The 144,179-nt window shown below is 46.4% G+C and overlaps 1 protein-coding gene across 4 annotated transcripts; it reads right to left on the reverse strand.

Annotated features, from left to right (window-relative positions):
• Positions 1 to 30,757: 30,757 nt before the first annotated feature.
• Positions 30,758 to 119,604, reverse strand: LOC144499885 (S-geranylgeranyl-glutathione receptor P2RY8-like). 4 transcript variants are annotated; one of them, XM_078222518.1, is made up of 4 exons: positions 119,528 to 119,604; positions 58,065 to 58,148; positions 37,991 to 38,127; positions 30,758 to 33,256 (listed from the first exon to the last, which is right to left on the reverse strand). In XM_078222518.1, the coding sequence occupies exon 4, from the start codon at positions 33,189 to 33,191 to the stop codon at positions 32,142 to 32,144; it is 1,050 nt and encodes a 349-aa protein (XP_078078644.1). In that variant the 5' UTR covers positions 33,192 to 33,256; positions 37,991 to 38,127; positions 58,065 to 58,148; positions 119,528 to 119,604; the 3' UTR covers positions 30,758 to 32,141. The 4 variants fall into 4 exon arrangements, with proteins under 4 accessions (XP_078078644.1, XP_078078643.1, XP_078078642.1 ...); XM_078222517.1 differs by lacking the exon at positions 119,528 to 119,604 and adding an exon at positions 67,122 to 67,232; XM_078222516.1 differs by lacking the exon at positions 119,528 to 119,604 and adding an exon at positions 60,575 to 60,652.
• Positions 119,605 to 144,179: the final 24,575 nt, after the last annotated feature.

The following is a 144,179-nucleotide window of genomic DNA, read 5'->3' on the forward strand; positions in this document are numbered from 1 at the left end:
TGCCCAACATGTTCACCGCTTCCAGCATTTGTTGCGTTCTTTAATTCTCTTCCTTCTTTCAGGTGGCACGGTAGCACAGTGGTTCGCACTGCTGCCTCACAGCGCCAGGACCCTGGTTCGATTCCAGCCTCGGGTCACTGTCTGTGTGGGTTTCGCATGCTCTCCCCGTGTCTCTGTGGGTTTCCTCCCACAGTCCAAAGTTGTGCAGGTTAGGTGGATTGGCCATGCTAGCTTGTCCCTTCGTGTCCCAAGAAGCGTAGGTTAGAGGGATTAGTGGGGTAAATATGTGGATTACATATGGGGGACCTGGGTAAGATGCTCTGTTGAGGAGTCATTGCAGACTTGATGGGCCAAATGGCCTCCTTCTGCACTGTAGGGATTCTATGATTCCAAGAGGGCACCCCGACTGGGTCAGCATTTATTCTCCATCCACAACTCCCCTCAAAAATGTGGTGTTGGGCTGCCTTCTTGAACTGCTGCAGTCCATGTGGTGTAGGTACACCCACAGTGCTGTTATTTCAGATATCCTTCTATTACTTCCTGTGTCATTATTTATCTGGCTTCCTTTAACTGCACCTACACTATTTGTCTCAGCTTTACCTTGTGGTGGCAGGTTCCACATTCTAAGCACTTTCTGGGTAAAGAAGTTCCTTCTGAGTTCCCACTGGCTTTCTGAGCTATGTTGAACCAACTGGTTTGGACTACTTAAGCATTTCAATCACCATGATTTGATTTGATCTGATTTGATTTGATTTGATTTATTATTGTCACATGTATTGTACACAGTGAAAAGTATTGTTTCTTGCACGCTATACAGACAAAACATACCGCTCATAGAGAAGGAATTTGGCCAATCCACCGAACCTGCACATCTTTGGACTGTGGGAAGAAACCGGAGCACCCGGAGGAAACCCAAGGAGACACAGGGAGAACATGCAAACTCCACACAGTCACCCGAGATGGGAATTGAACCCAGGTCCCCGGCGCTGTGAGGTGGCAGTGTGAACCACTGTGCCATCATGGCACCCCAAGTGACTGATGTGGCGGGTTAATTGGGACAAGTAATTGAGGGTGCTCAGGCTATTCATATCCATCACAGCAATTCAACATTCATTACTCAAGTACAAGTTCAAATTGAGAACAGCATTGGAAATGTGTGCTGCAAAATGGGGCGGCACGGTAGCACAGTGGTTAGCACTGCTGCTTCACAGCTCCAGGGACCTGGGTTCGATTCCCGGCTTGGGTCACTGTCTGAGTGGAGTTTGCACATTCTCCTCGTGTCTGCGTGGGTTTCCTCCGGGTGCTCCGGTTTCCTCCCACAGTCCAAAGATGTGCGGGTTAGGTTGATTGGCCAAGCTAAATTGCCCCTTAGTGTCCCGGGATGCATAGATTAGAGGGATTAGTGGGTAAATATAAGGGTTAGAGGGATTAGCAGGTAAATATGTTGGGATATGGGGGATAGGGCCTGGGTGGGATTGTTGTCGGTGCAGACTCGATGGGCCGAATGGCCTCTTTCTGTACTGTAGGGGTTCTATGATCTATGATGAAAAGGTCACCAACAGCAACTTGCATTTATCATTAAATGTCCAGGATACCTCCCAGAACATATCTTAACACCCTACAAGAACAGGCTTTAAGATATGTCCTAAAGGAGGAAAGAAAGGTAGAGTGGTTAGGATGTTTAGTGGAGGAATTCTTATGCTTAGATCCTTGGCAGCTGAAGACATTGACATCAATGATGGAATGGTTAAAATCAAGCAGGCAGAATTAGAGGAGAGCAGGGATCTGAAAGGGTTGCAAGGATGCAGGAGATTACAAGGATAGGGAAGAGTGAGGGATTTGAAAGCAAAGATGGCACAGTGGTTAGCACTGCTGCCTCGCAGCACTAGGGACCCATGTTCAATTCCAGCTTTGGGTGACTGTGTGTGTGAACTCTGCATGTTCCCCCCGGTGTCTGCGTGCGTTTCCTCCGGGTGCTCCAGTTTCCTCCCACAGTCCTAAAATGTGCAGATTAGGTGGACTGGCCATGGTAAATTGCAGCTTAGTGTCCAAAGATGTGTAGGTTAGGGGACTTAGTGGGGTAAATACATGGGGTTACAGGGTGGAGGGGTAGGCCTGGGTCAGATGTTCTGTCAGAGAGTCAGTGCAGACTTGATGGGCCGAATGGCCTCCTTATGCACTGTAGGGATTCTATGGTTCTATTATTCCATGCGGCATTGCTTAATTGGAAGAAAATATCAGTTGGTGAGCATGACGATAGGAGGTAATTGGGGCCTGGTTCAAGTTTGAATATGGGCAGCATTTTTTTTAGAACTATAGAACCATAGAAAATTACAGCTCAGAAACAGGCCTTTTGGTCCTTCTTGTCTGTGCCGAACCATTTTTTGCCTAGTCCCACTGGCCTGCACTTGGACCATATCCCTCCACACCCCTCTCGTCCATGAACCCGTCCAAGTTTTTCTTAAATGTTAAAAAAGCATTTACCACTTTATCCGACAGCTCATTCCACACTCTCACCACTCTCTGCGTGAAGAAGCCCCCCTAATATTCCCTTTAAACTTTTCTCCTTTCACCCTTAACCCATGCCCTCTGGTTTTTTTCTCCCCTAGCCTCAGTGGAAAAAGCCTGCTTGCATTCACTCTATCTATACCCATCAAAATCTTATACACCTCTATCAAATCTCCCCTCATTCTTCTACGTTCCAGGGAATAAAGTCCCAACCTATTCAATCTCTCTCTGTAACTCAGCTTCTCAAGTCCCGGCAACATCCTTGTGAACCTTCTCTGCACTCTTTCAACCTTATTTACATCCTTCCTGTAACTAGGTGACCAAAACTGTACACAATACTCTAAATTCGGCCTCACCAATGCCTTATATAACCTTACCATAACACTCCAACTTTTATACTCGATACTCCGATTTATAAAGGCCAATGTACCAAAGGCACTCTTTACGACCCTACCTACCTGTGACGTCACTTTTAGGGAATTCTGTACCTGTATTCCCAGATCCCTCTGTTCAACTGCACTCTTCAGAGTCCTACCATTTACCCTGTACTTTCTACTTTGGTTTGTCCTTCCAAAGTGCAATATCTCACACTTGTCTGCTTTAAATTCCATTTGGTTGGCTGTGGAGATTTGCATTCTAATCAGTATTCTGTAACTTGATTTTGTGTCTCTGTGCCCTGTTTGAGAGCAGATTTCCACTCCGTCTGACGAAGGAGCAGCGCTCCGAAAGCTAATGGTATTTGCTACCAAATAAACCTGTTGGACTTTAACCTGGTGTTGTTAAAACTCTTACTGTGTTCACCCCAGTCCAACGCCAGCATCTCCACATCTTAAATTCCATTTGCCATTTTTCAGCCCATTTTTCTAGTTGGTCCAAATCCCTCTGCAAGCATTGGGAGGAGGAAACCTACTCACCAAAAAATGGTTGGATGTAGTTGAGGAGGTAAGCAGGGGGAAGGCCGAGCTCTCAGTTTTCATCAGTTGCAGGAAGCACTTCCATGGCCTAACAATGTTAGTGAAGCATTCAGTGCTTCTCCAGCATCCTGCATTTCAACTCCCCGCTGACATAACTCCACCTTTCTCTCTGACTTGCTAAGTGCTCTCCATCACATCAGCCTTCGTAGCCATTCAACATTTAGCATTATGCAACTTTCACTGTCCATGCCATAGGAAAATAGGAATTAGAGAGCAGTATTAAGCAAATTCAGCCCTTCGAGCCTGTTCCGCCATTCAATCAGATCATGGCTGATCTCTCCCTGGTCTCTAATCCACTTCCAGGCGGTGCGTCCCAGACCCCAAACACTCGCTGTGTGAAAAAGTTTTTTCTCACATCACATTTGCTCCTTTTGCAAATCATTATAAATCTACCCTCTCATTCTTGATCCTTTTATGAAACACCAAGGGACACCTTTAGACTTATAAAGGCACTGAAACACACCTTCAATGACCTGTTCTGTGCCACACTTGGTGGTGGTATGGCTCTTGTTGTCAAGCTCCTTTGCCTCATTGGTGGGGTTCCTCACCAGGTCCCATCAGCCAAGCTTGAAGGGGCCTTACCTCCTAAGACCCAGTCTGCTTCCGACAAGAAGGTCTGGAATGTTGGACTGCTGCATTATGAGAGCTGTGTGAAAGCTCCCAGGAAACCTGACATGTATGAACACATGAAATAGGCCAGGATCAGTTCTGCCCTTGGGTGACTTGGAGTGAGCGCATTCTCCCCATGTCTGCCTGCGTTCCTTCTCGGTGCTCCAGTTTCTTCCCATGGTCCAAAGATGTCCAGGTTACGTGGTTTGGCCATGCTAACTTGTCCCTTAGTGTCTCAAGGTGTGTAGGCTGGGGGGAATGCGGGAATGTGGGGTAAATATATGGAGTTACGGGGATAGAGCTTGGATGGGATGCTCTGTCAGAGACTTGGTGCACACTAATGGACTGAATGGCCTCCTTCTGCACTGTAAGGATTCTATAATTCTAGGAACAGAAGTAGGCCATTGGGCCCTGCAATCCTGCTCCACCATCTGTTTGCGTTTCAAATTCCACATTTTCATTAACCCCTGATAATATTTGACTCTCTCGCTTAACAAGAATCTATCACTCTCTGCCTTAAAAATATGCAATGTCCCCACTTCCCAGGCCTCTGAAAGTTCCAAAGTCGTAGAACCCGCTAAGAGAAAGAAATTCTCCTCAACTTTGTGCTAAAAAGGTGAAACACACCTGCATGAATGCCTTCCTCTAGTTCCACATGAATAGGCAAATATTCCTTATTATTGACAATATTTGGTTTCTGTGGCATTGCTCAGATTGCCAAGTGTGTACAGTCAATGAAACCTTGTCCTTGTGAAAAAAGAGCCAGTGAGGTGGATCCCAGTGCCCGCTCATTCTGCCTGTTAGGTTTACATAACTCATAGCCCTTGCAAATAGTCCATGCATCACATACCATATGTATTTATCTGCTGCAGTCTCTGACCCTTGCAATATATCCAATAGTGCCCTGTAAGGAACTGGAGGCAAAATTATCAACTGTCATGGTGACTTTCACTGGTAATTCATTGCCACCAAGTCAACAATTCTTCTGTGAGGTTGCCACCACCTGATGTGGTAACTTCAACCTACAGAAGCCTAGAATCATAGAGCCCAATTTTACCATCGAGTTGCGGCCATTTTCGGGCGTGAAAGATTGGTTTTCGTTTGTCGCAATCCACGCCCGTGTCCACGCCAGTTCCCCCTTTTACCAAGGCCTGAAAATGGCCGCGATCGGACCGCGCCCGAAACGGGCACGACGGCCATTTAAATGCATTTGCATGCATTTAAATTGACTTAATGGGCTGCACGTCCAACCTTACCGGCACCTCCCCCTTTTATCACTGCGTTCATCCATCCAGAATTGGCACGAAATAGACATGCTCCACAAAAGTCCAATTCGGGCGTCCCAGTTGGTGAGGAGGTAAAAACCAAGTGTCCGACGGCTCTCTGCTTGAGATCGGTGAGGGAGAAGGTGGGGGGACAGGGGTGTCCGCTGCCACTCTGCCTGACATCAGTGGAGGGGGAAGGGGGGAAGGGGCCCGCAATCAGTCTGGGTGGCGGAAAGGGGTGGGGATTGTGGGGGTAATGTTGTGGGGGGTAGGGCAATGTCTGTGGGGACCAGGGGGAAGCAATATCCAGCCCGGGAGGGATGTGGCAGGGGAGCAACATTCTATTTTTTTTCTGCGCATTTGTGGTTGGAAGTGCCGATTGGAGCTGTAGGAATTTGGGTGCCTTAAGCCCTGCCCACAAGCTTGTGCAGTGCGATTCGGAATCGCTGATATTTTTGCAGGCAGAGTGTGTATGGGGGCGCCTGAAAGCGGGTCTAAAAGTCGGATCTGAAACACTCCCAGTTTCAAGTCTGCCCAGCATTTAGAATCAAAATGGTAAAATCTATGCAGTATGTACACACAAAGAGTCATCAATGTTTGCAGCATAGAAACAGGCCCTTTGGCCCAGCTTGCCCATGCCGACCTTTTTTTTAACCACTAAGCTAGTCACAATTGCTCATGTTTGCCCATATCTCTCTATGCCCATCTTACTCATGTAACTGTCTAAATGTTTTTTAAAAGACAAAATTGTACCCACCTCTACCACTGCCTCTAGCAGCTTGTTCCACACACTCACCCCCACTCTGTGTGAAAAAAATGCCCTTCTGGACCCTTTGATATCTCTCCCCTCTCACCTTAAACCTATGCCCTCTAGTTTTAGTCTCCCCTGCCTTTTGGGAAAAGATTTTGACTGCCTAGCTGTTCTATGCCCCTCATTATTTCATAGACCTGTATGAGATCACCCTGAGTCTCCTACGCTCCAGGGAAAAAAGTCCCAGCCTATCCAGCCTCTTGTTATAACTCAATCCATCAAGTCCCGGTAGCATCCTAGTAAGTTTTTCCGGACTCTTTCTAATTTAATAATATCCTTTCTATAATAGGGTGACCAGAATTGCACACAGTATTCCAAGTGTGGCCTTACCAATGTCTTGCACAACTTCAACAAGACGTCCCAATTCCTGTATTCAATGTTCTGACCAATGAAACCAAGCGTGCTGAATGCCTTCTGGCCGCCTGTGACTCCACTTTCGAGGAGCTATGAATCTGTCACCTTTTTTATTTATTTTTTCAATCACATTTAATCATCACATTTTGTTGCTCCTTTTCTGCTGTCAACACCAAGGAAGTGGAAACCCAAAGAAAAAAAAATTCTCACAGAAAATAATAAAGTTGCAAGAATTGCTCAGAACACCACAACCCACAGATGATCACGGGTTCAAAACCCAGACCCCCCCAAGATTGCATCGTGCCTGCGAAGAAAAGCTTTCTCAATCATGCCAAAATATCTTAATAGGTACCTTAAATAAAAATACATCTTCTAAAGGTGTGACCAATCTTAGTTTTCTGAGCTGTACGTTCTGCCTGGGGAATCAGCATTGGGTGCAGGCGGAGAATAACTCTCCAACAACACTGTTCCAGAATGAAGCAGAGAGGTATAAGGAGTTTGCAATTGCAAGGATTGTTTTTTTCAGGGGCAGGGTGTCAAAAGTTAACAATCGTGAGACCATAATTAGATGGGAACGTCTAACGTTCCAACTCCTGTATTTAATGTTCTGACCAATGAAACCAAGCATGCCGAATGCCTTCTTTACCACTCTGTCCACCTGTGACTCCACTTTCAAAGAGCTATGAACCTCTACCCCAGGTCTGTTTTGTTCTGTAAATCTCCCCAACACCCAACTTTAACCGAGTGGCACTGTGGTTGGGTGGCACAGTGGCACAGTGGTTAGCACTGCTGCCTCACAGCTCCAGGGTCCAACATTCAATTCCAGCCTCGGGTCACTGCCTGTGTGGAGTTTGCATGTTCTCCCCGTGTCTGCGTGGGTTTCCTCCGGGTGCTCCGGTTTCCTCCCACAGTCCAAAGATGTGCTGGTTAGGTTTATTGGCCATGATAAATTAACCCTAGTCTCAGGAGGATGAGCAGGGTAAATGCATGGGGTTACGGGAATCGGGCCTAGGTGGGATTGTGGTTGGTACAGACTCAATGGGCTGAATGGCCTCTTTCTGTACTGTAGGGATTCTGTGATTCTATTCAATGATTCTAAGTCCTGCCCTGATTCGATCTACCAAAATGCATCACCTCGCATTTATCTAAATTAAACTCCATCTGCCATTCGTCAGCCCACTGACCCAATTGATCAAGATCTCATTGCAATCCTAAATAACTTTCTTCACTGTCCACTATGTCACCAATATTGGTGTCATCTGCAAACTTACTAACCATGCCTCCTATATTCACATCCAAATCATTAATATAAGTGATGAATAACAGTGGACCCAGCTCCGATCCCTGAGGCACACCGCTGGTCACAGGCCTCCAGTTTGAAAAACAACCCTCTCCAACCATTCTGTTTTCTGTCATCAAGCCAATTTTGTATCCATTTAGATACCTCACCCTGGATCCTGTGTGATTTAACCTTATGCAACAACCTACCATGCGGTACCTTGTCAAAGGCCTTGCTAAAGTCCATGTAGACAACATCAACTGCAAAGCCCTCATCTACCTCCTTGGTTACCCTTCAAAAAACTCAGTCAAATTTGTGAGAGATGATTTTTCACTCACAAAGCCACGCTGACTGTCCCTATTCAATCTGTGCCCCTCTAAATGCCTGCAGATCCGATCTCTCAAAATACCTTCTAACAACTTACCCACTACAGATGTTAGGCTCAAAGTGAGAAGCTACTATTAAAGATGTTATAACAGGACTTAGATAAATGTAACCAGGCAGATTCAACACGTTTTTGTGAAAGGGAAATCATGTTTAACTAACTTATTGATTTTTGATTTGATTTTGATTTGATTTATTATTGTCACATGTATTAGCATACAGTGAAAAGTATTGTTTCTTGCACGCTATACAGACAGAGCATACCGTTCATAGAGAAGAAAAGGAGAGAGTGCAGAATGTAGTGTTCCAGTCATAGCTAGGGTGTAGAGAAAGATCAACTTAATGTGAGGTAGGTCATTCAAATGCCTGATGGCAGCATTGAAGAAGCTGTTCAGTTGGTACATGATCTCAGACTTTTGTATCTTTTTCCTGATGGAAGGTGGAAGAAATTATGTCCGGGGTGCATGGCGTCCTTGATTATGCTGGCTGCTTTTCCAAGGCAGCAGGAAGTGTAGACGGAGTCGATGGATGGGAAGCTGGTATACGTGATGGACTGGGCTTTGTTCACAACCCTTTGTAATTTCTTGCAGTCTTGGGCAGAGCAGGAGCCATATCAAGCTGTGATACAACCAGAAAGAATGCTTTCTATGGTGCATCTGTTAAAGTTGGTGAGACATGCAAATTTCCTTAATCTCTTGAGAAAGTAGAGGCATTGGTGGGCTTTCTTCACTATAACACCTGCTTGGAGGCAGAAGTTCTTTTAAAGTTTTAGGTATTACATTTATTTATTAGTTTCAAAAGTAGGCTTACATTAAAACTGCAATGAAGTTACTGTGAAAATCCCCGAGTCACCACAATCCAGCGCCTGTTCAGGTACACTGAGGGAGAATTTAGCATGGTCAGTCCACCGAACCAGGAAGAAGTAACATGTTCTGTGGATGAAGGGGAACCAGTGTTTGATATGATGCCACATCAAAGGTTATTGTGGAAAATAAAAGCTTATGGTATAGTGGGTAACATATTGGCATGGATAGAAGATTGGCTAACTAACAGGAAGCGGACAGTAGGCGTAAAGTGTAATTTTCTGAAGATGTGATGAATGGTGTGCCACAGGGATCAGTTTTGGGGCCTCAACATTTTATATATGAATGACTTGGATGAAAGGACCAAAGATACGGTTGATAAATTTGCTGAGGACACAAAGATTGGCAGGAAAGTAAGTTGTGAAGTGGACATAAGAAGGCTACAAAGAGAAAGAGGATGGAATTTTCCAGCTGCTCAAACCGGCAAGATTTTCTGGGAATGTCCCTCATCCCCTGCCGGCTATACTTACCTGCGTGGCTCCAGGGGTTCCCATCGCCTGTTTCACAATTTTTTAAAGCAGTTCTAAATCTCGTTGACATGATGTCATGCCAGCAAGAGGGGAATTTCTACTGAGGGTGTGTCAGGAAACCAGAGGTAATTTTAAAGGATTTGTATTGTTAAATATTAGAAATAATGTATAAATTTAGTGGTGCTGTGTAGGAAGAGTAAAACTCCAGTGAGATTCATGTTAGACAAAGATGTAGGTTCTGCTCAGTTCAAACTGTGTTTCCATTGTGCTTGGAAAGGTTGTGGCCTGGAAAGTAAATATAAGCTTGAATAAGTAAAAATAAAGGTTGCTTAGTAACCATGGGCACCTTTAGGGTAGGAAAGCTTCTGTGATTGTTTTAGCTGAATTCAAAGCAATTGGTTATAGGAAGCTAGAGAGGGAACATGTCTCTCACCTTTGCTAGATGAAAAGCCATACCAAGAAAACAAGTGAATAAATCTAAAGAAAAGCAAGTTAATGAAGAGAAGTAAGGGAATAGAGGAAACTGGAACAAAAGCAGGTACTGTTCAATAAAGCCACAGCTAAAGCTGAGATGGTGTTGGCACATGAGAAGCCAGAAAGATATCTGAAGTAATTATAAGGCTTGTGATATCTAATTACAGTTTGTTAGACATTATTTGAATTTATTGTGAAAATCAGTGGCTGGTTCTCAGAGTTTTTGTAGAAGCCTTTAAAACAGTAATCTTGAAAGGATAATTGGAAAACCTGGAGCTGGATTCCATATTAAAGCTGTGGAGCAGCAGCTTTATTTGACAGGATATGATGTGGAGATGCTGGCATTGGACTGGGATGGGCACAGTAAGAAGTCTCACAACATCAGGTTAAAGTCCAACAGGTTTATTTGGAATCACGAGCTTTCGGAGTGCTGCTCCTTCATCAGGTTTCACAAACAAGGCCGCCTTGGAGAACACTTACCCAAAGATTGGACATCTTCACCTTCGACAACCAGTTCTTCATTCAGGCGCACGGAACAGCCATGGGGACCAAATTTGCAACTCAATACACTGACATTTTTATGCACAAGTTCGAACAAGACCTCTTCCCCACACAGAACCTTCAAACGACGCTATACACCAGATATATCAATGTCATTTTCTTCCTTTGGACTCACGGCGAAGAATCACTGAAACAACAACACAATGACATCAACAAGTTCCATCCCACCATCAGACTCACCATGCACTAATCTTCAGAACCGGTTTCATTCTTGGACACACGCATCACCATCATGGATGGTAACCTCAGCACTTCACTCTACCGCAAGCCCACGGATAACCTCATGGTGCTCCGCTTCTCCAGCTTCCACCTCAAACATGTCAAAGGAACCACCCCCTACAGACAAACCCTCCGTATACACAGGATCTGCTCAGACAAGGAGGAATGCAATAGACACCTACAGACGCTGAAAGATGCCCTCGTAAGAATAGGATATGACACTCGACTCATCGATCGACAGTTCCGACGCACCACAATGAAACACCCTACTGACCTCCTCAGAAGACAAACATGGGACACGACCGACGGAGTACCTTTCATCGTCCAGTACTTCCCCGGAGCGGAGAAACTACGACATCTTCTTCGGAGCCTTCAACATGTTATCAACGAAGATGAACGTCTCGCTAAGGCTATCCCCACACCCCCACTACTTGCCTTCAAACAACTGCACAACCTCAAAAAGACCATAGTTCGCAGCAAACTATCCAGCCTTGAAGAGCGCAGCAACCACGACACCGCCCAACCCTGCCACTGCAATCTCTGCAATTGAGCCTTTGCCTATATATGCCATGTTTGTGAAACCTCCACTCACCTGATGAGGGAGCAGTGCTCCGAAAGCTCGTGATTCCAAATAAACCTGTTGGACTTTAACCTGGTGTTGTGAGACCCCTTACTTTGACAGGATAGTCAGGAAACATGGAGTGAATTCTTGGTGAAAACAGCTGATGAAAAGCATTGTTTGAAGGAAGGTTTGGAAACATTCATGTGCCAATCGTCTGGGGGGAGTTTGAGAAGAAACACATGGACGATCGATTGACTAACATTGGCTATTTGTTTCAGTGTGGATTATTAGCCGTGAATTGTGTGTATATTTGTAAAGCCAAGGGGAATAAAGGAGTATTTTATTACCATCAAAATGTTCATGCTTAATAAATGTATTTTTTTTTGCAGAAAACTAATTCGCAGTCCTGTGACTCTGTTCCTCCACATTTTCTAAAAAAGTAAAAGCAACTAGGGGGCATAGCCTCAAAATAAGGGGGAGAAGATTTAGAACTGAGTTGAGGAGGAACTTCTTCACACAAAGGGTTGTGAATCTGTGGAATTCCCTGCCCAGTGAAGCAGTTAAGGCTACCTCATTGAATGTTTTTAACCTTATTGAATGTTTTTAAGGCAAAGGTAGATTTTTGAACAGTAAAGTAATCAGGAGTTATGATGAGTGGGGGTGGGGCGGGGGTGTGCTTGGGCGGGGGGGGAAGTGGAGCTGAGTCCATGAAAAGATCAGCCATGAACTTATTGAATGGCGGAGCAGGCTCAAGGGACCAGATGGCCTACTCCTGTTCCTAGTTCTTAGGTTCTTATCTTGTTAAAAGCATCAATCTCTTGAGCCAGGGTTCCATTCTAGAAGCTTTCCAGTAAGTAAGAACACCAACTGGGTCGAACATATGCCAGAGAAGCCCTTTAGTTATATTATAATTAATGGAAATTCGGTTCCCAACCTTGCATGAATAATGGCGCCAGCGCGTGGCCACTTCTTGCGAGCTGTGCCCAGCATACCCTCTAATTCTATCTTTTACTCTCGTTCTTTGCTTTTAAGACTCTCTTTCCAATGACTGTAACTCTACACTCTACACCCTCTCCTTCTCTATGTACAGTATGCTTTGTCTATATAACGTGCAAGAAAAAATACTTGTCACTGTATACGAATTCATGTGACAATAAGAAATCAAAGCTTGATAATTCCATTTCATAGTTCCTCTTTGCCTTCCTAATTGTTTATTCGACTTCTCTTCCAATCCCTTCACATTCTCTCTCACCTTGCACTTGAGGTTTGCCTCTTTCCTTAGCCTCAATTTATACCTTTACTTCCATAAAATCCATAGACTCCCTGCAGTACAGAAGGAGGCCATTTGGCCCATCGAAGCTGTATCGACCACATCCCACCCAGGCCCTATCACCATCACCCCGCTAATCCCCGTGACACGAGGGTCAGTTTAAAATGGTCAATTGACCTAACCCGCACATCTTTGCACTGCGGGAGGAAACCGGAGCACCCGGAGGAAGCCCACACAGACACAAGGAGATCGTGCAGACCTCGCACAGACAGTGACCCGAGGCTGGAATTGAACCCGGGTCCCTGGCACTGTGAGGCAGCAATGCTAACCACTGTGCCACCGTGCCTCCCGGTGGAACCTCATTAATGTTTAGTTTGGCCCTCCCTTTTGTTATGATATTGCTTTAAGGGTGACATCCCTTTATGAAGCTGAACATACGTATGAGGCAGGTATTTGGATGTCAGCATGTGGGCAGGAGCCACGTCCTCTCTCTGCGTTGTAATACCCTAGACAACAGGATGTGTCTCGAGATTGCTCTGCTGCTTGTACTCGTTTAGCTTGAAATAAAATCCACCAGAGATCTTGAAGTAAATGAGAATCCATGTACCTCATTTGTGTTACATATTGATAGCACAAGGATTTCGCTACATATTTTAGCAGAATGTACTCTTTCCGTGCCAGCTGTTTTAAATGCGACACTGCACTGTTATTCTCCAATATTGTTCATTGTGAGCCTTTGTCTGTACACTCAGTGATGTGGTGACCTCAGCCTCTGTTCTGTGCACCTCCATGCTGTGCACTTCTGCTGAGCATTAGCATGTCTACTGGGTACGTGCTGGATTTGGTATCGTGTAATGAGCAGCGATTAATTAACGACTTCATAGTTAAGGATCCTCGAGGGAAGAGTGATCATAACATGACAGAATTCAAAATTCAGTGTGAAGGTGAGAAATTGGAGTCCCACACTCGCATTTTGGAGTTAAACAAAGGTAATTACAGAGGCATGAAGACAGATTTGGCCCTACTGGACTGGACAGGGAGGCTAGGATATTTGACGAGCAGTGACAGTTGTTTAAGGAGATATTCAGTTCCTTCCAGCTAAAATATATTCCAGAAAGGTTGCAAGAAGAGGAATAAACATCCATGGCTAAGCATGGAAGTTAAAGACAACATAAAGACAAAAACTAAGGCATACCGTATTGCAAAAGCCAGTGTCAGGTTGGAAGATTGGGAAACTTATAAAGATCACCAAAGGGTTACTAAAAAAGTAATAAAAAGAGCAAAGGTAAATTATGAAAGAAAACCAGCATAAAATATAAAAAAGGGTCGCAAAAGCTTCTATAAGTATATAAAAAGGAAGAGAGTAGCTAAAGTAAATGTTGGTCCCTTGGTGAAAAGAGGCCAGGGAGTTAACAGTGAGGAACACAGAAATGGTGGAGACACTAAGGGGTGATTCTCCCAGCCCACTGCACTGCTAAAGCAGCACAGTGGGCAGGGAGACTCAAGCGGTAGCCGTTTAGCGAGCTTCCCACTGGGCACCACGGCCTCAATGCAAGTTTGGCCACCGGATTTCTGGTGTCATCAGCTTTATGCCAGAAATTGGCACGGAGGTGAATAAACTATTATAATGAGGATTTGTATCCCATTAGAAGTCTCTGGGCCCACTAGAGTCTCCCCACGCACCAAGAGTGTTTCACTCCCGTGCGGTTTACAACAGCTCCCCACTAGCAGGGAGCTGGTGGCCCGACCCTGCTGGAGTGAAGGGGGGCCATGGAGGCCCCACAGAAGATCATGGGTAAAGGGAGGTGCCCCCTGGGCAGTGTCAGCCTGGGCCCCATGGCACTGCCTGAGAGGCAAAGTGGCAATGCCCAAGAGGCACCTTGGCACTGCCCACCTGGCATCAGGCAGTGCCAAGGGGCAGGGCCAGAAGGGGGAGGAAAGCGTCTATAGGGAGCAGGGACTCCAGGGAGGAGATTGGTGGGAGTCGGGGGTCCCGCTGCCAATCTGCACTCAGCGGTGACAGAGGGAGGGAGGTCAGCGATCGGGGCTGGCAATTGGGGTGTGCGAAGGGTGGGGGGGGGGGGAGTCGGCTTGCCTTGGGAGGTCGGGGCTGTGGCGGGTGGGGGAAGGTCGGGGCTGCCAGAGGTAGGAGTAGAGGTGGGTACAATTTTATCTTTTAAAAAGCATTTCGATAGTTACACGGGTACGATGGGTACAGAGGCATTAGGGCCAAATGCGGGCAATTGGGACTAGCTTAGGGGTTTAAAAAAAGGGCGGCATGGACAAGTTAGGCCAAAGGGCCTGTTTCCATGCTGTAAACCTCTATGACTCTATGACTCTATGCTGGTTGGGGAGGGGGATTGGGGGATCATGACTGTAAGGGGAGTTCGAGGTGGGTCAGGGGTGGGGCGAGGTGGGTAGGGGCTGGCATGGATGTATCCAGGAGCCCAGAATCGGTTGGTTGGGAGGGTGGGGGGGTGGATGGCATGCCAGCAATGCGGGGTCACGGGCCTGGCCAGCGATCGGGAGGCCGGTAGCCCGGGACTACTGCGCATACCAATCTGCGCTATGACAGATCAGTGCTTGTGCAGTGATCTGCTCAATGCTATGCTACCGGCCTCTCCAGCGGGAATAGGACCCAGGTCCAGCTTTTTAATAAGCTTCACGCTAGGGCACTCTGCAGTGCACAGAGTGTGGGAGATTCATTTTGAAAATCCTGTTGAAAGAAACAATGGGATTTACTCAATTTCTTTACACAAATTCGGCACTTAGAAATCTTTTGGGAGAATTCCACCCTAAGTTAGTATTTTGCCTCAGTTTTCACAGTGCAGGACACTAGTACCGTCTCAATGGTAACAGGTAATGCAAAGGTAATTGACAGGAAAGAACTTGGAACAATCATCATCAATAAGGAACTAATACTCAACAAATTATTGGGGCTGAAGGCAGACAAGTCTCAAGGAACAGATGACCTACATCCTATGGCATTAATGGAAGCAGATGCATTGGTTATAATATTCCAAAATTCCCTGGATGCGGGAAAATTTCCAGTGGATTGGAAAAATGCTAATATGAGACATTTATTCAAAAAGGGAGAACTATGACCCACTAGTTCTGGATTCCCCTACCATTGGGAACATTCTTTCTGAATCTACCCTGGACTTCCCCACCATTGGGAACATTCTTTCTGAATCTACCCTGCCTAACCCTGTTAGAATTTTATAAGTTTCTATGAGATCCCCTCTCACTCTTCTAAACTCCTGTGAATATAATCCTAACTGACTTAGTCTCTCCTCATATGACGGACCTGCCATCCCAGGAATCAGCCTGGTAAATCTTCGCTGAGCTCCCACTATGGCAAGGACATCCTTCCTCAGATAAGGACACCAAAACTGCACATAATACTCCAGGTGTGACCTCACCAATGCCCTATACAATTGCAGTAAAACATTGCTATCCCTGTGCTCAAATTCTCTCGCTTTGAAGGCCAACATACCATTTGCCTTCTTTACTGCCTGCTGTACCTGCATGCTTACTTTTAACACGAGCACTCCAAGGTCTTGTTGAATGTCCACCTCTCTCAAATTACACCCATTCAAGTAGTAATCTGTGTTCCTATTATTGCTACCGAAGTGGATAACCTCACATTTATCCACATTATATTGCATTTCCATGCAGATGCCCACACACACAGCCTGTCCAAATCAAACGGGCAGGAGAGTGGAGTTGAGGACAGGATGAGATCAGCTATGATCGTATTGGATGGCAGAGCAGGCTCGAGGGGCTGAATAGCCTTCTGCTGCTCCCAGTTCTTATGTTCTTATGTTGATCTCACCGCAGCAGGTCGTGGCTGCCGTGGATAGTGAAAAAATTCCTTTTCTTATTTACTGGCCAACATATCCAACGAGAGTCCCATCCTCCATCCCAGCTTGGAAGGTCCCAAAGTTTTGGAAAAGTGGAACCAATGCAAGAACGCTCTGACAAATGTTTGCCAGAGGATGTGAGTCACCAGGAGTGATGAGCAATCTTTTATTTCGATAGGATAGTGGTAGCGTTCCTAGAAGCTCTGGTTCCAGTCCAGCGTCGGGACTTGTGGGCCACACGGGGAGCATTCAACACGGTTCAATTGGCTGATGATCAGTTCAGGAATCCTTCTACCACTTCCTCCCACTATTCCCCGAGGGGAAGAAAACCAATACGTTCAGCAAAAACCCCCACAAATTTGAATATTCACCTAAAATGTGACTCAGTCTGTGTCACTGGCTAGTTTCCACAGCCCTGGAAAACCCGTGTTCGTGATGTTAAATTTAAAATCAAGTAAAAGTCAATCTGAAAATATATCTTTAGAATCACAAAAGGATGTTAATTGTTGCAATGTCTTTCCACATTAATTAAAGTCTTGACTTTACAGAATATTACAGAATCCTACAGAAGGAGGCCATTTGGCCCATCGAGTCTGCACCGACCTCTATCCCACCCAGGCCCTACCCCCACAGCCCATACATTAAGCCTAGGCAATTTTGTATGGCCAATCCACCAAACCCGCATATCTTTGGACTCTGTGAATAGGTTGTTCACAGTGGCACAGTGGTTAGCACTGCTCCCCCACTGCGCCAGGGACCTGGGTTCAATTCTGGCCTCAGGTCACTCTGTGAAGTTTGCACGTTCTCCCCATATCTGCGTGGGTTTCCTCCGGGTGCTCTGGTTTCCTCCCTCAGTCTGAAAGACATGCTGGTTAGGTGGATTGGCCGTGCTAAATTGCCCCTCAGTGTACCCAAGCAGGTGCTGGAGTGTGGCAACTAGGGGATTTTCACAGTAAATTCATTGCAATGTTAATGTAAGCCTACTTGTGTCACTAATAATAAATAAACTTTAAGATTCAAATGTAATGCCTATAGAGTGGGGATTCAATGCATTGGAACTGGATTAGAGTCAGAGAGATATACAGCATGGAAACAGGCCCTTCAGCCCAACTCGTCCATGCCCACCAGGTTTCCTAAACTGAACTAGTCCCATTTGTCTGTGTTTGGCCCATATCCCTCTAAACCGTTCCCATCCATGTACCTGTCCATATGTATTTTAAGTGTTGTAATTGTACCCGCCTCTACCACCTCCTCTGGCAGCTCATTCCATATGTGCACCACTCTCTGTGTGAAAAAGTTGCCCCTCAGGTCCCTTTCAAATCTTTCTCCTCTCACCTTAAACCAATGCCCTCTAGTTTTGGACTCCCCTACCCTGGGGAATTGTGATCGGTACTTAAAAAATATTTCTACTCACCTCCCCACTGAACACTAATTCTTCGGGGTTAAGATGTTGTCAGACTTTCTGAGACTTTCCAGCATTTTCTGTTTTTTGTTAAAATTCCCCTTGTGTGTTTGCAGCCTTTTCAGTTCTTGATACTGATAGGTGGGCGGTCATGACCATTTTTAATCATAAGGGAAGTCAACTTAAGTTAAGCTGTGGTGACTCTCTCGTCTCAGAGGCTGAAGGTCGAGGTTTCAAGCTGCGTTCTAGAGACCCACACACAAAATCAAGACCAGACACCTCCATGTTGCATTGAGGGAGTGCTGCACTGTCAGAGGTGCCACCATTCAAATGAGATGTTGAACCCAGGAGCCATTTCTTCCTTCAAGTGGATCTCAAAGATACAATGTTGAAGGATGGCAGTCTCCCCAGTGTCCTGATCAATATTATCCAACCTGATCATTATTTATATCATTGTCTGTGGGGTCTTAGAATCATAGAATTCCTACAGGTCAGAAGGATACTTGTATCGAAGTCTGCACTGACTCTCTGAAAAGAGTATCGTAGCCAGGCCTTTTCCCCTGCCTATCCCCGTAACCCCATACATTTCCATGGCTAATCCATGTAACCTACCCTTCTTGGGACACTAAGGGGCAATTTTTACCATAGCCAATCCATCGAATCCACACATCTTTGGACTGTGGGAGGAAACCGGAGCACCCAGAGAAAACTCATGCAAACACGGGGAGAAGGTGCAGACCACACAGATAGTCACCCAAGGCTGGAATCAAACCCAGGTCCATGGCACTGTGAGCCATCATTACTAACCACCGTGCCACCATGCTCTGGGAAAATTGGCAAAAGTGGCATTTCCTTAATTATATCAATCATGACCTTTCAAAATACTTAATTGGCTGCAGAGATCTTTGGGATGTCCTGAGATCATGAAAATTGCTGTTTAAGTCTTTCTTTAGAGCAATACTGGCATAAAGCAAATCATGATTTGATTTGATTTGATTTGATTTATTATTGTCGTATGTATTAGCATACAGTGAAAAGTATTGTTTCTAGTGTGCTATACAGACAAAGCATACCATTCATAGAGAAGGAAAGGAGAGAGTGCAGAATGTAGTATTACAGTAATAGCAAGGGTGTAGAGAAAGATCAACTTAATGCAAGGTAGGTCCATTCAAAAGCCTGATGGCAGCAGGGAAGATGCTGTTCTTGAGTCAGTTGGTACGTGACCTCAGGCTTTTGTATATTTTCCCGATGGGAGAAGGTGGAAGAGAGAATGCCTGGGGTGCGTGGGGTCCTTAATTATGCTGGCTGCTTTTCCGAGGCAGCGGGAAGTGTAGACAGAGTCAATGGGTGGGAGGCTGGTTTGAGTGATGGACTGGGCTTCGTTCACGACCCTTTGTAGTTTCTTGTGGTCTTGGGCAGAGCAGGAGCCATACCAAGCTGTGATACAACCAGAAAGAATGCTTTCTCTGGTGGCATCTGTAAAAGATAGTGAGAGTCATAGCGGACATGCCAAATTTCCTTCATCTTCTGAGAAAGTAGGGCCGTTGGTGGGCTTCCTTAACTATGGTGTATTTCTGGGAGGGAACTAATGTGGCTTCAAGAAGATCTAAAGACAGGAACCGATATTTCAGTATATTACAGCAGGATAATGAGGCGATTTTAACCCATCCTTGCATGTAGACAATTAAAACTGCTCCAGTAAGATTATAGTTCTGTCCTCTGCTCGCCTGTTGCCATTTTACCCATTCAGGTCTTTTTACTTAGCCAAGGTGCTCATCAATTGGAATATCATATTGTCATTGGGGCCTGTGAAACCTGGCATGATTGGTCTCTGATGGCCATTGGAAGCACAAATAGAGGCATAGAGAGTCACAGAGCTTTACAGCATGGAAATAGACCCTTTGGCCCAACTTGTCCACGCCGCCCTTTTTTTTAAAACCCGTAAGCTAATCCCAATTCCCCGCATTTGTCCATATCCCTCTGTACCCATCGTACCCATGTAACTAACTAAATGCTTTTTAAAAGACAAAAATTGTACCCGCCTCTACTACTACCTCTGGCAGCTTGTCCAAGACACTCACCATCCTTTGTGTGAAACAATTGCCCCTCTGGACACTTTTGTATTCTCCCCTCTCACCTTAAAACCTATGCCCTCTAGTTTTAGATTCCCCTACCTTTGGAAAAAGATATTGACTATCTAGCTGATCTGTGCTTCTCATTATTTTATAGACCTCTATAAGATCACCCCTCAGCCTCCTACGCTCCAGAGAAAAAAGTCCCAGTCTATCCAGCCTCAATCCATCAAGTCCCGGTAGCATCCTAGTAAATCTTTTCTGCACTCTTTCTAGTTTAATAATATCCTTTCTATAATAGGGTGACCAGAATTGCACACAGTATTCCAAGTGTGGCCTTACCACTGTCTTGTACAACTTCAACAAGACGTCCCAACTCCTGTATTCAATGTTCTGACCGATGAAACCAAGCATGCCGAATGCCTTCGTCACCACTCTGTCCACCTGTGACTCCATGTATGGGCCATTCGCCTGAAAGACATTGTGTATTCCAGGGAGCCATGTGGAATAGCAGGACAGTTTCAAACTTTAAACCTCTATCTTACATTAAGTACATTATGTGCCCTCAATAAACACTATCTGCTTATTATAGATGCTTTATTGCCAGTTTAATATGGACAGATGAAGAAATGGAATAAGGGGTGCTGCGAGGGGTTAAGAAACCAGCATATGTATCAGCTGCTATTCAAAAGTATCTGGGCATCATTGGGCCATCTCTACTTGACCTGGAGAAGGTGCTGATGAGATTGCTTCTTGAACCTCTGCAGTCCATTTGCTGCAGATTAAACCCACATTGCTGTTAGGCAGCAGAGATCCTGCGACAGTGAAGGAACGGTGAGATAGTTCCAAGTCAGGGTGGTTTGTGGCTTCAAGGGGAACTTGGTGCTCCCATGCTGCTCTTCTCCTTCTGAACGGTGGAGACTGTGGAATTCCGGGCTCTATGGGAATTGTAGTGGGTGGGACGCAGACCGTGCAAAGCTCCATTGACCTCGGCTGGGAATTTCCGGCCTTGGGGCGAGCGCAGCTGGAAATTCCCACCCTATGGGTTTGGAAGGTACTGTTGAAGTCACCTTGATGAGTTACTACAATGTGTCATGCAGGTGGTACATATTGCCATCGCTCAATCATAGAACCCCTACAGCACCAAAGGAGGCCATTCAGCCCATCAAGTCTGCACTGACCACTATCCCACCCAGGCCCTATTCCCGTAACCCCACATATTTACCCTGCTAATCCCGTTGACACTAAGGGTCAACTTAGCATGGCCAATCAACCTAACCTGCATATCTTTGGAGTATGTGAGGAAACCAGAGCACCCGGAGGAAACCCATGAAGATAAAGGGAGAACGTGCAAACTTGGGTCCCAGTGACCCAAGCCGGGAATTGAACCCAGGTCCCTGGCACTGTGAGGCAGCAGTGCCACCATGAGAACACCAGTGCTGAGCGAGTGGCTGTTTAGCCATGACCTTAGGACTTCCCAAGGCACTTTCCAGTCAACGAAAAACTTTTTGCAAGTGTTGTAAATGTTGGAAACATGGCAGCCAAGTCATACACAGCGAGCTCCCAGAAACAGCAATGGGACAGTAAACAGTTACTTTGCTTGTGTGATGTTGATTAATGGATGAATATTATCTAAAACATGGGAGACAGCACTTTGAAAACACTTTGGGTGGCACGGTGGCACAGTGGTTAGCACTGCTGCCTCACAGCACCAGGGACCCGGGTTCGATTCCCGGCTTGGGTCACTGTTTGTGTGGAGTTTGCACATTCTCCCCGTGTCTGCATGGGTTTCCTCCAGGTGCTCCTGTTTCCTCCCACAGTCCAAAGACGTGCAGGTTAGGTGGGTGGCCATGCTAAATTGCCCTTTAGTGTCAGAGGGGCTAACTAGGGTAAATGCATGATGTTATGGGAATAGAGTCTGCGTGGGATTGTGGCCGATGGGCCGAATGGCCTTCTTCTGCACTGTAGGATTCTATGATTCTATGAAATAGAGCTTTGAGATATCTTCCCCATCCAACTGAAAGGGAAGATGGTGTTTATGTTTAACATCCTGTCCAAAAAGCACAGCCTCTGATGAATAGCACTCCCAGAGTACAGTGCTGGAGTGTTAAACAAGAACTTGTGCTCATGCTTCTGAAGTGTGATCTGAATCCTCAACATTAGAGGGATGAGAGTGCTGAGACTGTTAAGCTGAGTCACAGCACACACTTAAGACAGAGAATGAGGGAGGGTGAGGGTGACAGAGAGTGGGATTTATAGCAAAAGGCAGGTTTTATTTTTATTTCCATTTGTATTTCTATTTATTAATGTTATAATTTATTGATGTTTGCTGTTTATTAATATTTCTATCCACTATTCTGCAATCTATGTTAAGGACTTGCATGACGGGACCGAACGTGAGGTTGCTAAATTTGCTGATGACACAGAGCTAGGTGGGAAGGCAAGTTGTGAAGAGGACGCAAGAAAGCTACAAAAGGATATAGGTCGGCTTTGTGAGTGGGCAAAAGTGTGGCAGACAGAGCATAATCTGGGAAAATATGTTCATGTCTGGTGGCACAGTGGTTAGCACTGCTGCCTCACAGTGCCAGGGACCTGGGTTCGATTCCCAGCTTGGGTCACTGTCTGTGTGGAGTTTGCACGTTCTCCACCAAGTCTGCGTGGGTTTCCCCTAGGTGCTCCGGTTTCCTCCCACAGTCCGGAAGATGTGCTGGTTAGGCGATAAAGGGCTCTTCCAGGATTCTAAAGGATTCTAAATTAAAAAATAGGATGCATTCTTTTTAAATTCTCAATTCACATTTCACTCTTTCCCCCCATGGCGCTCTGTTGAGTCTTTATCGACCAACTGTTGACTTTCTCCATTGTTGCTTTACTGTGGACAGTACGGTGGCACAGTGGTTAACACTGCTGCCTCATAACAATAAGGTCCTGGGTTCGCTTCCCTGCTTGAGTCACCCTATGTGCATGTCCTCCCCGTGTCTGCGTGGGTTTCCTCCGGGTGCTCCGATTTCCTCCCACAGTCCGAAGATGTGCTGGTTAGGTGCATTGGCCATGCTAAATTCTCCCTCAGTGTACCTGAACAGGCGCTGGAGTGTGGCGACTAGGGGATTTTCACAGCAACTTCACAGTGTTAATGTAAGCTTACTTGTAACACTAGTAATAAACTTTAGAAAGAAAAATTAAAAAAACCCCAGCATTTTATTAAAATGGGGAGGGATTGCAGAACGCTGGGATCTGAGTGTCCTGGTATATGAATCACTAAATATTAATATGCACGTACAGCAAGTGATTCGGAAAGCTAATGGAAGGTTGTTGTTTTTTAGCAAGGGAAATAGGACATAAACATAAGGATGTTTTGTTACACTTGTGCAGAGTGTTGGTAAGGTCACATAGAATCAGCATCACGGAATTCAACAGTGCAGAAGAGGCCCTTCAGCCCACTGAGTCTGCACCGATGCATGAAAGGCCCTGACCTCCCGACCTAATCCTTCTTGCCAACACTTGGCCCATAGCCTTGAATGTTATGGTGTGCCAAGTACTCACCTGGGTACTTTTTAAAGGATGTGAGGCATCCCGCCTCCACCACCCTCCCAGGCAGCGCATTCCAGACCGTCACCACCCTCTGGGTAAACAAGGTTTTCCTCAAGCTAAACCTCTCACCTCTCACTTTTAACTTGTGTCCCCTCATAACTGGCCCTTCAACTAAGGGGAACAACTGTTCCCTATCCACCCTGTCCATGCCCCTCATAATCTTGAACACCTCAATCAGGTCATCCCTCAGTCTTCTCTGCTCCAGAGAAAACAACCTAAGCCTACCCAAGGTCTTTTTATAACTTAAATGTTCCATCCCAGGCAGCATCCTGGTGAATCTCCTCTGCATCCCTCCAGTGCGATCGCATCCTTCTTATAATGTGGTGACCAGAACTGCACACAGTACTCCAGCTGTGGCCTCACCAAAGTTCTATACAACTCCATCATGACCTCTCACTTTTGGATAGTGTGCTGTGTACAGTTTTGGTTTCCTTATTAAAGGAAGGACATAATTGTATGAGGAACAGTTTAGGGTAGGTTCACTCAACTGATTCCTAGATGAGGGCTTTATCCTACTACGAAGGATCAGTCAGGTTGAGCTTGTATCTACTGGAATTTGAAGAATGAGAGGTGAACTTACTGAAACACGCAAGACTTGACAGAGTGGATAGTGGGAAGACGTTTCCCCTTGTGGAACTCAGGGATACCGTTTAAAATAAGGGGTCTCCCATTTAAGACGGAGATAAGGAGATTTTGTTCTCTTTGAGGGCCATGCATCTTTGGAACCCCAGAGAACGGTGAAGGCAGAATCATTGAATATTTTTAAGGCTGACTTAGATAGATTCCTCATTGACAAGGGATTCAAAGGACTCTCAGGTAGGGAAGGAAGTGGAGTTGAGGCAAGTCAAATCATCCATGATCATATCGAATAGCAGAGTAGACCTGGGGGCTAAATGGCCTGCTCCTGCTCCAGTTTCTAGGTCCATATGTATTCTTTTCAGCCTTTGGTGATGTCCTGATCCTTCAGCTGCCTTCTGATGTCTGATGGTCATAGAATCATGGAATCCCTCCAGTGCAGAAGGAGGCCATTAGGCCCACCAAGCTTGCACCGACAACAATTTCAACCAAGCCCTAACCCCATAACCCCATGTATTTACTCTGCTAATCCCCCTGACACTAAGGGCCAATTTAGCATGACCAATCTACCTAGCCTGTGGTTAGGTAGAAGGGTGAGGAGGTGCAAATGGGTGGCACGGTGGTTAGCATTGCTGCCTCACAGCTCCAGGGAGCCATTTCAATTCCGGCCTCGGATGACTGTCTGTGTGAAGTTTGCACATTCTCCCCGTGTCTGCGTGGGTTTCCTTCGGGTGTTCCAGTTTTCACCCATAGTCCAAAGATGTGTGGGTTAGGTGGATTGACCATGCTAAATTAACCCTAATTTCGGGCGATTATTAGGATAAATATAAGGGGTTACGGAATCGGGCCTGGGTGGGATTGTGGTCGGTGCAGACAAAATGGGCCAAATGGCCTCCTTCTGCACTGTAGGGATTCTATGATTCCACACAGCCAGCCACCCGAAGTTGAACCCGGGTCCCTGGCTGTGAGGCAGCAACGCTAACCACTGTCCCTAGAACTAGAGGGCCCAACCTCAGGCTAAAGGGACGATCCTTTAAAACAGAGATGAGGAGGAATTTCTTCAGCCAGAGAGTGGCGAATCTGTGGAACTCTTTGCCGCAGAAGGCTGTGGAGGCCAGGTCATTGAGTGTCTTTAAGGCAGAGATAGATAGGTTTTTGATTAATAAGGGGATCAGGGGAAAAGGCAGGAGAATGGGGATGAGAAAAATATCAGTCATGATTGAATGGCGGAGCAGACTCGATGGGCCGAGTGGCCTAATTCTGCTCCTATGTCGTATGGTCTATGGTCCCATCGTGCTGCCAATTAAAAAATTAACACCCTGGCTTAAAGAATATCAAATGCAAATATTTATTCAAAAGATGTGACAACTCAGTAACCAAAATCAACAAGGCAGCATTGGAAAAGAAACAATAAAGGAGAACTGAGGAATCAGTTCAAACCTTCATCAATCCACTCTGTTCTCACCAAGCCAATGTTTATGATAGAAAGGGGATGGAATGTTATACCCCATTGCAGTGAATTAATTCCAGTCCACAGAGACATCGTCCAAGTACATATTATCACACACACAGTAAAAAAAAATACAGTATTTTCCAACAAAACTGTTCAACAGTCAATGACAGAAGTATTTTCTGAGAATGCGGAGTTGTCCAAAGTGCTGTTTTGAGAAAAAACACCATTGTGTAGTCTGGATGCATCACTGTTTTTACGAACAATCTGTGATTGCAAAATGTAATTCTAAAAATTACGAAAGACGTATTTCAATACTAATGCTTTGGTGAAAAGAAACAAGTAAGTTATGGATAAGTGCTTGAGAATGTAAAAGGACAGGAGAGAATACGGTCCATTCAGCACATAGAACATAGAACATAGAAAGCCACAGCACAAACAGGCCCTTCGGCCCACAAGTTGCGCCGATCACATCCCCACCTCTAGGCCCATCTATAGCCCTCAATCCCATTAAATCCCATGTACTCATCCAGAAGTCTCTTAAAAGACCCCAACGAGTTTGCCTCCACCACCACCGACGTCAGCCGATTCCACTCACCCACCACCCTCTGAGTGAAAAACTTACCCCTGACATCCCCCCTGTACCTACCCCCCAGCACCTTAAACCTGTGTCCCCTCGTAGCATGCTACCATTAGCTTCTGTCTCAGTATGTATTCAGAAATGTACCTATGCATGGTCATTCGCTGTTTTGTCTTCCTTACAGAAGATGAGTAAATTGAAAATCATAGAAACCATAGAAATCCTACAGTGCAGAAGGAGGCCATTCGGCCCATCGAGTCTGCACCGACCACAATCCCACCCAGGCCCTACCCCTACCCCCACATATTTACCCGCTAATCCCGCTAACCTACGCATCTCAGGACTCTATGGGGCAATTTTTAACCTGGCTAATCAACCTAACCCGCACATCTTTGAACTGTGGGAGGAAACCGGAGCACCCGGAGGAAACCCACATAGACACGAGGAGAATGTGCAAACTCCACACAGACAGTGACCCGAGCCAGGAATCGAACCCGGGACCCTGGAGCTGTGAAGCAGCAGTGCTAACCACTGTGCTACCGTGGTTAGAAACAACAACTTACAAGTGAGGATAATATACCAGTTTCCAAAGAATCCTAACTCTGCAGAAGGAGGTTATTCAGCCCAACCAGTCTGCACCAACTCTCTTAAAGAGCATCTTACCCAGGCCCAACCCCAGCCCTATCACCATAACCTGGTACATTTAGCATGGCCAATCCATCTAACTTGCACATCTTTGGACTGTGGGAGAAAACTGGAGCACCCGGAGGAAACCGAAGCAGAGAACTTGGAAACTCCACACAGACAGTCACCCAAGGGTGGAATCAAAAGGGTCCCTCGTGTCGTGAGGCAGCAGTGCTAACCACTGTGCCACTGTGCTGTCCCTTGATTGCTTCAAGGAAAAATCACCTCAAACAAAGCTGTGGGTGTTTGTATCGGGTTCATTAGATCCAACAAATGAAAAGTGAATTCAGGATTGATATATCAGGCATCTTCTTGCTCGCACACTGATCGGCACTGTCTTGCCACATAAGTTAGTTGAGTCAACTCCATTGAAACAATTAGCTGCTGCATTGGGGGGGGCCTAAGGTTGGACAAAGGCCATCAAAATAGCCTTTGTCCATAGAATAGATAGATCCATAGAATCCATACAGTGAAGAAGGAGGCCATTCGGCCCATCGAGTCTGCACTGTCCACAATCTCACCCAGGCCCTATTCCTGCAACCCCATGTATTTACCCTGCTAATCCCCCTGACGCTGGGGTCAATTTGGCATGGCCAATCAACCTAACCCGAACATCTTTGGAGTGTGGGAGGAAACCGGAGCACCCGGAGGAAACCCATGCAGACACGGGGAGAATGTGTAAACTCCACACAGACAGTGATCCGAGGCCGGAATTGAACCCGGGTCCCTGGCGCCGTGAGGCAGCAGTGCTAACCACTGTGCCACCGTGTCGCCCCATCATCCGTGATCATGAAGTGCTGTTTGTCATTTTCATAAATGACTTCGATGAGGAAGTGGAGGAGTGGGTTGGTACGTTTGCCGACGACACGAAGGTTGGTGGGGTTGTGGATAGTCTGGAGGGATGTCAGAAGTTACAGAGGGACATAGATAGGATGCAAGACTGGGCGGACAAGTGGCAGATGGACTTCAACCCAGATAAATGTGTCGTGGCCCATTTTGGCAGGTCAAATGGGATGAAGGAGTACAATATAAAGGGAAAGACTCTTAGTACGGTAGAGGATCAGAAGGACTTTGGGGTCCGGGTCCATAGGACTCTAAAATCGGCCCCGCAGGTGGAGGAGCTGGTTAAGAAGGCGTATGGTGTGCTGGCCTTTATCAATCGAGGGATTGAGTTCAGGAGTCCGGGGATAATGATGCAGCTATATAAGACCCTCGTCAGACCCCACTTGGAGTACTGTGCTCAGTTCTGGTCACCTCACTATAGGAAGGATGTGGAAAAGATTGAAAGGGTGCAGAGGAGATTTACAAGGATGTTGCCTGGATTGAGTGGCATGCCTTATGAGGATAGGCTGAGGGAGCTCGGTCTTTTCTCCTTGGAGAGACGTAGGATGAGAGGAGACCTAATAGAGGTATATAAGATGTTGAGAAGCATAGATCGGGTGGACTCTCAGAGGCTTTTTCCCAGGATGGAAATGGCTGCTATGAGAGGATGCAGGTTTAAGGTGCTGGGGGGGAGGTACAGGGGAAATGTTAGTTTTTCACACAGAGGGTGATGGGCGAGTGGAATCGGCTGCCGTCAGTGGTGGTGGAGGCAAACTCAAAAGGGTCTTTTAAGAGACTCCTGGATGAGTACATGGGACTTAATAGGATGGAGGGTTATAGGTAGGCCTAAAAGGTAGGGATATGTTCGGCACAACTTGTGGGGCCGAAGGGCCTGTTTTGTGCTGTAGTTTTCTATGTTTCTATGTTTCTTTCTATGCATCAGGCACATTTGGAAATTGTGAATCACAATGCAAGGCAATTGTCTGGAATTCTTTGAATCGCTTTTCCTTCCAAAGGAAATTAAAGAAAAATTCTAAAAGAGAGCTCAGCAATCTCTCAAGACATTCCCACCTGGTTATCGTCTCACGATTGTTAACTTTTTGACACCCTGCCCCTGAAAACAACAATCCTTGCAATTGCAAACTCCTTATACCTCTCTGCATCATTCTGGAACAGAGTTGTTGGAGAGTTATCCTCCGCCTGCACCCAATGCTGATGGTCCTGGGTCGAAAGTACAGCTCAGAGAACTCAGATTGGTCACATCTTTCGAAGATGTATTTTTATTTAAGGTTTCCATTAAGATATTTTGCATGATTGAGAAAGCTTTTCTTCACAGGCAAGATACAATCTTGGGGTTTGGGTTTTGAACCCGTGATCATCTGTGGGTTATAGTGTTCTTAGCAATTCTTGCAACTTTATTATTTTCCGTGAGAATGTATTTTTCTTTGAGTTTCCACTTCCTCGGTGTTGACAGCAGAAAAGGAGCAGCATAAAGTGATGATTAAATATGTTTGAAACAAAAAGGGGTGCATGTTCATAGCTCCTTTAAAGTGGAGTCACAGGTGGACAGAGTGGTGAAGAAGGCATTCGGCATGCTTGGTTTCATTGGTCAGAACATCGAATACAGGAGTTGGGACGTCTTGTTGAAGTTGTACATGACATTGGTAAGGCCACACTTGGAATGCTATGTACAGTTCTGGTCACCCTATTTTAGAAAGTATATTATTAAACTAGAAAGAGTGCAGAAAAGATTTACTAGGATGCTACCGGGATTTGATGGATTGAGGCTGGATAGACTGGGACTTTTTTTCCTTGGAGCATAGGAGACTGAGGGGTGATCTTCTCGAGGTCTATAAAATAATGAGGGGCATAGGTCAGCTAGATAGTCAACATCTTTTCCCAAAGGTAGGGGAGCCTAAAACTAGAGGGCATAGGTTTAAGGTGAGAGGGGAGAGATACAAAAGGGTCCAGAGGGGCAATTATTTCACACAGAGGGTGGTGAGTGTCTGGAGCAAACTGCCAGAAGTAGTAATAGAGGCGGGTACAATTTTGTCTTTTAAAAAGCATTTAGACAGTCACATGGATAAGATGGGTGTAGAGGGATATGGGCCAAACGCAGGCAATTGGGATTAGCTTAGTGGTTAAAAAAAAAAGGTGGCATAGACAAGTTGGGCCTAAGGGCCTGTTTCCATGCTGTAAACCTCCATGACTCTATGTGTGTATATACTGCACCATGTACTAGCCATATTGTGCTATGCATTGGACAATAGAGATTAGTATACATGTGAACTTGATATTACATAGGGCAGTCAACATACGGAGGATAATATATTGGCCAGCATACGCTACATAACAAGACGGGGTGATGAGAATGTGTTTATGGAGATGGTTGTTGAGGCACAGAAGCTGTGGTGGAAATTACATTCCAGTACACGGTGCGAATGAACATCCAAAGTTTCATTGAAAGACAAATAATTGCTTTCATCAACTATTTTTGTAATCAGATTTAACTGCCACCAACTACTTTGTTGGTGAGGCCTGCAGTCATTAGCTGAGAAACATGCTTTAAAGCCTCTTGTCCGACCAAAGCACAATTGCGGTTCACCTCACAGCATCAAATCAGCCAGAACAAATTATCACTGCAACTAAAAATGGTGTGGAAAAGTTGTGAGTGAAAAAATGAAAGAAATATACAGATACAAAAACATTGATGCACAAACACAGCAATTTGATCTTGGAAATCAGATCAGATACACTGACCACAAATCTGAACTCATGATCTGTGATGTCAATTGACCTTTTGATATGCTGCACCTTTGTAAGCTCCCTCACCGTATCTAGTTTTATGTACCTTTACCGCTCTCAATCTTTTGTCGCCAATAGAACAAAGTACAGCACAGGAACAGGCCCGACAGCCCTCCAAGCCTGTGCCAATAAAAGGCTCTTCCAGGATTCTAAGGGATTCTAAATTAAAAAATAGGATGCATTCTTTTAAAATTCTCAATTCACATTTCGCTCTCTCCCTCCGCCCCCGACCTCCCCCTCCCCCCCTCCCCCTCCCCCCTCCCTCCCCCTCCCCCCTCCCTACCCCCCCTCCTCCCCCCTCCCCATGGCGTTCCATTGAGTCTTTATTGACCAACTGTTGACTTTCTCCATTGTTGCTTTACTGCGGACAGTACGGTGGCACAGTGGTTAGCACTGCTGCCTCTCAACAATAAGGTCCTGAGTTCAATTCCCGGCTTGAGTCACTCTATGTGCATGTTCTCCCCGTGTCTGCATGGGTTTCCTTTGGGTGTTCCAGTTTCCTCCCACACTCTGAAAGATGTGATGGTTAGGTGTATTGGCCATGCTAAATCCTCCCTCAGTGTACCTGAACAGGTGCCGGAGTGTGACAACTCAGGGATTTTCACTAACTTTATTGCAGTGTTAACGTAAGGCTACTTGTGACACTGATAAATAAATAAATTCACTACAGGGTAAATGTCCCTTTTCATTCAGATGGCTATCTCTGAATCAGTGGCGGACACTAACATCTTTAGGTACTTTAATGATTTGTTCTGTTTTTGACTGGGATAATGTTACACACATTAGCCTGCATAAAATAACAAACATTCTCATTATAATACTGTGCTGTATAGAAATGAAGGACCACTCCAAGACAACTGAAAGCTAATTTGAAGTATCTCATTTGCCATTATCTCGTACACGTTATCCTTCATGCAAATATTATGAATTTAATACAAATGAGAATGAAAATTGATGCAACATCTTGCCTGCGATACACTGAGCAGCACAATAACTTTCACATCACTTAGTTGTCCCTGAGAGTAATGTTAACCTGTGAGCATGGATCTGACAAAAAGCAAAATACTGTGGATGATTGAAATCTGAGGTCAAAACAGGGAGTGCTGTAAACTGCTCAGCAGGTCAAGCGACCAGTCGGGGAGACAGGGAGATGAGGGCTAACTTTAAGTGTAGATGACTCTTCATTGCAAACCTTGGTGGATTTTAAGGAACTGAAAATTAAAAACCAGTCCTGTCATCCTTCCCTCCCACCCCTGTCAAAGTGCATTCAGTCCAAGTCCCCATTGGTATATTCATCTCCCGTGTCAAATCCCAAGGTCGACTGTGTTTTGGCCTCACTCTAAGTGACTGGTCAAGTTTCCGCATGTAGCTCCCAGCACAGGCGATTTCTCATTCCCCATCTTCTCACTCCCCATAGAAGATGACTGTCCTTTTCACAATGCTTTCCTCGTTAACTGTGAACTGGGCCAACTAACCTGATTATCATGGCCTTGAAATGCATCAAATCTGAGATTGAACCTTTGGCCTTGGAATTCAACCACTTACTGTCAGAGCCACTGGATCGCTACTCATGCTCCACATTGGTCCCATTATCAACATCTTAACTCTGCCGTATAATAACCAAGGGACCTTCCCATCAGGTCAAATTTTACCTTGCGGTGTACCACACATTGCATTCCCTTCTGCCAATTCTAATCTATGCTGATCCATTCGCTGAATACAGGGAGAGCTGCATTTCCATCTGGTGGTGGTTCTGCACCGTTGACCTTGAGAGAATGCTCTCCCTTCTGTACTCAGTTAAACTTCCTTGACTCGAGATGGTTGCCAGCCCCAAGTACCTCCTGAGCTTCTTACGGAACTCCTTGGAGGCAAAGTAATAAATGAAGGGGTCGAGGCAGCTGTTCAAGCAGCTGAGGGTGAGGGTGACTTTGTAGGCCGTGTAAATCCCTTTATTGAAGAAGATCCGGTTGATGATGTGGATCAGGAGGATAAAGTTGTTGGGGGCAAAGCACGTTATGAACACCAAGAGCACGACTAAAGCTAAGCTAATTGCTCTCCTTTTTTGTACACTGACGTAGCTCGAAGTGGTCTTGACCAGCTTGGCAATGATGCGAGTGTAACAGTACACGGTGATGCAAAACGGAATTAAGAACAGGATCCCAAACAAGGTGAACAGGAAGGCTGCCCAAGCCTCTTTGGAGGGAAGCATGTCGATTTTCAGAATGTCGAAACACGTGGTAATATTGAGTTCGTGAACTTCATATGTTAAATCTTTTACCTCCAGTGGCAACAAGATGACAAGGATGAATGCCCACATTCCTAAGCAAATCGCAAGAGCGTACTTGTTTGTCCGCCATCTGGTACAATGCATGGGCAACACCACCCCGACATAGCGGTCCAGACTAATGCAAGTCATCGTCAAGATGGAGCAGTACATGTTCGCGTAGAACAGCACGGTAACCACATTGCATAGATTCGCTCCAAAGGTCCAGTTGTTACCATTCCAGTGGTACGCACTCTGAAAGGGCAAAAAGATGGCGAGCACAAGGTCGGTGATGGTAAGGTTGATCATGAATATGATAGACGGCGTCTTTGGTTGTGTTCGGCAGAGAAGAAATAAGGAGAACCCATTCCCTGGCAGGCTGATGATGGCAACAATGAGGTAAATGACCGGAAGGCTGCTCTTGATCATATGATTTGAGAGCATTTCCAAAGTTTCATTATCCAGGCTTCTATTGTAGGCCATGATGATATGTACCAAGGAGAACCGAAGCCTCTGACACCACAACAAAAGGACGGATTTTCTTCTGACTGAAAAGGAGGAAAGGACACAGCGTTATTCGTAATAATTCATAACCACATTCCTCAGAAAATAATTCCTTTGAGGTGAGAAAATAAATTCTTTCACATTTGATTGAAAACTTTCCACATGCTTAAGTTGCAGCAGTCCAAGAAACAAGCCCACCAACCACATTTTGAAGGGCAGCGAGGGATGGGCAACTAATGCCAGTCTTGCCAATGATGCCCACAAACTGAGCATGAATGAAAATACAATGAGTGAATGCAGAACAAAAAAAATGGTTTTCTGTCATTAGATTATATATAAGACTGCTGTAAATGGAATACTTAACATTGCTGGAGCAATGGATATCAGGGATTTATGTTTTAGGAATGAGAGAAACCACATGATCACAAGCAAGATTTTTCTTTATTCTTTCACAGGATGTGGGCATCGCTGGCAAGGCTAATTCCCTAATTGCCCTTGAGAAGGTGGCGGTGAGGCGCCTTCTTCAACCACTATAGTCCATCTGGTGTAGGTACACCTACAGTGCTGCTAGGGAGGCCATGCATTTGCTGCCTTTGTTCTTCTAGGTAGAAGAGGTTGTGGCTTTGGTAGGTACATGTGGAAGGAGCCCTGGTGAGTGGCTGCAGTGCATCTTGCTGATGGTACACACTGCCGCAACTGTGCATTGGGTGTGGAGGGAATTGATGTTTAAGGTGATGGATGGGCTGGGATTCAAAGTGAGCTGCTTTGTCCCGGAAGGTGTTGAGCTTATTAAGTACTGCTGGAGCTGTGCTCATCCAGGCAAATGGAGAGTATTTCATCACACTCCTGACTTGTGCCTTGTAGATGGTGGACAGGCTTTGGGGAGTCAGGAGGTGAGTTACTCACAGCAAAATCCCCAGCCTCTGACCTTCTCCTGTAGCCACAGTGTTAATATGCCTGGCCCAGTTCAGTTTCTGGTCAATGGTAACCCCCAGGACATTGATAGTGGGGAGGGGTTCGGCTCTGGTCATGCCATTGAATGGCAAGGGGAGTTAAAGGAAGCCAGTTACCCCATTGTAACTCAGAAAGGCAAAGCAGGTGAACAACAAAAAGAGGGAGTTTTATTTCAAATAGGATGCCTGTCATTTCTGGAGAAAAAAAACGAACCTCAGTTCTACGCATTTCCTGTATGCTGCCTTTTCGCTTTAGATTGTTATCATTTCCAACTTCTCCTTTCACCTCTATCCGTCCCCAGTAGTATGTTGTGTATAAAATTATGAAAGGCATAGATAAGGTGAACGGTGGGAAGCTTTTCCCCAGGTCGGTGGTGACGTTCACGAGGGATCATAGGTTCAAGGTGAAGGGGGGGAGGTTTAACACAGATATCAGAAGGACATATTTTACACGGAGGGTGGTGGGGGCCTGGAATGCGCTGCCAGGCAAGGTGGTGGAGGCGGACACACTGGGAACATTTAAGACTTATCTAGACAGCCATATGAACAGAGTGGGAATGGAGGGATACAAAATAATGGTCTAGTTTGGACCAGGGAGCGGCACGGGCTTGGAGGGCCGAAGGGCCTGTTCCTGTGCTGTATTGTTCTTTGTTCTTTGACAACCACAATCTCAACAAAGCATCCTCAACTGTGTAAATCGGAATGCCTCCACGTCCCTGTGACCTGGTTGAGGTTGAGTTGCATTTGTGTTGAGGTGAGACTACAACAAGCCAACATCAGAAAAGGTTTTTTATAGGAATTAATAATTTTAAGGACAGAAAGGTTGTGAGAAATTGTTGTTTTTCAGACCGGAAGATGGTAAGCAGTGGTGTTCCCAAGGGTCACTGGCAGGAACACTGTCTTTCCGATGCTGTGGTTGGCAGTGAGGATGATGCTAATTGACTGCAAAGGAACATAGACTCCCAACAGTACAGAAGGAGGCCATTCAGCCCATTAGGTCTGTACCAACCACAATCCCACCCAGACCCTATTCCCATAATCCTAATTTACCCTGTTAATCCCCCTGACACCAGGGTCAATTTAGCATGGCCAATCAACCTAACCCGCACATCTTCGGACCGTGAGAGGAAACCGGAGCACCTGGAGGAAATCCATGCAGACACGGGGAGAAAGTGCAAACTCTACATAGACAGTGACCCAAGGCCAGAATCGAACAGCAGCAGTGCTAACCACTGTAGATGGAATTTAATGCAGGGAAGCGTGAAGTCATTTATTTTGACAGAAGGGATAGGGGAACGCAATATAGACTTAACTGCACAGTCTCAAAGACTGTGTAGGGACTGAGGGAAGCGTAGATGTGTGGATCTTTGGGGGTGGCAGGACACGAGGAGGCAATGCTAATCACTGGATTCATAATCCAGAGATCCAGCCTTGGGGTCCCGGGTTCGAATCTCAGATGGTCAGATGGTGAACTTCATATTCAATAAAAAATCTGGAAGTAAAAGCCCGAAGGTGACAGTGAAACCATTGTCTATTGTCGTAAAAACCCATCTGGTTCACTCATGTCCTTTAGGGAAGGAAATCTGCCATCCTTACCTGTTCTGGCCTACATGTGACTCCACAGTGATGTGGTTGACTCTTACCTGCCCTCCAAAATGGCCAAGCGAACCACTCGGCTCAAGGACAATTAGGGATGGGTTCTAAATGAATTTTTAAAAGAACACGCTGACGTAGTGGTTAACAAAGCATTGGGGATATTGGCTTCTTTAAGTAGAGGGACAAAAGCAGGAAAGATATACTGAACATTATAAACTGAGGCTTAATATTTTCGTCTAGTGCTGGTCACCACATTTGAGGAAGCGAGGGTCCGCGAGAGGAGCAGAGGAAATTTACCACTATGGTTCCAGCGATGATGGATTTTAGCAACAAATTTATTTCTGAGAAGCTAGAGTTCTCCTTGGAGTAACAGAGATTGCGGCAGAGGGGCGGCACGGTAGCACAGTGGTTAGCACTGCTGCCTCACAGCTCCAGGGTCCCGGGTTCGATTCCCGGCTTGGGTCACTGTCTGTGTGGAGTTTGCACATTCTCCTCGTGTTTGCGTGGGTTTCCTCCGGGTGCTCCGGTTTCCTCCCACAGTCCAAAGATGTGCGGGTTAGGTTGATTGGCCAGGTTAAAATTGCCCCTGAGATGCGTAGGTTAGAGGGATTAGCGGGTAAATATGTGGGGGTAGGGCCTGGGTGGGATTGTGGTTGGTGCAGACTCGATGGGCCGAATGGCCTCCTTCTGCACTGTAGGGTTTCTATGATTGAGTTAAGATTTGATGGAGGTGTACAAGATTATGACAGGTTTAGATAAGGTTGATAAAGAAACACTGTTCCCGTTGGCTAATGGTACAAGGGCTATTGGGTGACATTGATTTAAGGTCTTGGGTAGAGGATGTGAGGAAGACCCTGGCTGGAACTTTCTGGTTGTTCACGCCAGTGGGATCTTCTGGTCCCACCAATGACGCACCACTGCCACGGGGTTCCTGGCAGCGAAGGGTGGATCCAATGAGAAACCCATTGACGATGGCAGTGGCAGAAGATCCCACCACTGGTTAATGGCCCAATGACTTTAGGAGGAGGAGTCTTTTATAGCCAACACAAGGCCTGGTTTAGGAGCATAGCAACAAGAGCAGGCTGTTTACCCTCTGGAGTTTGATCCAACATTCAGACAGATCATGGTTGATCTGAATCTTCACTCCAATCACCCTTAATATTGGAATTCAATATTACCAGAAAAATCTAGCAATCTCAGTTTTATTGTTTATCCATTGACTGCCTCTCCACTGTGTGGCAGCATGGTAGCATAGTGGTTAGCACTGCTGCTTCACAGTGCGAGGGTCCTGGGTTCGATTCCTGGCTTGGGTTACTGTCTGTGTGGAGTTTGCATGTTCCCACCTTGTCTGTGTGGGTTTCCTCCCACATTCTGAAAGATGTGCAGGTTAGGTGCAATGACCCAAACAGGGGCTGGACTGTGGCGACTAGGGGAATTTCACAGTAACTTCATTGCAGTGTTAATGTAAACCTTACTTGTGACTTAAATTCAAACTCCACCAGCCTCAACTGCTTTTTGGGGACGAGGGTTCCAGTTTTCCACTGTCCTTTATGTCAAATGCTTCCTGGCATCATTAGTTGGGGTGGCACAGTGGTGAGCACTGTTGCTTCACACAGCCAGGGACCTGGGTTCAATTCCCGACTTGGGTCACTCTCTGTGTGGAGTTTGCACATTCTCCCCGTGTCTGCGTGGGTTTCCTCCGGCTGCTCTAGTTTCCTCCCACAGTTCAAAGATGTGCAGGTTGGGATGATTGGCCATGCTAAATTGACCCTAGTGTCAGGGGGATTAGCAGGGTAAATATGTGGGGTTACGGGAATAGGGCCTGGGTGGGATTGTGGTTGGTGCAGACTCGATGGGCCAAATGGCCTCCTTCTGCACTGTAGAGATTCTATGATTCCATTCTATGATTAGTCAATGGCCAAGTTCTAATATTAAGTTTTGGACTCTTATTCTTGACTCCCCTACAAAGGATGTAGTTTCATCTATCCCACCAACTCACTGAATTATCTTAAGCTCATCTATATTTGCACTCAAGGGACTACACACCCACCTTCAGACCTTAACCCTCTTTATTTCCATGTTGTGCTATTGTGGTGAATGCGTGTTGGATTTTAACCAAGACCTCAGAAGCATTATGTGTTCAAACTAACTTGGGCATCAAATGCACTTGAACTTAAGTATCTATTTTAAATATACAAATAAATATTATAAACATAAAAAGGTATTCACCTTTTATGCCACGCTTCTTGGCTTTTCCCCAGAGGTTGTTGAATAATTCGACTGGACTTCAATGTTTTCGAGAAGCCTTTAGACACTGCTATTTAAGCTTCTTCAGGCTGCATACTGTAATCTTTATCTCAGTGATCCTGCAATACAAAAATCACATTTCCTTTAGATGGACAAAACATGAACAGCTGGTCTGATCAGCAAGTGTCTGGTTTTATTATTGGTCTTCGAGGCAGGAAGCTGTGAGTTCCAAACCTCCTTCTTGATCACAATAATTAGACCAATGTGCCACGGCAGTATTGTCAGAGATGTAAAGTTCCGATCAGATATTGAACCAAGCCTCCATCTGCCTGGTTACGTGGGGCCCCCTTCTGACCCCCACCCCCTTGGCACCACCCAGTGGGCAGTGCCAATGTGCCCCTCGGGCAGTGCCAGGAGGCCAAGCTGGCACTGCCCTAGGGACACCTCCCCTTTACCCCTGATCTCCGTGGGGGTTCTCAATGGCCTCTCGTCCCTCCAGCAGGGTCAGGGTACCTGTTCCTCGTTAGTGGGGAGCAGGAGTAAATCCCACTGGAGGAAACCATTCCTGGCGGGAGGGGGGGGGGGAGTTGGGGGTTGGGGGGTAACACTAGAACCATAGAACCATAGAAAATTACAGCTCAGAAACAGGCCTTTTGGCCCTTCTTGTCTGTGCCGAACCATTTTATGCCTAGTCCCACTGACCTGCACTTGGACCATATCCCTCCACACCCCTCTCATCCATGAACCCGTCCAAGTTTTTCTTAAATGTTAAAAGCATTTACCACTTTATCCGGCAGCTCATTCCACACTCCCACCACTCTCTGCGTGAAGAAGCCCCCCCTAATATTCCCTTTAAACTTTTCTCCTTTCACCCTTAACCCATGCCCTCTGGTTCTTTTCTCCCCCAGCCTCAGCGGAAAAAGCCTGCTTGCATTCACTCTATCTATACCCATCAAAATCTTATACACCTCTATCAAATCTCCCCTCAATCTTCTACGCTCCAGGGAATAAAGTCCCAACCTATTCAATCTCTCTCTGTAACTCAGCTTCTCAAGTCCCAGCAACATCCTTGTGAACCTTCTCTGCACTCTTTCAATCTTATTTACATCCTTCCTGTAACTAGGTGACCAAAACTGTACACAATACTCCAAATACTCCAAACTAGCGGAGAGTTCAGTCCCGTGGCCCGCTAATCAGATGCAAATGTCAAGTTGCATATTGAAATCAGCTCTGCGCCGGATGATGCTGAAAATCTTTGTTCCGGAGACAGGCGGAGGCCGTGGCGTCCCAGTGGGAAGCCCGCAAAACGGCCCCCGCTAATGTCTCCCGGGCTGCTGCGCTACTGGAGTAGCATGGCGGGCTGGGAGAATCGCCCCCAAGATCGGTAACCAAAAAGTTCAGAACTATAGTAAACTTACCAAAGTTAATTGCCATCTCTTGTCGAGGGTGACTCGAATAAAAGTGATAAGTTTTACAGAATTGAATTTCTAAAGACTCTGTCATTCCTGCCCTAACTCCAGAATTGACTGTTCTCTGTTCTCAGCGCAGTCTGTTCGAGAGTAAGCTTTGCGTCATTTAGATTGGAATTTCCCTCTCACTGAATGACACCGGGGGAAATTTGGCATTCTTTGTTCTACTTAAAACCACTTTCGTTTTCTAAATTTCACATCTCAAGAAACTGGTTGCCCACAACGCTGACCAATGTTTCTCTCTTTACAGCGACTCAACACTGCCCAGAAAGGACATACCTGTGACATTTCAATGCAGCATTTGGACACGTGCACACAGTACAACAATTAAACCACTTGTCCTCTGAAAAGGCCTCTTTCTTTCACCATTAACCTCACTTCCCGCTGTCTCTATTTTATCCACACTACTTCAAGTAATATAGAATCATAGAATCCTACGGTGCAGAAGGAGGCCATTCGGCCCATCGAGTCTGCATCGACCACAATCCCACCCAGGCCCTATTCCCGTAACCCCATGCGACTGCTCTGCTCGATTCCCTGGTTCTAATTGCGAGTCCCTCCTTGACTCATGGTATGCGCCCTCCTGCCGACTCATTCAATCCCTACAGTGCAGAAGGAGGCCATTCAGCCCATCAAGGCTGCACCGACAACAATCCCACCCAGACCCTATCCCCGTATACACACTGCTAACCCCCTTGACACTATGGAGCAATTTAGCAGGGCCAATCAACCTAACCCGCATATCTTTGGCCTGTGGAAGGAAACTGGAGTACCTGCAGGAAACCCACAAAACACAGGGAGAATGTGTGAACGTCACACAGACAGCCACCCAAGGCCGGAATTGAACCCAGGTCCCTGGTGCTGTGAGGCAGCAGTGCTAACCACTGTGCCACCGTGCCATGCCAAGTTTCTAACTGCCACCATGGCGTGTGAGTGCTGGGATTCTCCAGATGGCTGTGTTGACAAAACAACATCAAGACAGAACGTATTATTTCTGTCAGATGGGTGAAAGGTTACCAGTGATCCTGCGAAGGAAGTATGGCTAAGGTGGTTAAATGTGTAAATACTCGTGGTTTAACTCCTCAAATGTGGAAGCTATGTCGAAAGAGTCAATGATCTCATTGCTACAGAACTTAAAGGCCTGGATTGAGTGGATGTGGAGAAGATGTTCCCATTTGCTGGAGAAACTAGGGTCTGAGGGCACAGCCTCAGAGTAAAGGGATGACCATTTAGAACTGAGATGAGGAGGAATTTCTTCAGCCAGAGGGTGGCGAATCTATGTAATTCACTGCCTCAGAAGGCTGTGGAGATCAGGTCATTGAGTGTCTTTAAGACAGAGATAGATAGGTTCTTGTTTGGTAAGGGGATCAAAGGTTAAAGGGAAAAGGCAGGAGAATGAGGTTGAGAAACTTATCAGCCATGATTGAATAGCAAAGCAGACTTGATAGGCCGAATGGCCTAATTCTGTTCCAATACCTTATGGCCTTAGCCACCGTGTAGTCAGCACAGTGTGGTGAACCATAGATGGTTACCACTATGGGTACTTGTACATATGTTACTCTTGTTACTGTTGGGGTTAGGGTTGGGGTGTTCCACCTGTTGGCATTGTTCTGTGGTACACTCCCTTTGGCTCCGCCTTCCTATAGGAGTATAAAGGTCACTGCACATCCTAGTGACCCTTTAGTCTGGGATAGTATTGTTAAGCAGTGTGCTCTATTCTTGTTGCGAATAAAAGCCTTTATTTCCCGAGTACGATCTAGCCTCCCGAGTGAATTAATCGCGCATCAATTTTATTCGCAACAAATTTTGTTCTGAAAAACAAAATGGAGCAGATGCTGAAACCCGATCGGCTAACCTTAGATCCGCGTGCTGCTGGAGCGTCGAACACTTTCGACCATTGGTTGAAGTGTTTCCAGGATTATATCGACACCTCAACAGCAGTCCAAAACGACGCCGACAGATTGCGGGTCCTCCACGCAAGGGTAAGCGACACTGTGTATGCAACAATCCGTGATTCCCAAGATTACAAAGAGGCCATCGAATTACTCAAGAAGCTGTACCATAAACCGCCAAACGAAATCCATGCTCGTCACCTATTAGCCACTCGACGGCGGCAGCCCGGCGAAACGATGGGACAGTACCTGCGCGAACTTCAACAGCTAGCCAGAGCCTGCAATTGCAAGCCTGTGTCGGCTACTCAGTACACTAACGATCTGATCCGAGATGCGTTCGTGGCGGGAATCGGCTCATCCTATAATCGCCTGCGGCTGCTAGAGCAAGGTAACTTGGACCTAGCTAAGACAGTAGAATTGGCTGATGCGATGGAAACGGCCTCCAGAAGTCTTGAAACTTACCCCACCGACCACGTGGGAACATCATGGCAAGTACAGCCACCGACTCAGCTCTACCCGGCGGCTCCTAGGAACTGCGAGATCGTGCTTTCAACCTCGGACCTGACGGCAGCGGCAGCTCCAGGAGGCCCAAGGTGCTATTTCTGTGGATTGGCGAAGCACCCTCGCCAGAGATGTCCAGCCAGGACGGTATTTTGCTCCGCTTGTGGGAAGAAAGGGCACTATGCAAAAGTGTGCCGAGCAAAGCCCCCTTCGAAGCCAAGCAGTGCTGCGTGTGACTCCCCAGGATCCGTCTCCTTGTCTCCAGCTTCGTCGATGTCTTCAACCATGTGCGATTCACGGGCGCCGCCATTCCTGATGACGACGACGCAAGACACGTGCGACCTGCGGGTGCCGCCACTTTCAACGCCATCGACCACGTGCGATCCATGGGTGCAGCCATTTTGGTCGGCACCGACCACAGAAGACCAGCAGGGGTCCTCGTCGTTGACCATCTCAGCTGCCTGCAGCTGCACTCGGGATCCAACAGTGGCGTCAATCATCCTGGACCAGGCCAAGCCTCACAGACTCGACAAGTCCATGATGGACATAGAGGTAAACGGACGCCTGACACATTGTCTGTTTGACAGCAGGAGCACGGAGAGTTTCATCCATCCGGATACCGTGAAATGGTGCGCTCTCCGCGTGCAAACTGTTAGGCAGACAATCTCTATGGCGTCGAGGTCCCGATCTGTTACCGTCCTTGGGAGCTGCGTGGTAACTCTAACGGTGCAGGGCACAGTTTATGAGAACTTCAGGCTCCTCGTGTTACCGCACCTTTGCGCTCCGGTACTCCTGGGGCTAGACTTTATGGTCCACCTGAAGAGTGTGATCCTGCAGTACGATGGGCCACTCCCTCCACTGTCAGTGGGAGAACAGCAGCCTCCAAATTGTCCAGCGGGCTCCACATGCAGTCTCTCGACACTCAAAATTACCCCGCCTTCGTTATTTGAAAATCTCGTACCAGGCTGCAAGCCCATCGCAACTAAGAGCAGGCGTTACAGCGCTGAGGATCGGATCTTTATTCGATCTGAGGTTCAGCGGCTCCTCAGGGAAGGGATCATCCAACCTAGCACTAGTCCATGGAGAGCACAAGTCGTGGTGGTCAAGACTGGAGACAAGCCCCGGATGGTCATAGACTATAGTCAGACCATTAATAGGTACACGCAGCTGGACGCGTACCCTCTCCCGCGCATATCTGACATAGTCAACCAGATTGCGCAGTACCGGGTGTTCTCTACCACCAGCTCCCCATTCGCCCAGAGGACCACAAATACACGGCCTTTGAGGAGGATGGCCGTCTTTACCACTTCTTAAGGGTCCCTTTTGGCGTCACTAATGGGGTCTCGGTCTTCCAGCGTGAGATGGACCGAATGGTGGACCAAAACGGGCTACGGGCTACTTTCCCGTACCTGGACAACGTCACTATCTGTGGCCATGACCAGCAGGACCACGACGCCAACCTCCTGAAGTTTTTACGCACTGCGTCTCGCCTGAATCTGACCTATAACAGGGAAAAGTGTGTATTCAGCAAGCACCGCCTAGCAATCCTTGGATACGTGGTGGAAAACGGGGTCATCGGCCCCGATCCAGACCGTAAGCGTCCCCTCCTTGAACTTCCCCTACCCACTAGCATCAAAGCACTGAGGAGATGCTTAGGCTTCTTCTCGTATTACGCACAGTAGGTTCCCAATTATGCGGACAAAGCCCGTCCGCTCATAAAATCTACCTCTTTTCCTCTGGCAGCAGAGGCTCGCTTAGCCTTTGAAGGGATAAAAGCTGACATCGCGAAAGCCACGATGCATGCTGTCGATGAGTCCATCCCCTTCCAGGTGGAGAGTGATGCATCTGATTTCGCCCTGGCCGCCACACTTAACCAGGCGGGCAGGCCCGTCGCCTTTTTCTCTCGCACCCTCCAAGGCCCTGAAATTCGGCACTCCTCTGTGGAAAAAGAGACTCAGGCCATTGTGGAGGCCGTACGGCATTGGCGCCATTATTTGGTGGGAAAACGATTTACCCTGCTCACGGACCAGCGGTCTGTGGCATTCATGTTCAACAACACGTTAAGGGAAAAAATTAAGAATGATAAAATCTTGAGGTGGAGAATCGAACTCTCCACCTACAACTATGATATCATGTATCGTCCGGGGAAGCTCAATGAGCCCTCAGATGCCCTGTCGCGTGGAACATGTGCCAGTGTGCAGGAGGACCAGCTACAGGCCCTCCACAATGATCTCTGCCATCCGGGGATCACTCGGCTCTTCCATTTTGTAAAGGCCCGGAATCTGCCCTACTCCATAGAGGATGTCAGGTCGATAACTCGAAGCTGCCAGGTATGTGCTGAATGCAAGCCGCACTTCTACCGACCTGACAGGGCACACCTCATTAAGGCCACTCGCCCTTTTGAACGACTGAATGTTGATTTCAAGGGCCCCCTTACTTCGACAGATCGGAATGTGTACTTCCTCAACGTGGTTGACGAGTACTCCCGATTCCCTTTTGCCATTCCCTGTTCAGACATGTCCGCTGCCACGGTCATGAAAGCCCTGCGGAGTCTTTTTACCCTGTTCGGCGACCCCAGTTATATCCACAATGATAGGGGTTCGTTGTTTATGAGCGACGACTTGAGGCAATACCTGCTCTCTGAAGGAATTGCCTCAAGTAGGACTACGAGTTACAACCCCAGGGGTAACGGGTAGGTCGAAAGAGAAAACGCTACAGTCTGGAAGGCTGTCTTACTGGCGTTAAGGTCTAGGGGTCTTCCAGTCTCCCGTTGGCAAGAGGTACTTTCTAATGCGCTCCATTCAATCCGGTCCCTCCTGTGTACGGCAACCAACGCTACCCCACATGAGCGGATGTTTACCTTCCCTAGGAAGTCTTCCTCTGGGACCTCACTGCCGTCTTGGTTGACGTACTCAGGACTGGTCCTCCTGCGGCGGCATGTTAGGACCCACAAGTCCGACCCGTTGGTCGAACAGGTCCATCTCCTCCACGCCAACCCTCAGTATGCCTATGTAGCATATCTTGACGGGCGAGAGGACACGGTCTCTATCCGAGATCTGGCGCCTGCAGGGGACCTGGAAACCCCCGTCGCACCCGCACCCCTGGTTAGGGTTCCTTTGCCCATTCTCTCCCCATCTGACACGGCGCGGGCAGTATCGGGACCTCCACTTAATCCACTTACTCCCGTGTACAGCTTGCCTGAGTCCAGGAGATTGTTGCCACCTCGAGGTCCACCCGTGCGTGAGGAACTGGAGGAGTCACTGGACACCACCTTGGAGAGAGGGACACCACGGTCACCAGAACCGGCACTACCTCCAGTGCTGCGGAGGTCGTAGAGACGGTGCGGACTTCCGATACGACTGAACTTGTGAATATATGGACAGTTCGTACTGTTTTTTTTGCCCCACCGGCCTTTGTTTTTAAAGGAGGGGTGAATGTGGTGAACCATAGATGGTTACCACTATGGGTACTGAACCATAGATGGTTACCACTATGGGTACTTGTACATATGTTACTCTTGTTACTGTTGGGGTTAGGGTTGGGGTGTTCCACCTGTTAGCATTGTTCTGTGGTACACTCCGTTTGGCTCCGCCTTCCTATAGGAGTATAAAGGTCACTGCACTTCCTAGTGACCCTTTAGTCTGGGATAGTGTTGTTAAGCAGTATGCTCTAGTCTTGTTGCGAATAAAAGCCTTTATTTCCCGAGTACGATCTAGCCTCTCGAGTGAATTAATCGTGCATCACACAGCATCTGCGCCATTTTACTGCCACGGCACCCCTGAAGAACCTGTTTCCCTTCTCTCATCCAGTCATTGCAATGCCCTTCACTGGTGCTCTCATGATGCCACTTCCAAACACAATCGCTGCTCCCAGTTCATCGGTAGTGAAACAGTCTGAGGGCACATTTACAAACAACATTCAGCCTTGGCATGGTAAGTGGCAAGTAACATTCATGTCACACAAATGCCAGTCAATGACCAGCCCCCCCTGAACATTCAATGGCATTACCGTCACTGACTCCTCCTCCATCAACATCCTGGCGATTATTGACCAGAAATTGACCTGGACCAGCCGTGTGTCTACAAGAGCACCAGGCAAGACTGTTCTCTTCCTGTTGGGGAACACTTCAGTGGTCACGGGCATTCAGCCTCTGATCTTCGGGTAAGCATTCTCCAAGGCGGCCTTCACGACACATGACACCGCAGGGTCGCTGAGCAGAAACTGGTAGCCAAGTTCCGCACACATGAGGACGGCCTCAACCGGGATCTTGGGTTCATGCCACACTATCTGTAACCCCCACAACTTGCCTGGACTTGCAAAATCTCACTAGCTGTCCTGGCTGGAGACAATACACATCTCTTTAACCTGTGCTTAATGCTCTCTCCACTCACATTGTCTGTACCTTTAAGACTTGATTAGCTGTATTAGCATTGATTAGCTTGATTAGCATTCCAATCATTATTCTGTAAATTGAGTTTGTGTCTCTGTATGCCCTGTTTGTGAGCACATCTCCCACTCCATCTGACGAAGGGGCAGCACTCCGAAAGCTAGTGGCATTTGCTACCAAATAAACCTGTTGGACTTTAACCTGGTGTTGTTAGACTTCTTACTGTGTCTACAAGAGCAGATCAGAGACTGGGAATTCTGCAGAGAATAACTCATCTCCTTCGTCCTCAAAGCATATCCAAGGCAGCACGGTGGTACAGTGTTAGTGGTTCAATTCCTGGCTTGGGTCACTGTCTGTGTGGAGTTAGCACATTCTCCCCGTGTCTACATGGGTTTCCTTTGGGTGCTCTGGTTCCTTCCCACAGTCCAAAGATGTGTGGGTTAAGTGGATTGGCCATGCTAAATTGCCCCTTAGTGTCAGGGGGACTAGCTAGGATAAATGCATGGGGTTATGACGATAGGGCTTGGGTGGGATTGTGGCCAGTGCAGACTCGATGCGCCGAATGGCCTCCTTCTGCACTGTAGGAATTCTATGATTCTTTTAAGGCACAAGTCAGGAGTGTCTTGGAGTGCTTTCCACTTGCCTGGAGGAGTGCAGCTCCCACAACACTTGAGAAGATTGGAACCCTCCAGGACAAAGCAACCCATTTCATTGGCATCCGATCCACCACACTAAACGTTTGCTCCCTCAGTTGCTGGTACACAGTGGCAGTAATGTGTGGCAGTTACTGGATGCACTGCAACAACTCAACAAGGCACCTTCGACAGCACCTTCCATACATGCAACCTCTATCATCTAGGAGTACAAAGGAAGCAGGTGCATGGGATCACCCCCACCGGCGAGTTTCCCATAGTCCAAAGATGTGCAGGTTAGGTGAGTTGGCCATGCTAAATTGCCCCTTGATGAAAGCAAAATACTGCGGATGCTGGAATCTGAAACAAAAACAGAAAATGCGCAGGACAAAGGGTCATCCAGACTCAAAACGTTTTATTCTCTTTCCACAGATGCTGTCAGACCTGCTGAGATTTTCCAGCATTTTCTGAATTGCTCCTTAATTTCCAAAGATGTGTAGGTTAGGTGGATTGGCCATGGTAAATGTGCAAGTCACGGGAATTGGGGGTGGGCCTCTATAAGATGCCCTCTCGGAAAATTGGTGCAGACTCGATGGCCGAATGACCTCCATCTGCACTGGAGGGATTCTATGAATTCTATGGAAATAGGAGCAGAAGGAGGTGCTACAGCTCACTGAACCTGCTCTCCATCATTCAACAAGGTAAGGTTCGGATGCACAAAGTGACTGTGAAGGTGAGGCAAGCAGTTTAAACATAAAACATTGCCTTGGGCCTCATTAACATTTTATGGCCCAATTTCCAGCCAGCCTCAGGCCTCCAGGTTGGGCCTCACTTCCTGCGCAGTGCACCATGTGGGCCGAGAAAGGGAATCCAAACAAATTTCGACCTTACTTGTTAGTTGGCCTCTGCAACAGTTCCGTTTAAATTCCGTATCTGAAAGTAACATCAGTTGATTTCTATTTTTGAAACCAGTTTTAGCTTATCTGTCGTACGCATATCCTAGGGCCCAGATAAGAAATATAAATGAACAATCATAGAAGTCATAGAGGGAGGTCATTCAGCCCATCGAGTCTGCACCGACCACAATCCAACCCAGTCCCTATCCCCGTAGCCCCATTTATTTACCCTGCTAGTCTCCCTGGTACGAAGGGTCAATTTAGCACGGCCAATCAACCTAACCCGCACATCTTTGGACTGTGGGAGGAAACCCACGCAGTCACAAGGAGAACGTGCAAACTCCACGCAGACAGTGACCTGAGGCCGGAATTGAACCCGGGTCCCTGGCGCTGTGAGGCAGCAGTGCTAACCACTGTGCCACTGTGCCACATACCATACAGAGAGGGCCGTCGCAGTACTAATTTTAATGTTGAGGTTAACAATGGATATAAAGGACTTACAACAAGACTCGACTTAAGCACAGTTTAATCCCTTTCCTTAACTCGCAAGACTTTCAGCTGAAATTAGGTTTTTGTGGGATGCTAGTTGTAAAGGTGGTTGTTCTTACCTTTAGAACGGGGAAAGCAGCTTCATGGGCACACTTCACTGACATCGGACAGCTCTGCCATTGCCCACACACACCCATCAGGAATAAAACACGCTCACAAAACCCCTTGCCAGTTTCCTCTATTTTACATGCAATGAAACTGCTTAAACATCAGGCTCACCCAAGAGAAAAAAAAACCTGGGTCTTTCCAAAATAGGAGTTTACAGCCTTCACCAGCAAACACTCGCAGGTTTTTGCATGTTTCTAGCCCCAGGCGACGGGTTTATTTTAACTTTTCCTATCCACCAGGAACAAAAATCAGTCGAGACATGTAATAGGAGTGAAAAGGATTGAGTGAGTTGCCCGATCAGCAAGTAACGCTGACACTCGCACCACCAACCACCCCGCCCACCCCTCCACAAAGTGCTTTGGAGAGGGTACAGAAGAGATTTACCAGGATGTTGCCTGGTATGGAGGGCATTAGCTATGAGGAGAGGTTGGATAAACTCGGTTTGTTCTCACTGGAATGACGGAGGTTGAGGGGTGACCTGATTGAAGTCTACAAGATTATGAGTGGCATGGACAGAGTGGATAGTCAGATGCTCTTTCCTAGGGTAGAAAAGTCAAGTACCAGGGGGCATAGGTTTAAGGTGCGTGGGGAAAAGTTTAGAGGAGATGTGTGAGGCACGTTTTTTACACAGAGGGTGGTGAATGTCTGGAACGCGCTGCCCGGGGAGGTGGTGGGAGCAGGTACGATAGCGGCATTTAAGGGGCAACTGGACGAATACATGAATAGGATGGGAATGGAAGGATACGGACTCCGTAAGTGCATACGGTTTTAGTTTAGGCAGGCATCATGATCGGCGCAGGCTTGGAGGGCCAAAGGGCCTTTTCCTGTGCTGTACTGTTCTTTGTTCTTTGTTCAGCTGAGTATGATAGAACTCTCCAGAGACCATTTGGCCCATCGTGTTTCTGTCAGCTTCTGACAGTGCTGTTCATTCCCATGCCGTTTGCTGCCACACTCTTATTATTTTAATCCACTTTCCGAGTAAAGGATGTTATGGATTCTGCTTCCATCGCTCTTTCTGTCAGAGCACTCTGGCCCAGAAATTCACTTGTGGCCATTCTGAGGGTTGACGGTGGCGAAGGCTCGGAGATTTGGCCTCTGGCCTTGTTGCCATAGAGACAGCACAGTGAAATGCCCCATGGGAAAAGCCCCAAAATTAATTTCCACCCCAGATCCTCTTCATAAAGGCTACCTTTTTCCACTTCCGTTTTATCGGCCAATTCTATCCTCTGCAATTGGAGCCCTCATCTGAACACTTTTCATCTTCATCTCTTCAAAGCTCTGTAGCCTAAGGTCATCTCACTCATCACAGGCAACCCTGGATTGGCTCCCAATCTCCTTTGCTTCAACTTTAAAATTCTCATCCTAACTCCCTCAAGGCCCTGGTCCTCCTTTGCTCTGTGCTGGCCCCACAAATCTTTTCCTGTATCCTCTGTTTCTTTGATATATCAGCTCCTAATTTTGACCTGTGAAGTCATAAAGAGGTCCACAGCATAGAAACAAGCCCTTCGGCCCAACTGGTCCATGCCGCTCTTTTTTTTTAAGTCTTTGCCTTCAGCCACCTCGGTGCCATGCTTCGGAATTTCCTTCCTAAATTCCTCCACCTGTTCTGTGCATACAAGAAACATAGAAACATAGAAGATAGGAGCAGGAGGAGGCCATTCGGCCCTTTGAGCCTGCTCTGCCATTCATCATGATCATGGCTGATTGTCCAACTCAATAGCCTAATCCTGCTTTCTCCCCATAACCTTTGATCCCATTCGCCCCGAGTGCTATATCCAGCCGCCTCTTGAATACATTCAATATTTTGGCATCAACTACTTCCTGTGGTAATGGATTCCACAGGCTCACCACTTTGGGTGGAGTAATGTCTCCTCACCTCCATCCTAAATGGTCTACCCTGAATCCTCAGAGTGTGATCCCTGGTTCTGGACTCCCCCACCATCGGGAACATCCTCCCTGCATCTACCCTGTCTAGTCCTGTTAGAATTTTAAAGTCTCTATGAGATCCCCCCTCATTCGTCTGAACTCCAGCAAAAACAATCCTAGTCAATCTCTCCTCATCCATCAGTCCCACCATCCTCGGAATCAGCCTGGTAAATCTTCGCTGCACTCCCTCGGGAACAAGAACATCCTTCCTCAGAAAAGGAGACCAAAACTGCACACAATATTCTAGATGTGGCCTCACCAAGGCCCTGTATAATTGCAACAACACATCCCTGCTCCTATACTCGAAACCTTTCGCAATGAAGCCAACATACCATCTGCCTTCTTTACTGCCTGCTGCACCTACGTGCTTACCTTCAGCGACTGGTGCACAAGGACACACTCCCCTCTCCCAATTTACAGCAATACAGGTAGTAGTAATCTGCCTTCCTGTTTTTTGCTTCCAAAATGAAGACTCCCCTTAAACCCCTTAGTCCACAATTTCAGATACCCCACTCAATGTCTCCTCTTTGGCTTGGCACCTTTGTGAGATGTTTTGGCATCAACTACTTCCTGTGGTAATGCAATCCACAGGCTCACCACTCTTTAGGTGTGCCCCCATTTTGTTGCCCGCACACCAACTTGCTCTATGCTTGTTATCTGAAAAGGAAGCATGGGCAGGGCTACGGTGAGAAGGTGGAGCAATGGCACTCGGTGAGTTGCTTATTTGGAGAGCCGGTGCGGACACGATGGACTGAATAGCCTCCTTCCGTGTCGTAACAATTCTTTGGTTCTGTCAAGTCTCGTTTAATGACCATCTTCTTCAAACCAAGATTTGGATTACCCATCCAATGTGTGGCTCAGTGTGGAATTCTGTTTGATAATGATTCTATTAAGCACCTTTGAAAGCTTTACTACGTTAAAGGCACCATAAAAAGTGAGATTTGTTGTCGGATAAAAGCCTTTTCCAATCTCTACATCCTTCTCACCCATTGAAATAAATGTTCCCTTCCATGAACGTTCCAAACCTTAATGTCAATCAGAATGAAGGTTTGGTTTTGACAAACTGGATGAAACAAAAATGCATTTTGAAGTAGCTAAAATGCAAACGAAAGTCACAACTTTCAGCTGATGGGGGTGTGGGATCAATGCTGGGTGATGCTGGAGGGGTGCCACGGTGGCGCAGTGCTTAGCACTGCTGCCTCACAGCACCAGGGGGACACGGGTTCGATTCCCGGCTTGGGTCACTGACTGTGTGGAGTTTGCATGTTCTCCCTGTGTCTGCGTGGGTTTCCTCCGGGTGCTCCGGTTTCCTCCCACAGTCCAAAGATGTGCAGGTTAGCTTGATTGGCCATGCTAAATTGCCCCGAGTGTCAGGGGGATTAGCAGGGTAAATATGAAGGGTTAGTGAGGATTGGGATTTTATCAGTGGAATTCGTGTCAGCGCTCTCTTCGTTTGAGCTCCCCTGAGGCTTCGTAAGAGCAGAATGGGCAGAATCTTCTGGAGCTCTGCCCCCTTTGACATGTGGGCCAGGCAGATAATGAGCCATAACCCTCCCCTCTCTCACCCCATAGAATTTAAATGGACATTTCAAGTAAAGTTAAAATTTATTTATTCGTCACAAGTAAAGCTTACATTAACACTGCAATGAAGTTACTGTGAAATTACCCTAGTCGCCACAATCCGGCGCCTGTTCAGGTCAATGCACCCTAACCAGCACGTCTTTCAGAATGTGGGAGGAAACCGGAGCATCCGGAGGAAACCCACGCAGACACGGGGAGAATGCGCAAACTCCACATAGACAGTGACCCAAGCCGGGAATCGAACCTAGGTCCAGCAAACTGCCTCCAATTAAACCTCCAGGGGTCCTGCCAGTGGCATTGTGAAGCACGAACCTCCTGCTATCTCTCAGGATGGTAGGCTGATACTTCCAGCACTGCCACCACACCAGTGCCCTTGTTGTTGCCTCTCAGATAATCAGCCAGCCTAGACGTGCTGAGATGGTGCAATCCAAAGCTGACCCCAAGGCCCAGGGCTACTCGAGGAGCCCCTTCCAGGCTATCTGCACTCTCCAATTGTTAAAGGTAGCAGTGAAAGGAAACATTGTGATTGAACAATGTAAGGGTGCAGAAATGTTCGTGAGGGGAAGTTGCTTCTCTGAAGATAATCTGCCTGATAATCTGCTCTCTGATAACCTCATCTAATTACGTGGAGTCCAGAACGCCTTCTCTCAACTATCTCCTCCTCTTTGCTTTTATATTCATTCATGAAACATGGGCGTCATTGGCTGGCCAGCATTTATTGCCCATCCCTGGTTGCCCTTAGTCAGAGGGCAGTTGAGAGTCAACCACATTGCTGTGGCTCTGGAGTCACATGTGGACCAGACCAGGTAAGGACGGCAGATTTCCTTCCCCAAAGGACATTAGTGCATCAGATGGGTTTTTCTGACAATCGACAGTGGTTTCATAGGTCATCAGTAGACTCTTAATTCCAGATATCTTTTTTTATTTAACTCAAATTCAATCAGCTGCCGTGGCTGGATTTGAACCCGGGTCCCCAGAACATTAGCTGAGTTTCTGGATTAATAGTCCAAGGATAATGACACCAAGCCATCGCCTTCCCCTATCACAATTGAATCCCTACAGCACAGAAGGAGGCCATTCAGCCCATCGAATCCACATCAATTTTCTGACAGAGCCTTTTACTCAGGCCCACCACCTCACCCTCTCCCTATGATCTTTGCAAAGTTTCCCTTCTGAACATCCTCCCTCCATTGCTGGCCACTTTGCAGAACAAGAGGTGTTGTCATTGGAGCCCCTGTAACTGGGTCAGGTCTTCCTCTGTCCTCCCCAACTGTAAGCACCAGATCTCAAGACCAAACTGGGAAAACAGTCGAGATACTGTGCAGACACTTCTTAAGAGCACAAGTGCCTCAAAATCATCTTACCAGTATGTTGAGTGTCTGGTTATTTAAATAACGTGGAGATGCCGGCGTTGGACTGGGGTAAACACAGTAAGAAGTTTAACAACACCAGGTTAAAGTCCAACAGGTTTATTTGGTAGCAAAAGCCACACAAGCTTTCGAGGCTCTGAGCCCCTTCTTCAGGTGAGTGGGAATTCTGTTCACAAACAGAACTTATAAAGACACAGACTCAATTTACATGAATAATGGTTGGAATGCGAATACTTACAACTAATCCAGTCTTTAAGAAACAAAACAATGGGAGTGGAGAGAGCATCAAGACAGGCTAAAAAGATGTGTATTGTCTCCAGACAAGACAGCCAGTGAAACTCTGCAGGTCCACGCAACTGTGGGAGTTACAAATAGTGTGACATAAACCCAATATCCCGGTTGAGGCCGTCCTTGTTCCGCACACACAAGGACGGCCTCAACCGGGATATTGGGTTTATGTCACACTATTTGTAACTCCCACAGTTGCGTGGACCTGCAGAGTTTCACTGGCTGTCTTGTCTGGAGACAATACACATCTTTTTAGCCTGTCTTGATGCTCTCTCCACTCCCATTGTTTTGTTTCTTAAAGACTGGATTAGTTGTAAGTATTCGCATTCCAACCATTATTCATGTAAATTGAGTCTGTGTCTTTATAAGTTCTGTTTGTGAACAGAATTCCCACTCACCTGAAGAAGGGGCTCAGAGCCTCGAAAGCTTGTGTGGCTTTTGCTACCAAATAAACCTGTTGGACTTTAACCTGGTGTTGTTAAACTTCTTACTGTATTTAAATAACATCAGTGCTGGGAATGTCTGCAGTTGAGTGAGTGAAGGACAAATTTGTTGAAAGCACTGGTGCAGGCCCAAATCCGGACAATGGACATCACATCAGCCAGTGAGGCTGTGCGACATTGGAAAGCTGTTTCCAATGCGGTGATGCCCTGATGAATGCCCTTCTCAAAAGTCTACATTCTGTCTACACTTCCTGCTGCCTCGGAAAAGCAGCCAGCAAAATTAAGGACCCCATGCACCCCGGACATTCTCTCTTCCACCTTCTTCCGTCGGGAAAAATATATAAAAGTACTAGCAACTCTGGTTGCTCTCTTAAAGGAGTATTGACAATTGACTGCTGCCAACCTTTACAATATCAGGATTCACTGCGTACACTTGTGCCTCTTGGATCCAAAGTCTCACTTCAGAGACTTGACCACATGATTGAGTAGCTGATACTTGTGTTTAAAGTTTATTCATTGGTGTCACAAGTCGGCTAACATTCACACTGAAGAACAGCTTCTTCCCTGCTGCCGTCAGACTTTTGAATGGACCTACCTCGCACTAAATTGATCTTTCTCTACACCCTATCTATGACTGTAACACTACATTCTGCACCCTCTCCTTTCCTTCTCCATGAACGGTATGCTTTGTCTGTATTGCGTGCAAGAAACAATACTTTTCACTGCATAATAATACATGTGACAATCATAAATCAAATCAAATCAAGAAAGGGTGCACCAAAAGGAGGTGATGGGGCAGCACGCACGCATGCAGGGGTGGCTATGAATTTTGGGCGCGCAATTTTTGTGCGAACACCTTGGTGTGTGAGAAATCTCGGCGCGTCATCATGACAGAGCACATTTCCAAGACGTTCAAAGAATCTGCCTACTCTTAACTGCAAATGACTTAAAGACTAGAAAGGTTTCACTCCAGTTATTAGCCGTGTGGTCGCGAGGAGTCATGCTGATAATACAAACCACTTCGTGGTGAAGGGGACATCCAGACTTTGAAAATTTCTTCCTCGTTTGTGTAATTGAGCAGAAGATGATGCAGGGTATGGATTGAATCCAAAGATGTGCGGGTTAGGTTGGTTGGCCATGCTAAATTGACCCTAGTGTCAGGGGGATTAGCAGGATAAATATGTGGGATTAGGGGAATAGATCCCAGGTGGGATTGGGAGAGGCCGAATGGCCTGCTTCTGCACTGTAGGAGTTCTGTGATTCTGTGAATCCTTCCTTCTTCCCAATTGAAAAAAAATTCTTGCTTTTCCCTTTATCCTTTCACAGGATGTGGGCATCACTGACAAGTCCAGCATTTGTTGCTCTCACCTAATTGAACTGAGTGGTTCACTGGGCCCTGGGTCCAGAGTCATGTGGAAGCCAGGCTAGTTAAGGACGTTAAATTTCCTTCCCTGAAGGGAGTTAGTGAACCAGATGAGCTCTTACAACAATCGATAATGAGACTAGTTTAATAATTGATAAATTAGCTTGGCCAATGCACCTAACCAGCACACCGTTGGACTGTGGGAGGAAACCAGACCACCCGGAGGAAACCCACGCAGACACGAGGAGAACGTGCAAACTCCACACAGACAGGGACCCAAGCCGTGAATTGAACCCGGGTCCCTGGAGCTATGAGGCAGCAATGCTAACCACTGTACCCCTGTGCCGCCCACAATAAATAAATGGTTCAATTTTGAAATAAGGGGTGAGATTTTCTGGACTCCCCGCGCCTTTCCCGTGGTGGAAAGACGGAAGCACATCATCCGCCGATGGTGGGATCCTCTCGTCACGTCCTGTCAATGGAATTTCCCATTGAATCCACCTCACGCCTTCAGGAAACCCATGGCGGGGGTGGGCCATCAACAAGGCCGGAAGATCACGCCGGCTTGAACAACCGGAAAGTTTAAAATCTTTAGCAACAATTTACTACCTGCAGGTGTGAGAACTTTGGGCCTCCAGTGGAATCGAATCACGCATTGACATACGCCTTGTGCCATGAAATACTGGCCCTATCTTTCCACAGCAATTCCTGTTTAGCCTGCCATTCCAGCAATGTCATCAAACTCCCAAGATGCTTATAAGAACATAAGAACATAAGAAATAGGAGCAGGAGTCGGCCATCTAGCCCCTCGAGCCTGCCCCGCCATTCAATAAAATCATGGCTGATCTGAAGTGGATCAGTTCCACTTACCCGCCTGATCCCTATAACCCCTAATTCCCTTACCGATCAGGAATCCATCTATCCGTGATTTAAACATATTCAACGAGGTAGCCTCCACCACTTCAGTGGGCAGAGAATTCCAGAGATTCATCACCCTCTGAGAGAAGAAGTTCCTCCTCAGCTCTGTCCTAAACTGACCCCCCTTTATTTTGAGGCTGTGCCCTCTAGTTCTAGCTTCCTTTCTAAGTGGAAAGAATCTCTCCACCTCTACCCTATCCAGCCCCTTCATTATCTTATAGGTCTCCATAAGATCCCCCCTCAGCCTTCTAAATTCCAACGAGTACAAACCCAATCTGCTCAGTCTCTCCTCATAATCAACACCCCTCATCTCTGGTATCAACCTGGTGAACCTTCTCTGCACTCCCTCCAAGGCCAATATATGCTTGGTGGCGAGCTCTCGTTAATGGAGAGGCTGATGGTCCAGCAATGAATAACGATTCGCCATTCTTCCCCACACTTAGCGCTGCGCATAATAATCTTGCCATCATTTTCCAAGCAAATTCTGGGGTGTCACTTTCTTTTATCGCCCCTCCCCCCCCCCCCCCCCCAACCCCCAGGCCAACTGACACATTCCTCGGGTTGTCCTCTGACAATCTGTAGCTTTGTACTGCCATTCACACATTCCGATCACTTAACGGATGCTATTAGCACCTTTCCCAGCCTTTATCATCACCATTTACATTCCCTTTGTCCAATTACAGCACTAACCGCCTCACCCTCATCGTATAAATCGTGCCTGATTTTCTTTGCACGTCGCTCTAACAAAGAGTAATCCAGACTCACAATGTTGGCTCTATTCTCTCTCCACAGATGCTGTCAGACCTGCTGAGTTTCTCCAGCATTTTTTGTTTTTACTTTCTTTTATCGTATGGTTTTGAAGTAAAATGTTGAATAATATAAAGTTTTCTAATCTTCTGCTCATCCCCATGCCCTTACACCCATCTAAGAACTGATGTGGAGATGCTGGCGTTGGACTGGGGTGGGCACAGTAAGAAGTCTCACAGCACCAGGTTAAAGTCCAACAGGTTTATTTGGAATCATGAGCTTTCGGAGCGCTGCTCCTTCATCAGGTGAGCGGAGAGGTAGGTTTCACAAACACGGCATAAGTAGGCAAAGACAGTTCTCCGGAAGCTCTTGATTCCAAATAAACCTGTTGGACTTTGACCTGGTGTTGTGAGGCTTCTTACTGCAACTAAGAACTGACAAAGTTAGGAGTTCTGCAAAACAACAGTCAAGAATGCTGTGTCAGACCACATTGCAGTGAGCACCCAGCCCCTCCCCCACTCTGTGGGAGCAGCTTTCATTCAGACGCCCGTACTCGGTGACCCGGTTGTGTTCGAGAACATTGCCGTCGGGACATCTCCACGGGGTTGCACCTGGCAACACTTGTAGTCGCTGCTACAATCTCCCACTGAAGCAGCAGCTGTGAAAACCCACAGTACACCTGCTGAGCTGATGCGACCACAACTAAAAACATCGAGCTACCAAAGCCCACGCACACATGTGCGCACGTAAATGATACATGACCACAACCAAAACAAATGGGAACAGCGAGCTGCAGACTGCGTTGCCACTGACGCCACCAAAAGACACCACTCGCAGAACAATGTGCCGCGGTGCAGGTGGCTGCCTCCACAGAATGGTCACAGTCAGGGCAGCCATCGAGACACTGGAACCCGTCTCGGCTGCTCATGGCTGGGTCAGGGGAGAGGACAACCCCAAGCTTGGACACCCCGTGCCTGCTGACTTACCCCCATCCTCCTCCCAACGACGGCACACGAAAATGGAAACAAACGGAGGAGATCCAGGGAAGACGCGAGCAAGTCAAACAGCATCTACGGAGAGAGAAAGGAACGGAGTTAGCATTTCAGCTCTGGGGCCTTTCACCAGGATCGAGGAGAGGTAGGCGCCGGGCACTTTACAGCCCCGCCTGCCGCGGGGAATCGGAGCTGGCGAGGAACAGACAATGGGGAGGTCTGTTGACCATCGGGCGGGATATAACGGTTTTGGGATGAGTAGAGGCTATAAAACCCCTCTGAGGAAGTCTCGAACAAGTGAAAGGGAGGGGTGGGGTGAAGGAAGAGCAAATGGTCTGTGATTGGCTTGAGGTTACGTGAGGTTCCAGGACAAAAGGTTTTGTGATTCAGGAGCTAAAGGGATTGGAAAAGGAATAAAAGATATATCTAGATGAGGTGTGAATGATTGGATAGCAGCCATCTGAATAAAAAAAACAATTAATAAACTAAACAACCCAGCAAAAAAAAAAACAGGATGGGGGCAGAGACTAAGGTTCAAAATTGTTGACATAAATGATGAGTCCAGAAAAGGTAACACAGCACTGAGTTATAAGATGAGGCATTGTTCCTTGACCTTATGTTAAGCTTCATTGGAATACTGAGGCTGGTCAAGGAGAGAGTAAGCAGAATGGCAACAAGGTGGAGAATTGGAATAACAGGCAACTGTAAACTCACGGTCATGCACCAATGCATGCCTACAATACTGAACTCACTGCTCACAACATGGTCCCCACTACATTGGTAAGACCAAACGCAGACTGATTGACTGTTTCATAAAGGACCGCCAGTCAGTCACAACTACTTCTGTGGTTCGTGAGTCACTGCTGTAATGTAGGAATCGTGACAGACCAATTTGCTCACAACAAGGTCCCTACAAACCAGCCTTCCTATCCATTGACTCTGTCTACACTCCCGCTGCCTCGGCAAAGCAGCCAGCATAATCAAGGACCCCACGCACCCCGGACACATTCTCTCTTCCACCTTCTTCCGTCGGGAAGAAGATACAAAAGTCTGAGGTCGCGCACCAACCGACTCAAGAACAGCTTCTTCCCTGCTGCTGTCAGACTTTTGAACGGACCTACCTCGCATTAAGTTGATCATTTTCTACACCCTAGCTATAACTGTAACACTACATTTTGCACCCCCTCCTTTCCTTCTCTATGAACGGTATGCTTTGTCTATATAGCGCGCAAAAAACAATACTTTTCACTGTGTGTTAATACATATGACAATGATAAATCAAATCAAATCAAAAACAACAACAGGGATAATGCCCAGACAACCTCCATTTGAGCAATTATTGTTTGAAGAGTAAATACTGGCCTGGGCACAAGGGAGACTTCCCCCACTCTTATATGAAATGGCACTATGGGATCCTTCATGCCCAACTGAGAGGGAATCAGCCCAGGGGCCTCCCTTTACCCCGAAAGACGGCATCTCTGACAATGCAGCAGTCTCTCCGTGTCCCACAACCTTCTGACTCAAGAGCAAGCAGCCCCACCACCTCACGAATTGAGACTTGTCAGACTGTCAGTGCGACAGCATTCTAGAACGTGGGTTTGTGGCTGCGGACAGCAGCAGAGTGGTGACTTCCCTTTCTTTCCCTTGCAGCTGCGGAGAGGGCAGGTGTACGAACTGCCCGCCGCTGTCAAAAAGGAAAGTTTTTGCCAGGGAAAACTGAGGGAGAATCACAATGCGGCCGCTACGCATTGAGAATGGAGTCCAAACTCCTGGCCACAAAGAGACAGTACACCGCATCAGGAGCAACAGAGCTAAGCACACTTAAAGAAACCTCCAGCCTTGATACTGATACGTGAGAGAAAATGAAAAAAATCTGATAAATGTAATTAATATTGCGATATGATAACTATTCTTTTAATTATTGGCAGCTTGCTACTGTCAAGTTGAATGCTTTTCATTGATCCACAACCAGGGTCTGGACTTACTTTAGTCCTTCCCTTGTCATGTCATTGCAGTGCAACAGAATGTTTTTACAACTTCCAATTCAAAGAGATTGAAATCTCTGAGAAAAAGCAACTACATGCCGCATCTGCTGTGAGTGATCGAGACCTTTGCAACCACATGCAGTTAGCAACATTCTTTAACAAGACACTACATTCCGTCCTTTGCCGCCAGATTTTGCCTTATCAGGCGGGGCAGCTGAACAGGAATTCACACCACTATTTCCATTCACAATTGTGATTGAAACAAAAAGGAAAAGTTTTGGCGCGTAAATTTAACTCGAAGGGTAAAAAAACCCACGAGAGTCGCTTGTCTCTCTCTCTCTCTCTCTTCCTCTGCCAGCTAAGCCTGCAAGTTGTCACGACAGGATGGAAGGGTGTCAGTGAGGAATTCGAAGGGCAGGGATGCAGGTTCTGTGGGTGCGCGTACAGGCAAGTACATGAACACAGAAGGCTTGGACATGCATAACATTCAGTGAGGGAGCAAGCTGCTGGAAAACTCACCAAGCAGGTCTGAGGTTGGCTGGCACGCGGTAGAAGTGGAGCATCGCTGCATCGTTGCGTGATCCTTTTGAGAACTAGAGCATTTACCTGCCAGGAAATGACACGCTTCAGAAGGAAACGCCTGGTTTCCTTGCTTCTCAGCTCAAGATCATTAAGCCCCACACACAAATTTCAAACTGACACTTTTAATCAGAGCTACGCCCTTTGCAACTTATTCTCATTCCCTTTCAAAACAACAGTTCGAAATACTTATGTTATACTTAAAATAAAACATCAAATAGAAAGGCTGATTACTCTGAACCAAATCTTCCATGCCACTTCTGTGATTGGAGTTAAACTTCTCTGCAATGAGTACCCCAAGTGAACAAAACTTTATTTTGCAACAATGCTGTGATCTCTCGCAAGAAGACTTGAAGATGGAATTAGTTCCTTGAAGTTGTCTCTCAGTCTAACTGTATATAGTGCACACACCCCACTGTGTGGTTGCATTAGATTTACCACAGTTTGCCTCATCACCTGGTCTTCACCATTTCTTGCTTTAAGTATCTCCCAAAACCAGTTGTTTGGCCAATTGGTGATGGTCTAGTGGCATTATTGCTAGACTATTAATCCAGAAACTCAGCTCATGTTCTGGGGACACGGGTTCGAATCCCGCCACGGCAGATGGTGGAATTTGGAATCAATAAAAAATATCTGGAATTAAGAACCTACTGATGACCATGAAACCATTGTCGATTGTCGGAAAAACCCATCTGGTTCACTCATGTCCTTTAGGGGAGGAAATCTGCCATCCTTACCTGGTCTGGCCTCCATGTTACTCCAGAGCCACAGCAATGTGGTTGTCTTTGAACTTCCCTCCAAGGGCAACTAGGGATGGGCAATGAATGCTGGCCCAGCCAGCGACGCCCATGTCCCACGAATGAATAAAAAAAATTGGTGCTCCAGAGAATCAATTGCACTACCCAGTGTAAAAAAAAGGGAACACGAAGATTCCCAGGTTAGAAGCGAAGGTTTAGGACAGATTAGCTGGTTTCGGCCAGGTAGATAGTCCGAGGAGTTACAATTTTCTTCAGGATTTTCATCAGCCCAATTAAGGTTTAAAGTGTAAAGGTCTCAGGTTTATATATTATTTCACAAGTAGGCTTACATTAACACTGCAATGAAATTACTGTGAAAATCCCGTGGTCGCCACACTCCAGCACCTGTTTGGGTACACTGAGGGAGAATTTAGCATGGCCAATGCAACTAACCAGCACATTTTTCAGAGTTATCCTTCTATCCATGAGCTGATGATCTCTTCATAGGGAGAATTCTTGTGAAGTGAACCACAAGCTGGATTGTGATGTGCATGACACGGGTCAAAGGTGGGAAATTCCAAGTTGAGTCCTCGAGGGAAGGAAATCTGCCGCCCTTACCTGGTCTGGCCTACATGTGACTCATCTCCAAACTCCTTGGCCTGGGCCTCGGCACCTCCCTCTGCAACAGGATCCTGAACTTCCTAACTCACAGACCATACGGATAGGCAACAACACATCCTCCATGATCATCCTCAACACCGGTGCCCCACAAGGCTGTGTTCTCAGCCCCCTACTATACTCCTTATACACCTATGACAGTGCGGCCAAATTCTCCTCCAATTTGATTTTCAGGTTTGCTGACGACATCACTATAGTGGGTTGGATCTCAAATAGTGACGAGACAGAGTACAGAAATGAGATAGAGAATCTGGTGAACTGGTGCAGCAACAATAATCTCTCCCTCAATGTCAACAAAATGAAGGAGAATGTCATCGACTTCAGGAAGCGTAAAGGAGAACATGCCCCTGTCCACATCAACGGGGACAAAGTAGAAAGGGTCGAGAGCTTCAAGTTTTTAAGTGTCCAGATCACCACAACCTGTCCTGGTCCCCCCATGCCGACACTATAATTAAGAAAGCCCACTAATGCCTCTACTTTCTCAGAAGACTAAGGAAATTTGGCATGTCAGCTATGACTCTCACCAACTTTTACAGATGCACCATAGAAAGCATTCTTTCTGGTTGTATCACAGCTTGATATGGCTCCTGCTCTGCCCAAGGCCGCTAGGAACTACAAAAGGTCGTGAATGTAGCCCAATCCATCATGCATCCAGCCTCCTGTCCATGGACTCTATCTACACTTCCCACTGCCTCGGCAAAGCAGCCAGCCTAATTAAGGATCCCACGCACACCGGACATTCTCTCTTGCTCCTTCTTCTGAGGTCACGTACCAACCGACTCAAGAACAGCTTCTTCCCTGCTGCTGTCAGACTTTTGAATGGACTTACCTTGCATTCAGTGGATCTTTCTCTACAGCCTAGCTGTGATTGTAACACTACATTCTGCACTCTCTCCTTTCCTTCTCTATGAACAGTATGCTTTGTCTGTACTCTGACAGATTGGCATGTGCACCAATAGATAAGCTCACTCTGTTAGACAGAAACCTGGTGAATCAGGAGCATAGACACACAGAGAGATCTGGGAGTACAGGTCCACAGATCCTGAACAGTGGCAGTACAGGTGGAAAAGGTGAAGAAAGCATATGGCACGCTTGCCTTCATCGGACGGGGCATCGAGTATAAAAGTTGGCAAATTATGTTACAGTTATATAAAATGTTGGTTAGGCCGCATTTGGAATACTATGTCTAATTCTAGTCACCACATAACCAGAAGGACGTGGAGGCTTTGGAGGGAGTACAGAAAAGGTTGACCAGGATGTTGCCTGGTGTGGAGGGTATTAGTTATGAGGAGAGATTGAATAAACTGGGATTGTTCTCCCTGGGAAGACGGAGGCTGAGGGGCGACCTGATGGAAGTTTATAAAATTATGAGGGGCAAAGATAAGGTGAGCAGTTGGAAGCTTTTTCCCAGGGTAAAAATGACAATTGCAAGGGGGCACAAGTTCAAGGTAAGGGGGGAAAGGTTCAGTAGAGATGTGCGGGGCAAGGTTTTACACAGAGCATGGTGGGGGCCTGGAATGCATTGCCAAATGAGGTGGTTGAGGTGGGCACTTTAGTGACATTTAAGACTTATCTGGATAGACACATGAACAGGTGGGGAATGGAGGGATGCAGACGGTTAGTCTAGATAGAACAACGTGATGGGCGCAGGCTTGGTGGGCCAAGGGGGCCTCTTCCTGCGCTGTACTGTTCGTTGTTCTTTACATAACAAAGTCCAAAGATGTGTGGGTTAGGTTGATTGGCCATGTTAAATTGACCCTAGTGTCAGGGGGATTAGCAGGACAACTATGTGGGGTTACGGGAATCAGGCCTGGGTGGGATTGTGATCGGTGCAGACTTGATGGGCCGAATTGCCTCCTTCTGTACTGTTGGGATTCTATGAACAAATATACAGTTCTTGACATGAATGCAGCATATTATAATTTTCTTCCATTTTAAGAGCCAAATTGGTAGTTTGATGGCCTTTTTATAATTGTGCTTCTGAGATTGCAACTTATGTCAGGAACCGGTTGACTTCATCCAAGTATGGGTGACTGATTCAATTTGCACAGCTTTAACAGTTCATCATCAGTCTTAATGTCTCACTAATTCTCTGGGGATCTGAATTGTTCCCCTTTGTGATACCTCTGCACTGAGCATTCTTGTCACGGTCTCTTGGTTACAAGTGTTGGCACCCGCCATTGTCAGTATTCTCATGATCAAATAATTGGATGGGATTTTCCGGCTGTTCCCACCAGTGGGATGTTCCGGTCCCGCCGATGGCGACCCCCGCTGCGGGTTCCCCATGGGCAGAAGGCTCGAACAACGGGAAAGCCCGCTGGCCGTATTGGCATTAGAATATTCCACTGTTGGCCAAGGGGGGTGGGGGGGGACCTCTGCCACTGCCAAACATGGTGTGGGGGGGGTGAGTGTGGAAAGTCCCACCCATTATCTTCCCTCCTCGCTACCAAGAGGTTTACCTAGTGTCTCACCCGCTGAGTATAATACCCCCCACCTTGCAGCTGTGAGTGAAGCTACTTTACATAATCACACACATACAAATGTGGGGGAAGAAAAGACCCACTGGTTCAACCAGCTCATCCCACACACAACTGTAATTCCTTTGTGTAACAAAAGCAAAATGCTGCAGATGCTGAAGCTCTGAAATAAAAGCAGAAAGTGCTGGAAAATCTCAGCTTCTCTGGCAGCATCGGTGTAGAGAAAAACAGTTTTTGTTTCGAGTCATACTGAACTCGAAACGTGGGTGTAATTTAATGGCCCCTTTGCGGTGGGGGTGTGGTCTGAAAAGACAGCCAGTCATTCAAAAATCCACTGACCTCAGCGGGACTGGAAAATCCCACCGGTGGGCGAGGGCTGTAAAATTCTGCCTGTTAACTCTGTTTCTCTCTACACAGAGGCTGCTAGATCTGCTGAACTTTTCCAGCACTTTCTATAATATCTCACGGACAACAATAGCTACAGTCACTGGAAAGCGCCACACTCTCTCAGGAGAGGTGAAAATGCAGGTTAAAAAATCCAGGTTAACTGGAAGGGAAGTAACCTGGAAAATTCTTCCCTGACTCCTTTGAAATCGAAATTCCTGCTGGGGAACCACAATGGCCTCTGATTGGTGTCAACAGGACCTACCACTTGTACAAATTTAGGAACTTAGTGAGTCACTTTCCACCCCATAAGTTGGCACCTTGTTCCACAGGTCAACTATTCTCTGGGGAAAGGACCAACACCTAATCTAGATCGGGCCTTAGATAACTAACTTAGACCATAAGGCAGAGGAACAGAAGTCGGCCATTCAGCCCATCAAATTTGCAGTGCCATTCAATGAGATCATGACTGATCTGATATGGTAATCCCTAACTCCACTTTCCCATATTATCCTATACCCCTTGATTCCCTTACTGATTAAAAATCTGTCTATCTCAGCCTTGGATACATTTAACAACCCAGCCTTGACAGCCTCTGCCGACTGAGAGAAGAAATTTCTCCTCATCTCTATCTTAAATGAGCGACCCCCTTACTCTGAGATTATGTCCTTTGGTCCCAGACTCTCCCACGAGGGGAAACACGTCTCAGCATCCTGTCAAGCCCCCTGGGAATCCTATATGTCTCAACAAGGTTGCCTATCCATCTCCTGAACTCCAATGAGTTCAGGCCCAACCTTCTCAACCTCTCCTCATAAGAAAATCCCTCCACACCCAGGATCAAGCCAATGAACCTTCTCTGGACTGCCTCCAATGCCAGCATCTCTTTCTTTAGATATTTAACTCAAACAAACTGTCTAAACAAACACAACATAATCCTTTCTTCATCCTATGAATCTGAATCAGAGTATCCCTTGGTCTATGCTTCTCTGAAATATTCCACCAAATGGCACAGTTGTGGGATCCATCTCCTATTTGCTAGATTGTTCATGCTCCCTGCCTTGCCTGCTACTCTGTCGTAACCATTCACACCTCCTCTTGACTCATCATTTGTTTTGTCACCTGTCCCATTCCCGCCTTTGCCTTGCACTGTCATCCCGTTTGTTATTCTATCAATTCTGCCATCCCCCAGATCAGAGCTATCCTTTTTTGATCTTTTCCTGCTCCCTGCCCTTCATCCTTGGCTCTGTATTTGTTTAAAAGCCATTCATCTCTGAATACTTTCCAATTGCGATGTAAGGTGATAGACCCGAAACAAAGAGCTGGAATTTTATTCAGCGCAAGTGGATGTGGATTGAGGATGGGTCACTATTGGGGCCCCATTCAGCTCTGTTTTGCTTTGCTCAGATGCTGCCCGACCTACTGAGCATCTTCTTCCCTGCTGCCATCAGAGTTTTGAATGGACCGGCCTTGCATTAAGTTGATCTTTCTCTACACCCTAGCTATGACTGTAACACTACATTCTGCACTCTCTCCTTTCCTTCTCTATGAACGGTATGCTTTGTCTGTATAGTGCGCAAGAAACAATACTTTTCACTGTATTCCAATACATGTGACAATAATAAATCAAATCAAATCAAATCATTTCCAGCATTTTCAGTTTTCATCTCCACTTTCCTGCATCCAGAGTTTTACTTCAAGCACTTAGAACTATAGAACCATAGAAACCCTACAGAGCAGAAAGAGGCCATTTGGCCCATCGAGTCTGCACTGACCACAATCCCACCCAGGCCTTATCCCCATATCCCTGCATATTTACCCGCTAATCCCTCTAACCTATGCATCTCAGGACACGAAGGGGCAATTTTAGCATGGCCAATCAACCTAACCCGCACATCTTTGGAATGGGACTATAGAAAGTTTCTAATGCAGAAGGAGGCCGTTCAGTCCATCCAGCCAGCTCATTGAAGTAGTGGAGGCTACCTCATTAAATATGTTTAAGACAGGTAGATAGATTTCTGATCAATAAGGGAATTAAGGGTTATGGGGAGCGGGCGGGTAAGTGGAACTAAACCACTATCAGATCAGCCATGATCTTATTGAATGGCGGGGCAGGCTCGAGGGGCTAGATGGCCTACTCCTGCTCCTATTTCTTATGTTCTTATGTTCTAAGAAGAAAAAATTAAACTAGGTGCTCTTTTTAATTGAACTTACCAGCACCTGGTCCGTAGCCTTGCGGGTTCCAGCATTTCAGATGCAGATCCAGGTGCCTTTACAATGAGTTGAGCATTTCAGCCTCAATCACCAATTTGGGCAGTGAATTCCAGACACCCACCACCCTCTGGGTGAAAAAGCTTTTCCTCATGTCCCCTATTCTACCAATCACCTTAAATCTATGTACCTTCAACCAATACCCCCCACCCCCCAACCTCCCCCCCCCACCCCCCTCACCCCCCGCTGCCCCCCACAACACCTCCACCTCCCCATGGCGCCAATTGCACCAGGAAATCTCCCTGCAAGGACATTTGTCTCAGTTCTGTTCAGGTGTACAGATCCCACCTTCCCTAGAGCTGGTCCCAATGCCTCAGAAACATGAAGCCGTCCCTCCTACACCAGCCATGCATTTAATCACTCAGTTCTTCCATTTCCATACTTGCTTGCATGTGGGACTGGGAGTAATCCTGGAGCTGTGAGGCATAGCAGCAGTGCTAACCACTGTGCCACTGACATGTCATATTAAATGGCGGAGAAGGCTTGATGGGCTGAATGGCTTATTCCTGTTCCTATGTTGCTAAATGATTCTTTTTTTTCCCATTAATTTGTTTATTCAAGTAAAGCTGCCAGAAATAATGTAGAAAAGAAGTTTGATAAAGAGTTAAGAGCTTTGGGACAGAACTGAGGATTTATGGACATGAGGAAAAGCATTTTCACCCAGAGGGTGGTGGACAGAACTGAGCAGGCACGAGATAGGCAAGTGGACAATCAATGTCCTTCTGTAGAATTGAGAACTAGAAATGGAGAGGAGAAAAAAGCAATATGTTTCTGTCAAGCACCTTCTAAAGAACCAGATTTTCATTTATATAGCACCTTTCATATTGAATTAGAGGCATACAAGATGATCAGAGGATTAGATAGGGTGGACAGTGCGAGCCTTTTTCCTCAGATGGTGATGGCTAGCACGAGGGGACATAGCTTTAAATTGAGGGGTGATAGATATAGGATATAGGACAGATGTCAGAGGTAAGTTCTTTACTCAGAGAGTAGTAAGGGCGTGGAATGCCCTGCCTGCAGCGGTAGTGGACTCGCCAACATTAAGGGCATTTAAATGGTCATTGGATAAACATATGGATGATATTGGAATAGTGTAGGTTAGATGGGTTTTAGATTGGTTTCACAGGTCGGCGCAACATCGAGGGCCGATGTGGTGTCCCATAGAACATTACGAGCGCCGTAATGTTCTATGTTCTATGTTCATGTCCTCAGGACACCTTAAAAAGTACTTTGCAGCCAATTAACATTGATTGTCGAAATCGATGTATGGAATGCACATTGGAAACGTGGCAGCAATTTCGTGCACAGCAAGCTCCCACTCACCAATGACTATGCGATAACGACGAGATAATCAGTTTTAGTGATGTTAATCACAAGGTAAGTGTCCAGCTTCTGAAAGCTCACTTGCTCGTCTTCAAAAATTGTACCAGGAGATCTTAAACACACACTTGAGAGAGCAGACTATTCTTCATTCGTTCATGGGGTGTAGGCATCACAGGCTGGGCCAGCATTTGTTGCCCATCCCTGAGGGCATTTAAGAGACACATTGCTGTGAAATGGACTCACATGCAGTCCAGACCAGGTAAGGATGGCAGATTTCCTTCCCTAAAGGGAAGTGAGCCAGATGGAATTTTACAACAATCGACAATGGCCGGCATGAGACTCCAGATATTCTTTTTATTGAATTCAAATTTCACCATTTGCCACGGTGGGATTCGAACCCAGGGCATTACCCTGTGTCTCTGGATTATTTGTCCAGTGACAATAGCACTGTCCCACTGCTGGTCCCTGGTTAATGTCTTCTCTGAAAGACAGCACAACCATCAAAGAACAAAGGACAAAGAATAATACAGTACAGGAAAAGGCCCTTCCGCCCACCAAGCCTGCGCTGATCATGTTGTCCTATCCAGACCAACTGCCTGTATCCCTCTATTCCCCCGTTCATGGTATATCCAGATAAGTCTTAAATGTCATTAATGTATCTGCTCAACTATCTCACTTGGCAGTGCATTCCAGGCCCCCACCACCCTCTGTGTAAATACCTACCCCCCGCACCTCTCCACGGACCCTTTCCCCCCTTACCTTGAACTTGTGCCCCCTTGTAATTATCATTTCTGCCCTGGGAAAAAGCTTCCAACTGTTCACGTTATCCATACCCCTCATAATTTTATAAACTTCTATCAGGTCGCCCCTCAGTCTCTGCTTTTCCAGGGAGAACAATCCCAGTTTATTCAATCTCTCCTTCTAGCTAATACCCTCCACACCAGGCAACATCCTGGTAAACCTTTTCTGCACTCCCTCCATAGCCTCCACGTCTTTCTGGTAGTGTGGTGACCAGAATTGGACACAGTATTCCAAATGTGGCCTAACCAACGTTTTACAACACTGTAACATAATTTGCCAACTTTGAAACTCGATGCCCCGGCCAATGAAGACAAGCACGCCATATGCTTTCTTCACCACCTTTTCCACCTGTGCTGCCACTTTTAAGAATCTGTGGACCTCCACGCCCAGATATCTCTGTGTGTCTATGTTCCTGATGCTTCCAGCATTTATTTTATAGCTTCCCACCTGAATTGGAAGCAGATTAGATTAGATTTTTGTACCTCAAGTCTCTGGTAGGGGATTTGCACCTACAATTTTTTTGACATAGATGTGGAGTAAACTACCCAATGAGAAACAGCTGACACTGCTACATCAAAATGGAAATATTATCTACAGACCCACTTGCTATGAAGCAGCTGGCCCATATATACGAGTATGTGTGCGTGTGTGTGTGTGTGCGTGTGCGTGTGCATGTATGTTTGTATGTATGTGCACGCATGGTTTCTATGTATTTGTGTGCGTTTGCATGTGTGTGTATGTACATGTGGTGTGTGTGTGCGCATGTGCGTACATTTGTGTGTATGTGTGCATGTGTGTGCTGTGTGTTTTTTCTATGTGCTAAATCCATTTATGCATTTGAGTGTGTGCATGTGCATGCATGCATTTGTGCATGTCTGCATTTTTGTGTATGTGTGCATGTGGGCGGCACGGTAGCACAGTGGTTAGCACTGCTGCTTCACAGCTCCAGGGACCTGGGTTCGATTCCCGGCTTGGGTCACTGTCTGTGTGGAGTTTGCACGTTCTCCTCGTGTCTGCGTGAGTTTTCTCCGGGTGCTCCGGTTTCCTCCCACAGTCCAAAGATGTGTGGGTTAGGTTGATTGGCCATACTAAAATTGCCCCTTAGTGTCCTGAGATGCGTAGGTTAGAGGGATTAGTGGGTAAAATATGTAGGGATATGGGGGTAGGGCCTGGGTGGGAATGTGGTCAGTGCAGACTCGATGGGCCGAATGGCCTCTTTCTGTACTGTAGGGATTCTATGTGTGCGTGCGTGCGTGTGGGCAGGCGCGTGCTTGAGAAAGCTATAAATGGGTAACTGCTACTTCACAGCCATGCTTGTGGTTGTGTGGTAACACCTTTGCCTCTGAAACAGAAAGCTCAGCTTTCAACTCCAATTCCAGAGATTTACACACAAATATCCAGGCTAGCTTCTCAATGTAGTCCTTCGGAGCAGCACAAGAGTTACTTTTCAAAGTAACTGTTGTAATATAAGAAATGATGTGGAGATACAGGCGTTGGACTGGGGTACACACAGCGATGAAGGAGCAGCGAGCGCTCCGAAAGCGAGGGGCTTTTGCTACCAAATAAACCTGTTGGACTTTAACCTGGTGTTGTGAGACTCCTTACTGTGTTTACCCCAGTCCAACGCCGGCATTTCCACATCATTTCTTATATTGCAACAGTGAGTACACTTTGAAAAGTAACTCTTGTGCTGTTCAGAGTGCCCTGAGGTTTGGGAAGTACTATAGAGATGCAAGACTTACTGCTTGCCAGAGCCCTGCAATTTCTCAACCAAGCTGAAACATTCAACAGGCGGATGATTGCATAAGCTGTCTCTGAGGCTTCTGGAGCCACAGAGAGGCAAACAAAAGCAAATACACTCAGCACAGCCCGGAAGCCTGTGCTTAGGCCTCTGTACAGCCAGCTGACTGATGACAGCCTGAAATAAAAACAGAAAATGCTGGGAATATGAAGGAAAAGACAGGCCTACCCACATGCCTGAAGCATCATAACAAGAAAGATAGAATCACTTGTAGCACCTTTCACAATGTCAAGACATCCATTTCCGTGAAGTATTTCTCAAAGTGCGGTCACTGTTTTAAGAGAGGAAGGACAGTCAGCATGTGTAGCTAAGATTCCAAAGCTAAGTAGCAGTGTGATAATGATCAGACAATTCATGTTGGTTGGAACTTTATTCTTGCGTCTTTCACTGTTAACAGCAATTAGTTATTTTGTAAAGGGGAATCATTGGTGCTGTAGTTTTTGGCAGTGGGTTTTTCACCACCGAGTCCTCAGGAATTGAATCATAGGCTGCAGTTTCAGTGAACGGTAAAGATGCCACGTGGAACAATTGTGGGGGGGTCGGTGGGGGGGTGGGGAGTGGCAGATTCTAGTGAGAGGAGACACACAGGCAAAAAAAAAGGTGCTGGGCATCTGAGAACCCGGGTTTTACAAAATGAACCGCAGGGGCTGTTGCAAGAGGCATTACAAAGATACAGCAGGAAGTTGGTAGTGAGAAGCATTGGATCAGAGTGAAGGAAACTGTACTATACATCTAACTGTGGTAGAAATGCGCGGCAAGTGACTTGTGGCCTGACAGAATTTAATTTCTGCTCCGCCTCCACCTCTATTTATAAAACTTCATGAGGCCATCTGCTCCATCTGAACCTTCCACCCCTCCCATTTTTAATTCCTCTTCCACCTTTACAATTATACCATTTAGCTTCTATTGCCTCTCCTTATTCTTCCTTTCAAATTCCCCTACATTAAATTGTATCCATTTTTTATTCATTCGTGGGACATGTGCGTCGCTGGCTGGGCCAGGATTTATTGCCCATCCCTAGTTGCCCTTGAGAAGGTGGTGGTGAGCTGCCTTCTTGAATCGCTGCAGTCCACGCGCTGTGGGCTGACCATGTGTTTGCCCATATCTTGTTTTTTTTTTAGTTTTTACCCCAACCTTAAAGTTACAAAGCCAATGCTCAGAATGGACTGGGCAAACCCAAATTCATCTCCTTGCTTTCTCCAAAAACCAAATTCAAAATCCAATTGAATCCATTTCAAGGTCCCCACAAAAGAGACTACCAAGATCCAAGCTGACAAGATGAGGCATTGCACCCCATCTTGATCTGATGCTTGATCTTAGCCAAAAGTCCGAGAAGTGTTTGCCCATTTCACCAAGCTATACACATCCCCCTGAATTCTGCTACTGACCTGCTTTCTGTGCCTGCTGAGGTTGATCCTTCTCCCCAGCACCTCAAGCACTGTCTGCCTGTCCACAACCGCTACGACTCTCACCAACTTTTACAGGTGCACCATAGAAAACATTCTTTCTGGTTGTATCGCAGCTTGGTATGGCTCCTGCTCTGCCCAAGACCGCAAGGAACTACAAAAAGTAGCCCAATCCATCACGCAAACCAGCCTCCCATCCATTGACTCTGTCTACACTTCCCACTGCCCGGGAAAAGTAGCCAGTATAATCAAGGACCCCACACACCCTGGACATTCTCTCTTCCACCTTCTTCCATCGGGAAAAAGATAAAAAAGTCTGAGGATACGTACCAACCGACTCAAGAACAGCTTCTTCCCTGCTGCCTTCAGACTTTTGAATGGACCTAACATATATTAAGTTGATCTTTCTCTACATCCTAGCTGTGACTGTAACACTATATTCTGCATCCTCTCCTTCCCTTCTCTCGTATGTACTCTATGAACGGTATGTTTTGTCTGGATAGCGCCCAAGAAGCAATACTTTTCACTTTATCCCAATACATGTGACAATAATAAATCAAATCAAATCAACCTTGTTCTTTCCTTTGTTTCTTTGCCATTTGTTCCGACGTCAGATATGACTTTTGACTGTTCCTGTCTGTTGCCCACTCCTGTCCATCAAACCGAAGGTTCTAGTGCCCATTCTGAGGCATCCGCCCATACAGCATACCATACGTGACTCACGCCTGTGTGTGCAGAAGTGCTTGTCGAGATACTTGATGACCGAGTACCCTAAGACAACTGCATTGCCCTGTTCCCGCTCCTACCCACATCCTCCCAGTCATTTACCTCACAGCGCCATGGATCTGCTTTACAGTGTACTCCTCCAGAGGGATCAGCAACCTCACAGCAGACACACAGTGAGGCTGCCACACTCATGAAGAATGCTGGATATTTGCAACATTAAGCCAATATTTTTCTGTCGTTACAGATCTCCTGTATTTGTTTTTTCCTTTCTAATTTCGTAAACAGGACGACACATGATGGCAAAGGAGGAGGATCTCAGAACTGACAACACAACCAAATGTCTCTTTGCGTTCTGTTTATGTTTTTTGCATTTCCTCTTTTTCTCCACACCACAAGCACACCACAAGTCAGAGACCAGCCCCCAGCCTAAATCAGCGAGGCCATTTTGAAGGGAGGAGGGGGTGAGAGGGGGTAAGGTGCAGGAATTGAGAGACCTGTGGCTGTTTGTATACACGACTCTGAAGGCACTATGACTAATCATTCAGGCTTTTTAAAAAAAGCAAGTGTGATCATTAGAAGCAGGGGGCTAGATTTTATATGATCCTGGTTTCCTCTGGCTAAAATGTCTTGATGTGGAGATGCCGGCGTTGGACTGGGGTGAACACAGTAAGAGTTTTAACAACACCAGGTTAAAGTAACCAGGTTAGAGTGGTGACATTTCCACTCCATCTGACGAAGGAGCAGCGCTCTGAAAGCTAATGGCATTTGCTACCAAATAAACCTGTTGGACTTTAACCTGGTGTTGTTAAAACTCTTAAAATGTCTTGGCATGGGGTATGGGAAACTGGCCATAATTCTGGCTGCCCTAAAGTCATTTAATATTGGGGGCAGCATTAATTGTTTAAGGTGAGAACTCCCACCACTAGCTGGGGAGGAATTCCCTTTGTAGAGAGCTACTGGTCAATTTAGGGCGGCATGGGGCGCAGTGGTTAGCACTGCTGCCTCACAGTGCCAGGGACCCTATCTACCCTATCTATCTATCAGAGATAGATAGGTTTTTGATTAATAAGGGGATCAGGGGTTATGGGGAAAAGGCAGGAGAATGGGGTTGAGAAAAATATCCGCCATGATTGAATGGTGGAACGAACTCGATGGGCCAAATGGCCTAATTCTGCTCCTATGTCTTGTGGTCTTATGACCTGGGTTCAGTTCCAGCCTTGGGTGACTGTCCGTGCGGAGTTGCACATTCTTCCTGTATCTGGGTGTGACTCACCTAATGAAGGAGCAGCGCTCCGAAAGCTCGTGATTCCAAATAAACCTGTTGGACTTTAACCTGGTGTTCATAGAAATCATAGAAACCCTACAGTGCAGAAGGAGGCCATTCGGCCCATCGAGTCTGCACTGACCACAATCCCACCCAGGCCCTACCCCCACATATTTACCCACTAATCCCTCTAACCTACGCATCCCAGGACTCTAAGGGGCAATTTATAACCTGGCCAATCAACCTAACCCGCACATCTTTGGACTGTGGGAGGAAACCGGAGCACCCGGAGGAAACCCACGCAGACACAAGGAGAATGTGCAAACTCCACACAGACAGTGACCCGAGCCGGGAATCGAACCCGGGACCCTGGAGCTGTGAAGCTGCAGTGCTAACCACTGTGCTACCGTGCCGCCCTGTTGTGAGACTTCCTACTGTGCCCACCCCAGTCCAACTCCGGCATCTCCACATCATGGTTTAACAGATCCCATGTCACTGTTATAAAGAGAAGGAGAGTTATTAACAATGCCCTGGCCATTATGTTTCCCTCAACTAACATCACCTAAAATCGACTATCAAGTCAATATTATGTTACTGTTTGTGAGGAATTGGCTGCTGCGTTTCCTTCATTACAACAGTAGCAAAACTGCAAAAAGTACTTTGTTGGCTGTGTTGTGCTTTGGAAGATCATGATGTTATGAAAAGTTCTATAGAAATGCAAGCCCTTTCTCTACTTTATACCGAGTACCTACCATCAAGCGCTAAGCTTGATCTACCCTTCACTCAACATTCACATGAACACTATTTTCATAGAATCCTACAAAAGGAAGTCATTTGGCCCATTGCGTCAGCACTGACTCTCTGACAGAGTGTCTCACCCACACTATCCCCATAGCCCCACACACATTTACCATGGCCAATCCCCCTAACCTACACATCATTGGACACTAAGGGGCAATTTATCATGTCAAATCCACTTAATCCGCACATCTTTGGACCGTGGGAGGAAACCAGAGCACCCAGAGGAAACCCACACAGATTTGGGGAGAACGCGCAAACTCCACCCAGACAGTGACCCAAAGCCTCAATCGAACCCAGGTTCCTGGAGCTGACAGGCAGCAGTGCTAACCACTGTGCCACCGTGCCGCCCACTCTAACAGAGTTTACTGATTAGTGACCAGAGGTAGGGAGGCCAGACTGACTTCGTTTGCTGACTTGACTGCGATGGGTTAACTCAGCTCAGACTGAATCGCTGCATTTAGAACTTCTTGTGATTTATGTGGTTCAGTGCTGCACTGGGTGTTGTCAGTAACCATGTGACCCGCATTGGCCTCATGTGGGATTGGTTTATGGAACCTACATTTTAATCTAGTTTAGGCATGAATAGTTCTGCTCTGATATTAACCATTTAGTTTGAATTTTACTTAGAGAGTCAGTGGAAACAGATGGAGTCAATGTATTCAAAAGCACGTTGGAATTCAGAAAATTGTACACAAAGAACAAAGAACAGTACAGCACAGGAAACAGGCCCTTCGGCCCTCCAAGCCTGTGCCGCTCCTTGGTCCAACTAGACCAATCGTTTGTATCCCTCCATTCCCAGGCTGCTCATGTGACAATACTGTAAACAAGTAATTTGAAACACAATTGTGTGGTAATTGCAGTATATTTGGAAGGAAATAAAAGTGCAAATTGGATTTATGGCTCAGAAAGCTTTGCACCATGTTTTGTTGGCATACTTCATGTCTGTTTCTGCTACATACCCACTGATAGGCATTGATCATAGAATCATGGAACCATTGAATGATAGAACATAGAACATAGAACAGTACAGCACAGAACAGGCCCTTCGGCCCACGATGTTGTGCCGAGCTTTATCTGAAACCAAGATCAAGCTATCCCACTCCCTATCATCCTGGTGTGCTCCATGTGCCTAACCAATAACCGCTTAAATGTTCCTAAAGTGTCTGACTCCACTATCACTGCAGGCAGTCCATTCCACACCCCAACCGCTCTCTGCGTAAAGAACCTACCTCTGATATCCTTCCTATATCTCCCACCATGAACCCTATAGTTATGCCCCCTATCCCCTTCATCATTTTATAAACCTCTATTAAGTCTCCCCTCAGCCTCCTCCACTCCAGAGAGAACAGCCCTAGCTCCCTCAACCTTTCCTCATAAGACCTACCCTCCAAACCAGGCAGCATCCTGGTAAATCTCCTCTGCACTCTTTCCAGCGCTTCCACATCCTTCTTATAGTGAGGTGACCAGAACTGCACACAATATTCCAAATGTGGTCTCACCAAGGTCCTGTACAGTTGCAGCATAACCCCACGGCTCTTAAACTCCAACCCCCTGTTAGTAAAAGCTAACACACTATAGGCCTTCTTCACAGCTCTATCCACTTGAGTGGCAACCTTTAGAGATCTGTGGATATGGACCCCAAGATCTCTCTGTTCCTCCACAGTCTTCAGAACCCTACCTTTGACCCTGTAATCCACATTTAAATTAGTCCTACCAAAATGAATCACCTCACATTTATCAGGGTTAAACTCCATTTGCCATTTTTCAGCCCAGCTTTGCATCCTATCTATGTCTCTTTGCAGCCTCCAACAGCCCTCCACCTCATCCACTACTCCACCAATCTTGGTGTCATCAGCAAATTTACTGATCCACCCTTCAGCCCCCTCCTCTAAGTCATTAATACAAATCACAAAGAGCAGATGCAGCACAGAAAGAGGGCATTTGGCCCACAGTGCCTAAGCTGACTCCTAGGCAGAGCTTTTCAATTAGTCCCACTCTGCTTTTGCTCCTGTAAAAAGTTTAAAAGTTAAAGTTTATTTATTAGTCACAAGTAAAGCTTACGTTAACACTGCAATGAAGTCACCGTGAAAATCCCCAAGTCGCCGCACCCCGGTGCCTGTTCAGGTCAATGCATCTAACCAGCACATCTTTCAGAATGTGGGAGGAAACCGGAGCACCTGGAAGAAACCCACGCAGACACGGGGAGAATGTGTAAACTCCACACAGACAGTGACCCGAGGCTGGAATTGAACCTGGGACCCTGGCGCTGTGAGGCAGCAGTGATAACAATGTGCCACCCATAACTGGGTTTCCTCCCACGGCCCGAAAGACATGCTGGTTGGGTGCATTGGCCATGCTAAATTCTCCCTCAGTGTACCCGAACAGTTGTCGGAGTGTGGTGACTAGGGGATTTTCACAGTAACTTCATTGCCGTGTAAATGTAAGCTTACTTGTGACACCAATGAATAAACTTAAACTTTTTCTGAATGTGGTGATGCGCAAACTGGCTGTTGAACTTTCAACGTGACAAAAGGTGACTGCCGTTCAAAAAAATGTTCTTCATCGACTGTTAAGCACCTCAGGGCAACTGAGGCAGATATTGTCTAATCGTGAATCTCTCTTTGTCTTGAAATCCGATATGCAAAGTGAACATTTGACTTTACCTGCGTCATAGACATCTTCCACCTGTATTCATTCAGTGCCAGGAGTGGCAGAGGTTTGCTTTATAAAGTTTGCAAGCTTCTGTGGTTTTGTGGCCTGCCTTCACCGCCAGCACACAGCCACTTCTTGAGCTCAGTAAGTAGCACACTGCACTGGCTCTCGAAGCTTTACTGCTCACTATAAAGCGTTGTCACTTTTCCACACACCACAGCAGGTGCTCACTTCCGACTTAAAGTTGCATCTATTCATTTTCGTAGAATCATACAGCGTAGAAGAGGCCCTTCAGACCAACAAGTCCGCACCGACACATTAGAAACACCTGAATTCCCACCTTATCCCATTAACCGGCACTTGACCCATTACCCTGAATGTTATGATGTGCCAAGTGCTCATCCATATACTTTTAAAAGGGTGTAAGGCATCCCACCTCCACCACCCTCCCAGGCAGCGCATTCCAGACCGTCACCACTCTCTGGGTAATAAAGTTTTTCCTTACACCCCCTCTAAACCTTCTACCCCTCACCTTGAACCTATGTTCCTTTGTGACTGACCCTTCAAATAAGGGGAACAGCTGCTCCTTATACATTCTGTCCATGTACCTCATAATCTTGTACACCTCGATCAGGTCGCCCCCTCAGTCTTCTCTGCTCCAGTGCAAATAATCCAAGCCTACCCAACATCTCTTCATAAGTTAAGTGTTCCATCCCAGGCAGCATCCTCTGCACCCCCTCCAGTGCAATCACAATCCCTTTAAAGTGATTGGACCTAAAGAGCCTTAGTGAAACCCACTAGCCTGTGAATTTCACTAACTAACCAATTCAGATTCAACCTAATCTGGATCAGCCTTGGATACCACATCAAGTTCAAAGATGTCAGTTGCTCACATAGATCAGTGAGTAAGTACCTTACTTGGATGGAGCAAAATGATTAAAAGAACATGCATTGATATTGGGCCATTCATGACCACATGATGCTCCAAAGCACTTTCAAACTGTAGTCACTGTTGCAATGTAGGAAATGCAGCAGCCAATTGGCAGTAAGTAAGCTCCCTCAAACAGCAACACCCTGATGACCAGAGATGTTGATTGGGGGATGAATGTGGCCAGGACTTTGGGGAAGAATCCTCTCCTCTTCCTAAAATGGTTTTGTGGAACCCAGGTATGGTCTCAGTTTAGAACCCTCATCCAAAAGATGGCACCTTTGGGAATGTAGCATTCCCTCATTACCTCACCGGGAAGTCGATGTGCATTAGAATCATAGAATCCCGACAGTGCAGAAGGAGGCCATGTGGCCATCGATTCTGCACCGACCACAATCCAACCCAGACCCTACTCCCCGCAACCCCAAATATTTACCCTGCTAATCCCCCTGGGAGGAAACCGGAGGAAACCCACGCAGATGCGGGGAGAACATGCAAACTCCACACAGACAGTCACCCGAGGCCGAAATTGAACCCAGGTCCCTGATCCTGTGAGGCAGCAGTGCTAACCACTGTGCCACCCATACACAGCACCTTAGTATGGCTCCTGCTCTGACCAAACCGCAAAAAACTACAAAAGGTCGTGAACGTAGTCTAGTCCATCACACAAACCAACCTCCCATCCATTGACTCTGTCTACACTTCCCGCTGCCTCGGCAAAGCAGCCAGCATAATCACCACACACCCCAGAGATTCTCTCTTCCGCCTTCTTCCATTGGGAAAAAGATACAAAAGTCTGAGCTCACGTACCAACCGATTCAAGAACAGTTTCTTCCCTGCTGCTGTCAGACTTTTGAATGGACTTACCTCGCATTAAGTTGATCTTCCTCTACACCCTAGCTATGACTGTAAAATTAAGGGAGGAATTTTCCCATCCAGCCTGCCATGGGAATTATAGTTGGCGAGGGGGGCAGATCATGCAACGGTCCGTTGATCTCGGGCAAGATATTCCGATTTTGGGGCGAGCCCGACCGGAAAATCCTTACCTTACCTTCTGCACCCTCTCCTTTCTTCTCCCCCATGTACTCTATGAATAGTATGCTTTGCCTGTTTAGTGCGCAAGACACAATACTTTTTACCGTATCCCAATACATGTGACAATAATGAATCAAATCAAATCAAATCAGTGCTAGTTAAAGTCTCCCTGTGACAGCACACAGCGATGCAGTCCATCCTACTTATTTTGCAGGCATTTCCTTCCGTTGTGAGTAGGTGTGGGATCCTTTGTATTGTTTGCTTCAGTGAAAAGATTTCATTTTAAGACATTTCTACCTACGTAACTACTTATGCTAAGCTTTAAAGCTAACTTGGCCACATTTTAAATGCAGCAGGCATTCTGGGATGAGCTTGGAAGGTTGACTGCATTTTAAGCAAAACAAAGTTTTTCATAAACAGAAGCTTTCACAGGCAAACAGCTGCTAATTGTTTTTTTCTAAGTTGGAGACCGTGTGTGCCCAACAGTTTCAATAACACAAATAAGAATTCATATATTGTAGTAACAGTCCTATGCAAAGTTTTGATCGAGTTTGTAGCAGGGCTATGCTGGTCCCTCTCTCTCTCTCTCAAGTAATCCTTTTTCACTTCCGCTCACGTTTTAATTTTAAATGATGCCCAAAAAGAAGCTCAACTTCGGGCCTGTGCTGCCTACAGCTCTTCTAAGAAATGAAAAGACCCAACAGTAGGCAATAAATTATTATCTGGACAGAGGATGTGGTGTAGAACGGGGCACAAACAATCATGCAGCTGTAACCAAAACTGCCCAGTTTTCCTTTGTGGCTGCGGTTGGGACAATATTTTAGCATGAAAGCACAAAGGAGGAAAATGAGAGATTGAAGAACTCTGCATTGCAGGGGGTTCTGGGTATCCAGGTGCATGAATCATCTGCAGGTACAGCAGTGATGAGGAAGGCAAGTGGAATGTTGTCATTTATTCCAAGTGAAAGGAATATCAAAGTAGGGAAGCTTCTCTACAGGTTTACAGGGTCTTGGTGAGACCACATCTGGAGTACTCTGCACAGTTTTAGTCCCCTTACTTAAGAAAGGATAATTTTGCTTCAGAAGCAGTTCAGGGAAAGTTCACTTGACCGCTTCCTGGGGTGAAGAGGTTAACTTACAAAGACACGTTGGACAGGTTAGGCCTGTATCCATTGGAGTTTTGAAGAATAAGGGGTGATTTTACTGATCCCTTTGTAACTCACTAAGCCTCCTTAGCCAGTACCTTCCCAATGTATGATCGCTACTATCCAGAAAGACAAGATCAAGAGAAACATGGGAACACCACGATCTGAAAGTCTCCTCCAAGCCACTCACCACACCGTCCCCTCATTGTCAAAGAACAAAGAACAAAGAAAACTACAGGTATTTTGAGAGACAGGATCTACAGGCATTTAGAGATGCAAGGATTGATTAGGGGCAGTCAGCATGGCTTTGTGAGTGGAAAATCATGTCTCACAAATTTGATTGAGTTTTTTGAAGAGGTAACCAAGAAGGTAGGTGAGGGCAGTGCAGTTGATGTTGTCTACATGGACTTTAGCAAGGCCTTTGACAAGGTACCGCATGATAGGTTGTTGCATAAGGTTAAATCTCACGGGATCCAGGGTGAGGTATCTAAATGGATACAAAATTGGCATCTTGACAAAAGCCAGAGGGTGGTTGTCGAGGCTTGTTTTTCAAACTGGAGGCCTGTGACCAGTGGTATGCCTCAGGGATCGATGCTGGGTCCACTGTTATTCATCAGTTATATTAATGATTTGGATGAGAATTTAGGAGGCATGGTTAGTAAGTTTGCAGATGATACCAAGATTGATGGCATGGTGGACAGTGAAGAAGATTATCTCAGATTGCAACGGTATCTTGATCAATTGGGCCAGTGGGCTGACGAATGGCAGATGGAATTTTATTGAGACAAATGCGAGGTGATGCATTTTGGTAGATTGAACCAGGGCAGGACTTACTCAGTTAATGGTAGGGCGTTGGGGAGAGTTACAGAACAAAGAGATCTAGGGGTACAAGTTCATAGCTCCATGAAAGTGGAGTTACAGGTGGACAGAGTGATGAAGAAGGCATTTGGCATGCTTGGTTTCATCGGTCAGAACATTGAATACAGGAGTTTGGACGTCTTGTTGAAGTTGTACAAGACATTGGTAAGGCCACACTTGGAATACTGTGGACAGTTCTGGTCACCCTATTATAGAAAGGATATTATTAAACTAGAAAGAGTGCAGAAAAGATTTACTAGGATGCTACCTTTTTTCTCTGGAGCGTAGGGTGATCTTTTAGAGGTCTATAAAATAATGAGGGGCATAGATCAGCTAGATAGTCAATATCTTTCCCAAAGGTAGGGGAGTCTAAAACTAGAGGGCATAGATTTAAGGTGAGAGGGGAGAGATACAAAAGTGTCCAGAGGGGCAATTTTTTCACACAGAGGGTGGTGAGTGTCTGGAACAAGCTGCCAGGGGTAGGAGTAGAGGCGGGTGCAATTTTGTCTTTTAAAAAGCATTTGGACAGTTACATAGGTAAGATGGGTATTGAGGGATATGGGCCAAATGCGGGCAATTGGGATTAGCTTAGGGGTTTAAAACAATAAGGGCAGCATGGATAGGTTGGGCCGAAGGGCCGAAGGGCCTGTTTCCATGCAGTAAACCTCTATGACTCTGTGGCTCTACAGCACAGGAACAGGCCTTTTGGCCCTCCAAGCCTGCTCCGGCCTTGCTGCCTGACTGAACTAAACTCCTACTCTTCCGGGGACCATATCGCTCCATTCGCATCCTATTCATGTATTTGTCAAGACGCCCCTGAAAAGTCACTATTGTATCTGCTTCCAGTACATCTCCTGACAGAAAGTTCCAGGCACCCACCACCCTCTGTGTAAAAAACTTGCCTCGTACATCTCCTTTAAACCTTGCCCCTTGCACCTTAAACCTCTGGCCCCTAGTAATTGACTCTTCCACCCTGGAAAAAAGCTTCTGACTATCCACTCTGTCCATGCCCCTCATAGTCAGGTCACCCCTCAACCTCCGTCATTCCAGTGGGAACAAACCAAGTTTCTCCAACCTCTCCTCATGGCTAATGCCCTCCATACTAGGCAACATCCTGGTAAATCTTTTCTGTACCCTCTCCAAAGCCCTCCACATCCTTCTGGTAGTGTGGTGACCAGAATTGAACACTATATTCCAAGTGCAGCACGGTAGCACAGTGGTTAGCACTGCTGCTTCACAGCTCCAGAGACCTGGGTTCGATTCCCGGCTTGGGTCACTGTCTGTGTGGACTTTGCACATTCTCCTTGTGTCTGCGTGGGTTTTCTCCGGGTGCTCCAGTTTCCTCCCACAGTCCAAAGATGTGCGGGTTAGGTTGATTGGCCATGCTAAAATTGCCCCTTAGTGTCCTGGGATGCGTAGATTAGAGGGATTAGTGGGTAAAATATGTAGGGATATGGGGGTAGGGCCTGGGTGGGATTGTAGTCGGTGCAGACTCGATGGGCCGAATGGCCTCTTTCTGTACTGTAGGGTTTCTATGATGATTAACTAAGGTTCTATAAAGCGGCAACATGACTTGCCAATTTTTAAACTCAATAACCCGGCCGATGAAGGCAAGCATGCCGTATGCCTTCTTGACTACCTTCTCCACCTGCATTGCCACTTTCAGTGACCTGTGTACCTGTACACCCAGATCACTTTGCCTATCAATGCTCTTAAGGGTTCTGCCATTTACTGTATATTTCCCATCTGTATTAGACCTTGCAAAATGCATTACCTCACATCTGTTGCTGGGTCAAAATCCTGGAACGTTTCAACCAAACAGCACGATGGGTGTAGCAACACCACATGACTGCAGCGATTCAAGAAGGCAGCTCGCCACCACCTTCTCAAGGGCAATGTGGGAGTGGCCAGCTGGCCAGCCAGTGACGCCCATGTCCCATGAATGAATAAAAAGAATGTAAGTTCCTGAGGGGAATTGATAAGGTGGATGTTGAAAGGATCTTTCCCTTATGAGAGAAATTAGAACTAGCAGACACAGTTTAAAAAAGAGGTCTCCCATTTAAGACAGAGAGGAGGAAACTTTCTTTTTCGTACAATCCATTGGTCTAAGATCTTTGTGGTTACTACTATGGGTACTGAACCATAGATGGTCAGCACTATGGGTACTTGTACATATGTTACTGTTGTCACTGTTGGGGTTAGGGTTGGGGTGTTCTACCTGTTGGTATTGTTCTGTGGTACACTCCGGTTGGCTCCGCCTACCTGTAGGAGTATAAAGGTCACTGCACTGCCTGGTGACCCTTTAGTCTGGGATTGTATTGTTATGCAGTATGCTCCATTTTTGTTACTAATAAAAGCCTTTATTTCCCGGGTACGATCCAATCGCCCATCACTTTGCAGGACTGAAAAGAGACAATCAATTGATTTGTCAAGTTTACTAAACACCTGGGCACTAAACACCTAAACTTGTGGGCAGCACGGTGGCACAGCGGGTTAGCACTGCTGCCTCACAGCGCCAGGGACCCGGGTTCAATTCCAGCCTCAGGTCACTGTCTGTGTGGAGTTAGCACGTTCTCCCTACGTCTGCGTGGGTTTCCTCCGGGTGCTCCGGTTTCCTCCCACAGTCCAAAGATGTGCGGGTTAGGTTGATTGGCCATGCTAAATTGGCCCTCGTGCCAGGGAATTAGCAGAGTAAATGTGTGGGGTTGCGGGAATAGGGCCTGGGGGTGTGATTGTTTTCAGTGCAGAGTCGATGGGCTGAATGGCCTCCTTCTGCACGGTAGGGATTCTATGATTCTACCTGGGGGTATTTGACACTCATGTCATCTTGTGTTGTGAATTTCACTTGTGAGTGAGAAAGTTCGTTTCGGCTTAAACCTAAATGCTGCCCACCAGCTTGTTCTGACATTTCCCCTTTCACTACAAAAATGGGTAATTTGTACATTACTCTTGGCATGTGACTGGAACTGACATACTTCCCACTGTGGGGACTTTCCTCCAGAACTTGGACATTCTACGAGTGATTTCTCCAGCTGATGCTGACTCAACTTTTGACAGTTTATAGAGATTCAGAAATCACACTGACTGATGCCCAACCTGCCCACCCATCCCCGGTGTGGGCCTCCGTGTTCACAGGAACTCCATCCATCACTACTTGGATTGTGATTTTCCCCTGGACCTCCTTGTCCTTTGCATCATGCAGGAGGGGAACGAATGAACTGAGTCTTCTGAAACCGTGTAAAATTTCAACAAAAATAGCTTTATTCAACATGCATGATGGAGAACAGAACCTGTGGCTGTAATTCCAGCTTGCTTCCAAGCTACTCTTCTGAGCATCAGTTCTTACATATTCTTATACTTTTCCACATTACGAAGTGCTACATTTCAAATAGGTCATCATATTGTTGCTTTGAATTGATTACAGTCTGTTTTTGATTACATTATATGGTTCTATTATCTTGGATGCTTCTGCTTTAATCACTTTCTGGACATCTCCTGTGCACCTGTTTACAATATCAAAGTGTTGTGTTTGTCAAACTAATTTCGATGGGGTGTTAATTGTCCCATCTTCTGGATATTTGATTAGGTTTTCAGAGGCACAATGGTTCCTCTAAACCTTTGCGAGCCTTGATAATTGATATCAATTCTCTTATGGTTGTTGTAACCTTGGAGCGATACCACCTGGTGCGTGACTACTTTAGTGCAATCTGAGATGTAGTTATTTGTATTTTGTCCTGTCTGCCTGCAGTGAGTGTGGATACCACAGTGCTGTCTGTTTAACCCTTTCCATACACTCCTCTCCTGCTGCAGCCCACATTCCCTGGATTTTGCCCTGCTACACATTGTATGGGTCTCAACCAAACTCTCATCAACCTGGTGTTGTGCAACAATCAAATGCAGTGAGTGCCATTTGCCCCATCCAGTATTTCATTCCAATTGTCAAGATGACCATATTTCTACCGTCTAGGTGGGAGCTGGGCATGCAGGTCCACTATTCCCTAAAGGTGGCAACACAGGTTACCAAGGTGATTAAGAAGGCCTTCTTAATCACTGTGGCCACCTATGTTGCCACTTTTAGGGAACTGTGGGCCTGCACACCCAGATCCTACCCAGGCGGTAGTTGCCACAATTGGGCAACTAATTCCTGGTTCCAAACCAATAGCTCTCACCAATTGCCAATGGGGATGAAAGGGTTGACGTATGAGGAGAGGTTAAACAGTTTGAGCTCATACTCGCTGGATAAGAGTGGGAGGAGATCTGATCGAGGTATATAAAATTTTAAAAGGATTTGATACAGTAAATGTAGATCAAATGTTTCCTCTTATGGGGCAATCTAGAACAAGAGGTCACAGGTGTAGGTCGTGAGGTGATGGATTTAAAACTGAGATGAGGAGTAACTACTTCTCGCAGAGGGTGGTGAATTTGTGGAACTCGCTGCCCCATAGCGCGGTGGAGTCTGAATCATTGAGTGGTTCCAAGAAGGGTATAGATATATTTCTAATAAAAAAGGGATCAGAGGATATGGGGATCAGGTGGAGAGGTAGATTTGAGACCAGGGAGAGATCAGCCATGATCTGATTGAATGGTGGAGCAGGTTCGATGGGCTGAATTGTCTACTTCTGCTTCTAATTCCTATGTTCCTATGACTGCGGGCGGCTCAAATTTATATAAAGGCCAGAATTCTCCCATCCCGCCCGCCATTGGAATTTTAGCGAGCAGGTCGCTGAGAATTTGAAAACCCATTGAAGGTCGGGCGGGAATTTCCTGCTTTTAGACCAGCGCGGCGTGTAGTTTAAGGTATGCACAGTCTAAGGTAGTTCAGTGGTAAGTGTTTATCAACTACTAGAAACTGCATAAAGAGGTTCAGTAAAGGTCCAAACAAGGAGCTGTCTCCATGCTTACTTCTACACATGGCTCTGTCCAACACTAACCTCGAGGTACGGATCATGTGCTCTTTACATCAGCAAACATCTGGCGGCATCTGTGGAGAGAGAAATAGAGTTAATGTTTCGAGTCTGTGTGACTCTTCCTCAGGGGAGTTGAATTGGACTCGAAACCTTAACTCTGGTTCTCTCGCCACAAATGCTGAGCTAATTTTCTGCCATCCATTTTCTGTTTCTATTTCAGATTTCCGGTATCTGCTTTCATTTTATGTTCTCTTATGTCATAGTGTGGGTGATACTGTCCTCAGTCTAAAGATGTGCGGGTTAGGTGGATTGGCCATGCTAAATTGCCCCTTAGTGTCAGGGGGGCTAGCTAGGGTAAATGCATGGGTTTATGGGGATAAGGCCTGGGTGGGACTGTGGTCGGTACAGACTCATTGGGCCGAATGGCCTCCTTCTGCACTGTAAGATTCTATAATTCTATGATTAACCCATTCTGTGTCAGATCCTTATACTACATCCTCAGGGCCTCAGACCTTCAGATGATCCCTGCCACTCATCATTATAGGAAGCACTCTGAGCAGAATGTCTGGCACAGCATTACTTTCATGTAAGGTTGTCTGCATTGAAGTCCTTAAGTAAAAAGGCCCGAAACTGATATGGATATGGGTGTGGAGGGGAGCTGCCCTCCTCTAACCCATATTGGATCCGGTTGTGAATGTCTATCACTCCACAGCCTGTCACTGGGACATGGAGCTTTTGGCTCAGATGGACCCTGGCCTGTTACTTCTCGGAGGTTGCCTCAACTGAGATGACAGACTCGAGACTCAACAGGGGAACCACTCTGGCATCAGCAAAATTACAGCACCCTTGCAAAATGCCCTCTCAGTGCACATACTTAATTGCAATAATTGGCTGTTCCCCTAACCCTAACCCTCCATGGGAGTGGGCACCCAGCTCCAAGTCCAACCTCCGTATGTTTTCCAAAGGCAGGAATGCTCTGACATAGCTACGCATTGTATAGGGTGTTGGTGAGGCCACACCTGGAGTATTGTGTGCAGTTTTGGTGTCCTTATCTGAGGAAGGATGTCCTTGCTATGGAGGAAGTACAGCGAAGGTTTACCAGACTGATTCCTGGGATGGCAGATCTGTCATATGAGGGGAGACTAAGCCGGTTAGGATTATATTCACTGGTGTTTAGAAGGGTGAGAGGGGATCTCATAGAAACTTATAAAATTCTAACAGGGTTAGACAGGGTAGATTCAGAAAGAATGTTCCCGATGGTGGGGGAGTCCAGAACTAGGGGTTTGAGGATCGGGGCAAAGCTTTTAGGACTGAGGTGAGGAGAAATTTCTTCACCCAGAGGGTGGTGAATGTGTGGAATTCACGACCACTGAATGTAGTTGAGGCCAAAATGTTGTGTGATTTCAAGAAGAAACTAGTTATAGCTCTTGGGGCTAAAGGGATTCAAGAGATATGGTGGGAAGGCGGGGATCAGGATATTGAATTTGGTGATTAGCTATGATCAAAATAAATGGCGGAGAAGGCTTGAAGGGCCAAATGGCCTCCTCCTGCTTCTAGTTTCTATGCATTATTTTCAAGGCCCACCCTGCCTCTTTACCCACCTCCACTGGCAAAGGAAAATGCCACTAATTAACCATTGCTACACAGGTGTTGTCAGATCTGTTGAGTATTTCCAGCATTTTAAACTTTAATTTCAACTTTCCAGCATTGGCAGAATTTTGTTTTTATGGAAATATATTGAGGAGGATCCAAAGCTCTGGAATTCTCTCCCTAACCTGCTCCATCTCTCCTCCTTTAGGATGCTGATTAAAACTAACCTCTTTAACCAAGCTTTTGGTAACCTGTACTAATATTTCATCAGGTGGATCATGTCAAATTTTATTTGCCTTCTGTTGTTGGGGGTGATTTTTTTCTTTTTAAATCAATTCATGGAATGTGGATGTCGCTGGGTAAGCTTTTATTGCCCATCCCTAATTGCCCTTGAACTGAGTGACATGTTCAGCCATTTCAGAGGGCATTTCACAGTCAACCACATTGCTGTGGATCTAGAGTCACATGTCGGCCAGACCAGGTAAGGATGGCAGATTTCCTTCCCTAAAGGGACATTAGTGAACCAGATGATTTTTTACAACAATCGACAATGTTTTTATGGTCATCATTCGACTTTTAATAACAGACATTTTTATTGAATTCAAATTTCACCATCCGCCGTGGTGGGATTTGAACCTGGGTCTCCAGAGCATTTCCCTGTGTCTCTCAATTACTTGTCCATTGACAATACCACTCTGCCATTGCCTCCCCTGTCAACAACTGGCACAGGTTGTCGGGAGTCACAGTCAAATCTTCTGAATAGAATAATCAGTCCTCAATGATTTTTGTGGTGATGGTAGATTGTAGTTCATTTGGGGAGTAGGAGTTGCTGTGGAAGAACCTTGGACATGCATGCTGTAGTCTGGAGCTGTGGATAGTGATGGTAGAAGCTCCAACTCTCTTTCCATCACATGGCTGACCAGGAATCTCTCCCACTCTCATTGCCTGGTTGTCATTGTCCTGTGTTGGCCAGATATTGCAAGGTGATACTCAACCTGTTTGACCACATTACAAATGCACCTTTCTTATCCATCACATACTGGGGTGGTACTCAGAACCAGAGCTTCTGGCTCAGAGGCAGGGTTGCTAACCACTGCGCCACAAGACATCCCCAACAGTACGTATAATGTGAGATTATCAGGATCCAAGGCTTTGCGATCCATTAAAGTACGAGTGGAGGTTTCCCAATTTGAATATATCCCAATGTCTCCATTGCAATAATAAGGATTTTACACCATGTGTGGAATTTTTCAGCTGTTCCCACTGGCGGGATCTTTCAGTCCTGCCGATGGCAACAACCCCCACTCCCCATGGCGGATTCTCCGCTGGCGGCATGTGTGGGCCACGCAAAGTCCTGTAGATGTTGGCAAGACCAGAAGATTCCGCCATTAGCGAGCCATCTCCACCTCTGTTTCTAAATTCATTCGTGGGACATGGGCGTCGCTGGCTGGCCAGCAGATATTGCCCATCCCTAGTTGCCCTTGTTCAGAGGGCAGCTGAGAGTCAACCACATTGCTGTGGCTCTGGAGTCACATGTAGCCCAGACCAAGTAAGGGCAGCAGATTTCCTTCCCTCAAGGACATTAATGAACCAGATGGGTTTTTCCGACAATCGACAATGGTTTCATGGTCATCAGTAGATTCTTAATTTCACATATTTTATTTATTGAATTCAAATTCCACCACCTGTCATGGCGGGATTCGAACCCGGGTCCCCAGAACATGAGCTGAGTTTCTGGATTAATAGTCAAGCGATAATATCACTTGGTCATCGCCTCCCTGTGAACACACCGTGGGGGTGGGGGAGGCAGAGAATCCTGCACAACGTGTCTGATAAAAATACGCAGCATTACTTCCAGTCTATTCTTCTCAAAAATACTCAGCAAAAGCACCTACAAAACCATAACAGTAGTTTCCAGCCAATCAACCGCCAATTGAATATCAGGGCGTTGATTCATTGACCCCAAAATAAGTCAGCAGTGTGACTGAGGTTGCGAATACTTCTGAAATCGGCAGGAAATGCTTCAATGAATGATTTAATCAAAAGAAAAACCTTTCGTGTAAGCTAAGTCTCTTCGGGCCAAGACCTGAGGTGCTCAATGAGCTGAAGCTGACACAAACAGAGCGGAAAGGACTCAAATCTTTCACCACTTGCAATCAGAACCTGACTGGGTGGCACGGTGGCACAGTGGTTAGCATTGCTGTCTCCTGGCTTGGGTCACTGTATATGCAGGGTCTGCACATTCTTCCCATGTCTGCATGGGTTTCCTCCGGGTCCTCTGGTTTCCTCCCACAGTCCAAAAGACATGCTGGTTAGGTGTTTTGGCCATGCTAAATTCTCGCTCAGTGTACCCGGAGTGTGGCAACTAAGGGATTTTCATAATAATTTAATTGCAGCGTTGATGTACGCCTACTTGTGACTGATAACTAAACTAAAATTTAATAACTAAACTGCAATAAACTCGCCACCCAATTCTGTTTGACACTATTTGACGAGGTTACATCGAGTTATATGTGTCGACAGAGGGACAGTGGCAGACCATCTGACACGGTATAAACCCCCTCCACAACTCCTCTTGAATGAATCCCGGCACAGCTAGAGAAGATGTTTCAACTTGTGGGGGATTCAAAAACCAAGCGTCCTCTATCTACTATAGTCACAAACAAAATCAATAAAAAAATGAGAAGAATCTTCTTCATTAGGCAGTGCTGAGAAATGTGGAACCACATGGAGTAGCTGAGGGAAAGATTCAAGGGAAAATTGCACAAATATATGTGGGAGAAAGAAATAGAAGAATGTGTTGATGGGGTGAGATGAAGTATTAAATACAATTACATTGACCGTGCAATGCAGAAAATCCCAGTGTTTAGGGTGCTCATAAACAGGGACAGTGGGAAGCACCGAATGTGCAGCATAAAACACTGGTACAGTCAGTCTCCAGTCAGCCTGTTTCTGTGCTGTCTAAAGCATTCCTTCGGCTCTTCTCCCATATATATAGACTGACAGGAAAATTGCCAGAAATGGGTTTTCAGCGTGATCCCTCCTTCAGAGTCAATACAACCATTCTACCTCAGCACTGATGAAAGATCATTGAGTTGCATTTTCCCAGGCCCGTGGAGGCAGTTGTGATTCTGTTGAGCTGAAAGAGTTTACGGTGTGATGCACATCAATTTGGACACGAGGCTCGAAGCTTCAGTAAAAGAAGGCTTTTATTAACTAATAATGAAGCTATCAGAACTTTAGTACACTATCCCAGACTGAAGGGGTCCCGGCCAGAGCAGGGACTCTTATACCTCTCCCAGGAGGCGGAGCCCGACTGGGATGTGCCACAACAGTAACAAACTCAGGTGTAACAACCCCACCCTAACCCAACAGCAACAGTAGTACAATCCAACAGTAACATATATACATCCTTGTAGTACTGGCCAGCCCTGGCTCAGTACTATCCAATGTGAACCAACGATGGTTCACCACACGGTGTGAAAACTAAACATGAGTTTGATGAAGGAAAGAGGTGTTGCTTAGCAACCAGGGACACCTTTAGGGTAGGAATGCTTTTTGAGTTCGGGTTTGACTGAGTTCAGAACTTAGTGCCGGAATGTGCAGAGCGCAGGAGACGATGACAATGAGCGACATGCGATCTGGAGGATATTGCTGTGCTCCCCCTGATGGTCCAAGCAGCAGAATCTCATCTTCAGCAGTCCAACGGTCCTCTCATCCACCAGTCCTGTGGAGGTATGGCTCCTATTATAACTCTCTTCCACCTCTGTCCCATGGTGCCGGAGTGGCGTCACAAGCTACCTTTTCAAAGAACAGCCTTTGTCACCCAGCAGCCAACCATCCAGCCGAGCTGGAACCCAAACTAGCCTTGGTAGCTGGGAGTGTAGCAGGATGGATGCAATATGGGAGTTGCCAGTATACTTTGCACAGAATCTGGTTCGTGTAAAGTACATTGGAGCCACTTTGTAACGTGATGGTTGGGGTCCATAAAATGTTACCGCAAATGTTATCGGGGTCGTGCTAAATCGGGGTCACGCTAATTCACTAAACTGTAAAAAAAGGGTCCGTCGCACGATCGCGTCATATCCGATTTTGTGCTAAATCGGGGCGCGTAAAATCGAGGTTCCACTGTACTTTGATGCATCCTAAGGTAGTGATAGGTGCTAAATAATTGCAAATCTTTGTTTCTTCTTCTCCCCAAATTTCCATCCATTTTAGCTCTAATGCTGCTGGTTCGATATTGGCTGAGAAAACAGAAATGGATGAAAGGGGAACTGATCGGCTACCCCATCAAATTCAACTGAAAATTGACTCAGACCTTTTTTAAATTCACTCATCCCCAGTTGCCCTTGAGAAGGTGGTGGTGAGCTGCCTTCTTGAATCGCTGCAGTCCACGTGGAGTAGATTCACCCACAATTTTGCGAGTATGTGAGTTCCAGGACTCTGACCCAGCGACTGCGAAGGAACGGCAATATTTTTCCAAGTCAGGACGGTAAGTGGTTTGGAGGGGAACTTACAGGTGATAGCGTTCCCAAATATCTGCTGCCCTTGTCTTTCTCGATGATAGTGGTCGTGGGTTTGGCAGGTGGTGCCGAAGGAGCCTTGGTGAGTTCCTGCATTGCACCATGTAGATGGTGCACATGGCTGTGTGTCAGTGGCAGAGGGAGTGAATGTTTGTGGAAGGGGTGGCAATCAAGCATATTGCATTGTCTTGGATGGTATCGAGCTTCTTGAGCATTATTGGAGCTGCACCTATCCAGGCAATTGGAGAGTATTCCATCACTCTTGTGCCTTGCAGATGGTGGAGAGGCTTTGGAGAGTCAGGAGGCACTGCAGGATTCCTATCCTCTGTCCTGCTCTTGTAACCACTGTATTCATACAGCTAACCCAATCAGTTTCTGGTCAATGGTAAGCCCCAGGATGTTTTTAGGGGGGATTCAGCAATGGTAATGCTGTTGAATGTCAAGGGACAATAGTTGGATTCTCCCTTATTGGAGATAGTCATTGCCTGGCACTTGTGAGGCTTGAATGTTACTTGCCCAAGCCTGGATATTTTTCAGGTCTTGCTGCATTTGGATGTTAACTGCTTCAGTATCTGAGGAATTGCAAATGGTGCTGAACATTGTGCAATCATCGGTGAACATCCCCACTTCTGACCTCATGATGGAAAGAAGGTACTTGATGAAGCAGCTGAAGATGGTTGGGTCGATGACATTAACCTGAGGAACTCCTGCAGTGATGTCCTGGAACTCAGATGGTTGACCTCCAATCACCACTGAAGGAACAGCATCTCATCTTCCAGCGAGGCACTTTACAGCCTTCCGGTCTCAACATCGAATTCAACAACATCAGATGATTTGCTCCACCTCGGCCCCCTTTGTTTTCATTCTATTTTGTTTATTTTTTTACTGTTCTCTACCTTTTATTTCTTTATTGTCTTTCTTAATTTTTCTTCCCCCCTTACTCTTTCTCCCTACTTCATCCCCCTTCCCTTACCTTTTCTCCCCCCCCACTCCCCACTTCCCCTTTTCTACATTCTACATCTCCACTTTCTATGTCTTTTAGCTTTGACAAAGGGTCATCTGGACTCGAAACGTCAGCTCTTTTCTCTCCTTACAGACGCTGCCAGACCGGCTGAGATTTTCCAGCGTTTTCTCTTTTGGTTCCTTTGTGCCAGGTATGACTCCAACCAGAGGCGAGTTTGCCCCTGATACCCATTGATTCCAGTTTTGCTAGGGTTCCTTGATGTTGCACTTGATTGAATGTGGTTTTGATGTCAAGGTCTGTCACTCTTACCTCACCTCTGGAGTTTGGTTCTTTTTGTCCCTGTTTAAATCAAAGCTGTAATGAGATCACGAGCTGAGTGACGCTGGCAGAACCTAAACTGGACGTCACTGAGCAGGTTATTGTTAAGCAAGTGCCGCTTGATAGCACTGTTGATGACCCCTTTTATCATTGTACTGATGATCAAGAGTCAGCTGATGGGACGATAATTGGCCGGGTTGGATTTGTCCTGCTTTTTGTGTACAAGACATTCTTTGACAATTTTCCACATTGCTGGGTAGATGCCAGTGTTGTAACTGTACTGGAACAGCTTGGCTAGAGGCTTGGCAATTTCTGGAGCACAAGTCTTCAGTACTATTGCTGGAATATTGTCAGGGCCCATAGCCCTGCAAAGTACCCAGTATTTTTGACCCAACCATGCTTCATCATGTGGTCAGAGGTGGGAACGTTCGCCGATGATTTCACAATGTTCAGCACCATTTGCAACTCCTCAGATACTGAAGCAATTCATGTTCAAATGCAGCAAGACCTGAAAAATATCCAGGCTTGGGCAAGTAACATTCATGCCACACAAGTGCCAGGCAATGACCAACAAGAGAGTAAATCAAATTGCCTGGAGACTGGCATCTGTGATGCTGGGGACCACAGAAGGAGACCGAGTTGGATCATCCACTCTGGCGAAGATTGTGGCGATTGCTTCTGCCTTATCTTTTCCACTGATGTGCTGGGCTCCCCCATCTTTGAAGGCAGGGATATTTGTGGAGCCTGCCTTCCTCCAGTGAGTTATTTAATTGTCCACCATCGCTCACTACAGGACTCCAGAGGTTAGCTCTGATCTGTTGATTGTTGGATCACTTAGCTCTGTCTATATCATTTACTGGGTGCGGTACATGGTGGTCAGCAGGAGGTTTCTTTACTGATGGCTGACTGAGGCTATTCAAACTGGATTAGAAATATAATTCTTGCAAATCATAGTTTCTTCCACAAAAGAAGAATAGAATCTCTCAGAGTTTCTCTGCGTTGACTTTCAGTATTGCTTATCTTCCTCTCTGTATGCGGACAGTGGTTCTGCTTTACTGACCCATAGTTTAAAAGCAATTTGTGCGAAAAGTCGGGGAAATCTGCTGGCATTTATCTCGACAACCCGCAGCAGTTGGAGGTGTTCCAGGAAAGGCACGAGATTTTCCTTGCCTCCACTTTCACTTACTCACGTTCTATCACCAAAAAAGAAGCACGGTTTGGAGATATTATTGCAAGCCAAGGGTCTCCCATTACATTTCTGGTTAAGTGCAGCCACTCACCTGAAGAAGGGGCTTAGAGCTTCGAAAGCTTGTGTGGCTTTTGCTACCAAATAAACCTGTTGGACTTTAACCTGGTGTTGTTAAACTTCTTACTGCGACAAGAAGACCTCCAGTTATATATTTTTGTTAATTGGTGAAAGGTTTGTTAGTACGAGAGAAGTGGGTAAATTTGCATTTTCGGCATTGCTGTGGGGTCAGAGACTGGATGCAGTGCAAAGCTCTCTCTGTCCTCCACTCCACATTTCCCAATAAAAGCTGGGTCAGAGGGATGATCAGAGGGGTGATCTTATAGAGCTCTACAAAATAATGAGGGGCATAGATCAGCTAGATAGTCCATATCTTTTCCCAAAGGTAGGGGAGTCGAAAACTAGAGGGAATAGGTTTAAGGTGAGAGTTACCAAAGTGTCCAGAGGGGCAATTTTTTCACACAGAGGGTGGTGAGTGTCTGGAACAAGCTGCCAGAGGTAGTAGTAGAGGCGGGTACAATTTTGTTTTTTAAAAAGCGTTTAGACAGTTACATGGGTACGATGGGTATAGAGGGATATGGGCCAAATGTGGGTAATTGAGACTTGCTTAGGTGTTTTTTTAAAAATGGGCGGTATGGATAAGTTGGGCTGAAGGGCCTGTTTCCAAGCTGTAAACCTCTATGACTATGATTCCCCACTCAATAGGCACTCTCAATCATTTAGCTCAGGAGCTAGTAGTTTTTAAAGTTTTTTAGTTTATTTATTAGTGTCACAAGTAAGGCTTACATTAACAGTGCAATGAGGTTACTGTGAAAATTCCCTAGTCGCCACACTCCTGCCCCTGTTTGGGTACAATGAGGGAGAATTTAGCATGGCCAACACACCATGTGAGAGGAATCCCAAACCTCCGGAGGAAGCCCATGCAGACATGGGGAGAACATGCAGACTCCGCACAGACAATGACCCAAGCCGGGAATCGAACCCGGGTCCCTGGCGCTGTGAGAAAGCAGTGCTGACCACAGTGCCACCATGTCGCCGTGCTAAATCTGTTTCTATACTGAGTGATATCAGGGATCCAAACAGGAACTGTTCATGTGGGAACTGGAAAACGATACGTTGATTCATTTAAAGGCATCTTTCTGAGGTTAGGGAGAATCGTGGTTTTGTTTTGCTCTAAATTTAGGTAACATTGTGCATGATCTGGGGTAATTTACCACTGACACCTGATTCCTGCAAAGTGTTGCATTTCCTGGTGATACTATGCCTCATAGCCTGCACACAAAATTCCCCCAGAATACTCTTCAGTGAACACTGGCCCACAGGAATACATTCAGATAGACTGGGATAGAATCAGTCAAAGATTTCAGTTTCAGAAGCCAGGTAACAGTGCATTTCAGTAATCCTTAATCTTCGATTAAGCGAATATTGCGTTTCATTCTTTCTTCACTGGAATTTAGTAAATGTAACACCGTCATTCAAAAGAGGAGAGAAAACAAGAAGAAATTACATTTATATAATGCCTTTAAGGTAATGAAATGTTCCAAAATGCTTTCCAGGAACATTATGAAACAAAGTAAGACACTGAGCGACATAAGGAGACATCCTGGGACAGGCAATATAGAATCAAAACCCACAGTGCAGAAGGAGGCCAATTAGCCCATCAAGTTTGCATCGATGTTGAAGTTGTACAAGACATTGGTAAGGCCACACTTGGAATACTGTGTACAGTTCTGGTCACCCCATTATAGAAAGAATATTATTAAACTAGAAAGAGTGCAAAAAAGATTTACCAGGATGCTACAGGGACTTGACGGTTTGAATTACAAGGAGAAGCTGGATAGACTGGGACTTTTTTCTCTGGAGCATAGAAGGCTAAGGGGTGATCTTATAGAGGTCTATAAAATAATGAGGGGCACAGATCAGCTAGATAGTCAATATCTTTTCCCAAACGTAGGGAAGTCTAAAACTAGAGGGCATAGGTTTAAGGTGAGTGGGGAGAGATACAAAAGTGTCCAGAGGGGCAATTTTTTCACACAGAGGGTGGTGAGTGTCTGGAACAAGCTGCCAGAGGTAGTAGTAGAGGTGAGTACAATTTTGTCTTTAAAAAAGCATTTAGATAGTTACATGGATAAGATGGGCATAGAGGGATATGGGCCAAATGCGGGCAATTGGGATTAGCTTAAGGATTTTTTAAAAAGGGCGGCGTGGACAAGTTGGGTCAAAGGCCCTGTTTCCATGCTGTAAACCTCGATGACTTTATGACTCTATGACAACAATCCCACCCAGGCCCTATCCCCGTAATCTCACATACTTACCCTGCCAATCCCCCTGACTCTTAGTGACAATTTAGCATGGCCAATCTACCTAGCCAGCATATCTTTGGACTGTGGGAGGAAACCCACGCAGACAGGGGAAAAACATGTAAACTCCACACAGACAGTCACCCAAGATCAGAATTGAACCTGGATGCCTGGTGCTGTGAGGCAGTAGTGTTAACCACTGTGCCACCCAGTATGTGCTGGCCTAGCCTCTGAGGTACCTTGGGACATTTTATTGCCTGAAAGGCCTTTTGCCAGTGATATCCATAATCCCATTAGAGCAGGGGTCTCCAAACTAGGGCCCGCGGGCCACATCTGGCCTGCAGCGGGCTACATCTGGCCCGTAGCCAGTGGGACGGGATGGGATTCCCACTGCCGAAAACACTCCCACGTCCGGAACCCCACCGCTGACTCAGGATCCGGACGTGGGGACGGAAGCCACAGGCCGGACATTTGCTGCCGCTCCGCGCGGTGTCTGATGGACCCATGGGAATCCCTGCCCTCTTTACCGGCCTATTGTCCAATCAGAGCTGCTGTCCCGTGACTGACAGTTCATTAAATGAATCAGCAATTGAGATATCTGTTATCCAATTGCCGCTCTGCATTGACTGAGTGACAGCTGCTTTATCCAATCCGTAAGCTCCATCTGTCTGAAATGAGCGTGAACGATGACAATGATGGCGGCAATTCAGACCAATTCAGTTATGGAAGAAAAAAAGAAAAGAAAAGCAGACAGTGAGTGCCGCCTGTTTAATGAAGAATGGGGTGTAAAGTACTTCTTTGTACCAGCAGGTGATAAAGCCTTGTGTATCATATGCAACAAAACTGTTGCAGTTTTGAAGGAGCACAATGTACGTCGGCACTATGAGACCAAACATGAACCAAGTTATTCCCAATTCACAGGAACACAGTGTTCGGAAAAATTTGAATCAATGCAACGCAGGTTGCTTTCCCAACCAGCTTTTTTTACGCAGAAGATAACTGAAAATGAAGCTTTAACCAGGGCCAGCTACAAACTAGCTTATGTGTTGGCTAAAAGAGGAAAGCCATTCACCGACGGAGATCTCATCACAGAGTGTATAAGGGAAGCAGTGGAAGAGTTATGCCCAGAAAAAGCAAATCCGTTCAAAATCATCAGTCTTGCGCCAAATACTGTTGCTCGTAGAATTGAGGATATAGGAAGCAATATATTTCATCAAATTGCAGACAAAGCAAGAAATTTTCAGTTGTATTCTCTCGCACTTGATGAATCGACTGATGTGTGTGACACACCACAACTCCTAGTATTCATCCGTGGCGTCGACAGTGAATTTAATGTGACACAAGAATTAACATCAGTACATAGCATGCACAGCACAGTAACTGGAGAAGACATCTTCAAAGAATTGCAAAAAACTGTGTTAGAATATAACCTGGAGTGGAATAAACTGCAATGCGTGACAATTGATGGAGGAAAGAACATGTCTGGGGTGAAGAAAGGTTTGGTTGGACAAATCACAAAAGCTTGTGAGATTGGTGGATTCTCAAAGCCCATGTTTCTGCATTCCATTATCCATCAACAAGCATTGTGCGGAAAATATGTCGATATGTCTTGCGTTCTGAAACCTGTTGTTTCAACAGTGAATTTCATTCGATCTCACGGGCTTAATCATCGCCAGTTTCGTGATTTTCTGAAAGAAACTGATTCTGAGTTCGGTGACTTGCCTTATTATACAGCAGTTCGATGGCTTAGTTGTGGAAAGGTTCTATCACGGTTCTTTCAGCTCAGAGAGGAAATTGATTCCTTTCTCACAGAGAAGAATCGACCCGAACCACTTTTATCAAACACTGACTGGCTTTGGAAATTGGCATTTTTTGCAGACGTGACAGGCCATATGAATCAATTGAATCTGAAGTTGCAAGGTGAAACAAATTTGATTTGTGATCTATTCATGCATGTCAAGGCATTCAGGGCAAAACTGATGCTATTTCAAGGACAGGGGAAAGTTCATAACTTGGTTCAGTTTCCATGTTGTGAAAACTTTCATGAAGAAAGTGAAGCAGAATTTCCTTCTTCATTTGCAACAGAAATCATTAAGGACTTGCAAAAACAATTTCAGGAACGATTTTCTGATCTTGATGGAAACACAGATGAAATAAAGTTGTTTCAAAATCCATTTGGCTGCAATGTTGAAACACTCCCAAGTCAGTTTCAAATGGAAATTATTGATCTCCAATCAGATGACATGCTGAAAGACAAGTATAAAGAAGGAAATCTGATCCAATTTTATAAATCTTTGCAGCCTGAGCAGTTTCCAAATTTGAAGCGATTTGCTTGTGGATTTGTATCAGTTTTTGGTACAACGTACCTGTGTGAACAAACATTTTCAAAAATGAAGTATGTCAAGTCCAAATATCGAGCAAATTTATCTGATGAGCATTTGAAGTCCATTCTAATAATTGGCTCCTCAAGCTTGAAACCTCAGTCAGCAATATTTTGAAATTAAAAAAGCAGTTCCATCATTCCCATTAATCTTGTGCAAAACTTCATGATTTGTTGGTTACGATTGAAAACTCCAATTGCCAGAATTGTGTAGAAAGGTGCAGACTGATTTATTTTTGTTCGACCTTTATTAATGGTTCAAGTTTATTTTGAATTTCTTTGCTTTGTTTTACTGAAGTTCTTTCTTGGGGCGTGTTAATTTTTCTTATTGTGTGACACAAAATTGGACAAATTCTCATTTCAAGTAAACATTTGTAAAATTTCAGTAAATAAAATTAATTAAAAAATTAATAACCTGCTTTTCTCATCTGCAGTTAAGTAATTGATTATTTTGTCAGAGCGTTTACTAATGTTTGACATTTTTACTCACTATATATCATTTCTCAGTGTAAGCACGGCATTGTTTCTTTGTAATTGTCACATTTCTCTTTCGTTCTGAATCAGATCGTGCTGATTACAAAGATGATGCAAATAAAACTTATTCATTCATTTAAATTTTATTCATTCATTTATAAAACTAATTTTTTTTCTTTGGCCCCCGAAAATGTGTGAAATATACGATGTGGCCCTTGTACTGAAAAGTTTGGAGACCCCTGCATTAGAGAATAAGAAACAAAAGTTGACAAAACACTTGGTCAAAGGCGTAGGCTTTAAGAAGAGTCATAACGGGGGAATATGAGGTGGAGAGGTGGACAGGCAGAGGGAGGGAATTCCAGAGCATGGGGACCTCGACAACTGAAGGCACAGTCATCAGCTGAAGAGGCTAGAATTAGAGGAGCGTAGATATTTCCAACTTTTGTGAAGTTGAATGAGATTACAGATATAAGGGCGGGCTGGGGTGGGTGTGTGGGGCGGTGGGGGGGGGGGGGGGGGGGGGGGTGCAGGCCATGGAGGGAAGCTGAGATTCTCAAAGTCAAGATGATTTTTGAACTGGAGCCATGGTAGGTCAGTGAGCACAGGGATGATAGTGGAATTGGAGTTAGAATCATGGAATCATAGAATCATAGTGTACAGATGAGGTCCTTCAGCCCATCGAGACCGCACCGACAGGTGAGAAGCACCTGACTCCCCACCTAATCCCATTTGCCAGCACTTGGCCCATAGCCCTGAATGTTATGATGTGCCAAGTGCTCATCCTGGTACTTTGTAATGGATGTGACGCAAGCTGTTTCTACAACCCTCCCAGGCAGCACATTTCAGACTGTCACCACCCTCTGGGTAAAAAAGTTTCTAAATGAGTTGCTACGAGCTAAGACCCGGGCAGCAGAACGTTGAATAGTTTCGGGTTTATGGAGGGTGGAAGAACAGCCAGACATTTTAGAAAACCAACTCCTCCAAGAGATACCCTTTGTGTATTGTTGTGTGTATCCTTGTGAGCGAGAAGGAAGTAATCGTCTTGAGTTGAGAGCAGGCCTGTGATTTCTCCTTCCCCGATATGCAGGGCGTTCTAATGGACAAGAACGTCCAGGGCTTTTCCAGCGTTGATGACTTGTAACGTCTGGGGCCTCTGCTGATTCGGGCCTGCTCTTCCAATCATTCATGTGTCATCTTGTTGTGCAAGTGTAGCCCTGAAGTTAAAGGAGTATAGCCTGTAACACCCACTATTGTAACACTGGATATGGCTCCACAAGGAATATGGCTAAACAGAAACAGGAGCAGGAAGAGGCTGGCATGGAAGTCAAATGGCATTAAAACATAGGGCAGGATTTTACGGCCTTGCACATCCCGAAACTGTAGAATCCCGCCCGAGGTCCTTTCCATGATCCCCCCCTTGCCCGCTCCAATTCCCTTGGCGGGCGGAGCACTAAAATTCCGGCCTACAGCCCGAACCTGTTCAGTCCCACCCATCGTGTATACTATCTGAGCTGCTGCAACTGGCATTGATTGAAGAATAATGCCTTACTACACAGAACACGATCTCTGGCTAACATGTGCAACCTGGACAGTATTCCATTTGAGCCTTAGCTCACACTAACGATCCCACGGTGGCACTGCAGTTAGCACTGCTACCTCACAGCACCAGGGACCTAAGTTCAAGGCCTGGCTTGGGTCATTGTGTGTGCGGAGTCTGCACTTTCTCCCCGTGTCTCCAGTTTCCTCCCACAGTCCGAAAGATGTGCTGGTTAGGTGCATTGGCCATGCTAAATTCTCCCTCAGTGTACCCGAACAGGTGCCGGAGTGTGGTAACTGGGGGATTTTCACAGTAACTTCATTGCAGTATTAATGCAAGCCTAATTGTGACACTAATACGTAAATTTTAAAACATTGATGAATCAACAACCTACTTGAACCCACAATCTGTACGTACCCAAGACAACATCACGTGATTAACTGAAGCATTCATTAGCAAGATCTCACAAATGTGCAACATAGCCAACAAGAACACCAGTGGTTGCACCACAAACCATATTGGTAATTATACATCCAGCCTGAACTTTCCAAGGCAGTGGTTCTACTAACAGTGATTTTCTCGAAAATAAAGGCAACAGAACAGAAGTTCAATCCAGGGACAGGCTGAACACAAGCAAATTATCAAGGGAAATAGTGAGAGGAAGGGAGGGAATTTAAAATGATAGGGACAAATTCAAAGACACACATCTTAAAGCACATCTCTCTTTCTCGCTCTCTCTCTCTCTCTCCATGTAGCATCATAGGACTCAGAGAATCCCTCAGTGCAGAACCAGGCCAATCGGCCCATCGAGTCTGCACCAATTCTCCAATGAAGCATCCCAACTAGACCCTATCCCCATGACCCCATATATTTACCGTGCTAATCCTCGTAACCTACACACCTTGGGACAATAAGGGTCAATTTTGCATGGCCAGTCCACCGAACCTAATCCCCATTATCTGAGAGTTGCTGATCATGGCTAATGCCATATTACCACGGGGTCAGGCAAAAAACTACTTCACCTGGCATAGGGATTGAAGTTGGTGGCATTCTACATCATCTAACTGGCAAAGGTAACCAACCTCTTTACGCACATCAGAGATAGAATAAAATGATAAAATCATACAGTGCAAAAGGAGGCTAAATGAACCAAATTGCCTGTGCCAGGCCTTTGAAAGAACAATTTGTCCCACTCCCCTGCTCTTTGATCTTACTGATGTTAACTTATTGAGTCAATCTCCAATTCCTTTCTGAAAGTTGCTACTGAATCTGTTTCTACCATACTTTCAATTAGTGCATTCCAGATCACAGGGCTATCAGGGTCATGAAGAAGTCATAGAAACATAGAAACTAGAAGCAGGAATAGGCCATTTGGCCCTTTGAGCCTGCTCCCCCATTCATTTTGATCATGGCTGATCATTGAATTCAATATCCTGATCCCCCCTTCCTCCCATATCCCTTGATCCCAAGAACTATATCTAATTTCTTCTTGAAATCACGCAACGTTTTGGCCTCAAATACTTTTTCTGGTAGTGAATTCCACACATTCACCACCCTCTGGGTGAAGAAATTTCTCCTCACCTCAGTTCTAAAAGGTTTACCCCTTATCGCCAAACTATGACCCCTAGTTCTTGACTCCCCTACCATGGGGAACATTCTTTCTGAATCTACCATGGCTAACCCTGTTAGAATTTTATAAGTTTCTATGAGATCACCAATCACTCTTGTAAACTCTAGTGAATGTAATGCTAACTGACTTAGTCTCTCCTCATATGACAGGCCTGTCATTGCATGAATCAGCCTCTGAAACCTTTGCTGTGCTCCCTCTATAGCAAGGGCATCCTTCCTCAGATAAGGACACTAAAACTCCAATACTCCAGGTGTGGCCTCACCAATGCCCTATACAATTGCAGCAAAACATCCCTATCCCTATACTCATATCCTCTTGCTATGAAGACCAACATACCATTTGCCTCCTTTGCTGCCTGTTGTACCTGCGCACTTACTTTCAGCAACTGATGTACGAGGACTCCAAGGTCCCATTGAGTATCCACCTCTCTCAATTTACACCCATCCAAATAATAATCTGTCTTCCTTTTATTGCTACCAAAGTGGAAACCTCACATTTATCCTTTGAGCTTTGACAAAGGTTCGTCTGGATTCGAAATGTCAGCTCTTTTCTCTCCTCACAGATGTTGCCAGACCTGCTGAGATTTTCCAGCATTTTCTCTTTTGGTTTCAGATTCCAGCATCCGCAGTAATTTGCTTTTATCACATTTATCCACATTATACTGCATCTGCCATGCAGATGCCCACACACTCAGCCTGTCCAATCATGCTGAAGCATCTCTGCACCCTCTTCAGAGCTCACCCTCCCACCCAACTTGGTATCAGCTGCAAATTCCAAATCATTAATATATAATGTGAACAGTTGGGGTCCTAGCACAGATCCCAGCGGAACACCTCTAGTCACTGACTGCCAATCAGTCAAAGACCCATTTATGCCAACCCTTTGCCTACCATCTGCTAACCAGCTTTCTATTTCAAGACATTACCTGCAATCTCATGTGCTTTAACTTTACATAGTAATCTGTTATGTGACACCTTGTAGAAAGCCACCTGAAAGTCTAAATGAACCACATTGTTGTTTCTCCTTGGCCAACTCTACTAGTTAAATCCTCAAAAAATTCCAATAGATTCATCAAGCATGATTTCCTTTTTGTAAATCCATGCTGACTTTGCCTGATTATAGCACTGCCTTCCAAATGCCAAGTTATGAAATCCTTGATAATAGACTCTAGCAACTTGCCCAGTACCAAAGTTAGGCTCATTGGTCTATAGTTCCCTGTTTCCTCTCGACCTCCCTTTTTGAATTACATTAGCTATCCTCAAATCTGTAGGAACTATTCCAGAGTCCAAAGAATTTTGGAAAATAACCACCATTGGATCTACTATTTCCAGGGTCACTTCAAGTATTCTGGGATGAAGATTATCAGGACCTGGGAATTTATCCACCTTCAATCCCATCAGCTTCCCTAAAACCATTTCTCTACTAATGCTGATTTCCTCTAGCTCCTCAATAAAAAATGTTTCTCTCAGCACTTCTGGTACATTGTTCGTGTCTTCCTTTGTGAAGACTGAAGCAAAGTACAAATTTAATTCCTCAGCCATTTCTTTATTTCCCATTATGAATTCTCCAGTTTCTGACTGTAAGGCATTTACATTCAATTTGTCAATTTTTTCTCTTTACATATCTATCGAAACTTTTACAGTCAGTTTTTATGTTCCCCACTAGCTTACTTTCATACTCTATTTTGCTCTTCATAATCAAGCCCTTGGTCCTCCTTTGTTGAATTTTAAACTGCTCCCAATCCTCAGGCTTATTGCTTTTTCTTGCCAATTTGTATGCTTCTTCCTTGAATCTGATAATATCTCTAATTTCCCTTGTAAGCCATGGGGTTTGGTCACAATTACCTCTTGCGCCAAACAGGAACAAACAACTTCTGGAGTTCACCTATTTGTTCTTTAAATGCCTGCCATTTCCTGTCCACTGTCTTTCCTTTCAGTAATGTTTCCCAGTCCGTCATGGCCAATTCATGCCTCATACCATCATAGTTGGCTTTATTGAGATTCTGGACCCTGGTCTCAGAATCAACTGCATCATTATCCACCTTGACAAAGAATTCTACCATATTATGGTCACTCGTCCCCAAGGGTTCTCTCACAACTAGATTGCCAACTAATCATAGAGATCATAGAAATCATAGAAACCCTACAGTGCAGAAGGAGGCCATTCGGCCCATCGAGTCTGCACCGACCACAATCCCACCCAGGCCCTACCCCCACATATTTACCCGCTAATCCCTCTAATCTACGCATCTCAGGACTCTAAGGGGCATTTTTTAACCTGGCCAATCAACCTAACCCGCACATCTTTGTACTGTGGGAGGAAACCGGAGCACCCGGAGGAAACCCACGCAGACACGAGGAGAATGTGCAAACTCCACACAGACAGTGACCCGAGCCGGGAATCGAACCTGGGACCCTGGAGCTGTGAAGCAGCAGTGCTAACCACTGTGCTACCGTGCCGCCCCTTTCTCATCCTTTCTCATTGCACAGCACCCAGTCCAAGATGGCCTGCTCCCTTGTTGGTTCCTCAACGTATTTCTCCAGAAAAGCATCCCGTGTGCACTCCAGAAATTCCTCCTCTATTGTATTGTGACTAATTTGACTCTCCCAATTTATATGGTCTTATGACCTAAGTCTCCACAAGGCCGTAATAAAATGTAGTTCCCAGCATTGTACTTCAATTTGATTGGTGCCTTATTATTTCAAAGGGTAAGACTGAGCTGAATTTGGTTATTATAGAACAGAAAGGAGCAGTGGAAGGGAACAAGTAATGGTTGTGCCATGCAAAGACAAGGCAATGACTATCTCCAATAAAAGAGAATCTAACCAACTGCTATGATCTATGTCTCGAACTGCTCTCTAAGTTCAATGGCTTCACAAACATATAAAATAGGAGCAGGAGTAGGCCACCCAGCCCCTCGAGCTTGTTCCATAATGTCAAAGAACAAAGAACAAAGAACAATACAGCACAGGAACAGGCCCTTCGGCCCTCCAAGCCCGCGCCGCTCCCCGGTCCAGGATTGAATCCTGAATCCAGGATCCCCGCCCAATTTTCCAGCCTATCTACATACCAATATCCTATCCACCGAGCTGTCCCTCACAGCTACGATGCTTTGTTCATTACAACCTATTAACTTACCCCCACCCCCCCATTCCAGACCATGTGATCTCCAGGGAGAGGCGAAAACCCAGAGTGAAAAACCCCAGGGCCAATATGGGGAAAAAAAATCTGGGAAATTCCTCTCCGACCCCCTGAGGCGATCGAAACGAGTCCAGGAGATCACAATGGCCCCGATCGGAAAATGCTTCCCAACCCTAGTCATTTCCACTTCCACGAACACCATATGAATTCCCTGTCCCCGAGACAGGTTCCCAACTATCCGCAGTCTCACTCTGTACTGGCACCAGCAAGATGATCATAGAATGAAGCCTTGAAACGAGAAACCAGGAACAATTAGCCCGCGCCGCTCCCTGGTCCAAACTAGACCACTCTTTTGTATCCCTCCATTCCCACTCCGTTCATATAGCTGTCTAGATAAGTCTTAAACGTTCCCAGTGTGTCCGCCTCCACCACCTTGCCCGGCAACACATTCCAGGCCCCCACGACCCTCTGTGTGAAATATGTCCTTCTGATATCTGTGTTAAACCTCCCCCCCTTCACCTTGAACCTATGACCCCTCGTGAACGTCACCACCGACCCGGGGAAAAGCTTCCCACCGTTCACCCTATCTATGCCTTTCATAATTTTATACACCTCTATTAAGTCTCCCCTCATCCTCCGTCTTTCCAAGGAGAACAACCCCAGTTTCCCCAATCTCTCCTCATAACCAAGCCCCTCCATACCAGGCAACATCCTGGTAAACCTCCTCTGTACTCTCTCCAAAGCCTCCACGTCCTTCTGGTAGTGTGGCGACCAGAACTGGACGCAGTATTCCAAATGCAGCCGAACCAACGTTCTATACATCTGCAACATCAGACCCCAACTTTTATACTCTATGCCCCGTCCTATAAAGGCAAGCATGCCATATGCCTTCTTCACCACCTTCTCCACCTGTGACGTCACCTTCAAAGATCTGTGGACTTGCACACCCAGGTCCCTCTGCGTCTCTACACCCTTTATGGTTCTTCCATTTATCGTGTAGCTCCTCCCTACATTATTCCCACCAAAATGCATCACTTCGCATTTATCAGGATTGAACTCCATCTGCCATTTCCTTGCCCAAATTTCCAGCCTATCTATATCCTTCTGTAGCCTCTGACGTAGGGGAGGAATTCCTGGAGTGTATACGGGATGGTTTTCTTGACCAATATGTGGAGGGACCAACTAGAGAGCAGCCCATCTTAGACTAGGCACTGTGTAATGGGAGGTAGTCATTGCCAATCTAGATGTACGAGACCCCTTGGGATGAGCGACCATAACATGATGGAATGTTTTATCAAGATGGAGAGTGAAGTAGTTGATTCAGAGACGAGGGTGCTGAATCTTAATAAAGGAAACTATGAGGATATGAGGCGTGAGTTGGCCTTGATAGATTGTGGAGAGCTGCTTAAAGGGATGACAGTGGATAGGTAATGGCAAACGTTCAAGGAACGCATGGGGGAACTGCAGCAACTGTTTATTCTTGTCTGGCACAAAAGCAAAATGGGTAAGAGGCCCAATCCATGGCTTACAAATGAAATTAGAGAGAGCATCCAATCCAAGGAAGAAGCAGACAGATTGGCCAAGAAAAATAATAGGTCTGAGGATTGGGAGCAGTTTAGAATTCAGCAAAGAAGGACCAAGGGAATGATTAAGAAGGGAAAAATACAGTACAAAAGTAAGCTTGCAGGGAACATAAAGACTGACACTAATAGTTTCTGTAGATACGTGAAGAGAAAGAGGTTGGTGAAGACAAATGTAGGTCCCCGACAGACAGAAATGAGGGAATGTATAAGAGGGGACAAAGAAATGGCCGAGCAACTGAATACATACTTTGGTTCTGTCTTCACAAAAGAGGACACAAATCAGATGCCAGAAATGTTGGAGAATGCAAGATTTAGTGAGAGGGAGATCAATATTAGTAGAGAAATGGGGCTGGGAAAATTGAAGGGATTAAAGGTGGATAAATCCCCAGGGCCTGATAATCTACATCACAGAGTACTTCAGGAAGTGGCTCTAGAAATAGTGGATGTATTGGTGATCATCATCCAGGATTCTATAGACTCTGGAACAGTCCCTGCAGATTGGAGGGTAGCAAATGTCACTCCAATATTTAAAAAGGGAGGTAGAGAGAAAACAGGGAATTATAGAACAGTAAGCTTAACCTCGGTAGTGGGGAAAATTCTTGAGTCCATTATAAAGGACTTTATAGTAGAGCATTTAGAAAGCAGTGGCAGGATCAGACAGAGTCAGTATGGATTTATGGAGGGGAAATCATGCTTGACAAATCTGTTGGAATTCTTTGAAGATGTAACTAGTAGAGTTGACAAAGGGAAACCAGTCGATGTGGTATATTTGGACTTTCAGAAAGAATTTGACAAAGTCCCACACAAGAGATTATCGGCAAGATTAAAGTGCATGCGATTGGGGGAAATGTATTGGGATGGATAGAAAACTGGTTGGCAGGGAGCAAACAAAGAGTAGGAATTAATGGATGCTTTTCAAATTAGCAGGCAGTAACTAGTAGGGTGCCACAGGAATCGGTGCTGAGACCCCAGCTGTTCACAATATATATTAATGATTTGGATGAGGGAACAAAATGTAACATCTCAAAGTTTGCAGATGATGCCAAGTTGGGTGGGAGGGTGAACTGTGACGAGGATGCAGAGATCCTTCAGAATGATCTGGACAGGTTGGGTGAGTGGGCTAATCAATGGCAGATGCAGTATAATTTGGATAAGTGTGAGGTTATTCACTTTGGAAGCAAAAACAAGAAGGCAGATTACTACCTGAATGGCTGTAAATTGGGAGAGGGGAGTATGCAGCGGGACCTGGGTGTCCTTGTGCGTCAGTAACTGAAGGTAAGCATGCAGGTGCAGCAGGCAGTAAAGAAGGCTTTTGGCATGTTGGCCTTCATTGTGAGAGGTTTCAAGTATGGGAGCAGGGATGTGTTTTTGCAATTATACAAGCCCTTGGTGAGGTCACACCTAGAGCATTGTCTCCTTTCCTGAGGAAGGATGTTCTTGCTCTCAAGGGAGTGCAACAAAGGTTTACCAGGTTTATTCTGGGATGGCGGGACTGATGTATGAGATTGACTAGATTAGGATTGTTTTCGCTGGAATTCAGATGAATGAGGGTGGATCTCATAGTGACTTGGAAAATTCTAACAGGAATAGACAGGGTAGATGCAGGGAGGATATTCCCGATGGTGGGGGAGTCCAGAACCAGGGGTCACAGTCTGAGGATTCAGGGTAGACCATTTAGGATACAGGCAAGGAGACATTTCTTCACCCAAAGAGTGGTGAGCCTGTGGGATTCATTACCACAGGAAGTAGTTGATGTTAGAACATTGAATATATTCAAAAGGCAGCTGGATATAGCATTTGGGGTGAATGGGATCAAAGGTTTATGGGGAAAAAGCAGGATTAGGCTATTGAGTTGGACGATCAGCCAGGATCATAACGAATGGTGGAGCAGGTTCGAAGGGCCAAATGGCCTCCTCCTGCTCCTATCTTCTATGTTTCTATGATTGTGATCTCATGCCACTTCCAATAACCTATCACCCCTTGTTTATCAAGAATCTATCTCTCTCTGCCTTAAAAACATATAAAGACTCAACTTTCACTGCCTTTTGAGGAAGAGAGATTCAAAGACTCACAACCCTCTGAGAGAAAACATTTCTCCTCATCTCTGTTTTAATTGAGGGACCCCTTATTTTGAAAGAGTGACCCCTAGTTCTAGTTTCTTCCACAAGGGGAAACATCCTCTCCACACACAACTTGTCACTACCTCCCAGGATCTTAAACATTTCAATCAAGTTGCCTCTTACTCTTCTAAACTCCAGGGGATACAAGCCTAGTCTGTCCAACCTTTCCTCATGAGGCAATCCGCCCTTTACTGTTCTAGTAATGAAAAATATATGGAATTAAGAATCTACTGATGACCATGAAACCATTGTCGATTGTCAGAAACCCATCTGGTTCACTTAAGTCCCTTTAGGGAAGAAATTTGCTGTCCTTACCTGGTCTGGCCTACAGAGTCACAGCAATGTGGTTGACTCTCAACTGCCCTCCAAAGGCAACTAGAGATGGGCAATAAATTCTGGCCAGCCAGTGGCGTCCATGTCCCATGAATGAATAATAAAAAAATACCTGTTATGAACTGTTTCTAATGCATTTACATCCTTCCTAAAATTAAGAGACCAGTACTGTATGCAGGACTCCAGATGCATTTATCATCACTGAATTCCCACCATCAACATCCTGGGGCGTTACCATTGTCCAGAAATTTAATTGGGCCAGCTATATAAATACTGCAGCTAGGAATTCTGCAGTGAATAGCTCACTTTCTGACTCTCCAAAACCTACCCACTGTCTATGACGCACAAGTCCAGAACGTGATGGAATACTCTTTACTTGCCCGAATGAGTGTAGCTCCAACAACACTCAAGAAGGTTAACAACATCCAGGACAAAACAGTCTGTTTGATCAGCACCCTATCCATCACCTTTAACATTCACTCTCTGCGTTGTTAATACACAGTGGCAGCCGTGTGCACCATCTACATAATGCATTGCAACAACTTATCAAGGCTCCTTCAATGGCACCTGCCAAACTCATGACCTTAACACCACCAGGAACAAGGGCAACAGATGGATAGGAAGACCACCAACCTTCAAGTTTTCTTCCAGGCCACACACTTGTCCTAACTTGGAAGTACGTCACCGACCATTTACTGTCGCTGGGTCAAGATACTAGAACTCCCTCCCTAGCAGCACTGGGGTTGCACCTACAGTACATGGACTGCTGGGAGTCAAGAGGGGCCTCACCCTCACTTTCCAAAGGGCAATTAGGGTCGGGTGACGTAGCCAGCAATGCCCACATCTCATGAATAAAAGAAAATGATAAAAATGAAGACCTAAGATCCACAAACTAAAATGATTATCTAAAATGATTTATCTTTGTTTACGATTTACATAGATGATTTGTAGTTGGGGACCAAGTGTAGTGTGTCAAAATTCGCAGATGACACTAAGATGGGTGGAAGAGCAAAGTGTGCAGAGGACGCTGAAAGTCTGCAAAGGGATATAGATAGTCTAAGTGAGTGGGCGAGGGTCTGGCAGATGGAGTACAATGTTGGTAAATGTGAGGTCATCCATTTTGGTAGGAATAACAGCAAAATGGACTATTATTTAAATGGTTAAAATTTGCAGCATGCTGTTGTGCAGAGGGACCTGGGTGTCCTTGTGCAGGAATCTCAAGGAGTTGGTTTGCAGGTGCAGCAGTTAATTAAGAAGGCAAATGGAATTTTGTCCTTCATTGCTAGAGAGATGGAGTTTAAAAACAGCGAGGTTATGTTGCAGCTGTATAAGGTACTGGTGAGGCCACACCTGGAGTACTGTGTACAGTTTTGCTCTCCTTACTTGAGAAAGGATATACTGGCACTGGAGGGGGTGCAGAGGAGATTCACTAGGTTGATTCCGGAGTTGAGAGGGTTGGCTTATGAGGAGAGACTGAGTAGACTGGGGCTATACTCATTGGAATTCAGAAGAATGAGGGGAGATCTTATAGAAACATATAAGATTATATGTTTCTATAAGGAATCGGCTGCCGTCAGGGGTGGTGGAGGCGAACTCAATAGGGTCTTTTAAGAGACTCCTGGATGAGTACATGGAGCTTAATAGGATGGAGGGTCATAGGTAGGTCTAGAAGGTAGGGATGTGTTCGGCACAACTTGTGGGCCGAAGGGCCTGTTTGTGCTGTAGTTTTTCTATGTTTCTATGTTTCTATTATGAAGGGAATAGATAAGATAGAAGCAGGGAAGTTGTTTCCACTGGCGGGTGAAACTAGAACTCGAGGGCATAGCCTCAAAATAAGGGGAAGCAGATTTAGGACTGAGTTGAGGAGGAACTTCTTCACACAAAGGGTTGTGAAGCTGTGGAATTCCCTGCCCAGTGAAGCAGTTGAGGCTACCACATTGAATGTTTTTAAGGCAAGGACAGATACATTTTTGAACAGTAAAGGAATTAAGGGTTATGGTGAGCGGGCGGGTAAGTGGAGCTGAGTCCACAAAAAGATCAGCCATGATCTTATTGAATGACGGAGCAGGCTCGAGGCGCCAGATGGCCTACTCCTGCTCCTGGTTCTTATCTTCTTATGTTCCCTTCCGGTCACTCAACTTAGATACAAATTCTTGAAAAAAATAGTAACAAGTTGCTATTTTTCCATTTCATGTTGTGCTCTCGCCATTGTCACACAACTCACAACAAAAAGATTACTTCCTGTTCACAGATATATTTTTAACAAAATATTGCGCCATGCTGGCCAGATTTCACGTGGTGTTGCAAACATTTGACACAGTTTGCAACTGTTTACGAAAAGCTGCAAGTGTAAAAAGTAACGTCGAAACGCCACATCTGTTCACAGTTATTAGAAGAATGGCTTGCAGCAATGTATAGTAAGAAGTCTCACAACACCAGGTTAAAGTCCAACAGGTTTATTTGGTAGCACAAGCCACAAGCTTTCGGAGCACTGCCCCTTCATCAGGTGAGTGGGAGTTGTGTTCACAAACAGGGCATATATAGATACAAACTCAATTTACAAGATAATGGTTGGAATGCGAGTCTTTACAGGTAATCAAGCCTTAAAGGTATAGACAATGTGAGTGGAGAGAGCGTTAAGCACAGATTAAAGAGATGTGTATTGTCTCCAGCCAGGACAGTTAGTGAGATTTTCCAAGCCCAGGCAAGTCGTGGGGGTTGCAGATAATTGTGACATGAACCCAAGAAACCGGGATCTTGGGTTCAACTTGGGTTGAACTTGGATCTTGGGTTCAACTCCCACTCACCTGATGAAGGGGCAGCGGGAATCGAACCCGGGTCCTTGTCGCTGTGAGGCAGCAGTGCTAACCACTGTGCCATCACGAAGGAGCAATAGTGCCACTTATAAATAAAAATTTCCATCCATTTAGCATGGGTTTGGATTGACCAATCCCTTCGTCTCGCGGGGCTGGGCCTACAGGCCACCTCAAGTGTGATGAGCCTCTGAAAGAGTTCCCAGCAGTCTAGCTACCTTTATTTTTTTCAATTTGACAGCATATTTCTAGCATCAGTCTCTGTTATTCTTTTTTTTCTTATTGGGGACGTGTCGTATATAAGCTTTTAAATGTTTGTGGTATCTGAGGTGTCCTCAATCTTCATCTTCTTCGATTTCCATGTCCTCCCAGATTGGTGTAGGATTTGCCCCCCGTGTTAGCCAAATGCCCTAGCCAGATGGATATCAAACCACTGATTGAAGGGCTGTCCAGCCATCTCATTTAACTTATTTATCATATCACAAGGGTGCCTCCAACAATAATTTACATTTCCGTAGCACCTATAACATTGTTAAACCTCCAAGGTGCTCTGCAAGACTGTTGCCAACAGAATTTGACACTGAACCAGATAAGGAGATATTAGATCAGGTAAGCTAAAGCTTGGTCAGAGAGGTAGGTTGTCGCAATCATCTTAAAGAAAGAGTGATGCAGAGAGAGAGAGAGAAAGGGAGGTTTCCAGGGAGGAAATTCTAAATTTAGGGCCTAAACTACTGAAGCACTGTCGGAGGGAATGAACAAACTGAGTCTTCCGAGACCATGTTAAACTTCAACAAAAACAACTTTATTCAACATGCATGAGGGAGAGCAGAACTCATGACTTGTAACTATAGCTTGCTTCCGAGATACTCTACTGAGCATTGTCTCTTACACAATCTTATACCCCTTTCTTTACATTACAAAGTATTACATTTACATCAGATCATCATATTGTTACTTTAAATTGGTTACAATTCTGTTTTTGATTACATTATATGGTTCCATTGTCTTGTGTGCTTTAGTTTTAATCATTTCCTGGACATCTCCTGTCTACCTGTTTACAATATCAAAGCATTGTGTTTGTCAAACTGATTTCGATGGGGTGTTAATTGCCCCATCTCCTGGATATTTGATTCAGTTTTCAGAGGCACAATGGTTCCTCTAGAACTTTTGGAGCCTTGATAAGTGATATCAATTCTCATGTGTTGTTTTAACCTTGGAGCGATACCATCTGGGGTGTGACTGTTTTAGTGCCGGCTGATGGGGTTATTTGTATTTTGTCCTGTCTTCCTGCAGTGAGTGTGGATATCACAGTGCTGTCTGTTTAACCCTTTCCACACACTCCTCTCCTGCTGCAGCCCACATTCCCTGGGTTTTGCGCTGTACAAGCACACCCAACTCCGTCGCTGGTAGAGCAATGGACTCAAGGTGCACAATAAGACAGTGCAGAGTTCTCAGGGAGCTGCAGGCCTGAAGAAGACCTGTAGCTTAGTTGGTTAAAGTGCGCCTGCCTTGTAAACAGGAGGTCCTTGGTTCAAATCCCAGCAGAGCCACTGATCTGTGCAATTGAGCACTTCCTCCCTAAAAGGGCAAAGAGCTGTTTCAACCACATTTTGATTCAATGTTTTAAGTTTCCTTTCTGCTTTGTTTTTTGTCTCACACGGTTCCCTTTTTGGGGACTGCGCTTCTTGCTTTGTCTTGGAATTTATTTGATTAAAAAAATAAATATAAAGGGGATTTCAAGGATATGGAGGGCAGTGGCATGGAGCTGCTCTTATAGCCAGCATATTTATCATAGAATCATAGAAACCCTACAGTGCAGAAGGAGGCCATTCGGCCCATCTGTCTGCACCGACCACAATCCCACCCAGGCCCTATCCCCACATATTTTACCCGCTAATCCCTCTAACCTACACATCCCAGGACTCTAAGGGGCAATTTATAACCTGGCCAATCAACCTAACCCGCACATCTTTGGACTGTGGGAGGAAACCGGAGCACCCGGAGGAAACCCACGCAGACACGAGGAGAATGTGCAAACTCCACACAGACAGTGACCCGAGCCGGGAATCGAACCCGGGACCCTGGAGCTGTGAAGCAGCAGTGCTAACCACTGTGCTACCGTGCCGCCCAGTCCAGTTCAGTTTCTGGTCAATGGTAGCCCCAGAATGTTGATAGTTGGGAATTCAGTGATGGTGATGCCATCGAATGTCAAACCTTTTGAAGATGTGATCCTGAGATGTGAGATTATCGTCTGCAGCGGCAATCTGGAACCTTTCCATCCCCCAAGGTTTATCCTCCTATTCCTTATCTACATGCCATTCCTTGGCAACATCATCCACAAACAGTGTTAGTTCACATGTACACTGATGACACTCAGCTCCACCTCACCACTACCTCTCTTGACACCTTCACTATTGCTGAATTGTCAGGCTGATTATCCACCATTCAGTATTGAATAAATAGAAATTTCCTCTAATTAAATATTGGGAAGATTGAAGCATTGTTTTTGGTCCCCACTCCAAATATTGGACCCTAGCGACTGACTCTTTTCCCTCTCCCGAGGAACCATTCAAGGGAAGATGATGCTTACGTTATATGGTTCCAACCTTGGTCACAGTAAGAAGTCTCACAACACCAGGTTAAAATCCAACAGGTTTATTTGGAATCACAAGCTTTCGGAGCACTACTGTATCATCAGGTGACTCACCTCATCTCTGCATTCCATAAGGAAGCCATTCAGCCCATCGAGTTTGCACCAACAACAATCCCAACCAGGCCCGATCTCTGTAATCAAACTTACCCTCCTATTCCCCCTGACACTAAGGGACAATTTAGCATGGGCAACCAACCTAACCAGCACATCTTTGGAGCGTGGGAAGAAACCAGAGCACCCAAAGGAAATCCACGCAGATACAGGGAGAATAAAACATACATAGAACATAGAACAGTACAGCACAGTACAGGCCCTTCGGCCCTCGATGTTGTGCCAAGCTTTGTCCAAAACCAAGATCAAGCTATCCCACTTCCTATCATTCTGGTGTGCTTCATGTGCCTATCCAATAACCACTTGAAAGTTCCTAAAGTGCCCAACTCCACTATCACAGCAGGCAGCCCATTCCACACCCCAACCACTCTCTGAGTAAAGAACCTACCTCGGACATCCCTCCTATATCTCCCACCATGAACCTTATAGTTATGCCCCCGAGTAACAGCTACATCCACCCGAGGAAATAGTCTCTGAACGTCCACTCTATCGATCCCCCTCATCATCTTATAAACCTCTATTAAGTCGCCTCTCATCCTCCTCCGCTCTAAAGAGAAAAGCCCCAGCTCCCTCAACCTTTCCTCATAAGACCTACCCTCCAAACCAGGCAGCATCCTGGTAAATCTCCTCTGCATTCTCTCCAATGCTTCCACATCCTTCTTATAGTGAGGTGACCAGAACTGCACACAATATTCCAAATGTGGTCTCACCAAGGTCCTGTACAGTTGCAGCATTACCCCACAGCTCTTAAACTCAAACCTCCTGTTAATAAACGCTAACACACTGTAGGCCTTCTCCACAGCTCTATCCACTTGAGTGGCAACCTTTAGAGATCTGTGGATATGAACCCCAAGATCTTTCTGTTCCTCCACATTCTTCAGAACCCTGCTGTTGACCCTGTAATCCGCATTCAAATTTGTCCTACCAAAACGAATCACCTCACACTTATCAGGGTTAAACTACATCTGCAATTTTTCGGCCCAGCTCTGCATCCTACCAATGTCTCTGTGCAGCCTACAACATCCCTCCACCTCATCCACTACTCCACCAATCTTGATATCATCAGCAAATTTGCTGACCCACCCTTCAGCCCCCTCCCCCAAGTCATTGATAAAAATCACAAATAGCAGAAGACCCAGCACTGATCCCTGTGGTACACCGCTGGTAACTGGTCTCCAGTCTGAAAATTTTCCATCCACCACCACCCTCTGTCTTCTATGAGATAGCCAGTTACTTATCCAATCAGCCAAATTTCCCTCTATCCCACACCTCCTTACTTTCTTCATGAGCCAACCATGGGGAATCTTATCAAACGCCTTACTAAAATCCATGTAAACGACATCAACTGCTCTACCTTCATCTACACACTTAGTTACCTCCTCAAAAAATTCAATCAAATTCGTGAGGCAAGACTTACCCTTCACGAATCCATGTTGACTATCCCGGATTAAGCTGCATCTTTCCAAATGGTCATAAATCCTATCCCTCAGGACCTTTTCCATTAACTTACCGACCACCGAAGTAAGACTAATCAGCCTATAATTACCAGGGTCATTCCTATTTCCTTTCTTGAACAGAGGAACAACATTCGCCACTCTCCAGTCCTCTGGCATTTTCCCCGTGGACAGTGAGGACCCAAAGATCAAATCCAAAGGCTCTGCAATCTCATCCCTTGCCTCCCAAAGAATCCTAGGATATATCCCATCTAGCCCAGGGGACTTATTGACCCTCAGGTTTTTCAAAATTGCTAATACATCCTACCTCAGAACATCTACCTCCTCCAGCCTATCAGCCTGTATCCCACTCTCATCCTCAAAAACATGGCCCCTCTCCTTGGTGAACACTGAAGAAAAGTATTCATTCATTGCCTCTCCTATCTCTTCTGACTCCATGCACAAGTTCCCACTACTATCATTGACCGGCCCTAACCTCACCCTGGTCATTCTTTTATTTCTCACATAAGAGTATAAAGCCTTGGGGTTTTCCTTGATCCGACCCGCCAAGGACTTCTCATGCCCCCTCCTAGCCCTCCTAAGCCCTTTTGTTAGCTTATTCCTTGCTACCTTGTAACCCTCAAGCAACCCAACTGAACCTTGTTTTCTCATCCTTACATACGCTTCCTTTTTCCTCTTGACAAGACATTCAACCTCTTTTGTGAACCATGGTTCACTCACTCAGCCATTTCCTCCCTGCCTGACAGGGACATGCCTATCAAGGACATGCAGTATTTATTCCTTGAACAAGCTCCACTTTTCATTTGTGCCTTTCCCTGACAGTTTCTGTTCCCATCTCATGCTCCTTAATTCTTGCCTAATTGCATCATAATTACCCCTCCCCCAATTATAAGCCTTGTCCTGCCATATGGCCCTATCCCTCTCCATTGCAATAATGAAAGACACCAAATTGTGGTCACTATCTCCAAAGTGCTCTCCCACAAACAAATCTACCACTTGGCCCGGTTCATTACCCAGTGCCAAGTCCAATGTGGCCCCACCTCTTGTCGGCCTATCCACATATTGTATCAGGAAACCCTCCAGCATACACTGTACAAAAACTGCCCCATCCGAACTATTCAACCTATAAAGGTTCCAATCAATATTTGGAAAGTTGAAGTCACCCATGACAACTACCCTGTGACCTCCACACCTATCCATAATCTGCTTTGCAATTTCTTCCTCCACATCTCTATTGCTATTTGGGGGCCTATAGAAAACTCCTAACAATGTGACCGCTCCTTTCCTATTTCTAACTTCAGCCCATATTACCTCAGTAGGCAGATCCCCCTCGAACTGCCTTTCTGCAGCCTTTAAACTATCCTTGATTAACAATGCTACTCCTCCACCTCTTTTACCACCTTCCCTACTCTTACTGAAACATCTATACCCCGGAACTTCCAACAACCATTCCTGTCCCTGTTCTAACCATGTCTCCGTAATGACTACAACATCGTAGTCCCAAGTACCAATCCACGCTCCAAGTTCACCTACCTTATTCCGGATGCTCCTTGCATTGAAGTAGACACACTTCAACCCATCTTCCTGTCTGCCGGTACACTCCTGCGACCTTGATACCCTCCTCAGTACCTCACTACACTCAACACTGGCTTCTGGACGACAGCTCGTTTTCCCATCCCCCTGACAAATTAGTTTAAACCCCCCCGAAGAGCCGTAGCAAATTTCCCTCCCAGGATATTGCTGCCTCGCTGGTTCAGGTGCAAACCGTCCTGTTTGTACAGGTCCCACCTTCCCCAGAATGTGCTCCAATTATCCATGTAACTGAAACCCTCCCTCCTACACCATCCCTGCAGCCGGGTGTTTATCTGCACTCTCTCCCTGTTCTTCAACTCGCTATCACGTGGCACCGGCAACAAACCAGAGATGACAACATGGTTTGTCCTGGCTCTCAGCTTCCACCCTAGCTTCCTAAATTACTGTTTTAAATCCCTGTCCCTTCTCTTACTTATGTCGTTGGTACCGATGTGTACCACGACTTGTGACTGTTCCCCCTCCCCCTTAAGGATCCTGAAAACACGATCCGAGATGCCACAGACCCTGGCACCCGGGAGGCAACATACCATCCGTGAGTCTCTTTCGTTGCCACAGAATCTCCTATCTGTCCCTCTAACTATCGAGTCCCCAATAACTATTGCTCTCCTGCTGGGTCCCTGACGCTATGAGACAGCAGTGCTAACCTCTGTGCCACCCGAGGTCTGGCTGAAGCAGTGTGGCAATACTATCTGAGAAGAAATGAAACAACAGCTTTGACGGAGTGAGTCACAAGAAATGCAGTTATAGAAGGGTTAAAGGATATCAAAAAGTTATAGGGGAAAGCCAGAACAAAGTATACGCATGGCAGTTACAAATAATTTGCATTCAGAATTAAGTACATGAATGATGATGAGAAGTAAGAACTCTTGTGGTTTTCTATGTATTTTAATTTGACTCTAGTTTTGACAAAGATCAGTGTCTTCTCAGCCAGTATTGCCATACTGCTTACTTCAGCCAGACTGAGGTGGCACAGAGGTTAGCACGACTGCCTCACAGCGTTAATTCCAGATTCAATTCCGGCCTTGGGTGACTGTGCGGAGTCTGCACATTCACTGCTCATGTAAAGCAGCCAATAATCACGGCACAGAACGCTCTTTGATGTAACTTGTCAGTGACATGACTGCACTTCCAGGTACAAACGCCACAAGATATGGGTACAGCTGATGTCAACGGGCCAAGACACAAGCTTATAGGACCTCAGGCTGAAAGCATTGTGGTAACCCCTGGACTGCCTGACCCCAGGAAGCCACGGGTCAGCTTAGGTACCCAAACAGTTCCAATTTTATGGAATTGAGTTACTTCGCCTCGCATTCTTTCAGCGTCTTTTTTTTTAACCAGTTACCTGAAAGCGTCTGCAAATGAAAAGAAAGATTAGCAAGTGTATTTCCTGTTCTCAGTAGCAGAAACTAACCTTTGCTTTCCCGATCGTTTTTTTAAAAAAAATCAGATTTTCAGATTGCACTTCTGATAACAAGCAGCTTACTTGGCCTACATTTATACCACAGTTTTTATTACAGTTTAACTGCTGGGGAGAAAGAAAACAAACCTTTGGCTTGTGCCTTGAATATTTATTGCACTGGAAATTTAAAGAAAGAAACATGCGATTTAATTTCTGCATTTACAACGTTGAAGATTACACAGTGAGTCGAGAAGCCTGAAAAACGTAGTGAGGCTATGCGGAAAGTACAAGGGAACAGGTCTAATTAGATAACACTTTTCAAATGGGCTGAATGGCCTTCTTGCTTGATGAGAACCTGAAGGGGACAAAACCTCTTGCTCAGCTCGTTGGGATTGCCCTTGCCTGGTTCCCTTTCCCAACATCCTCGGGGTTACCATTGACCTGAAACTCAACTGGACTCGCCACATAAACGCAATGGCCACAGGAGCAGGTCAGAGGCTATGAATACTGCAGTGAGCGATTCACCTCCTAACTCCCTGAAACCTGTCCACCATCGACAAGGCATAAGTCAGGAGTGTGATGGAATATTCACCACTTGCCTGGATGGCTGCAGCTCCAACAACACTCAAGAAACTCGATGCCATCCAGGACAAAGCAGCCCACTTAATTCGCACCACATCTACAACATCCACTCCCTCCATCACCAACGCTCAGTAGCAGCAGTGTGTACTATTTACAAGATGCAGTGCAGCAATTCACCAAAGATCCTGAGACAGCACCTTCCAAATGTACGAACACTTCCATCTCGAAGGACAAGGGCAGCAGATACATGGGGAACACCACCACCTGCAAGTTCCCCTCCAAGCCACTCACCATCCTGACTTGGAAACGTTTCACCGTTCCTTCGCTGGAGCACAGTCCTAGAATTCCTTCTCTAATGGCATTGTGGGTCAACCCACAACACGTGGACTCCAGCGTTTCAAGAAGGCAGCTCATCACTACCTTCTCAAGGCCAACTGGGGATGGGCGATAAATGCTGGCCAGCTAGTGATGCTCATATCCCACAAATGAATTTAAAAAAAGAATCCAGTCATAGCCAGTAACCACCTCCAGTGGTTTCATTTCCCATTCCCACATTGATAACTTAAATTTTGATCTGGTCAAACTGTAACTTTCTTGCTCATCCTGCGGCTCATCCTGCAGCGACTCATGGTATTCGGAACAAGGTGAATGAGTTGATGGTGCAAATCAGCACAAGTGGGTACGATCTGGTGGCCATTACAGAAACATGGTTGAAAGGTGACCAGGACTGGGAGATGAATATCCAGGGGTATCAGGCGTTTAGGAAGAATAGACAGGAAGGAAAAGGTGGTGGGGTCGCGCTATTAATAAGAGATAATATCAGGGTAGTACTGAGGGATGACATAGGCTCTGAGGAACAAAACGTGGAATCATTATGGGTAGAGATGAGGAATAGTAGAGGGAGAAAGACGCTAGTAGGTGTGGTATATAGGCCCCCAAATAATAATGTTGAGGTAGGGAGGGCTATAAACAAGCAGATAAGGGATGCGTGTAAAAACGGAACGGCAATAATCATGGGGGACTTCAACATGCACATTGACTGGCAGACTCAAGTCGGTAAGGGTGGAATGGAGGAAGAGTTCTTAGAATGCTGTCGGGATAGTTTCCTTGAACAGCATGTTACGGAACCGACGAGGGAACGAGCTATTTTGGATCTGGTATTGTATAACGAGGTAGGTAGAATTAAGGATCTTATTGTGAAGGACCCTCTTGGGTCTAGTGACCACAATATGGTCGAATTTCTGATTCAGATGGAAGAGGAGAAAGTTTGGTCTCAAACCAGTGTCCTCTGTTTGAACAGAGGGAAATATGATAGGATGAGGGATGAATTGGCTAAGGTAGACTGGGAGAGCAGGCTGGCAGGTAGGATAGCTGAGGAACAGTGGAGGATTTTTAAGGAGATCCTTTTCAGTTCTCAGCAAAAATATATTCCAGCAAAAAACAAGGATTGTAAGAAAAGGGAGAACCAGCCGTGGATAACGAAGGAAATAAAGGAGAGTATTAAAATAAAAACAACTGCGTACAGAGTGGCCAAAAATAGTGGAGAAACAAGTGATTGGGAAAAATTTAAGAAACAACAAAGAGAGACTAAGAAAGCGATAAAGAAAGGAAGGATAGACTATGAAGCTAGGCTAGCAATTAATATAAAAAATGATAGTAAAAGTTTTTATAAATATATAAAAAGGAATAGAGTGGCTCGAGTGAATGTTGGACCCTTGGAGGACGAGAGGGGGGAGTTAATAGTGGGAAATGAGGATATGGCTGAGTCTTTAAATACGTTTTTTGTGTCGGTCTTCACGGTGGAGGACACAAATAGTTTGCCAAATATTAACGATAGAGGGTTGGCAGCAGGAGAAATACTTAATACGATTAATGTTACCAGAGAGGCAGTGCTGGGTAGACTAATGGGACTGAAGGTGGACAAGTCCCCGGGTCCGGATGGAATGCATCCCAGGGTATTGAAAGAAATGTCAGAGGTAATAGTGGATGCGTTAGTGATTATTTATCAAAACTCGTTGCATTCTGGGGTAGTGCCGGTTGATTGGAAAACGGCTAATGTTACGCCGCTGTTTAAAAAAGGAAGGAGACAAAAGGCGGGTAACTATAGGCCGGTCAGCTTAACGTCTGTAGTAGGGAAAATGCTGGAATCCATTATTAAAGAGGAGATAGCAGGGCATCTGGATAGAAATGGTTCGATCAATCAGACGCAGCATGGATTCATGAGGGGAAAGTCGTGCTTGACGAACATGTTGGATTTTTATGAAGATGTGACTAGGGCGGTTGATGGAGGAGAACCGGTGGATGCGGTGTTTTTGGATTTCCAAAAGGCGTTTGATAAGGTGCCCCATAAAAGGCTGCTGAAGAAGATTAGGGCACACGGAGTTGGGGGTAGTGTGTTAAAGTGGATTGGGGACTGGCTATCCGACAGGAAGCAAAGAGTCGGAATAAATGGGTGTTTTTCCGGTTGGAGGAAGGTAACTAGTGGCGTGCCGCAGGGATCGGTACTCGGGCCGCAACTGTTTACCATTTATATAGATGATCTGGAGGAGGGGACGGAGTGTAGGGTAACGAAGTTTGCAGACGACACAAAGATAAGTGGAAAAGTGAATCGTGTGGAGGACGGAGAAGATCTGCAGAGAGATTTGGACAGGCTGAGTGAGTGGGCGAGGATATGGCAAATGGAGTATAACGTTGATAAATGCGAGGTTATACACTTTGGAGGAAATAATAACAAATGGGATTACTATCTCAATGGAAACAAATTAAAACATGCTACCGTGCAAAGGGACCTGGGGGTCCTTGTGCATGAGACGCAAAAGCCCAGTCTGCAGGTACAACAGGTGATCAAGAAGGCAAATGGGATGTTGGCCTATATTGCGAGGGGGATAGAATATAAAAGCAGGGATGTCTTGATGCACCTGTACAGGGCATTGGTGAGGCCGCAGCTGGAATACTGTGTGCAGTATTGGTCCCCTTATATGAGGAAGGATATATTGGCATTGGAGGGAGTGCAGAGAAGGTTCACCAGGTTGATACCGGAGATGAGGGGTTTGGATTATGAGGAGAGGCTGAGGAGATTGGGTTTGTACTCGTTGGAGTTTAGAAGGATGAGGGGGGATCTTATGGAGACTTATAAGATAATGCGGGGGCTGGATAGGGTGGAGGCGGAGAGATTCTTTCCACTTAGTAAGGAAGTTAAAACTAGAGGACACAGCCTCAAAATAAAGGGGGGTTGGTTTAAGACAGAGTTGAGGAGGAACTTCTTCTCCCAGAGGGTGGTGAATCTCTGGAATTCTCTGCCCACTGAGGTGGTGGAGGCTACCTCGCTGAATATGTTTAAAGCGCGGATGGACGGATTCCTGAGCGGTAAGGGAATTAAGGGTTATGGGGATCAGGCGGGTAAGTGGTACTGATCCACGTCAGATCAGCCATGATCTTATTGAATGGCGGGGCAGGCTCGAGGGGCTAGATGGCCTACTCCTGCTCCTATTTCTTATGTTCTTATGTTCTATTGTACAGTTCTACACCAACTGGAAGGCATCTGGCTGGAATTCTCCGACCTCTCCCGCCGCTGGGATTCTCCGATCCTGTTGGGATTCTCCGATCTCCTGACTTATGCCTTGTAGATGGTGGACAGGTTTCAGGGAGTTAGGAGGTGAGTGAACGGAGATTTAACTGAACGCCAAATTTTCCGTTCTTGCTGGCAGCGGTGGAAGTGTGTGGACAGCCGAAAAATTCTGACCATCTTCTCCAAGCTACACCTGCAATTCTGATTGGCCAGGAGAAGAGGGAATAAGACAAATCCAACTGCATCCCAAGTCCAAAATCAGAAAAGGGCAACAGGACATGGGCAGAGAAAATAGTCGTAAGTAAAGTTCTGAAACACATGTTGCTAAGGATGAGAGCTCTGTGTACCCCTAAATAACTGACACTGCTACATGAATAGCATCTAACTTGTTTATTTACTAATGTCACAAGTAGGCTTACATTAACACCTCAATAAAGTTACTGTGAAAACCCCAGTCGCCACACTCCAGCGCCTGTTTGGATACACTGAGGGAGAATTTAGCATGGCCAACGCACCTAACCAGCACGTTTTTTGGACTGTGGGAGGAAACTGGAGCACCCAGAGGAAACCCACGCAGACACGGGGAGAATGTACGGACTCTGTACAGACAGTGACGCAAGACAGGAATTGCACTTGGAATATAGTGTTCAAATCTGGTCGCCACGCTACCAGAAGGATGTGGAGGCTTTGGAGAGGGTACAGAAAAGATTTACCAGGATGTTGCCTGGAATGGAGGGCATTAGCTATGAGGAGAGGTTGGAGAAACTTGGTTTGTTCTCACTGGAATGATGGAGGTTGAGGGGCGACCTGATAGAAGTCTACAAGATTATGAGGGGCATGGACAGAGTGGATAGTCAGAAACTTTTTCCCGAGGTGGTAGAGTCAATTATTAGGGGGCATAAGTTTAAGGTGCGAGGGGCAAGGTTTAAAGGAGATGTATGAGGCAAGTTTTTTACACAGAGGGTGGTGGGTGCCTGGAACTTGCTGACGGGGAGGTAGCGGAAGCAGATACGATAGTGAGCTTTAAGGGGCATCTTGACAAATACTTGAATAGGATGGGAATAGAGGGATATGGTCCCCGGAAGGGTAGGGGGTTTTAGTTCAGACAGGCAGCATGGTCGGTGCAGGCTTGTTGGGCTGAAGGGCCTGTTCCTGTGCTGTAATTTTCTTTGTTCTTTGTTCTTTGAACCTGGGTTCCTGGTGCTATGAAGCAGCAGTGCTAACCACTGTGCCCCGAGTCCTGGCGATTCACTCTTAGCAACGAAGGCAATGGTGAAATGGTACTGTCGCTGGACTCATAATCCAGAGACACAGGTACACAAGATCCAGGAATCCAGGTTCAAATCCTGCCTCAGCAGATGGTGAAATTTGAGTTCAATAAATTGCTGGAATAAAAAGTCTACTGATGACCATAAAACCATTTTTGATTATCATAAAAACCCATCTGGTTCACTAATGTCCTTTAGGAAAGGAAATCTGCCCACCTTACCTGGTCTGGCCTACGTGACTCCAGAGCCACAGCCTATATGGTTGGCTCTTAACTGAACTTCAGAAATGTCAGCTCATTTACGACAACTTTCTGCTGTACAAGTCATGGTGTGACATTAGCAGCCAATGGTGAGCGGAGCATCAAAATAGATCTGCAGAAGCGGATGAGGATTTGCAAACCACGTTCCCCACACTGGGCCGGTCTCAGGGTGCTTTCTTTAACAAGAAGAGTTATCCCATAGCGTAAAAAATTAATTCATATTTACTACGTGGCCTAGTCACCAAAAAGTAGCAAATATATTGGGTGCCAGTTGATCAGCGCAAGCTTGTGCGCCGGGCATCAACCAGTATCATGCCACCATCTTCCGAGCACTGTTTTGCTGGTGCAATCAGCTTCATCCCCACTCTGGAGAGGTAATGGCCTAGCCCCTAATAAATTATAGGTGGGGGGTGATGGCCTGGTGGTATTATTGCTCGGCTATTAACCCAGAAATTCAGCTAATGTTCTGGGGACTTGGGTTCGAATCCCGGCATCGCAGATGGTGGAATTTGAATTCAATAAAAAATATCTGGAATTCAGAACCCACTGATGACCACAAAACCTTGTCAGAGAAACCCATCTGGTTCACTGAGGTCATTTAGGGAAGGAAATCTGCCATCCTTATCTGGCCTGGCCCACATGTGACTCCAGAGATAACGCAATGTGGTTGACTCTCAACCGCTCTCTGGAATGGCCGAGCAAGCCACTCAGTTGTATCAATATCTCAAGGAGGCAGCTCACCACCACCTCCTCAAGGGCGACGAGGGATGGGCAATAAATGCTGGCCAGCCAATGACGCACATGTGTCCCACGAATGAATAAAAAAATAGTTAAGTTGCTTCATTTGTTCGAGTTATAGTTAAACATGTGACTCCAGAGCCACAGCAATGTGGCTGATTCTCAAATGCCCTCTGGAATGAAGGGCAGTTCAGGATGGACAATAAATGCCGGCCCAGCCAGCGACGCCCACATCCCACAAAATGAATAAAGAAAAAAATAAGATGATTATTTTCAATTGTGACCTTTCTCCTCTATCTTAAACCCGTTTTTAAAAATATTCCATCCGTGTATTTCCTAAATGCAAGCCCCATCCTTCCCCCACCCACACCTGGCCATCTGCCTTTTGCGATTAAAGTTGCTACAGCTTTCACAGCTATACTTTAAAATCTAACACATTCTCCCTCTCGTCCCAGCTGACAAAGATACAAAATGACTTCAATCGTTAACTTTTCTTTCTCTCCTTACCGATGCTGCCAGACCTGCCGAGATTTTCCAGCGTCCTCTGTTCTTCTGTCAGATTCCAGCGTCCGCTGTATTTTACTTATATTGGTTATTTTCACCTTGCCTCCTGGAAGGAGACCTGGCCTTTGGGGATGGGATGCCCGTCATGGAAACGGTCCATTTTCCTCTCCACAATGGAAGTGACGGGCGAGATTTTCCGATCACGTTCGCCCAGTCACCACTGCCAGCGAGAAGGGAAAATCTGGCACTCAGCCAAAACTCCATTCACTGCAGCGGGACCGGAGAATCCCAGCTGCTTGCGAGGTCAGAAAATTCTGGTGGATTTTTCTATCGGGCGTCTTATAGGCAAGGTCTCTTGGATGCCTCGGTGACAAATTTAAAGTTTATTTATTAGTGTCACAAGTAGGTTTACATTAACACTATAATGAAGTTACTGTGAAAATCGCCATACACTGAGGGAGAATTTAGCATGGCCAATGCCCCTAACCAGCACGTCTTTCGGACTGTGGGAGGAAACTGGAGCACCCAGAAAAAACCCACACAAACACGGGGAGAATGTGCAAACTCCACACAGACCGTGACCCAAGCTGGGAATCGAACCCAGGTCCTTGGCGCTGTGAGGCAGTAATGCTAACCAATGTGCCAGCGTGCCATTTAAAATCTGCCCCATTGTCTTTGTCATTGCCTTTGTGGGATTGGGCTCTGACATAATGATTATTAACTTTATTAACTTGCAGTGGGCAGCTTGCCCTCAATGCGCCAATCATGCCCAAAGTCACCAAACTGCAAAATTAGTCTTAAATCCTCTGCTATCACGTTGGGGTCTTTTAAGAGACTTCTGGATGAGTACATGGGATTTAATGGGATTGAGGGCTATAGATAGGCCTAGAGGTGGGGATGTGATCGGCGCAACTTGTGGGCCGAAGGGCCTGTTTGTGCTGTGGCTTTCTATGTTCTATGTTCTATGATTTCAATTTAAGGGGGAAGGGCACAGAGGCGGTTAAATCTGGATTGAACAAATATCTTCATCATCTAGATTAGCCACATGGGCTCAGTGCCAAGAGGACCATCTGGCTCTGTGGAGCTCAGCATGCTGGGAGTTTTTGGTCAGCTTATAATTAAAACCATACACTGCCACCTCAAGAACCCTAGTTGGAGCTGGTGAAATCTCCATCAAGAAAAGTTAAGATGGCTGGAAAAGAAAAACTGAAAAGAAAATTTAACAGTTGGAAAATTTCAAACACAAACATTTGAAATAAAGGGCTTGTGTTCTGTACGTAAGCAATGGTTACAGGATGAGTAACTGATAAACATGTTTGAAGTACAGACAGTCATTCTGGAGCTTCAGTTGAACAGTTTCGACCCAAAGAATGAATGCGTCTGCAATTTTTATTGCAAGTTAGTGCTGCCTCTAAAATACCGTGGCAGTATTTCCTCATCCACAAGAGGTGACACAGTGGATAGCTGTCTCACAGCGCCAGGGACCTGGGTCCGATTCCTGGCTTGGGTCACTGTCTGTGCGGAGTCTGCGCATTCTCCCCGTGTCTGTATGGGTTTCCTCCCACAGTCCAAAGATGTGCAGGTTAGGTGGATTGGCCACGCTAAATTGCCCCTAGCATCAGGCAGACTAGCTAGGGTAAATGCATGGGGTTACGTGGATAGGGCCTGGGTGGAATTGTGGTCGGTGCAGACTCGATGGGCTGAATGGCCTCCTTCTGCACTGTAGGGAAACTGAGATTTGACAAAGGGTCATCTGGACTCGAAACGTCAGCTCTTTTCTCTCCTTACAGATGCTGCCAGACCTGCTGAGATTTTCCAGCATTTTCTCTTTTGGTTTCAGATTCCAGCATCTGCAGCAATTTGCTTTTATCCACAACAGGTTTGTTCACCTGCAAAGTATTTCTTCTGCCCCATAATTTTTGTTTTGTTTCCACGAGTACAATTTGAAATAGCAATATCAGGTTGGATTTTCAACCTTGGGGAGTGGAGTGAGAGTCAGGAAAGTTATGAATGAATGACTTTTTTTCAAAGCTATTTTACACATCCTAACGAGAGAGAATAGAGCCAATGTTTCAAGTCAGGGTGACCCTCAAAATTGTAGATGGAGAAAGAATGACCGCAACAATGATTTTTAACAGGGCTATTCTGGCCGAGAGGTAAGCATGCTGGGATTTTTGGTCAACTTATAATTAAAACCAGATGCAGGTCGTAAAATTACTCAGAGACCTGAAGCTTCCTATGTTGACCAAATATGGGAAGTTGTTTACTTTTGAGTAGTCTGCATGGCATTGAATTTTATTGCCATTATGTAAGGGACATGTCATTTGACCTAAGCATACTGGCATCATTTATAAGAATTTCATTGGATGTTTGATCCAAGTGATCGGTTTCTGGCCACATAATTAGCTGGATGACAGAGAATCTTCTGGAAGCGAGTGAAGAATTTGTGGATAAAAGACATTTGCAGTCCTTTAGTTGCTAATGACAACTCTACAGAGATTAACCATTGTAAGAAGTGTGCCCTGAAGGATTCTTCAGAGAGAAGATAGATTCTTCATCAGGTATATTTCTTGGCCAAGATTTTTCCTAAGCTCAGTAGCATCTATTTTCAGTTAAATAATTAAAGTCAATGTTCAGTTAAGAGTTAAAGTTCAGTAAAGGAGTTAAAAGTGTTGCAACTGTTTAAGGTTGAGTTTGTACCTGAAGTGTTAAATAAAGAGAGAGATTGTTGGATTAATTAAGCGTTGACTCTCATTCTTGCTTGTCTCAATAAACTGAAATGCTTGGAGGGTGTTTAGATTAATAGCCAAATAGTAAAATGTTGGCTCTATTCTCTCTCCACAGATGCTGTCAGACATGCTGAGATTTTCCAGCATTTTCTGCTTCTGTTTCATGTTTCAGCATCAGCAGTAATTTACATTTAATCTTACAGATCCAACTGTTTCTACTGACTCTTTACAGTGTATAGTGGTGAACGGGAATTGAAGTACTGCACCTAGACATGAGGGGCCAGAGGGGTTGTTTCGGGGGCACATATGGCATGGTGGAAATGAGGGGCTATAGGGAATCATAGAATCATAGAATCCCTACAGCGCACAAGGAGGCCATTTTGCCCATCGAGTCTGCACTGATCACAATCCCACCTAGGCGCTATTCCCTTAACCCCACATATTTACCTTGCTAATCCCCTGACACTAGGGTCAATTTATCATGGCCAATCAACCTAGCCGCACATCTTTGGACTGTGGGGGGAAACTGGAGCACCCAGAGGAAACCCACGCAGACACGGGGAGAATGTGCAAACTCCACACAGACAGTGACCCAAGCCGGGAATCGAACTGTGCTGTGAGGCAGCAGTGCTAACCACTGTGCCACCGTGCCGCCCTGTGCCAAGAGTGCATAGAGCTGAAATATAAAATGCCATGATTGGCAGAAGGTTTCAGTCTAAAGCTCTCTTGCCTCTTGGTGAGAAAGCTGTGCTTCCCAGTGTCCCTCCAGAAACTGCACTGTCAGAGCTGTCCTCCGATAGCTGTGGCAGTTTGAAGGACAGGAAACAGTCTGACTCCAAACCGAAGGATGTGAAACAGTTACCCTCTGAACTGAAGTAGACGAAGCAGGTAACCCCAAGACAGCGAGGGATTGTGTGAACTGGTCCATGATTGATTTAGAAACTGGACAATAACAGGTTAACTGCAATCACAAACTGTGTGCGGTTCCTGTTTTGAGAATGAAAGGAGAATTTACACCTAAATAAGCCATGAGGTAAACCACCCTCACCGTGGGAAGAAAATCATATTATCCTTCTGCAGTGTGAGAATTGTCTATGCCCCCTTGGAGTTCTGCATCGCTGAGGACACTGAAAGGTCCAGGGTAAGGGGGCTCGAATAACCAGACAATCTAGCAGACTGTGAATGGAGTCTAGGCCTGAGGCTCAGGTGTGTGACAGAGTGACTTGAACATTATAAAAAAGAGACAACATTGAAGTGTGGTTACTGCAGTCAGGGTGGCACAGTGGTTAGCACTGTTGCCTCACAGCACCAGGGATGCGGGTTCAATTCCCGGCTTGGGTCACTGTCTGTGAGGAGTTTGCATGTTCTCCCCGTGTCTGCGTGGGTTTCCTCCGGGTGCTCCGGTTTCCTCCCACAGCCCGAAAGTTGTGCTGGTTAGGTGCACTGGCTGTGCTAAATTCTCCCTCAGTGTACGCAAACAGGCGCCGGAGTGTGGCAACTAGGGGATTTTCACAGTAACCTCATTGCAGTGTTAATGTAAGCCCACTTGTGACACTAATAAATAAACTTAACTTGAGAAGGGCAGCAATGGTGGCATCATGCTGCCTCACAGCATCAGGGACTCGGGTTTGATTCCACCTTGGGTCACTGTCTGTGTGGAGTTTGCACGTTCTCCCCGTGACTGCGTGGGTTTCCTCCGGATGCTCCGGTTTCCTCCCACACTCCAAAGATGTGCAAGTTGGGTGGATTGGCCATGCTGAATTGAACCTTAGCGGGCGATTCTCCCAAAAGTGCTGAATTGGTGAGAAAACTGTTCTAGATCGCGACTGTTTTTTCAGTGCAGATTCAGACCTGACTCTCCGCAGTCTGCACTGCAGAGGTCCCAATCGTGAATATAATTAAAAACCCAGGGGGGGCAAGGCCTATTCACGCTGGAGTCTGACAGTTCTGGAACACTGCGTATGCACAGTGGCTCTGATCTGTCAGTCTCCCCATTTGCTGGCCAGCTTGATCGCTGGCCAGCCCGGGACCCCCGCAGTGCTGCCCCCTCCAGCTCCCCCCACAGCCTGATCGTGGCCCCCAGGCCACTCCTGACCTCCCCCCCCACTCATCCCGGAGTGCCCCGATGTCCAGCTCACTCCCCACCCCCTCCCCAGCAGTGGTGATCCCCCACCCACCTCACCCCGGCAGACCACGCCCCCACTGACCCCCCCGCAGGGTCAGATACCCCCCTACCCCCGGAAGGCAGACCCCCCCTTCCAGCAAACCACCCCCCCCCCCCCCCCCAGCCCATCCCGATCGCTGGCCTCCCTCCAGCCCAGACCAATCCCCATGCAGCGTGGCAGCAGAACACCCCCACCAATTGCTCCCTAGGCCCTGCCCACAATAGGCCCCACCCCCAATAGGCTCCGCCCCCTTGGCACTGCCCAATGCCCAGTGGGCAGTGTCAAGGTGCCCCTGGGCATGGGCACTTTGTCCATTGTGCAGTGCCGGGGGGACAGGCTGGCACTGCCAGGGTGTCCATGCCCGGGGGCACCAACCCCCCACTGCCCAACCCCTTGGGGGGCCCCAATTGCCCCCCCCTTCACTCAGGTGGGGTCTCCCACTAGTTCCTCAAAAGTGGGGATCTACTCTAAACCCCACTGCTGTGAAGTACTCCTGGCGGGGTGGGAGATGCTATCGGGCCCGACAAGTTCTGTGCCGGGCCCAATAATCACATTTTAACTACATTTAGAATATGTTTAAAAACAGATTTAAATCACTTACCTCTCTTCCTGCCCGTTTCCAGCGCTGTCCCGACTGCGCCTGTTCCCTGGTCTGGGAGACGCGCAGGCGTCAGGAACGCGTGCGCGAATCCCGTGAAATGGCCGACATGTGATTCTCCGGACCGGATCCGCCAGAAAGTTTGCGGGTCGCAATGGGAGATTAGCAGCGTAAATATGTGGGGTTACGTGGATAGAGCCTGGGTGGGATGGTTGACAGGGCATGCTCAATGGGCCAACTGGCCTCCTTCTGTACTATGGAAATTCAATGATTCTGTGAAGAGGGAGAAGGAGTGATCATCTCCAGATCCAGACCTACCATCAACACCAGCACCGACTAGCCGCGTGGGCGAATGTATTTCAGTCAAATCGTAAAGGGGTTTATACTGTGGTTTTGTGGGTTCAATAAATAAACAAATCTAAGTCTGAACCAAACGCTTTGTCACGTTCATTTTGTTCTCATAATTCAGGGGTCCAAGAGGCACTGTGAGGAGAAATTATATTTATTTATTAGTCACAACTAGGCTTACATTAACACTGCAATGAAGTTACTGTAAAAATCCCCGAGTCGCCACACTATGGCGCCTGTTCGGGTACACTGAGGGAGAATTTAGCATGGCCAATGCACCTAACCGGCACGTCTTTCGGACTGTGGGAGGAAACCGGAGCACTCGGAGGAAACCCATGTAGACACAGGGAGAACGTGCAGACTCCGCACAGACAGTGACCCAAGCCGGGAATCGAACCCGGGTCCCTGGCGCTGTGAGGCAGCAGTGCTAACCACAAGGGAATGGAATCTCTGACAAAGTCTCATGCAAACACTGCGGATTCTGGACAAGAAGATTCTCCCTGGTTTCCTCATCAATAATTATCACTCAAACAAATGCACAAGCACGTTCTCTGGTCATGAGCACAATTTCATTTTAGTCAAAAATTACTGTTTGCTAACTACCATGTTTCCTGATTATAAAAAGTTCGCCATCATCCCAGATGACCATAGGCTGCTCTCCCCTTTGAGCGGTGAGAGCTGACTGGTGGTGATTTAACCTGAGGATCACCACACCTCAGGTGAGGGGCAAGATTGAGAAGGCGGGGCCTTTATGAATAACCTCAATAACAATGATTAAACACTTCCATTGTCAGCAAAGCACTTTGACACACCCCGAGGTTGTGAAAGATGTGGTCCAAACAGAACACATGAGTGCGAATTGCAAATCAGGATTGGCCCAGGCTCAATATTTAGCCTGTGATTGCATTAGCAATCGGGGAGATGAGCAGCTTTCCCTGACATAAGTGTCAGTTTAAGTTGTTTATTTAATAGTGTCACAAGTAGGCTTACGTTAACACTGCAATGAAGTTACTGTGAAAATCCCCTAGTTGCCACACTCCGACGCCTGTTCAGGTCAATGCACCCAACCAGCACGTCTTTCGGACTGTGGGAAGGAACTGGAGCACCCGGAGGGAACCCACGCAGACACGGGGAGAACGTGCAGACTCCACACAGGCAGTGACCCAAGCCAGGAATTGAAACTGTGTCCCTGGCACTGTGAGGCAGCAGTGCTAACCACTGAGCCACTACGCCACCTATCATTGAGTCATACAGTGCAGAAAAGATCTTTCAGTCCATTGAGTCTGCAGCGACAATAACTACCACTAAAGGCGCACTAATCCCATTTTCTGGGGCTTATTCCATATTCTTGAATGTTATGATATTTCATGTGCTCGTCTAAATATTTTTTTAAAGATTTCTATCCTTCACCAACGCCGGCATCTCCACATCATCTTCACCACCTTCCCAGGCAGTATATTTCAGATTCCTACCACCCTCTGAGTGAAAAAATGTTTTCTCAAATCCCCTCTGAATCTCCTGCCCCTGACCCTAAAACTATGCCCCCTCGTGACTGACTTCTCAACCAAGGGGAACAGCTGTTCCCCACTCAGTCTCTCCATCTCTCTCATTATCTGATACACATATCAGCTGTTTGCAATTTTCTGAATTGGTTGATGGGTTGGGGAGCTGAGGCTGATGAAGGAACATGGGACACACGGAGGACAAGGCAGCATGATGCATGTGTGTCTGCCAATGTTTGGCAGTGATGTGGAGATGCCGGCGTTGGACTGGGGTGAACACAGTAAGAAGTCTCACAACACCAGGTTAAAGTCCAACAGGTTTATTTGGTAGCAAATACCATAAGCTTTCGGAGCACTGCTCCTTCGTCAGATGGAGTGGAAACGTGCTCTCAAACAGTGCAAACAGACACAAAATCAAGTTGCAGAATACTGATTAGAATGCGAATCCTACAGCCAGCCAAGTCTTAAAGGTACAGACAATGTGGGAGAACGCTCTCCAAGGCGGCCTTCACGACACACGACAGCGCAGAGTCACTGAGCAGAAACTGATAGCCAAGTTCCGCACACATGAGGACGGCCTAAACCGGGATGTTGGATTTATGTCACATTATCAGTAACCCCCACAGCTTGCCTCCTGGGCTTGCAGAATTTCACTAGCTGTTCTGTCTGGAGACAATACACATCTCTTTAACCTGTGTTTAATGTTCCCTCCACCCACATTGTCTGTACCTTTAAGACCTGGCTGGCTGTAGGATTCGCATTCTAATCAGTATTCTGCAACTTGATTTTGTGTCTGTTTGCATTGTTTGAGAGCACATTTCCACTCCATCTGACGAAGGAGCAGTGCTCCGAAAGCTTATGGTATTTGCTACCAAATAAACCTGTTGGACTTTAACCTGGTGTTGTGAGACTTCTTACTATGTTTGGCAGTGGCAGAGACCACATCAGAGTTAACCCCTCACCTCCCCCCACAACCCCCACTTTAATGCTCTCTCCACAACCTTTCCAAACCGACCTCCCATTCCCAGGTCCTGCCAGCCTGACCCAGCCTGACACTCTGGAGTGACAAGGCAGTCTGGCCTCATTGTAACACATTTCCCTCTGGAGCTGCCTGCAGTTCTGGCAGTGACCACCGCTAGAAATGGGCGCCACTGAGACCACAGAATTTCAGGCCATCCGATTGGCCAGCTGCTCTCTAAGGCGGGACCTTTCTTCCCCAGGTCAGGGGGCAGAGTCATAGAGTCATAGAGGTTTACAGCATGGAAGTTTTGCAAATGAACGTTGCTGAAGGTGTAAAACGGCTGTCGAGCAGCCGACAGCATCGTTGGTGGGATTCACCACTCCCTTTCCCCCCCCTCAACATTTTAGCTGGGGGTGGGGGGAGGGACGTGAGTAATGAGCACAGCACCCCATAAATTCCAGCCCATAGAGTCACTTGTGGGGCAGAAGAAGGTCATTCAGCCCATCGAGTCTGCTCCAGCTGCCCCCACACTAATCCACTGATCTCCACACCTCCGCTCCGTCTCCACAGGCCCAAAAATTAATTTTCAAGACGTGTCCATTTCATTTCCTTTTGAAATAATTGATTGTTTTGGCTTCCAGCACTCTCGCGGACAGCAAGTCCCAAGTCGCTACCACTTGTTGAGTAAAATAATCCCTCCGCCATCTCTTGCCCCAAAACCCTGAATCCATTGTCCCCTTAATCCCAGTAATATTTAGTAATGACTGGGGTTTTTCCTCCTCTACCGAACCCAACCTGCCATAATCTTGAAAACCTCTGTACCAAATCCACCTTCAATCTCCGAGGAAAACAAATCGATACACATGTGCCCCCAGGCCCTTGTGAAATACACATATATATGTCCTTGACACATACACGTGCCCCAAGGGACCCGGGTTCAATTCCCGGCTTGGGTGACTGTGTGGAGTCTGCACATTCTTCCCGTGTCTGCGTGGGTTTCTTCCAGGTGCTCCAGTTTCCTCCCACAGCCTAAAAGGAGTGCTGGTTAGGTGCGTTGACCCAAACAGGCGTCGTAGTGTGGCGACGAGGGGAATTTCACAGTAACTTCATGCAGTGTTAATGTAAGCCTTACTTATGACTAATAAATAAACTTTACTTAACATTGGCTCGATTTCTCTCCCCACAGACGCTGTCAGACCTGCTGAGATTTTCCAGCATTTTTTTGCTTTTCCTTCCGTACACTCTTTGGGCTGAATGGCCTCCTTCTGCACTATAGAGATTCTATGGACGGAATTGGGGCAGAATTTTACTGTCCCAACCATCACGGGAATCGGAGCGGGCGAGAGGTGGACAATGGAAAGGTCCGTTGACCTCGGGCAGGATTTTCCGGTTTCGGGACGAGCAAGGCTGAACCCAAAAAGCCAGACTGGGAATGATGCTGTGTGGCAAAGAGCAACAGAAACTCAGAGAGGACTTGTCCAAACTTGCTTCGTGGTAAAATGGAGGTCATTGTCCACAGAAGTGGAACAGCAAAGTGATGCGTGTTATCATACACGAGGCTAGATGCTCAGGAAATAAAGGCTTTTATTTACTGTAATGAAGCAGCCAATAATTATATACACGATCCCAGACTGAGGGGTCCCAGCCAGAGCAGGGACCTTTATACCTCTCCCAGGAGGCGGAGCCCGACTGGGATGTACCACAACACTACAATACAAAGGTGTAACAACCCCACCCTAACCCCAACAGCAACAAGTAGCACAACCCATCCCTAACCCAACAGTAACATATGTACATCCTTGTAGTACTGGCCAGACCCTGGCTCAGCACTATCCAGTGGGAACCAACGATGGTTCACCACATTCACCCCTCCTTTGAGAACAAAGGCCGGCGGGGTACAAAAAACAGAATAAAATGTCATCAGTCTATAAGTTCAGACGGTCAGGGGGACCGCACCGTCGTTGTGACCTCCTCAATACCGGCGGTGACACCGGAGTAGGCACTTGCGGTGGCGTTCTCCCCAAGGCGGCGTCCAGCTGTTCTTCCACGGACTCACAGGCCGGTTGACCCTGAGGTGACGGTAGTCCATGGAGTCCTGACACGCCCCGAAGTGGCGACCATCCTCTGGACTCAGGCAAGCTGTACACGGGAGTAAAAGGGTTAAGCAATGGTCCCGATGCTGCCCGCGCCGTGTCCGGGGGAGAAACAAGAGTTACGGGGTTTGTAACAGGGGGTATGGGAGTGACAGGGGTTGCTACGTCCCTTGCTGGCGCCAGGTCTCGGATCGAGACCGTGTCCTCTCGCCCGTCAGCGTATGCCACATCGGCATACTGAGAGTTGGCGTGGAGGAGATGGACCTGTTCGACCAACGGGTCGGACTTGCGGGCCCTTACATGTCGCCGGAGGAGGACGGGTCCTGAGTACGTCAACCAAGACGGTAATGAGGTCCCCGAGGAAGACTTCCGAGGGAATGAAAACATCCTCTCATGGGGAGTAGCATTGGTTGCCGTACACAGGAGTGAGAGAATAGAATGGAGCGCATCAGGGAGCACCTCTTGCCAACCGGAGACTGGAAGACTTTTTGACTTCAACGCCAGTAAGACAACCATCCAGACTGCAGCATTCTCACGTTCCACCTGTCCGTTACCCCTAAGGTTGTAGCTCGTGGTCCTACGAGAGGCAATCCCGTATGAGAGCAGGAATTGCCTCAAGTCATCGCTCATGAACGACGAGCCCCTGTCGCTGTGAATGTAGCCGGGGTACCCGAACAGGGTAAAAAGATCACGGAATGCCTTGATAACCGTGGCAGCGGATGTATCAGAGCAGGGAACAACAAAAGGGAACCTAGAGTACTCGTCAATGATATTGAGGAAGTACACATTCCGATCTGTTGAGGGAAGGGGGCCCTTAAAATCGACACTCAGTCTCTCGAAGGGATGAGTGGCCTTGACTAAATGTGCCCGGTCAGGTCGGTAAAAGTGCAGTTTGCATTCCGCGCAAACCCGACAGCTTCTTGTTACGGACCTGACGTCCTCCACCGAGTAGGGCAGGTTGCGGGCTCTTATAAAGTGGTAGAGCCGAGTGACCCCAGGATGGCATAGGTCATTATGGAGAGCCTGCAAACGGACCTCCTGTATACTGGCGCATGTTCCACGCGAGAGGGCATCCGAGGGCTCATTGAGTTTCCCTGGACGTGATGTCATAGTTATAGGTGGAGAGTTCAATTCTCCACCGCAAGATCTTGTCATTCTTGATCTTGCCCCTCAGCGTGTTATTAAACATAAACGCCACGGACCGTTTTCCCGCCAAGTAATGGCGCCAGTGCCTGACGGCCTCCACAATGGCCTGGGCCTCCTTTTCCACCGCTGAATGCCGGATTTCGGGGCCTTGGAGGGTGCGGAAAAAAAATGCGACGGGCCTGCCTGCCTGGTTAAGTGTGGCGGCCAGGGCGAAATCAGATGCATCGCTCTCCACCTGAAAGGGGATGGACTCGTCAACAGCGTGCATCGTAGCTTTCACGATGTCGGCTTTTAATTTATCGAAGGCCAATCGGGCCTCTGGCGTTAGGGGAAAAGTCGTGGACTTAATGAGCGGACGGGCTTTGTCCGCATAATTGGGAACCCACTGCGCATAATAAGAGAAGAAGCCTAAGCATCTTCTCAGTGCTTTTGCACTAGCAGGCAAGGGAAGTTCAGAAAGGGGGCGCATACGGTCTGGATCAGGGCCAATGACCCCGTTTTCCACCACGTATCCTAGGATGGCTAAACGGCGCGTATGAAACACACACTTCTCCCTGTTGTAGGTCAGGTTCAGGCGAGATGCAGTGCGTAGGAAATTCAGGAGATTCGTGTCGTGGTCCTGCTGGTCATGGCCGCAGATGGTGACATTCTCCAGGTACGGGAAGGTAGCCCGCAGCCCGTTCTGGTCCACCATTCGGTCCATAGCACGCTGGAAGACCGAGACCCCATTGGTGACACCAAAGGGAACCCTGAGAAAGTGATACAAGCGACCATCCGCCTCAAAAGCCGTGTATTGTCGGTCCTCTGGGCGAATGGGGAGTTGGTGGTAGGCAGACCTGAGGTCTATGGTGGAGAACACCCGGTACTGCGCAATCTGATTGACCATATCAGATATGCGCGGGAGGGGATACGCATCCAGCTGCGTGTATCGATTAATGGTCTGACTGTAGTCAATGACCATCCGGGGTTTGTTCCCGCTCTTGACCACCACGACCTGCGCCCTCCACGGACTAGCGCTGGGTTGTATGAGGAGCCGCTGAACCTCAGATTGAATGAAGATCCGATCCTCAGCGCTGTAACGCCTACTTTTAGTCGCGATGGGCTTGCAGCCTGGCACAAGATTCTGGAACAGGGAGGGTGTGGTGATCTTCAGCGCGAGAGGCTACAGGCAATTGGGTTGGGCAATTTGGAGGCTGCTGCTGTTCTCCCACTGACAGTGAAGGGAGTGGTCCACCATACTGTAGGGTTACACTCCTCAAGTGGACCATGAAGTTTAGTCCGAGAAGTATTGGCGCGCAAAGGTACGGCAACACTAGGAGCTTGAAACGCTCGTAAACTGTGCCTTGCACCGTCAAAGTTACCACGCAACTCCGTGGCACGGTGACAGACCGGGACCTCGATGCCATAGAGATTGTCTGTTTGGCAGGTTGAATCCGGAGTCCACACCGCTTCACAGTGTCTGGGTGGATAAAGCTCTCAGTGCTCCCGCTGTCAAACAGACAATAAATCACGTGGTCATTTACCTGGATGTTCATCATAGATTTGTCAAGTCTATGAGGCTTGGCCTGGTCCAGGATGATCGACGCCACCGTTGGTTCATGAGCGCCACTGCAGGCAGCTGAAATCGACGAGGAGGACCCCTGCTGGTCGTTCGCGGTCGGTGCCGACCAACATGGCCGCTCCCATAGGTCGCACGTGGGTGATGGTGCCAAACTCAGCGACCCCTGGTGGTCACACACCTCCGACTCCGTCGACCGTAATGGCGTCGTCCTGGCCTCGCACGTGGACAAACCCCTCGATGATTTCGACGACGAAGAGCCGAGCTCTGAAGAATCGCAGGCCGCACTGCCGTTCCTAGATTTAGATCGGCACACTTTCGAATAGTGCCCCTTCTTACCGCAGGCGGAGCACAACACAGCCTTAGTGGGACACCGTTGCCAAGTATGCTTCGCTCCCCCACAGAAGTAACACCGCGGGCCGCCCGGAGCTGCTGCCGTCGTCTGGCCCGAGTGTGAGCATGCCATTACGCAGCATTTCGAACCCGAGGGACGAGGAGGGATTGGCGACTGCTCCTGCCACGTTGTCTCCACGTGGTCTTCAGGATACAATACTAGGCTTTTGGAGGCCGTCTCCAGCATCTCCGCTAGCTCGATTGCCTGGGTAAGGTCAAGTTTACCTTTCTCCAGTAGTTTAAGTCGAATGTACGACGATCCGACTCCCGCCACAAACGCATCTCGGGCGAGGTCGTTCATATTCTGCTCTGCCGACACTGCTTTGCAGTTACAGCCCCTGGCTAGCTGTAGGAGCTCGTTCGCATATTCCTCCATCGTTTCGCCAGACTGCCGTCGTCGAGTGGCTAAGAGGTAACGAGCGTGTATTTCATTGGGCGGTTTGATATAACACTTCTTCAGAAGCTCGAGGGCCTTTGTGTAATCGGTGGCCGCACGGATCGCGAGGTAGACAGTGTCGCTTACCCTCACATGGAGGACCCGGAATCTGTCATCATCTGTGGTGACCGCTGCGGAGGCTGCCAGGTAGTCTTCGAAACACTTCAGCCAGTGGTCGAAGGTGTTAGAGGCGCCCACCGCACGTGGATCCAGTGTAAGGCGTTCCGGCTTCAGGATCTGCTCCATACTCTCTTTTTTTTATCTTCGACGAGAGTTTAACAACAGTAAATAAAATTGATGCACGTTATCATACACGAAGCTAGATGCTCAGGAAATAAAGGCTTTTATTTACTGTAATGAAGCAGCCAATAATTATATACACGATCCCAGACTGAGGGGTCCCAGCCAGAGCAGGGACCTTTATACCTCTCCCAGGAGGCGGAGCCCGACTGGGATGTACCACAACACTACAATACAAAGGTGTAACAACCCCACCCTAACCCCAACAGCAACAAGTAGCACAACCCATCCCTAACCCAACAGTAACATATGTACATCCTTGTAGTACTGGCCAGACCCTGGCTCAGCACTATCCAGTGGGAACCAACGATGGTTCACCACACAAAGGCAGCATTGTTAACACAAAACTAAGAATGAAAGGAACCAGGCACGTAGACAGAATCCTCAGTGAAAGGACCTGAAGTCCAGTTTCACAATAGAACGTGATTGAACTAGTCCACAAACAAACCACATACCACATTAGAATTGATGAGGCTAAATAAAACCGTGGTGAACAGTAAGCCAGGCACTGGCTAACATTACGAATAACAAGCCTGCTACCCAAACTACAAGGACTCCTAGAGTGATATGAAAACTATGTAAATCTATTCAGGGCGGCATGGGGGCACAGTGGTCAGCACTGCTGCCTCACAGCGCCAGGGACCCACATTCAATTCCCAGCCTGGGCCACTGTCTGTGCGGAGTCTGCACATTCTCCCAGTGTCCTCTGGGTGCTCTGGTTTCCTCCCACAGTCCAAAGATGTGCAAGTTAGGTGCATTAGCCATGTTAAATTTCCCCTTAGTGTCAGGGGGACTAGCTAGGGTAAATACATGGGGTTATGGGGATAGGGCCTGGGTGGGATTGTGGTTGGTGCAGAGTCGATGGGCCGAATGGCCTCTTTCTGCACTGTCGGATTTTATGACTGAGCTGTTAACACCAAAACCATCTTGGCTGTGAAGATACCCTCCACTGTGTTGTGTAGCACTACCACCAGCTATGACTGTAACACTACTTTCTGCACTCTATCCTTTCCTTCTCTATGAACGGTATGCTTTGTCTGTATAGCGCGCAAGAAACTACTTTTCACTGTGACAATACATGTGACAATAATAAATCAAATCAAATCAAATCACCATGCTAAATTTCGAACAGAATAGCAACTCAAGACTGGACATCCATGAGTCAATGTGGGCCACCAGCAGCAGCAGAACTGTACTTGTTTTGTTATTCATTCAGGGGACATGGGCATCGCTGGCTGGCAAGCATTTATCACCATCCCTGGTTGCCCTTGAGAAGGTGGTGGTGAGCTGCCTTCCTGAACCGCTGCCGTCCATGTGCTGTGGGTTGACCCACAATGCCGTTAAGGAGGGAATTCCAGGACTCAACCACGGTCTGTAACCTCAACGCCTGGCATAACCCCCACTCTACCATTGCCAGCAAGCCAGGAGATTAACCCAGGTTTGATGAAGAGTGCAGGAGAGTACGCCAGGAGCAGCACCAGGCATACCTAAAAGTGAAGTGTCAACCTAGTGAAGCTACAACACTACTTGGATGCCAAATGGCATAAGCAGCAAGTCAGAGACATTACTGAATATTTTTCAACTGTTAATAGTTAGGCTGTTCCGTTTGTTAGAGTTATGGCTAAATTGTGGCATTAAATAATGTTTGGTTTACGATAAAAGATCCCTAATTAGTCCGCAGAATTGCTCCTGGAATGAAGCATTCTATCCTCACATTTATGCCAAAATAGAAAACTAGTTGGGGTCTAATCTGACATCATAATATACCTTGGGGTTCTATACCTCTGCAAGACGTGCCGGATCATCGACACAGATGCCATCATCTCACGTGAGAACACCATCCACCAGGTACACGGTACATACTCTTGCAACTCGGCCAACGTTGTCTACCTGATACGCTGCAAGAAAGGATGTCCCGAGGCATGGTACATTGGGGAAACTATGCAGACACTGCGACAACGGATGAATGAACACCGCTCGACAATCACCAGGCAAGACTGTTCTCTTCCTGTTGGGGAGCACTTCAGCGGTCACGGGCATTCGG

The sequence above is a fragment of the Mustelus asterias genome, chromosome 10, assembly GCF_964213995.1.
Source record: "Mustelus asterias chromosome 10, sMusAst1.hap1.1, whole genome shotgun sequence".
NCBI classification, from domain to species: domain Eukaryota; kingdom Metazoa; phylum Chordata; class Chondrichthyes; order Carcharhiniformes; family Triakidae; genus Mustelus; species Mustelus asterias.

Coding starts and splice junctions, on each gene's coding strand:
- LOC144499885 (XM_078222518.1), bottom strand. CDS start 33,191: ATGGCCTACAATAGAAGCCTGGATAATGAAACTTTGGAAATGCTCTCA.